This window comes from Microtus pennsylvanicus, chromosome 7, assembly GCF_037038515.1.
Source record: "Microtus pennsylvanicus isolate mMicPen1 chromosome 7, mMicPen1.hap1, whole genome shotgun sequence".
Lineage (NCBI taxonomy): Eukaryota > Metazoa > Chordata > Mammalia > Rodentia > Cricetidae > Microtus > Microtus pennsylvanicus.
Window position 1 is genome coordinate 110,117,046 of NC_134585.1, and position 144,179 is coordinate 110,261,224.

Below are 144,179 nucleotides of genomic sequence, written 5' to 3' on the forward strand. Positions count from 1 at the left end.
GCTTGTATATGTGCTTTTCCTGGCTGTCACTTCTGGATACATATTTAATTATTATCTCCCCACCCTTTCTTCTTTATTTCAGATATTGGAGAATTTAAGCCTGAAGTTTAAACACTTTCTTTGAAACACTTCTAGACATTTACACTGAGCATATGAAAACACACATATATTAATAAATCCAAGTTTTTCTTATTTCTTATTTATGTATTAAGCAAGGCATCTCAGTTTAAGAACTAGAGGACAAAAAAAAAAAGAACTAGAGGACAAACCAGGTGATGGTGGCACCATGCTTTTGATTCTAGAGGCAGGTGAATCTCTGAATTTAAAGCTGAATTTAAAGTGAATTTCAGGACACCCAGGGCTACACAGGGAAACCCTGTCTTGAAAAGTCATGAATGAATGAATGAATGAATGAATAAACAAACAAACAAATAAATAAATAAGATCTAACAGTCAGAGAGAAGATTACCCCTTTCCTCTTATAAGAGCTAGGAATAAGTTTCCTGAGGTAACTCATTTTGCCAAGGAACGAAATTATAACAATATTTATTTTATTTATATGCCTTTTTAAACCAGTGTATGTCTGCATGTAGGCATGTGCAGGTGCCAGTGGAAGCCAGGCAAAGGTGTTGGGGATTGAACTCAGGTCCTCTGGAAAATAGTAAGTGTTCTTAACCATCTTTCTAGCCCTCTTATTTGTATTTTTTGACACAGGATCTCCCTAGTTATCCCGGGCTGTTCTGAAATTTGCTACATAGACCAAACTGAGCTAGAACACAGATATCTGCCTGCCTCTGCTTCCTGAGGGCTGGGATTAAAGGCACGTACCACCAGGCCTGGCATAATTGCAGTTTTAGCTATCTTAACAGTCTCCTTTGGTTCAAAAACTATGTAATACTTCATTCTACAAAACAAAATAAGTGTCCCAGTGGGCTGAGAAGAGATGAACCAGTTTCTAATGAGAAAGGCTGAAAAAAAGCAAAAACCAAAACAACAACAAAAAGACTCACAAATCACATTTGTCACTTGGAAGTCACCTGTCTTGAAGGTGGGATAGGACAATAGGAAATAAGGGCCTGCTTGAGGTTGGTTTCTTTCACATTGCTTCTCTGTGTAAGAGCCGAGGAAGAATAAACAGATTACCAGGCATACTGAAACTGTCCTCTTCAGGACTTTGCCTGTTTGTCTGCTCTGGGTTCTTGGAAGGTCAGAGAAGCTAGCTTCTTTTGCATTGGTGATATGGAAGTACATGCAACTCCATTTTGAGTTTTAACCTAGTCAGGGGGCCAGTACAGGACTTCAGTGGTGAACAATGGCCTTCTGTAACTTCTACTTAAAATCCCCTAGTAGCAGACAAAGAAGGGTCTCAATGGGATTTCACTGCCTTGGAATTCATGCCTTTTGGAGAAATTTGAGCTTTTTTTTTTTTAGGATAATTATGCTGGTTTTGGCATATGTGACAATCGGGGACAAGAAGCATCCTTTGTGTTAGAGTAGGAAGTAGTAACCGAAGACCTAAGACTGGTCATTTTGTTGTTACTGTTCTGTTTTGTTGTGGTCAGGTTGATGGCAGCATGGTGCTTTTGTGGGAATCAGAGGACAACTTGGGGTCCATTCTTGCCTTCCATTATAAGGGACCTCGGGATTAAATTCATATCATTAGGCTTGGTAGGAAGCAGCTTTACCCGCTGAACCACCTCACTGGCTGAAACATGCTCTTGGTTTGTTAGAGATTAGGATCTCAGCTGTACCCCAGGGTAGCCTGGAACTCAAGATCTTTCTCCTTCTACCTCTAAGTTTTGGAGCTATCTTCACGTCCAGCTTTAAATCGGGTATCCCAAAAGGCTATAGAAATTGCTGCTTGTGGTTGTGGAGACTAGAAAGTTGAGGATCAAGGTGCCAGCAGATTTGGTATCCAGTGAGAGAGAGCCAGTTCCTTAGAAAAGGTGGTTATTATTATTTTTTACAGGCATGATTTCAGATAGCCCAAACTGTCCTCAAACTCCTATTGAGACAATGCTAACCCTGAATTCTTTTACCTTACTTTTTAAAAAAAATGGAATGTTTCAGAATATGTGTTTAGCTATGTAAAGCTAGTTTTACACACTGTAACTATGTAAAGATGGTTGCATTTGTTTAACTATGTAAAGATGTGCTTGCTGTTTTCCCTTGCCTGCTTCAGGTACCTGATTGGTCCAATAAAAAGCTGAACAGCCCATAGTGAGGGAAGAGGTATAGAGGGGGAACTTCCAGGCAGGGAGAGTAAGTAGGAGGAGGAATTTAGACTAAAATAAGAAAAAAAAAGAAGACAACAGAGAGGTGCTAGGGGCCAGACAGACAGACAGACAGACATAGAGGAAGCAGGAAAGTAGAACATGCAGAAGGAAAGAAAGGTAACAAGCCCTGGAGCAAAATGCAGATGAATAGAAACAGGTTATTATAAGTTAAAAGAGGTAGTGGTACAAGCCTAAGTTAAGGCCCAGCATTCATAATTAATAATAACTCTCCATGTCTTTACTTGGGAGATGATTGGCGGCCCAAAGAAAATTGAGTTTTACTATTTGAGTGTGTGTGTGTGTGTGTGTGTGTGTGAGCACACACGCAAGGGCACACTTGCACACAAGTAAGTGTATGCCTTGGCACATGTGTGGAGGTCAGAGGCCAATGTGAAGGAGTAGACTCTTTACTTTGGTGGGTTCCTGTGTTGAACTTTAGTCTTCTGGCCTGGGTGGTAAGTGCTCACTTACTTGCAGGCCCTGACCTCTGAACTCTTAATCCTCCTGCCTCCACCTCCAAATGCTGGGTTAACAAGTGTTTGCCTCCTTACCCAGTTTAGACAATGATATTTATGTGTTCTTACAGGGTACAGGAAAGGACAAACACCCTCCCTCGAACCTCATTTATTAGGGTCCTTCCCTCATGACCCGCTCACCTCCCAACAGCCCCCACCTTGGCAAGCCATCTAGTTGGACTCAGGAGGTCCTGGATTTGATCCTCAGCACCATAAAAAAGCAGCCAACCCAAACAACAGAAGGCACTGCCTCTATTTTCTTTTTTGTTTTCTTTTTCTTTTTGAGACAGGGTCTTATCATGAACTCCTGGCTGGCCTAGGATTCTGGTGCTGATCTGGAGGTGTTGGGGTGCTAATGTGGTCTACCATTCTTGGAGGCACTACCTGTAACAATTCACAGGGGGGAAGTATGTAGCCGGTGCTACCTTTTCTGTCTTTTATCTTCCGGTAATGAGCAGAAGGAATTCTCTTCATGAGTGAATGGGCTTCTAGGTGTCCTGAGGACACGGGCTCACTGCACACAGCTCTGCCCCCTGGAGGTCCTGGATCTAGAGAATGCTGGACAAGGGACAGCGGACAACTGGGCTCAGAAATGATTATTCATTTTAGTATAGAGGAGAAGCCGTTCCTGCCCAGGGGTGAAGGAGAGGCTGCCTCTGATTCTCCAGCCAGCGATGAAAGAAACAGTCAATGGAGAAGCGGCCTATTATCTGGACTCAACCCCCTCCAAACAATGCTTTTGTTGACACATTCTCTGCTCCTTTTCCAAGGGGGAGGGGACAGCAGTTGGCTGATCTCTGTAGTCTTGCAGCTTGGGAGTTCGGAGGATCTGGGGGAGGTTATTTTATCAGAAAGTTATCCCAGCAAGCCCCTGACCCAAATTGCAACAGTCTATTCCTAGTCTCTAAATTTGAATCCCACAGAGTCCCTCGGAAGAGTTAATGCCAATTCCTGAGCCCCTCCGGACTGCTGAAACAGAATTCCAGGGTGAGGTGCAGGAAGCCGTGTTTTAACAAGTTCTGCAGGGGATAGTTAGATATGCTAAGGTTTGGAGGGGAGAGAGGGAGGGACCGAGGGAAAGAAACTCCTGCAGCTGTTAACGCCACTGGGTCGTTTTCCTATGGTTTCCCTCAGCAGGCCCTGGGGTTTGTTTTTTCTCCACTGTGAATTCCGTTCATTTCCAGCTGCTCGGTGTTGAGAAAGAGATGGAGGGCAGCGAGGAAAGTGGGAGGGAGGGGGAAAGGGTCAGCCAAGGCAGTAGCGCTTTCTGGAATGGAAAGGCAATAGCTTCGTGACAATGTCCCTTTGTCGCGTTCTGTTGATGGAACTGCAAGTCATTAGCAGCTCGGGAGTTTGACCCGGTCGTTCTTCAGGGTCAGATCGCCCTCTGCTGCCCACCAGTAAATGACACTCGGGGACGCCAAGGAAAAAAAGAGTTGGGGCAGTGGTGGGTGAGAAGAGGATGTGACGAAGACCAAAAGGTCATCAGGTCACCACGCGAGCTATAGCAAAACCATGTTAAAATCTTGTTTGTTGGAAGAAGACTTCGCCAATGCCGTGGGTGTTTCCAGGACACATGGAGCAAACACGGGTTTCTGCCAAGAGCCCTCCTGTTCCCATGATTCCAAACTCCACACTTGATTTGATTCTGCGGCTGCTTTCCCCTTTAGCTCACCCTTACCTCACCTTGAGCAGACAGGGTGTTTAATAAAATAGGAAGAGGGAAGGAGACAGAAGGAGAAAAGTGATGGAACGTTTCGGTGTGCAATCATTTATAGGCAATTAGTAAAGAGTCCGTGGTTTTTGTTTTTTTCCCCCTTTCCAATTTTTTTTTCCCCTCAGCCTTTGTTTCTTTCCTCCCGGGAAAGTACCGGTCTTTCTGTCCGTCTTCTCCTGCCAGTGAACTCTTGCCCCACAGCTGTGGAGCCAGCCCTTCTTCCCAGCTTTATTGCCCCATTTTATTGCTGTTGGAATTGAGGGTTCACATAGGTCACTGGTGGAAAGGAGCAAAGATTTCTTCCCAGAATAAAAACTCAAGCTAGCAGTTGCTCCTGCCAGCCCCGGGCAGTGACCCATTTCCTCCTGCCTCCTGCCTTTGCCCCCTCTAGCTCTGACGGCAGTGGAGCCCCAGAGTATCTCAACTCCAGCCCCAGGTTTCTGCAGGGTTTCTGCAGCGGATCTGGCTCTGGGGCAGAGGTCCGTCTGGGAAGTGATTTAAACTCTTGCAAAAGGTTTGGGGTGAATCTGGTCAGGGGTGTGGGAGGTGGATTGGGTGGAGGTGAGGGCTCAGGTAGGGAGGAGGTAAGTAAGGCAGCCAAATTCTGCAGAATGTTCTGACATCATGAAACCTTCGGGCTCTGCCCCAACAGCCTCTAGACTGGGTGAATCTGTGTAGTTCGGAGAGAAAAAAAAAAAAAGCAGACTGAGCAAAGTCAAAGGGAGTAAGGCAGTAAACAGTGCCCCTCCATGGCCTCTGCATCAGCCTCCTGGTTCCAACCCTGCTTGAGTTCCTGTCCTGGCTTCCTTCAGCGATGGACTGCAATGTGGAGGTGTAAGCCAAATAAACCCTTTCCTCCCCAGCTTGCTATGGTCATGGTGTTTCATTGCAGCAAGAATAACCCTAACTAGGACAATAGGACAATCTCATGTAATCCAGACTGGCCTCCAACTCCCAGTCCTTGAACTTCTGCTTCTCCTGCCTCTCTGCCTGAGTGCTGAAACTACCGGTGTAGTATGATGCGGGGCTTCGTGTAGGCTAGGTACAGGTTCTACCAGAAGAACTACAACTCTAGCCCTTGAATAGTCTGTGGCTTCCTTCCATTTTGCCCTCAGCCAGTCCTGTATGAAGGTAGTGACCTTCAGGCATCTCACCCCGCTGAATTCAGAAATTGACGATGGCTGATTGCCCGATTTCATCTGTTTCCTTCCTTCCTTCCTTCCTTCCTTCCTTCCTTCCTTCCATCCTTCCTCCCTTTCTTCCTTTTTCCCCTTTTTTCTCCTCTCCTCTCCTCTTCTCTTCTCCCCCCCCCCCAAAGAAAAGGTCTTACTATATATCCCTGGTTGGCATGGAACTTGCTATGTAGACCAGGCTGGCCCAGGACCAACAGAGATCATGCACCACCCTACCCACTGGACCTTAAACTCTCACTTTTCACAGACATCAGTCCTTAGGGTGTTCAGTCTAGGCTGCACACCAATGAAATATAACAGTAAGTAAGGGACCATATACTTTAAATGTTTGTTTTAAATTGTGTGTTTCAAATGTTTATTCATAAGTCACAATAATTGAAATTTCCAATCTAACTAATTATGATTATATTTAAATTTAACTAAATATTAAATTTAACTAATCATGGTTAAATTAGTGAATAGTTGCTGCTTCTTTCTTCTGAGGGAGGCGGCAGCATGCAGATTGATGGGGAAGTCACCTTGGTTCCTGCTGCATTCAAAGGTTATTGGGGATGGGGGTGGGTTTGGAGAGATGGCTCAGTGGGTTAAGAGCACTGGCCGCTCTTCCGGAGGACTTGGGCTTAATTCCCAGCACCCACATGGCAGCTCACACCTGTCTGTAACTCCAATTCTAGGGGTTCTGACGTTATCACATAAACATACATGTAGGCAAAACACCAATGCACATAAAATAAAAATAAATAAGGGCCGGGCGGTGGTGGCGCATGCCTTTAATCCCAGCACTTGGGAGGCAGAGGCAGGCGGATCTCTGTGAGTTTGAGACCAGCCTGGTCTACAAGAGCTAGTTCTAGGACAGGCTCCAAAACCACAGAGAAACCCTGTCTCGAAAAACCAAAAAAATAAAAATAAATAAATAAATAAATCATTAAAAAAAAAGAAAAGGTTATTGGGGGGGAAGAAAGGGGAAAAGAAAGAGCCAGACTGGAGGCTCCCAGGGGTTGGGTGGAGGGAAGCCTGAGGCTGATTGGAGTCAGGGAACAGAGGTCAGCCGTTTTGCACACAGAGGCAGAGAGATGGGGTTTCTGGAGAGGACAAAGGAATAAGTACTGGAGAACTTGATAAACCAGCAGACTGTAGGAAAGAAAAAAGGACAAGTCCCCTCTGAGTGGTGACCTTGTTTCTATAAGGTCCTTCTGTCCTCTTGGGTCTGTGTGTACGCGGATGCCTTCTGTTAAAAATGGAGAAGACAAGCATTATGTACTCGCTGAGCAGTGCACAGTATTTCTGAGTACTTTACGTATACATACACATTTTATTCATTGTGTGTTTTTGTGAGATAGGATCTCCTGGAGCTCAGACTGGCTGCTAACTTATTATGTAGCCAAGGCTGGCCTTGAGCTCCTGATCCTTCTGTGCCACTATGACAGGCTCTCTTATTCGTGTGTGTGTGTATATATGTGTGTGTGTATATATATGTGTGTGTGTGTGTGTGTGCGCATATTTGTATTGGCGTACTTATGTGCTAATAGACACAGAAGTCAGAGTGGACCTCAGGTGTTATTTCTTCGACGCTGTCCACCTTCGTTGTTTTTGCTTTTGTATTTATTTTATTTTATGTGTACGAGTGGTAATTTGCCTGTATGTATGTATGCATGCATGTGCACACCACGTACATGCCTGGTGCCGGCAAACGTCAGAAGAGGGCATCAGATCCCCTGGGTCTGGAGTTAAAGACGGTTGTGAGCCACCATGCGCATGCTGGGAACTGAACTTGGGACCTCTGTGACAGCAGCAAGTGCTCTTAGCCACTGACCCGTCTCCCTAACCCCAGTCCTTGGTTTTTTTGTTTGTGTGTTTTGTTTTATCTTGTTTTGAGACAGATTCTTGCACCGGCCTGAGATGGCTACTAGGGCTAGGCTGGCTGGGAATCCCAGGGACCTGTCTCTCTCCGTCTCCCAAGCACTGGGATGACAGCTGTGTGCCGTCGAGGTTTCCTTTTTCACGGAGTCTAAGGATTGCACTCACATCATCAGACTTACACACACGCCATTTGCTGACTGAGACATCTCTTCTCATTGTCTGTGGAGGTGGAGATCTCACTCAGGGTTCTGCTTGTGAAGCGAGAGCTGTGCCGCGCAGCTGAACTGCAGCTCTAATATATAGGGATCCACATAAGCATGCAAATATACACTTTATTTTAAACTTAAACTATTTTATTTTAGCTGGGTGTGGTGGCTTATACCTTGAATTCCATCTCTCAGGAAGCAGAGGTGTAGTAATATGGAGCGGCGGCGGGGCTGGTCCCAACACCCCAGCCGCCTGCTCCATATTACTACAAATGACGCCCAGACGTGTGGCTAACTGAGTCCACAGAAAGCCTGAGAAAGCTTGGAAAAGAATAGAGTAAAGCATGTTTCTTATGGCAATTTCTTGGGTCTGCTCTGCTTGCTAGAGGCAAGCAAGCTGCCTCATCTAAGAGAGGCTTCCTGACTCAGCTTCAGCTGCAAACCCTGCAGCTCATTAAGAGGTCCTGCCACGAAACACTTAAACGGTGTTGATGAAAAGCTGAACTCATGCTTTTCGGTTTTCAACCTTAGCAGGAAAAAAGCCATTTGTAGTAATATGGAGCGGCGGCGGGGCTGTGTCCCCAAAACCCCAGCCGCCTGCCCGGCTAGCTTATGCCCCGAAATAATTACACGGACACTGTATTCTTTTAAACTCTGCTTGACCCATCTCTATCTAGCCTCTTCTAGGCTAACTCTCGCATATTAATTTAGCCCATTTCTAATCATCTGTGTAGCGCCCCTAGGTGCGCTTACCGGGAAGATTCTAGCCTAAGTCCATCCTGGGTCGGAGCTTCATAGAGTGCATCTTCCCTGGAGCGGGCAGCATGGTGTCTCTCTGAAGGCGTCTGCTCCAGAGAAGGGAGCTGTGGAGTCTGACCTCACTTCCTCTTCCTCCCAGCGTTCTGTTCTGTTTACTCCTCCCACCAATCTCCTAACCAATGAGATGGGCCAAAGCAGTTTCTTTTAATTTAACCAATGGCCTTCCTACATCACAGAGGCAGGCAGATAGATCTCTATGGTCTACATAGTGAGTTCCAGGCTAGTCAAATCCACCTAGGGAGATTCTGTCTCAAACATCCTGACAAAAACATTTTATTTTATGTGTATAGTTGTTTTGCCTGCATGTATGTGTGTGTATTATATGTGTGCCTAGTACCTGCAGAGAGGTTAGAAGAGGGGGTTGGATCACCTGGACCTGGAATTACAGATGGCTGCAAGCTGTCGTATGGGTGCTGAGAACCAAACCTAGGTCCTCTGCAAGAGCAGGAAGTGCATTTAACTACCAAGCCATATCTCCAATCCAGCTTCACTAAATAATATTAGTGTGGTGTTATTCTATCTATCTATCTATCTATCTATCTATCTATCTATCTATCTATCTGTCTATCATTTCTTTAAGACAGGGTTTCTCTACATAGCCCTGACTGCCCTGGATCTCACTGTGCAGATCAGTCTGTTGGTAAATGGTTGGTAAGTACTCTACTATTGACCTCTGGCTTGACCCTAATTAACTCATAAAAAAGGCTCATTTGAAAAAGCAAAAATCAGGAGCTACAGAAATGACTCAGCAGGTAAGAACACTCACTCACTGCTTTTCCTGAGGAGCTAAGATTTCTGTTCCCAGCACCCATATAGTGGCTCACAACCTGCTACAACTCCAACTCCAGTCCTGGGGGATCCAAAGCCCTCTTCTGGCATGCAAGGGCACCACAAGCACATGGTGCACGCACACACACACACACACACACACACACACAGAGAGAGAGAGAGAGAGAGAGAGAGAGAGAGAGAGAGAGAGAGAGAGAGAGATAAAACACTTATACACATAAAATAAGTAAAAACAACACTAGGAACAGCGAGAGGGCTTATTGGGTTGCAAAGTTCCTGTTTCATAGCTCATGACCCAAGTTCAATCCTCTAGCCCCACAAGGTTGAAGGACAGAACCAGCTCCTGCAATTGTCCTCTGACTTAAATACATGGTCAGGGCCATAGCATGTGCTTTCACTACACTTGCATACACATACACAAAATTTAAAAACAAAAATCTAAACACGGGCTGGAGAGACACCCCGTGATTGAAAGCACTGGCTGCTCTTCCAGGCTAAGCACTTGGTGAAGCCTATCTCAAAATAACAGTAAAGAGGGGTGTAACTCAATGGTAGAGTGCTCACCTAGTGTAGGTGAAGTCCTGCATTAAATCATTAGAACCAACCAAGCAACCAACAAACAAAACCGACAAAGAACCCTTCCTTGTGTGGGCCACATCTGGATCTTCATACACGTGGAGGCCAACCGTGAAAGCTGTCTGGGCAGGTCATCCAAAGGAAGTTCTTTACTTCCAACCATTATCACCTGGTGTAATGACTGTTCCCTCTGTTTAAGAGACAAGCCACGCCCACTCCCTCCCCCATTGGCTGAGGCAAGCTGATCTTCAGCTTCCGGCCTGAGCTTGCTCTCTTTTCCACCTTCCTCTAGGAGAGGCAGCTTCTGCCTTTCTCTCCACTTCTCCCCTTCCCCCGCTTCTGTCTCTCTCTTCTTTCTCCCCCCCTTCTCTCTCTCTCCCCCCTTCTCTCTTTCCCCTCCATAACCCCAGTCTGCATGTCGTGTCTATCCATGTCTCTGTCTCTTGCTCGCCTGCCATATGTCTCCCTGCTGGGGACCAGCCAGGTCCCTCAGGGACCAGCAGCCGTCTCTGCTTAGGACTGGTTGCTCTCAGGGCCAGCTGCCTGCCGCCACGTGACCCACTACCACCACTTGGGGACCTACAGCATTTCTGCTGCCTACTGCTGCAGGGGATCCTGCAACATTTTAAATTTTTCCATAACACATGGGATTCTGGTCATCAATAAATTTAAATGGAGTCTGGAATCTCGATAGTTTACCCTGAGACAATGCCTGGCAGGCCGAGATTACCTGACCCCCACCCAAGAGCAGACCATTCTAAAGAAAATTCCTGGCATTCCAAGCACTATAGATAGAAACACCTGCCTGCACTTCACCAGGACACCCCTAAACAAATGTCAGCCAATCAGGGGTCCTGAACTTCAGAGACCCCTCACCCCCACCTTTACTACTATAAAAACCCAATTCTAATTGAGCTTGGGGCTCTCTGGATATTCCAATATGTTGGACATGTGGAGAGACCGAGTTTGCAAATTTGATTAAAATAAAGGTTCTTTGCTTTTACATATGAGACTTGGTCTCCTTTGTTGGCTTTTGTGGGAACCCACTGATTTGGGCTTAACAAAACACACTGCATATGCTGTATGTATGGGGAACCCTTTAAAATCTGGGGAACACTCAAGGATGGTAACACTGGGCAGGGGTTTTGTCATACATTTTCTGGTTTTGCTCTTGGGATATTTTTTTTTTAATGGTGCCATTCTTGTTAAACAAATTAAGAAAATAGGCATAGAGGTTGGGCAGTGGGGCGCACGCCTTTAATCCCAGCACTCAGGAGACGGATCTCTGTGAGTTCGAGACCAGCCTGGTCTATACAGTGAGTTCCAGGACAGGCCCCAACGCTACAGAGAAACCCTGCCTCAAAAAACCAAAAAAGAGAAAAAGAAAAAGAAAAGAGAAAATAGGTATAGTAAGATTAAGTCTTTACTCCATATCATGAATGAAACTATATCAGAATTTAAACACAAATTGGCATGGCTTTTCCCATATGCTGAGTCACTGTGTACATGGGCTTTCAGAAGAAATAAGTCACGGCAATGAAGTTATAAATTAAACTGTACCTTAATACCAATTGTTAAAGGCCTTGGGTCTGTTTAACTTAGAGAAAGAGAAGTGCTGGTTATTTTCAAATATTATTAATGTTTCTTGTGGAGACTGTAGGTTTCGAGGGCACGATTTTAAGGCGAAATTGTCTTTATCTGATCTACGTAAAGAGAGGCTTTCGATCATCAGAAATGTGTGAAATAAAATGGGGGCTGAGGAGATGGCTCAGTCAGAAAATTATTCCCTGGTGCCCATCTACAAAGCTGGGGTTAGCGGGGTATGTTTTTAACCCTGGTGGTGGCAGCTGGGGTCAGATAATCCCAGGAACTCCCTAATCGACCAATTTAATTGTCAACCCCCAGCCCTCAGTGTGAGAGAACTGCCTTCAGAAACAAGGAGGGTAACGGGCCGAAGGGATGGCTCAGCAGTTAAGAGCGTTTGCTGCTCTTCCAGGGGACTAGGGTTCAGTTCTCAGAACTGAATAGAAGGGTCACAAACATCCCCAAACTCAAGTTTCAAGGTAACCTAATGCCCTCTTCTGGCCATTATGAGTACCACACACATATGAAACTCATTTGAGGACCTACACATACACATGAAATGAATAAATCTTAAAAAGCAAAATGAATCGATCATTTAAAAACAACAAAAGCCAACAGGACATGGTGGTGCAAATCTTTAATTCGGCCCTTGGAGGCAAAAGCAGGTGGATCTTTGTGTGTTTGAGGTCAGCATGGTCTACATAGCAAGATCCAGGACCACCAGGGCTACTTAGTATCACCTTTTCTCAAAACAAATGAAAGAACAACAACAAAAAATAAACAAAGCAAAACTCAGCAAGCTCATAAAGAATGACACCTGAAGCTCTCCTCTTACCCCTCTACAAGAATACACACTCATGCTGGGCGGTGGTGGCGAACGCAGGCCTTCAATCCCAGCACTCGGGAGGCAGAGACAGGTGGATCTCTGTGAGTTCGAGGCCAGCCTGGTCTACAAAAGCTAGTTCCAGGACAGGCTCCATAGTTACAGAGAAAACCCTGTCTCAAAAAACAAAACAAAACAAAAAAACAGAAGAAGAAGAAGAAGAAGAAGAAGAAGAGGAGGAGGAGGAGGAGGAGGAGGAGGAGGAGGAGGAGGAGGAGGAGGAGGAGGAGGAGGAAGAGGAGGAGGAGGAGGAGGAGGAGGAAGAGGAGGAGGAGGAAGAGGAAGAGGAAGAGGAAGAAGAAGAAGAAGAAGAAGAAGAAGAAGAAGAAGAAGAAGAAGAAGAAGAAGAAGAAGAAGAAGAAGAAGTCGTCAGGGGAAAAGTCCATATGATTTCTCATCTCTACAAAACTCTAAGACTACATACATGAATCTCTATTAACAGAAAGCAGATGGGTGCTTGATCACAGATAGCACAGGAAGATAAGGGGTGACGGGTGGATTGCAGAGGAGCATGGGAAATTTAGGAATGAGGGAGGGTTGATGTATTTTTCACGTGGTGAGAGTTATGGTGTCAGAGGTATACACATCTATATATCAAAACCCAGAAAAAAGTACTCTTTAAATATTAAATAACTAGTATGTCAATTAAACTTTAATGAAGTTGAAATTAAAGGAAAAGAAATGTAAGTATTTACTTCTGAAGTTGGGTCTGTAGAAGAGATGGCAGAACCCCCCTCTTTGTGCTGTTGAAACTATATATACTAAATGTTCTCAGATGTTTTATTTGAAAATGCTTGTTTTATTATTTATTTATGCATATGTGTCTTATCTCTCTCTCTCTCTCTGTGTGTGTGCACCTGCATGCAAATGTCCAAAGAGGCCAGAAGAGGGCTCTGGATACTCTCTAGCTGTAGGTAGTTGTAGCCACCAGATATTGGTGCTGGGACCTACATTTAGCTTCTCTACAGAAGTAGCAGGTATGCTGGGCAGTGGTGGCGCTTGCCTTTAATCCCAGCACTTGGGAGGCAGAGGCAGGTGGATCTCTGTGAGTTCAATACAAGCCTGGTCTACAGAGCGACTTCCAGGCCAGCCAGGGCCAGCCAGGTCTACACAAGGAAACCCTGTCTCAAAACCAAACCAAACCAAACCAAACCAAACAACAACAACAACAAAAAAAAGCAAATACTCTTAACTGCTACACCATCTCTCGGTCCTTATTTATTTATTTATTTATTTATTTATTTATTTATTTATAGACAAGGTCTTGCTATGTGGCCTCGGCTGACCTGAACTTTTGATCTTCCTGGCTTGGCCTTCAAGTGGTATTAACTGAACATAGAATTAACATTTTATGACAAAATTAAAATATTGAAAGAAACCATAAACCTATTCACCAAGACAAAACAAAAAAAGGTTACCATTGTGCTTTGGGTTTAGGTGTCCATGGATTCAGGAAAACGTGGAGAGCAGAAAAGGCTGTCGTAGAGTGGGATGTTCAGAGGTGCCCTAATTACTGAGAACTGCAAAGACCGAGCTGCAGCCTTCAAAGGTTCCCTTATTTTCCTATTTCCCTGGGTCAAAGTCTTTGGGACCCAGTAATACTCCTAGAATAGCCTTCTGCCTTTCTGGCATTAAAGAGACATCATTACATTAAGACATGTTCTCACAGGGCTTGATCAAGGGCTCTGAGGTACAGGCTGCTTTTGTAGAGGACCTTGGATTTGATTCCCAGCACCCACGTGGCAGCTCACATCTGTAATTCCAGTTCCAGGGAATCTGATGCCCTCTTCCGGTCTCTGTAGGTACCAGGCACATCCATGGTGCACAGATATGCATGCAGACAAACCACCCATATACATAAAATTAAATAAGTAAATCATGTTTTTAAAAAATATGGTGGTTTTGAAAAATATGGCTCTTTACATAGATGCTTGAAATTCAAACTCAGGCCTCTTGCTTGCAGAGTTCAGTGTTCTTACCCATGGAGCCATCTCACCTGAATTTTATTATTTATTTATTTATTTATTTACAGTGTGTGTGGGAGGGGGATGGGACAACTTTTGGGAGTCTGCTCTCTTTTATAGGATAAGTCCCAGGCATGGAACTCAAGTCCTAGGTTTGGTAGCAAGCACCCTACCCACTGAATCCTACTGAATTTTAATCTGTATTTTACAGATAAAGAAATTTGTCAAGACTGAAAGAGAGCCGGAAGGCGGTGGCACACGCCTTTCATTCCAGCACTTGACAGGCAGAGGCAGGTGGATCTCTATGAGTTTGAGGATAGCCTGGTCTACAGAGTGAGTTCCAGGACATCCAGGGCTACACAGAGAAACCCTGTCTCAAAAAACAAAACAAACAAGCAAACAAAAGGGTCAAAGAGAACTTAACTACTTTATCTTAGGTTACTGAGTCAGTAAGTGGTAAAGCTAGGATCTCTTATCTTGTTTTTTCCGGTGTTGGTGACCAAACCCAGGCCTTTGCACACACGCTAGGCAAACACTCCATCGCTAAGCTACACCTCTTATTCTAGAGCCAGGATGTTAATGTAGGTTCTCTGAAGCGGTTCACTTTAGTCACCATGAAACAGCTCTCTGGTGTTCGGGAATGAAGAGAGAGGCCCTGTTCTCCAGATCTCATCACGTGGGAGGCACACTGGCAGAGAGACACATTGGCCTACCGTGTGATAAGCTATAGTCGAGGTGTGCACTTCGGACTATGACAGGGCCAAGGAAGGCTCTGGTCCTCTGGGATTGGGGAAAATGTCATCAAGCTGTACCTTGAAGCCTAGATGGGATCTGCCTCATGGGAGGGAAGTGGCAGCAAGGGATTATATGCCCTGAAAGCCTGTCAGATCTGAAGGAGAGCAGAGAGCACGCAGGAAGAGGAGCTCAGAGGCACATGAGGACCGAATCAGTTTAGGAGACTCGGGTTGCCCTTCTGGAATTAGTTTCCCCAGGACTGTGCCGCTTTCCAAAGGAAGAGTGGGATAACTGGGAAAGGCCGGAACGTCACGTTCCTCTCTCCTTGGTTAGCCAGGAGATGCACCTGCAAGGTTAGGCGGTGCGGTCCCGTGGCAGAACACTTGCTGTGAGAGGCCCTGTTTTGATTTTTATGAAAAATGTTACTAGATATTGTCGCATGCTTTCATATTGCCTGAGCGTTCCGTTGCTGAGTCCTGGAGCACACAGATACTTAGTTACATTAGAGAGAGAGAAACAGAAGTGTGCATGTCCTCCTCCAAAGCTTCCTGAATATAACCCTGCTGAACATCTTTCCAGAATCATGATTATAAGAGATTTCATTTACAGTTTAACTTTGCCCCGCCGTATTTAGTCGCTGACACGCCTCTGCGTTTGGCAGGGCCTGCCAAGTCACATTTAGGTGGGGTTTTATTTTTAAACCACCTCCTGGTGCTTTATGTCCTATCTTCACATTTTATATACATGGTATTGCGATCCTCGGATTATACTTAGAATATTATCTCCTTGTATAAAACGGGGAGTGGTCGAAATATGTGTTAACAAATTATACGCGGTGCACTTAGAGTTTATACTAGTACATATATACTTCTGTTTTATACACCCATAAAAGTTTTACATGTGATGGAAGGGAGAGGACACTCTTCTTTCTTTCTTTTTTTTTTTTTTTTTTTTTTTTTAGGTACTGAGGATTGAATCTAGAGCCCTGTGCAGGCTAGGCAAGTGTTCCACCGCCAGCTGCTTCTCTAGCCTTGTGAGCCTCCATGGCTTCCGTTCAGTCTTTCAGGCATCTGCAAATGAGGAGACAATGGATGCTTTCTACCTGCAGGATGATCTGAGGATCAGATGGGCTCCCACACCCAGCAAGTCTTGCCTGCGTGTCTTTCTCTTCCAGCTAATGAGCTGTCCGTATGAACTGCCATAAAGCCGCGTGACGCAATGCCCAGTCGCTGGCTACCCCTGTTGATAGACGCCTCTCCCCTGCTCACACACTTCTGAACTCTGTGGAAAGAGCATGGTTCAGAGATGGAGTTGAACAAGAACCAGGAGAAAGGGCAAAGGGTGGGAGGAAATGGAGAGTATTTTCTTGTAAACTACAAAATATACTGTTGGCTAAAATAGAAGAAAAAAGTAGGCAGGGTGTGTGTGTGTGTGTGTGTGTGTGTGTGCATGCGCGTGTGTGTTTGTTGAGAGTGAGACCCAGAGCTTCACACATGCTAGCAAAGTATACACCATTGAACTGTATCTGTAGCCCCATAAACGACAATTTATGTACTCTGTGAGTGTGACTTGACAAAACAACAACAACAAAAAAAATTATATGCAGAAGACCTAGTTCAGACCCAGACAGACCTGCTTGTTGCTTTAGTCTCTGTGAGCCCATGTGAGCCCCGGTTGGCTGATTCTGTGGCTTGTGTTCTTGTGGTGTCCTTGACTGCTGTGGCTCCCTCAACCCTTCCTCCCCCTAGTCTGAGGGCTTTCCTGAACTCCATTTAAGATTTGGTTGTGGGTCTCCGTACCTGCTCTCATCGGTTGCTGGATGAAGCCTCTCTGATGATGATTATGATCCTCTTGTCCCCACCTTACCTCCCAAGAGCTAGATTTTTGTTTTGTTTTCTGAGACAGGGTTTCTCTGGATAGCTCTGGATGTTCTGGAACTTCTTCTGCAGACCAGACCAGCCTTGAACTCACAAAGATCTGCCCGCCTCTGTCTCCTGCCACCACCTGGCTTAGGCTTGTTCAGTGCGTGCTGCCGCACCTACCCTGTTTATGTAGTTCTGGGGCTTGAACCAAGGGCTTTCTTTGCACTAGGTGCCCTACCAACATCTCTACCCCTGAAGGCTTCCTTTTTAACTTGACATTTGCCCGTGTGGTTTCAAAGTGCCGACAATCATTTGTTATTATTACTTTAAGAAGTGAAATATGAAGGGCTGGAGAGTTGGCTCTGTGGTTAAGAGCACTTACTGCTCTTGCAGAGAAACCAGGCTTAGTTCCCAGCTCCCACATGACCGCTCACAACCACCTGTAACTCCAGTTCCAGGGGATCCAGAACCTCTTTTTGACCTGGGCAGGCACCGCAAACGTGTGTTATATCTCCATACACTCAGGTCCACACACAGAGAAAGTAATAATCATAAACTCTCTCTTTCTATTTTAAGTGAATTATGCCCAGGTCAGGGAATAGCTAGGTAGGCATGCGTGAACTCTGCTCTCGTGCCTGTGCCCTCGACCCTTGGCTCCTCCCCGCAAGGCCACTCTCAGTCCCAGGAGAATGTTGACCATCTGCCCTATTTCCCACGTGCTGTTCTGCTGTCCATATCAGCTGCCTAAGCAGTAGGTTCCCAGTGGCTGGTCAGCTGGAACTGCTTCTTCAGACAAACAGGAAGGACTCACCATACCCCACTGGCCTCACTGACAGAAAAGAGCAAGAATTCAATCTCAGAACTGTTGAGGAAAATGTTGCGCACTCAGCACCCGCGGGCCTCTGCTTGGATCTGGCAGGAAGCTGGACTTGGATGCTCTGAAGGATCCTTGCCTGTGGGTGTAACAGGCTGCTCCCTGGCAGCTTGCCTCATGCTTGGTTCGGGTTCTAACTATGTCAGCTAAGTTCTGATGACCTTCGTCCTCCGTGTCACACTGGAGCTTTCTGTGGACAAATAGGAAGCCTCAACTGATCGCCTTATGGAAGAAGCCTGCCAGTTCTACCATGTAGGAACTCAGGACAAAGGTGGATTCCTGAAGAAAGGCAATGGGATGAGGCCAGAACTGCAAAGGATGGTATACAGCTAGCGCAGACACCCCTTAATGCCAGTGACTTTAGGTAAACGATTTCACTGGCAAGTTTCTTCATCTGTAAAAGCAGAGGAGGGTAAACATCTCTGCTTCATAGTCTTAGAGATGCTAAGATGAAGGCTTAGTGTTATCAGGTGACTGCGGCTCACACCTTTAGTCCCAGCACTCAGGAAGCAGAAGCAGGAGAGTCTCCGAGTTCAGGCCAGCCTGGTCTACAGAGCAGAGACATGCTCAGTAAATGCTCTTATTTGTGTGTTGATCCTCACTTCCTGCCATGTCTCACATTGGCTGTGAGTTTGGACTCCTAAAGGATAGGGCAAGCAGTTATACCCCAGCAATTCCAGCACTTGGAAGGATGCGAATTTTAGTAAGGAATGGTAGCCTACGATCTCAGGCCTGGGCAGTGGAGGCAGAAGGTTGACGAAACTGAGGTCATTTCTGGCTACATATGAATTTCAAAGCCAGCCTGGGCTACCGATGACTTTGTCTTTTTATAAATGTCATGGAGATAGATAATGCATGGGCCAGGCATTTGCTGCTCAGTCTAGGCAACCTGGGTTCAATTCCCAGAACCAGCCTAAAGGCAGAGGAAAAGCTGACTTCATGCAATTGTCCTCTGACCTCTACAGAGATGCCATGCCCTCTCCATCCTGCGTACACATAATCATAAATACAATTTAAAAGTAAAAAAAAGGCCGGGCGATGGTGGCGCACGCCTTTAATCCCAGCACTCAGGAGGCAGAGGTAGGCGGATCTCCGTGAGTTCGAGACCAGCCTGGTCTACAGAGCTAGTTCCAGGACAGCCTCCAAAGCCACAGAGAAACCCTATCTCGAAAAACCAAAAAAATAAAATAAAATAAAATAAAAGTAAAAAAAGGAATATGAGTGTGTTAAACTGTCTTCTAAGTCCCCCCCACACACACACCCTCCCCGAAATACTGAGAGTGTGGGTCATTGGTTCCATCCTGAAATCTCCTTCATTCTTCTGTGTGCTAAGTTCTTCCCGGCTTCTCAGCCTCCTTCCCAGTCTGCCAGCTTCTCTTTCTCTTCCTGCCTAGGCCTCTCATTAGTCCAATTAATAAATCATTGCTGTCATAACAGCCCCCGGGATCGGGGTCCCTTGGGGATAGGCATTCTGCTGGGGAAGTGAAACGGTTGGGGGAGTCGCAGGGGCATTCTCATTTCCATAGGAAGTGGACCCAAGGAAGCAGGGTTGGCAGGAGATGAACCTCCCGGGGCCCAGGTCTCTGGGGACACCATCAGGACAATCATCGAGGACTTTATTATACAGCGAAGGGCTGTCAATTTGGCAGAACACTGGGGCCCACTCAGGGACAGGAAGGCTTGGAGCTAATGACCAGCCTCAGGCTTCTGGCTTTTTTCCATGATCTGGCCTTCAGCTTCCTCTGGGCATTCGCACACACATTCACGCAGGCACGCACACAAGTTCCCTCGGTGTTCTGTGAGCTAAAGAGTTTGTGGGTATGTTTCCAGCCTGGAAGGCTGGTGAACGGCTGAAGCTCGGAGGGCCCAAGAACGCATGAGTGCACCTGCTGATTGCTGAGAAGAACCGGACTCTGAGGTTCCCAAGAGTCATTAACCATCATCACATCCAGGAAGCTTGATTCTCTCCCAGCCTTGAAAAGAGGAAAGGAGCAGGCCTGGGGAGTGGCCCAGCAAACTGAAAACCCCCAAGTGTGGCTTGCTTCAGATGTGCTCAGAGGCTCAAGCAGCCCAGGGTCTGGCTGACATGGTGGCTGGCGGAAGTCAGCATGCTCAAACCTCTCCTCCCTAGACCCTCAAAGCATGAAACCAGAGTTTAGGCCAAGGATGAGGGGTGGACGGGAAATCAGGGGGCATGGCTAGGTGGGAAGTCAGGCGCTTTATCTTCTGTCCAGCTGAATCAGGTTCCTTGGGTATGCAGGTGGGGAAAAGGAGTGAGAATGGTACCCATTGTGCGGACACCTGGTGTCTACCTGCTGAGCTGTCAACACTCTAATTCACCACCTAGAATTACGAGCTTCTCTGCTGGCCCCAGCCCGACAGGAGTGGAGGAAGTATGCCGCTGTTTTCTTCCATGCTTGGCATCTTCCTTCTCCTCAGCCACAAAACACACACAGTGTTTGTTTAGGAGGCTTTTGCAGATCTCAAAGGGCAGTCTTAACCTCTCTTTCTTCTTTTTTTCCTTTCTTTTTCAATTTAGTTGTTTGAGACAGGGTTTCTCCGTATATAACCTTAAGTGTCCTGAAACTCCCATCTCTTCCATCCCCTGCTCTGTGTCTGCGTTGCTGAGACAGGGTATCATGCTGGTCTCAGACTGGATATGTGGCCAGCGATGACCTTTGATGTCAGACCCTCCTGCCTTTGCCTCCCAGATGCAGAGGTTATAGGCAGGCACCACCATGCCTGGGTTACGAGGGGCTGGAGATGTAACCCGGGGCTTCCCAAACCCTAGGCAAGCACTTGCTGCCTCCTGCTCCCTGAAACATCCTCACCTGGTGCTTGTCATTTTTGTGTCTGCCTTTCCTGCTGTTACTACCTCCGTTTTGCATACTTTGAACTTGGTTGTTTTGGCTAAGCTGTGCTTACTGTTACCATTTTCCCAGTCTCTGCTGAGTGTGCAGATCTCTTCTCATGCTCCTGTACCCTGTCTTTTCTAGTTGGTGGACATGGGGTGGCTGCTAAGGTTCAACTATTGAAAGTCATACTTTTCATAGTTAACGCTCGTGTGCGTGTCCCTTTCTACCAATGTGTAGGACTTTCTCCAGGATTTACGCGTAGGAATGGAACAGTTGGGTTCTTGGTAGAGTGGTCCCATCAGCTTTTCTAGATCTTTTCGAGGGACTCTCCAATGTGATTATGTGGCTGGGAAGCATAGTGACACTCTGTCTAAAGAAACAAGTAACACCCTCAACACCTAGACAGGCTCGTGTATCCATGACTGTCCTGGAACTCAATTTGTAAACCAGGCTGGTCTCGAACTCTCAGAGATCTGCCTGCTTCTTAATCCCAAGTGCTGGGATTAAAGGTGTGCACCACTACAGCCTGGCCACAAACAAACTCTTAATGTCCCCAAATCAATGGAGAGAAGCTAAACAAACAATAGGAAATCTAAGAAGAACCCTGAATGGTGTGGAGGCCACAAGCTCCCTCAGTGACGGGGCTGGAAGAGCATGCTATCGAAATAGTCTCTATTGGGAGGGAGTGGAAGCCATCTGGAGGTGGGGCCAGATGGGAGGTCGTCAGTTCCTTGGGGTCACGGCGCGGAAAGGAACAGGGAACCCCAAGCACCTCTTACTCATTTTTTTCTTTTGCTTCCTGGCCACGAGATAAGAACGCTTGCCCTACCATGCCCTACCGCTGTAGCATGCCAATATCATGGGGCCAACATAAACTTATGAAATCTCAAGAGTTAGAAGCCAACATAAACGCTTTTTTATAACTTGGCTATCTCAGATATTCGTTACCTAGACGAAAAGCTGACTAACACTCTTGAGGAGGGGCGTTTGGCTTGAGAACATCTGACTGCATCAAAGTAAAAAACAGCTGGGTGTGGCAGCTCACACCTGTGATCCCAGCATGCCGGAGTTCGAGGCAAATGGAGTGCCATGAATTCATAGCCAGCTTAGCCCCCTGAGCGAGTTCAAGGCTATGAGCTATAGAGTGAGACCTTGTCTCAGGTACGTAGATACTCTGGGCTAGTGTTATTCATAGACAGACAATAGATATAGATAGTTGGGCTATAGTGTGAGATTATAGGTAGGTAGGTGGGTAGATAGATAGACAGGCAGGAAGATTAAAAATATTGCTATCACCAGGGATGAGAACATATAACTATAATTCCAGCACTTGAGAGGTGGAGAAAGGTGATCAGGACTTCGAAGTCAGCCTCAGCTATATGGTGGATTTAATGTCATTCTGGGCCACATGAGTCCTTGTCTTTAAAATAAGTTAATTAAAGAAACTATGTTATAAAAGATGAAAACACCTGCAAACAGGGACTGCTTATTCATTTCCTGGCCTCCCAGACCCGAATAATCACACAGAAACTATATTAATCATAACACCATTTAGCCAATAGCTTAGGCATATTTTTAGCTGGTTCTTATATCTTAAATTAACTCATTTCTATTAATCTGCGTATCGTCACAAGGCTGTGCCTTACTGGCAAGGTTCCGGGTCTCTCTCTGACTCCACCTACTCTCCTTCTATATCTCTGTTCGGATTTTCTGCCTGACTCTACTCTGCTAAGCTGTTGGTCAAAACAGCTTTATTCATTAGCCAATAAAAGCAACACATATACAGAAGGACATCCCACATCAACTGCCCAGGGCCTTGTCCACGCTGTTATCACTCTTACACTGAGTTTCACCCCCCCCCCCCCCGCAGCTTTGACTAACATTTCGAATAATGGGATAAACATTTGGCAAATGTCTGGCTTTGAAGGCAATTAGAGAAATGCAAATTACAATTCAATAAAATCAGGACTGGTGAAGAGCACCTGTTGAATTCAATGCCCTTGCTGCCCTTGCAGTTAACCCAGGTTCGGTTCACAAGCAGTAACACCAGATCCAGGACATATGGCGCCCTCTTCTGTCCAGTGGGGCACCTGCATACACATGGCATGCATACAGACACACACACAATCACATTTTTAAAAAATCTTGCCGGGTGGTGGTGGCACACACCTTTAATCCCAGTAATGGGAAGTCAGAGGCAGGTGGATTTCTGTAAGTTTGAGGCCAGTCTGGTCTACAGAACAAGTTCCAGGTAGCCAGGACTACACAAACAAACCCTGTCTCAACCTCCCCTCCCCCTAAAAAAATCTTTAAAAAAATTACAATAAAGGACTCTTCACTGGCCAAACCTGACAAATTATCAGTTTACCAAAGCTGAATACGGACAATGAGCAACAGGAACTCTCTTGCTTGTTGTGGGTTTGTTTGTTCATTTGTTTGAGATAGGGTCTCCCGCAGCTCAGGACAGCTCCCGTGTGTCTGAGAATGACCTTGAACTTTTGGTCTTCACGCCACCTCCTCCTCTGCGCTGCACTGGAATTACAGTGACAGCCACTCCAGGTTTTGCATACCAGGCAAGTATTCTACCATTCCTAGCCCAAGACACAGGAATGCTGTACTCCCTTATTCTAACAGTTTTTTCTCTTCAAAACTTTCCTTTTTTAAAACTTTATCTATGTATCTACATATTTATCTATGTATCTATATATTTATCTATCATCTATCAATCTATGTATGTCTGTACGTGTGTATGTATATATGTACATATCTATGTATCTACCTATTTTTGAAACAGAGTTTCTCTATGTAGCCCTGGCTGTCCCGGAACTCACCATGTAGTCTAGGCTGGCCTCAACCTCACAGAGGTCTGCTTGTGGTAGAGGAGATCTGTCTCCTTAGTGCTGGGACTAGAGATGTGTGCCACTTAAATGGTTCTTAATTTTTAAGGTGTTAAAATATAAATTAGACAGCCAGGCATGGTGGCACACACCTTTTATTCTAGCACTGGGGAGGCAGAGGCAGGTGGAACACTGAGTTCAAGGCTAGCCTGGTCTACATAGTGAGCTCCAGGACAGTCAAGGCTACATAGAAAGACTCTGCTTCTCTAAAAACCAAAAACCAAAACCAGAACCAAAAGAAAGGAAAGAAAGAAAGAAAGAAAGAAAGAAAGAAAGAAAGAAAGAAAGGAAGGAAGGAAGGAAGGAAGAAAGAGAGAGAGAAAGAAAGAAAGAAGTGAAAGCCAGAACCAAGAACAAAGCAGAGGTTGGGGGAATGTGCCCAGCTACAGTGTGCTTATCTGGAAGAATAGAATGTCTTTAGAGACAAGAGGTAGTCTCTGTCACACCTTCTCTACCTACATTCAAGGAAAGTCTCTAAATTTTTCTTCTAAAAAAGGTTTTTGTTGGGGGCTGGAGAGATGAGGGGCCTGGAGAGATGGCTCAGCGATCAAGAGCATTGCCTGCTTTTCCAAAGGTCCTGAGTTCAATTCCCAGCAACCATATGGTGACTCACAACCATCTGTAATGAGGTCTGGTGCCCTCTTCTGGCCTGCAGGCATACACACAGACAGAATATTGTATATGTAATAAATAAATAAATAAAATATTTGAAGATAATCTCTGATATATGAGTGATAATGTAGTTCATATAAATAATTAAAAGGTTTTATTAAAAAATTGTAAGTTCTGACAGGATTATTGTTTTTAGTGTGAGCAGTCTTTTTTTTTTTGACTAACAAATAGCTCTAGTGTGTGCATGCACCTGCACACATACACACCAGGGCCTCAAGTATGCTAAGCTCATGTTCTACCATGAGCTCCACATCCAGCCCCTAGCGTGTTTGATGGCTGATCCATCGCATTGTACTCCGACCTTTGACCATATGTTTCCTGCATATGGGACTTGAATTCTATACCCCTCCTTCTGTCGGGTTTGACTATTTGCTTATGCACATTCTTCTTCCTCATTTTCCTGCTAAGCTATTTCGTCGTGTTTGACTCTTTGCTGTGACCTTTGGCCTTACATTTCCTGAGTGCGGGACTTTAGTCCTATACCCCCTTCTGCTGTGTTTGACTGTTTGCTGTGCACACACTTCTTCCTCGTTTCCCTACTAAGACTTGTTCGGAGTTGTTTTCTGGAACAGCAGGTCCTTTGGCTTTTCCCTTTTGCACTGGTGATTGAACCTCGGGCCTTGTACATGACAGGCAAGCATCCTAGCACTGAGTTACATTCCCAGCACTTTTTGATTTTTTATTTTGAGACAGGATCTTACGGAGTTGCACAGATTGGACTTAAGCTCACTTTGTAGTCCATGTTGGCCTTGAACTTGTGATTCCTGACTGTTGGGATTACACCAGCTGGCTTAGCCACCAGGCCCGAGTTTTGTTTTATTTTGAAGTTTTGTTTTGGTTTTTGTTTATTAAGTTATTCATATGTATTACTAGCTCAGGCTAGTCTAGAACTTACTATCTGGCCAAGGCTAGCCTCCAACCTACAACAATCCTACTGTTGATGCCTTCTGAGTACAGAGACATAAGTATATACCATTGAGTCTCACTTTTTTGTTTGGGTTTTTTGTTTTGTTTTTTGAGACGGGTCTCCCTGTGTGGTCCTGGCTGTCCTTGAACTCGCCTTGTAGACCAGGCTGGCATTGAACTCACAGAGATCAGCCTCTCAAGTACTGAGATTAAAGGCACACAGCACCACCCGGCTTTTTGTTGTTGTTGTTGTTGTTGTTGTTGTTGTTAGCCAGCCTCTCATGAAGTTCAGGTTGACCTCAAAGTGGCTATGTAGTCAAGGCTGGCTTTGAATTTCTAATACTCCTGCTCCTTCCTCCCAAATACTGGGGTTATAGGTGTGTATTGCTATGCTCACTTGTTTTGTTTGCTTGTTTATTTATTTACTTTAGACAGGGTCTAATTATCCAGCCCCAGTTGGCTGGAATTCAGCATGAAGACACCAGAACCTACAAGGTGGAAGAAGAGAATCAGTTGCTGATTCCTGGAAGTTGTCCTCTGAGCTCTACAGGCATGCTTTGGTTTTACACAAATGGTGGGGTTTGTTTGTTTGTTTGCTTGCTTGGTTTGGTCTTTTGAGACAGGATTTCTCTGTGTAGTCCTGGCTGGAACTCACTCTGTAGACCAGGCTGGCCTCTAACTCAGAGAACCAACCTGCTTCTTCGTCTTGAGTACTGGGGTCAAAGGCATGTATCACCAGCACTCAGCTAATAAATGTAATAAAATGTAAAGACCAACTGGACGGGGAAGCTGTATTATGTTCTTAGACTGAAAGTTGCTTTCTGTAAAGATCTCACGTTCTCCCAAGTTTAGATATAGATTTAGTGCAATCCAAAAATAAAAAAAAAACCCAATAAGAATTGCATTGCAAAGTAAAAATAACAGCAAAGATACAGTTGTGAAAAATGTAGACCAACTTGCTGAGCCAGTTACCAAGATATATTTGAAGGCTACTGTAATAAAAAATATAGTACTGCCCCAGGGAAAGTTAAATTGACTTTTGATAGCTATCAGTTGTTAATTAGATATTTGATTTATGACATAGAACCTCAGAGCAGTGATTGAAAGGATATTTCACTAAGTGAAGCTCAGTTCTCTGGATTGTCACACGAGAGAAAAAATGGATATTTTCCTTTTTTATAGTTATTTTATGTGTGTTTGGGAGAGGATTTGAGACAAGGTTTCTCTGTCTATCTCTGTCTGTTCTGGAACTCACTATGTAGATCAGGCTGGTCACAAACTCACAGGGAGCAGGTTGTCCCTGCCTCCTGAGTGCTGGGATCAAAAATATGTGATACCTGGATCTTTTCTTTTAAGATTTATTTATTTATTATGTATAGTGGTCTGCCTGCATGTTTGTCTGCAGGCCAGAAGAGGGCGCCAGACCTCATTACAGATGGTTGAGAGCCACCATGTGGTTGCTGGGAATTGAACTCAGGACCTCTGGAATAACAGCCAGTGCTCTTAACCTCTGAGCCACCGGATCTTTTTTTAATCACTAGCAAAAACCAATATAAGGCCAGGGAGATTGTTCAGGAGATAAAAGTGCTGGTTGCTCAAAGCTAATAACCAGAGTTCAAGCTCTAGGACTCACATGAAGGTGAAGGGAGAGAACCTCCTTCCCAAGGATGACCTCTGACCTCTATGCTAAATCATGGCATACACGCCCCCCCCCCACATATTGTGTACCCACACATATAATAATTAGTGATTGGAGAAATGGCTTATGGGTTAAGAAAATTGGGTGTTCTTCCAGAGGCTCCAGGTTCAATTCCCAGCACCCATAAGGTGGCTTACAATGAATGGTGTGTTACTCCAGTCCTGGGGATTTGATGCCCTCTTCTGGTCTCTGTGGGTACTGCATGCACATGGTGCACAGACAGATGTGCAGGCAAAACATCCATATACATAAAAAGAAATACTTTTTTGTTTTTTGGTTTTTAGAGATAGGGTTTCTTTGTGTAGCCTTGGTTGTCCTCAAACTAGCTCTGTAGACCAGGCTGGCCTTGAGCTCCAAGAGATTCGCCTGCTTCTGCCTCCCAAGTAAAATTTAAATAAATTCCAGACCAAAAAGTCATAGACATAACTATAACTATTTTGGAAGAAAATTATCAGAGAATATTTTTTTCACTTTGGAGTAGATGTAAGTAATTATAGATATTAAAAGTTATTAATCATAAAAGAATAAGAAATTTGACTATATTAAAATAAACTTGTGAGGTGTGATGGTGTATGCCTGTCACCCAAGCACTCTGGAGACTGAAGCTGAATGGCCTTGAGTTCAAGGCCACTTTGGACCTCATAGTGAGACCCCTATGTTAACAAATAAAATCGTGGTTGATGGGGAGGAGAGATGGCTCCGTAGTTAGGGACACTGACTGCTCTTGCAGAAGACCTGGATTGGCTCTCAGGCACCCTCACTGCAGCTCACAACCTCTGTGACTCTAGGGGATCCCACGGCCTCTTCCCTCCTTGTCAGGTTCTTCGTGCACGTGTACACAGACATGCCTGCTGACAAAACACCATACACACTGAAGAAACAGTCAGGGTGGGAGAGATGGCTTAGCTGGTGTTCCTGTTCTAGAAGACCCTGAGAGGCCAGGAGAGGGCACTGGAGTCCCTGGAACTGGGTTTCAAACCGTCTAGTGTCTGTGCTAGGAACTATGTGATTTAACCACGGAGCCACCTCTCCTGCCCCCACAGTTTTACATCTTCTTGATAAAGTCTGATATCTGGATCAGTTTTCTGGCCTCACATTTTGCTTCAATAATAAAAGAGAAACCTCCAGAGACAGAAGCTGAAGGTAAACGTGAAGTGCCCACTGAGGGGAAGTGGGCAGGGAACCAGTGATGTTCATGGCCCAAACTGTGCCCAATTTATGAAAAGTCATAATTATCTGTGACTGGAATATGGACATGATGGTGAGGGGATACAGGAAATCAAGAGATAGTTAGGCTGGGGGCTGACGGCAAATACATGTTAGACAAAGAATGTAGACCTTGACAGTAGAGGTGAAATGGAGCCGTTAACGCAAACATTCTTCCTATTTTCCAAAATAGTCCATGTTTATTAGCAAATATTAAGAGAAACACAAATAATAAAAGCCATTTGACAATCCCAAATCCTCTTATGTGGAGAGACATCCAGTGATGGCCTCCAGGAGGAGAGGAGAAGGGCTCAACAAAAGCAGCAGAGGAGCAGAGTGTGCTGGTGGACACCTATAATCCCAGCATTCAGAAGGCCGAGGCAGGAGGACGGAGGCAGTTTAGACTACATAGCAAATTCATGGCTAGCCTGGTCTACATGGTAAGACTCTTATCTCAAAAATCCAAAAACAAGCCAGGCATAGTAGTGCATGCCTTTAATCCCAGAACCTGGGAAGCAGAAGCACGGGGATCTCTGTGAGTTCCAAGGACATCCTGGTCTACACAGTGAGATCCAGGACAGCTAGAGCTACATAGTGAGACACTGTCTCAAAACAAAATACAAAGGCCAACAACAAAAAGGGGAAGGTGAAGGGATGGAGATGTTTTAAATATAATTTAAAACAAATCTGCTGGGTATGATGGTCTATCCATCTAATTCCAGCACTGGGGGAGGCTGGGCAGATCTCTGTGAGTTCAAGACCAGTTTGGTCTACATAGTGAGTTTTAGGACAGTTAGGGCTGTTTAAAGAAAGAAAAGAAAAAAATAAAGATGTATTTTTAAATAATTAATTTTAGGCTGGGCGGTGGTGGCGCATGCCTTTAATCCCAGCACTCGGGAGGCAGAGGCAGGCAGATCTCTGTGAGTTCGAGGCCAGCCTGGTCTACAAGAGCTAGTTCCAGGACAGGCTCCAAAGCTACAGAGAAACCCTGTCTCCAAAGACCAAAAAAAAAAAAAAGGTAAGATTTTAGGCCTGGGATGTAGCTCAGTGGTAGAGCACTTGACCAATGGGCACGAGGCTCTGGGTTTGGGCCGTAATGCCTCTAAATACATAGAATTCCGATTTTCTGAGCAGGAGCACTGGATCAGCGTTGCCACAGTATTTTTAACTAGACATGGATCTTTTGCTTGTGTGTGCGTGCGTGCGTGCGTGCGTGTGCGTGCGTGCGTGCGTGTGTGTGGTGTGTGTGTATGTTGCTCAAGTGCCACAGCATGCATGTGGAGGTCAGACCACAGTGACTTGCAAAAGTAGTTGTCCCCTTCTGCCATGTGGGGTCTGGGGATCCAACTGAAGTCGACATGTTTGGTGGCAAGGCTGTTACCGCTGGGCCATCTCACCCGCCCTGTTTTTCTCCTCCTCCTCTTTTAAACGAAGTGTAACTGTAGATGAGGCTGAGCAGGGACTTGGGCTCCCCCTGCTTCAACCTCAAGTGCTGGGGCTGCAGATGCGCTGGTCCACGCCTGGCTTGCAAGCAGTTTTTGAGAAGTATAAACACACTACATGCCAGTAAGCCATTACTATTTTCAGTCTCATTACTATTTTTCAGTCTTATTCACTTTGTAGGCAACTCGCGGCTGAGAGGCACAGGTAGCTAGAATCCGCTGCAGGATGATTTCCTCTCAGCCTTCACTTTGCTGATTGCTCAAAAACCACGAACAGAAACCAGAAAACCCCCTCCCCGCAAACAACCCTTTATCTATTTGCCCCGCTTGCTTTTCTGAAGATGGACAAGGGTCTCCCAAACCGAGGAAAGATTTTTTTTCCTTAGAGACATTTACGGAGCTCCTGGCTACAGCAGAAGCTGGAGGTGTACAGATGACTGCACATCGCCTCTGCCACCAGGACCATGAAGTCGCTCCACAGAGAGAGTCTGCAGTGCGCCGGGAGTACCAGCTGCTGCCCTCTTTCGGGGTAGCACATGCCGCAGAGGCCGCCGTGTTTGGGCTCCGGAGGCCGACGTGGTCAAAGTTAGGAGGGCAGCCCTTTGCCATTCCCTTCTGCAGTCTACAGAAAAGGTCCTTTTCCACTGCTACAACACATCAACCGCAGTGAAGACGCGGCGGACAGAACGTCGTTCTATTTTAAGGACCCAGTGCGTCCCCAAGCGGAGGTACAGCGGCTGAACTGCAGGGGAAGCGCGGAAAAGCGCTTTAAGTCACGCCTTCTAAGGGGCGGGGCTATCTCAGGCCTCGCCCCCTCTGGACTCCATTTCCGACGCAACCTAGTCGTGCGGCTCCGATTGGCTGGTTTCTGAGCGTGAGGACGTCGCGTCGTGGGGCGGGGCGGACGAGCGGTGTCTGTCAGGGCCTGAGCTCTACGCCCCCGACCGCCGCCCCCCTCCCCCGCGGTCGCGTGGTTGCCACCTCTCGCTTCCCTTGCCGGGGGACAGGTGACGGCCGGGGCTCCGGGTGGCGGCGCAGCCTCCGGGCATCTGTCCGACAGCCGCCTCTCCGAGCCAGCCGCCGTCCTCGAGCGGGTCCCGGCCGCGGGAAGATGGCGGCCGCGCCCCGCGGCGTCTGGGAGCAGCGGCTCCTGGGCTGTGGGTCGGGACCCCTGGCGCGGCTGCTCGTCCTTGCGCAGGCGCTGCTGCTGCTGCTGCTGCTGCCCGCCGCCCGGGCAGGCCTGTGCCCGGCACCCTGCGCCTGCCGCCTTCCCCTGCTGGACTGCAGCCGCAGGAGGCTGCCCGCGCCCGGCTGGAGGGCACTGTCAGGCCCGCTGCCCCCCGACACTTCCAGCCTGTGAGTAGAGGGCCCGAGGGGCGCGGTCCCGGTCGCCAACCCGGGTTCTGAAGGCAATTGCCCTGCGGAGATTGTGAACTTGGAGTGTTAGCTTTGCCGGGACTCGTGGGAAGTTTGGGACTAAGATCGGGGGCCCCGGGGAGTTGGTGATGTTCTGGGCTGCAGATGGTTAACGTTGGACTCGGGCATCCTGGGCACAGCGGGTGCTCTGGGTGGCCTTGGGCCGGCTCCAAGCGCGAAACCCTCTTTGGGCTGCATCATTTTTGTGTTCCAGCTTGACTGGTCCTTGGGCGGGCACGTGATGCAAACACGATCTCTCCCAAAAGACACACGAGCTCTCTTTTGTCCCCAGGTCTCCCATTGGCTCATTATATGCTCCAGGTTGAATACTTGACGGGGTTGAAAAACCTCATCAGGCATAAGGAAGGTCATTGCCGACCCCGAATATTTTTGTAAGCCGTCAGTTTAAAGAAGGGAAAGATTTTTTTCTTCCCAAATCACGATACTTAGTTTTCACTATATTGCTTTGAGGCAGAGAACCTTCACATCAGATCTCTTTGTTTATATATGAGAGTCCAATACAGTGAGTGGTTGAGTAGATTCAGGAGTCCGACTCCATATCCTGACAAACTTGTATTAGCTAGTGGCACCTGGAGCGCTCATTGGTCTGAGTCAGTAGGTATTAAATACAACGTAGGTATTAAATACTGTAATTACGGGACTTCTTAGCCACCATCATACAGTTATGTATTTTTGCCACTAGCTGAGCGACGTGCTTATTAATTGTCTTCTAGTTACCGCTGAAAAAGAGTTATCACTGAAAATGCTTTGGGGTGTAATTAAAATATGAAGAATGGTTGGGTTGTCATTGAAAATAGAATGCAGGTGGAACGTCTGCATTGCAGAGGTTAAGTATAGATTTGCAGTATGACTTATAGGGTAGAATAGAGTGGGAAGAAGCTAACTCGTGTATTCATTGAGAAAGTTAGCAACTGCTACCGTAAGCGTAGAATTGGAATATAGTAACACAGCTTCTGCCGTTCTTATGGTGGTGACAGCTGTAGCGAATTCTAGTTTTGTTGACCCAGAATTTAAGATTCTTATCATGTAGTGTAGTCTGAATTAGCATAGCATCTTCCTTATACAGCAGGTGTCTTTTTTTCGAAGAAATTGTTGAGACAACTACCTGATTATGCTAGACTGTTTAAACGTAAGTGTGAACACAGTGTGACTTAATGTAACTGTCATTGAAATAAATATGGCCTACTTTTGGAGATCCTTCGTACAGGCTTGCCGAGCATGCTTGTTTGACATGCGTGAAGGCCGGGGTTTGATCACTAGCACTGAAAAAGAAAATCATTAGTAGGTAAACATTAGAAGTAATGTTACCAGAGGCTGACATTTAGTTGTTTGTTTTGAGAGGATGCATTCAGGTAGCCCAGGCTGGCCTTCAGCTGTCTGTCCTCCTGCCTGAGTTTACGCAGTGCTGCACCATCATTCCCAGTTTGCAGTCAGAAGATTTAAATGTCCGTAATGAAACTGACATTTTCAGTTGGAGTGGAATGTCTCTGAGAATGATTCTCTTAACAGAAATGGAGTCTTCTTCCATTAGCACAAAAACTCATAAGACCGCTCAGGATAGAATTGTATTAAGTCCAGGCTGAAGCATTCTTCAGCAATTGCTATTAGCTACATAACCGTCAGGTATACTTAGGGCTCCTTATGTTATCTTATATTTTTTTTCAGTGCCGGGTATGGAATCTAGGTTTTAGGCATGTTAGACAGCTGTTGTCTTACAGAGCCACACCTCAAGCACAGCTCTGATTTCTTTTTAAATTTATTAGGTATGGTCTTTATGATTATCTGTCTTAGCAATTCTCTAAAATATTTGATTTTTCAAAGTTGGGCACAGAACTTGATGTCGTGTTTTATTTAATTAAGCATATACCCATATTCATAAAGTGAAGGACCAGGTAATATTGTAACTTCTTTTCTTTTTTAAAAATATTTTATTGTATTTTTTTATTGTTTTGTATGTATGACCATGTGTGGAGGCCAGAGGATAACTTGTGGAAGCTGGTTCTCCCCTTCTAACGTAGGATCCCAGTGGATCAGACTTTTGCTCTCAAGCTTAATGGCAGATACTCTCATTCACAGTCAGGTTCTCAGCCTCCCTGACGCTGTGACACTTTAATACAGCTCCTCATGTTGTGATGACCTCAACCATAAAATGATCTTCTTTGCTACTTCATAATTGAAATTTTGCTACTGTTATGAATCATAATATAAATTGTGTTTTTTGATAGTCTTAGGCGAACCTCTGAGAAGGGTCTTTTGATTCCCCCCAAAAGAGTTGTGACCCACAGTTTGAGAACTGTTGCTTTTAGCCATCTTACCAACACAAAGGTATAGCCCAGGCTAACCTGGAACTTGTGGTCCTTCTACCTCTGCTTCTGCCTTTTCAGCCTGTCCTACTTGTGTGGATCATCACAACTGGCTGAGCTTTGTATTGTCTCTATAGCTCTCCTTTTTCAGAGCACCATGTAGTTGGTGCTATGGTTAGAATATGAAGTATCTCCCATAGGCTCACATGGTGAGAACTGGCATTGTTTCCAATCCCTTTCTGTGTCTGCCTGCTTTCTGCTGGTTGGGGTTTTGTTTTGTGTGTGTGTGTGTTGTTGTTGTTTGTTTGTTTGAGACAGGATCGTATTGTATAGTTCTGGCTGGCCTGAAACTCCCTCCAAGGACTAGAACTCACCCAAGTTTACCTGTCTCTGCCTCCCAAGTGTGAGTCACCACCCCTGGGGGGGATTGTAAGGTTTGTTTGTTTAATTACATTTGTTTGTTTATTGAGTGTATTGGATGGGCATGTACATGCTCTGATGCATACGTGGAGGTCGGACAACCTATAGAAGTCAGTTCTCTTCTGCCATGTGGGTCCCAGGTATTGAATTCCGGGTGTCAGCCTTGGCAGCCAGCACTTTTACCTGCTGAGTCATCTTACTGGTCCCTCATTCTGCTTTCATTACAATAACTAAGACTTGTTTCCATTTGTTCCTTTAGAATAGTTGTAAACAGGTTAATTCTTTACTACATAGAGAACATTAGTTTCTGTTGAATAACTCTAGCTAAGTCATTCATCAAGTTTCCATAAACTTACAGTTTGAACATTGTTCAAAAGTCCAAAGTCATCTGGGCCGTAGTTGCACATGCATTTAATCTCAGCACTCAGAGGGCAGAAGCAGGTAGTTTCTTGAGTTTGGGGCCAGCCTTTAGCACAATTAATAAAAACCCAGAGACAGAAATTGTTTAAGACAGCATCACCCTGAAGGTTAGAAATGCAAAGCAGCCTGCAGCTGGGTCTCACCTCCACCTCAGTCTGCAATGGCGGTCTTGCCTCCTGGAATCTCAGGATGAGACTGTGTGAGAGCTATCTCCTCCCATCTTATATTCCTCTCTAGTGCTGGGATTAAAGGCGTGCACCACTACCACCTGTTCTGTGGCAAACTACTGTGGCTACTGGGATTAAAGGTGCGTGTCACCACTGCCTGGTCTGTAAGGCTGAGCAGTGCAACTGTTTTACTCTCTGAACTTCAGGCAAACTTTATTTATTAAAATACAAATGAAATATCACTGCACAGCCTGGTCTATAGATTGAGTTCCAGGACAGCCAGAGATACACAGAATCCCTGTCCTGAAAAACAAAAACAAAACAAACAAAAAGTCCAAAGTTTCATCTAAGGCCAAGGAAGTTTTAATTGGGAGCCTCTTGCAAAATCAAAAAACAAGATTCTTACTTCTAATGTATAATGGAATAAGTATTATTCCTAAAGGGGAAATGATACATAACAAAAGAAATCAGACCAAAGGAAGACTGAATCACTTGTCAGGCAGACACCTGACCTTGTAGCTCCATGTTGTTTCTGGGACTGTGATAGCATCTTCAGTTCTCCAGTGGGCTTGGGTAGCACCATATTTCCTTAGATACATTGCATAGGAGACATATGGTCTTTCCATTGGGCCTGCTTCATTTGGTGCCTCCACTTTTCCTTGTTGAACTTAACACATTTCTGGCATCACCAGTATCTTAGGTTCTCCATTGCACCTTTGGTTCCCTCTTCACAGATAGATGCATAGCAACCTACTTATGGTATCCCTGCAGGGGATTTGATCCTGCTATAGTTTTCCTGGCCTGGCTTTCTGGAACCTTGACTCAAGCCTCCAAGACTTCCCACTCTTGCGTTCTGTGTGCTTGTAAAACTAGTACCTACCTACCTAACCCTGTTAGACCACAGCTGTAGGGGCTGTTGAGTGTTTGCTTAGCTGAAAATATTTATTTTCTGTGTGACTGTATTCTCAGTTCAGGTATTCTCTTTTCAAATGAATTTCATTTTTACAAGTTGGTGCCTTTGATGAATGGTGTCTTCCACTCAAGGCATCTTTCCTGTTGTCCCTGTGTAAAGTGTGTAATTTTTCCTTAATGGTGCCTTCTCAACAAATATAGCAGATTTGTTCATACTCTTTTCATGGCTTTAAGCAGGTTCGTGTTCTTTTCCTGATTCAACTGCTTATTTTCCATATCCTGTCCACTTTCTGATTTGAATTCTCACTATAAACTTTCCTAAGCATACTAAGAAGTAACTCTGACCCAGTCTGAATGTATGCTGTTTTAAAATTTCTTCCATCAAACTTAGTCAATTATTTTGAATTCAGCCTCACCAAAAATTTCAAAACACAGGCAGAATGCAGCCATGTTCCTTGTCAGAATTTGTAATGTGACTGCTGTCTAGTCTAATTTCCAATAGAGTCCTTGTTCTCTGAAGCTTTATGAGCATAGCCTCTACTGTTTATACTTTTATCAGCATTTTGGTGGTATCAGTGTGTGGCTCACTAACCTGTGTGTCTTAATGTTCTAGAGCTTCTCTAAACCATAGTTTAGAGAAATTATTTCTCTTTTCTCCTGCAGACCAGTTTTAAGGCCCACAAAACAAGATCAGCATATTGTAACAACAGCTCTATCCACCCCCACCCCCAAGACAGGGTGTCTTTGTGTAGCCCTGGCTGTCCTGGAACTATTTCTGTAGATCAGGCTGCCCTTGAACTCACAGAGATCCTCCTGCCTCTGCCTCCAGAGTGCTAGAATTAAAGGTGTCCACCTCGGCCTGGCTAGCCCCACTTCTTAGTATGAATTTTTTATACTTTTCTTGTTGCTAAGCCCAATTACCTGGCGTGTATCAACTTAAGGGAGGAAGGATTTGTTTTGCCTCATGTTCTGAGAGATGCAGTCTATTATGGAAAGGAAGACTCCGTGGCAGAAGGAGCACGCAGTGGCTTGCTCATAGCTAGGTGGACCAGAAAGCAGAGCTTTTTGTTGTTTGAGACAAGGCCTTGCTAAGGAGTTCCATGCTGTCCTCAAACTCGTGAGTCTTCAACTTTTGCCTCCTGAGTGCTAAGATCATGCTGTGAACCATCACATTGGACGCTAGTATGTCTAATTTTGACTTGTGGCATTCTGTGTCATTATGTTGCTGCTCAAAAGTTTAGAATTTGAAGCATTTTGGATTTTTTGGTTAAGAATGTTCAACCTGTGTTTTTAAATCCTTCCACTTATATGTATATCCAGTGTTAGTGGAGAACCATTTAGTCAAAATGGTTTTAGAGTGCTAGGACTTTGTGCCTGCTAGGCAAGTCCTCTGAGCTCTGTCTGTAGCCCAAATTGTCATTGCCTCTTAAATGCGAATTTAGGAGATCCGTTTTTACTTAGGTCTTCAAAAATTCCTTTATGCTTTGGAGAACCCACTTAAGTACTAATCAGTGTCCCAAGCATGTTCTGTTTTTATTAAAAATACTTTGTAGGGGGCTGGAGAGAAGGCTCAGCAGTTGAAGTCGCTGGCTGCTCTTGCAGAGTAGCATTCAGTTCCCAGCACTCAAGTGGCAGGTGACAACTGTCTGTGACTCTAGTCCTAGGGGATCTGATGCCTCTTCCGTTTGTTCACAGGTCCCAAGCTTGCTCCTGATACGTAGATATGCATGCAAACAAACACCATGTGCACAAAATAAATTTAAAAATAATAAATCACTTTGTAGTTCTAGTATACAGCATGCATAAACAAGGGAGTAATCAAGCTCTTAATTTTTATTACTATAATTGCATAGTTTCCTAATGCTTGAAAATACATTTCTCTCAACTTAGTAAATAGGATATGTTTTTATTTTTAATTTGTGTGTGTGTGTGTGTGTGTGTATGTATGTGTGTTTGTTTCTGTACAAGTGCCTGGAGGTTGAAGGCATCAGATCTCCAAGAAGCTGGAGTTACAGGGTATCATGAGCTGCCTGATGTTAGTGCTAGGAATTGAACTCAGGTCCTCCTGAAGAGCACTGTGCACCCTTTAAGACAAGGGCTGACCATCTATTCAGCCTAATCTTAGAGTTCTAAAATTTTATATATTTTACATGTTTTGTTCTTGATTTATTTTTATGAGAGAGGGAGAGAGAGAGTGCAAGATTGTTCTACATTATTTCTTGAGGGAGGGACTCTTAGTAAACCAAGATCTGGTTGTGCTAGCTAGCTTGCTGGGGGAACTCCTGTCTCTGCCTTTGGGGACTGGACTTACAGATGGACCAGCAGACCCAGACAACATTTATGTGGGTTCTGGGGCTCAGAACTCCAGTCTTTAACCTTGCCAAGTACTTTAACTGCTGAGCCATCTTCCCAACTCTGCTTTATTCTTTAAAGTCCTCGCCTAATGAAAAACTGACATTTAACCAATGGAGAAAGATCATATTAAAAGCTTAGCAAAAATGTTTTAAAGAAGGGCTGTGAATGTGTTCTTATGTTTTCTTTAGTGTGCCAAAGTAAATGACTCAACTTATTTTCTATTACTCTAGTCATGAAAAACGTTAGGTTGTTCAGTTGATACAAATAAAAAAAAAAAATCAAAGCAACTTAATTTTTCTCAAACCAAATTACTAGCTTTATATTTAGGACAATTCCTAGAAGAATGGAATAGTTTATAAACTTTTTAAAAAGAATGTGTATTCTTTACCCCTGCTTCCAAAAATATTATTAATGTCATATTATTTATATAAAAATATGATTATGTTACTTGTAATATTATTTTATATTACAGTATATAACTTACTATTATATTATTTGTAAAATAGTGCCAGGATAACTAGTGATGAACAATTTTACAATTAAGTGATGAGCAGTTTAATAGCAGAAAGTACACTGTAGAAATAATTGAAAACTAAATACTGTTTCTTTTGGGTTTCTCTTATTTTGTTTGTAATATATTTGTTTCAAAATACTATTTCATCTTACTCATATAACTTAAATCATGGCTAGTTTCATTGGAAAATGTATAGATAATTCTGAACATGCAAGTCTTTCTTTGGGACACTGTTAAACCTGGTGCTGGGTTAACTGTGTTGCCATTGAAAGACTAGGAGATGAACTTAGTGGGTAAGAGTGCTTGCTGTGAAAGCAAGGTGACCTGAGTTAAAATCTCCAGAACTCATTTAAAAGCTGGGCATGACTGTACATGGCTGTGACATCAGTGTATTGGGTGGAGACAGGTGGATCCCAGGAGCCGGACAGCCAGCCAGTCTAGTTGAAATGGCGAGCTTCAGGTTCAGGTTCAGGTTTCTTAAAAGGTAAGATGGAGAAATATGGTGAAATGGCTCAGCAATTGAGATAATTTAAATTCCTCCCACAACATAATAAAAAAATAAACAAAACCTATGTTTGTTATTGAGGAATCACGAGTTATTTTAGTGATGAGAAACCCAGTTGATATGTGACTTTGTAATTAGATCTTCACCACATGTTATTTATTTGAATTAAAATAAAAGAGTTTTGGCCTGAATATGTGTGTAGACCTGATGTCCTGATGTGCGTCTGTGTGGTACATAAGTGTGGAGGTCAGAGAACAGCTTTGTGGAATCTGTTCTTTCCTCTACCTTGGGTTCCAGGGATCAACTTAGAACTTAGGTTGTCGGGCTTGTGCAGCAAGTGCCTTTACCCACTGAGCCATCTCACCAGCCCTTAAACGAAGACTTTAAGTGGTAAGATAGCTTTTGTTTTGCTTTTTGAGACAGGGTTTCTCTGTCTCTGTCTGTCCTGGAACTTACTTTGTAGACCAGGCTGGCCTCCAACTCAAAGATCCACCTGTCTCTGCCTCCTGAGTGCTGAGATTAAAGGCGTGCACCTCCACTGCCTGGAAATAGCTTGTTTTTAATGTCTATTTCACATTTAAAAGTTTTGACTTCATAATAATAGTCTCCGAAAAAGACATGAACTCAATTGATTCTCAGAAATGCTCATAAATAATGGAAAATGTATAGTATAGGATATTATATATATATTATATGTGTAGAATAGGATATAATCAACAGCATTGTCCCATTATTTTTAGACTGTTTTGTTGTCTCTCCTTTTGATTTTTGTTTTGTTTTGAGATACAATCTTACTATATGTTGTCCAATTTACAGTCTTCCTGCCTTGGTCTCAGAGTGCTGGGACTGCAGGTGTGTATCACTACACCTAGCCTGTTATTTTTTAAAAGATGTATTTTATTGTTTTAAATTATGTGTGTTTGTGAGTGACTCTCCCTCCTTCAGTTGTAGGTTGTCAGTAGCTCCTCTGCTGAGGTTGGGCATGATGTTAGGGGTGCTCCTCCGCATTCGTGCTGGAATTTTGGCTGGTAAGATTTTGTGCAGATAGCACAGCAGTTGCAAGTTAGTGAGTGCTATAGCCATATCATGTCTGGAAGTTAGCATTTCATAGTTCTCCTCTCCATCCACTAGCTCTCCTTGGAGATGCTCTCTGAGCCTTGGATAGCTGTGTGGGAGTGGGGAGGTTGATGGATGGCTCATCCGCAGCTGAGCACTTAGTTACTTAGGCCTTTGACCACTAGGATGCGTTTGTTTTTAAGCAGGTTTTTTTCATGGTCAAATTTTAAAATAGAATGGAGACATTTGAAGTGGGAAAGTAAAAGTTCTTTAGTCACAGTTAAGAAAAAACACTGTTATTTGTTGGGTAGGCGTTTTACAGATGGATCTTTTTCCTTTTGAAACATAAATGAAGCCACTGTGTAGTTTTTATAAATATGTGTTGTATATTTTAACTGGCTCCAGAGAACTCTGTAGGATGGAATTTTCGTAAGTTATTTAACTTCTCTCATCTTGATAGCATGTAGGTTTCATTTATGATTTTTTTAATACAATAACTTCTTGGTAGATAGTTTTCCAAGATTGTATGATTGTATATGTATAATAGATTCTTAGAAATGGTGTTAATGGGAATATGATATTGGTGTGTACCCTAATATATTGACAAAGTCTTTGGTGGGCTATCTTTTTACTGCTATCTTTTTTATAGAGTCAGAGTTCAGAATCAATATATAGATATGGCTTTAATATTTTATTTATTTATTCGTTTTTTTGAGACAAATTTCTCTGTGTAGCCCTGGCTGTTTGGAACTCACTCTGTAGACCAGGCTTGTCTCTAACTCATAGAGATCTGCTTGCCTCTGCTCCTGGCTGAGTCCAATGATTCTTGAAAACAAACAGATCATTGACACAGAAGTGGACATACCTGACTGAGCAGAAGAAAACTCCTGTATCTTTGTGGCTACAGAAATTCTTGTAGTGCCTTGCAGAGCTTGTGACTTCTCTGGGCATTCTGTAAATAATTTACAGCCCGAGAGCACTGCACAACCACAGTAATGGCACCTCAGGCTTTGGATGATACCGAGCACTTTAATAATTCATTGGTTATCGCAGCTGCTTCCCCGTAGCATGAGTGGGAGGGGAATCTACAACTCGGAGCCATAAAGCCTTCACTGAGATGTTTACACTACAATTACAGGAAAGGTTACTATTGTTAAGTACATTTTGGGGATAGTTGAAGGGAACAGATGGAGCTTTCATAATCATAGCAGTGTCGGGGATGCCTTACCAAACCCTTACTCCTCCTGGTAGTTATTTTCTTATTATGTGTATGTTTGCATATGTGTGAACATATGTATCTGTGCAAGTGTTGGTGCACATGATTGAGGAGGCCCAAGGTTGGTATTGGGAGTGTTTCTTTGAGCAGGTGTCCCTCAACTGAACTCAGAACTCAGCTAGCCAGGTTGTTCTTGGGATCCTGTCTTTGCCTTTTGAGTGCTGGAATTATAGGTGGGCTTCTGGGCCTACATGGCATTTGTGTGGGTATTGGGGATCCAAATCCTGTTCTTTATGCTTGCATGGCAAGCATCTTTTCTAATGAGTCATCTTCCCAGGTTGTTTGTAGTCTAACTCTTGATTGCTCTCCTTCCTACTGGAGAGATGGCTCAGAGGTTAAGAGCACTGGCTGCTCTTCCAGAGGTTCTGAGTTCAATTCCCAGCAACCACATGATGGCTCACAACTTTCTGACTCCAGTTTTAGGGGATCAGGCACTATCACACAGATATACATGCAGGCAAAACACCAATGCACACAAAATGAAAATAAATTGTTAAAATTAGAAATATAGTTTGATGTCAGTACCATCAATTGAAAAATAATAACGATGCTTAGAGTGTAAATAAGTTACACTCTTAAATGAAAGTGGCCAAGATATGCAGGCTTGAATCTAGCTCAAAAACTGCTCTGCTGTGATAGAGACATCATTCAAACCCGCAGGCACTTGCCAACTGCCTGTTGCGGCACAGTGAGATAAATTGATCTGTAGTGTTTCTCCAGTGTGTCCCTATTGCTAGACATATAGTAAGTCTCTTGGGCAAACAGCTTGTGTGGACTACATTCTATCCACTGTAACATTGTAAAGACAGGAATCATCCACGTGAATTTTAAAAGGACTGTTCAAAAGTTTAAGCTCAGGATGAACTTTAGTGAAATTTCTACTCTAACTACTTGTCTGAGATGGAAAGAAATTTTGAATAAATAGCTTCTCTACTTTTAGTTGTGTAACTTTGGGTTGACAAGCTATTAGTTTGCATGCTTGGCAAATGTGAGGATTGTAAATATATTTGTCTTGTAGTTTTGTGCTAATTTAGCTAGTTGTACACAGAAGATTGTCCACCACTTAATAAATATTAAGCTAAAACTGTCACCATCATCAACATAATTTGAATGAGATTTATTACCTTTTCCAGAAGCTGAATAGCTCCTTTTAAGAAGACCCAATTCCCTGAACGATGCAATTAGTTTCGTTTGCTTGCTTTTTGAGATTGGGTCTTGCTATGAGCACAGGTCAGCCTTACATGCTAGTGTTAGCCTTTGTGTATCACCATTGCATATGCAACTCAGTTCAAGTTTTAGTATAGAAACACTCATTTTGACTTGTGACTTCTACCTTCAGATTTGTTTACAGCTAATCTGGCATTATATAATCACTACAAGAGATAAAGAAACTCATTGTTAAGTGAAGAAAGCAAGGGACCAAATGTCCAATGTGGTCCAGTGAACCAAACGTGCATTATCATCTGTGTATGCATAAAACATTTGGAGGGCTGCAATCACACAGTAGTTTCATTTGTTGCTATTGGAAAAAGACAAACTGTTAGGAAGCTGGTGACAAGGATTGAAGACTTTCTATTCTTTTATACTTAACTTTTTTGGGGGGGTGGGGACAGGGTCCCAGTTTCTCACTATGTAGCCTTATAGTCTGGAACTCACAGAGATACAGAAATCTGTCTACTTTTGCCTTCCAAGTGCACCACCACACCCAGCTTGTTTGTTTTTGAGTCAAAATTTTTGTTATACAGCCCAGGTTGGATTGAGGTTTATGTTCCTCCTACCTCAGCTTTCCAAGTGCTGAGATTATGGGTATGGATCACCATAGTTGGCTTTTGCTTTTATTATGGAACCATATTAATATATTCTAAATTACTACAAACACATTGAAAATTGAAAAATATTAAATCTGTTTTGAAATTTGGATGGACTTATTCATAAGCATTTATTTTGGTAATGATGAAATTCAGTTGCACTTTTTTTTTCTTTTTGAGACTACTATGTAATTTTGACTGTCCTAGAGTTTACTGTGATACCAGGCAAACCTCACGTTGGCTGAGCCTCCTACTTCTACCTTCTTAGTGCTGAGAATTACAGACAATTCAGTACCATGCCCTGTATTCACACTTAGGGACTGGTGAGGTAGCTCAGAGGTTAAGGACACATACTACTCTTGAAGAGAGGAATCTTGCAAAGGACCATAGTAAGTGCCTATAACCCTATCTTCGGTCTGGCCTAAAACTTCTGCCTCTGTCTGAGTAGTCTGCCTCCTGAGTGCTGGGATTAAAGGCGTGTACACCTGGCTAAAATGAATCTTTAAAAATTTACTTTTAGTAGGACTTCCAGTATTTCCATTTTAGTTTTGTACTTCCTCCCTTCCTTGGACACATTAGGGAGTGCCTGGATCTTGGTCTCTCTAACACTGATATATCTATATAGCTCACGTTTTGTTTTATTTTTTTTTTATTTATTTTTTTGGTTTTTTGAGACAGGGTTTCTCTGTGGTTTTGGAGCCTGTCCTGGAACTAGCTCTTGTAGACCAGGCTGGTCTCGAACTCACACAGATCCGCCTGCCTCTGCCTCCCGAGTGCTGGGATTAAAGGCATGCGCCACCACCGCCCGGCTTTGTTTTATTTTTATGTGAGGTTCAGCTTCCACCACTAAGCTATGTATATTTGTCTTTTTCAGGGATTTGAGTCATAACCGGTTGTCTAACTGGAACATCAGCTTGGAATCACAAACATTACAAGAAGTGTAAGTTATTTTTATTTATTTACTATTATGATCTTTGAAATAACCCAATTATGAATTTGAGTATTTTTTGGTGTATGTTTGTGTTTTGCCTGTGCTCTTGGACGTGCTTGTGGAGTCCAGAGATGAACATTAGGTGTCTTCCTGAATTGCTTGCCTACCTTTTTATTTAAAATAATGTTTTTATTTATCCTTTGAGAATTTTATATATTTTGACTATAATGGATTAAATAAAAATGCTGCAGGATCCCTGGCAGTTGCATAAGCAAAAATGCTGCAGGTCTCCAAGCAGTGGCAGCAGGCCACATGGCGGCAGGCAGTGGTTCTGAGAGCAGCCAGTCCCAGGCAGGGACGGTGCAGTTCCCTGAGTGGCTGCAGCAGGCCACAAGGAGAGACAAGATAGATGGGCACACCATAAGACCAGGCCGCAGGTCTCCGAAGGTGGCTGGTCCCAGGCAGGGAGCCCACGTGGTGGTAGGCGAGAGACAAAGACATGGATGGGCACACCATGCAGAGTGAAGTTGGATATTTATTTAGTGGGTTATGGAGGGGAAAGGGAGAAGGGGAGAAGAACAGAGAGGCAGAGAGAGAGAGAGAGAGAGAGAGAGAGAGAGAGAGAGAGAGGAGAGGAGAGGAGAGGAGAGGAGAGGAGAGGAGAGGAGAGGAGAGGAGAGGAGAGGAGAGGAGAGGAGAGGAGAGGAGAGGAGAGGAGAGGAGAGGAGAGGAGAGGAGAGGAGAGGAGAGGAGAGGAGAGGAGAGGAGAGGAGAGGAGAGGAGAATGAATTACATTGGCCATATTCTTTCCCTTCCTCCAAATCCTCCTAGATCCTCACACATCTCCCCACCCAACTTCATGTTTTTTTCTCTCTCTTTCTTGTTTTTGACTTTGTTCTTCTTTTGAAACAGGGCTTTTCTGTGTAGCCCTGACTGTCCTGGAATTTACACTGTAGCTCAGGCTGGCCTTGAACTCAGAGATCCGCCCCACCCCTTGCTTTTACCTCCTGAGTGCTGGAACTCAGCTTGTAGACCAGTCTGGCTTTGAATTCACAGAATCCACTTGCTTCTGCACCTAATCAGTGCTCTTTCTCTCTCTTAAAAAACAAAGACTAAGCAAACAAATAAGCAAGCAAATAAAATCTCTAAACAAACATGGTAATTTGTGTTGGCTAGCTATTTCTGAACATGGAGCCTTCCTTGATGTGGTTGATGTACTCAATATCACTCCACTGAAAACAAACTGATTTTCTCTCCCAGCAGTTACCAATTGTAAACAGCTTTTTATCTTGGAGTGGGACTTTGTGTTCACGTTCCCAGGGGGTTTTGTTTGGTTTGAGCTTGTGCAGGTCTTGTGCATGCTGTTGTCTATGTGAGTTCGTGTGTACATTTGCCCTGTTTTGTGTTAGAAGACAGCTGTTTTCCTGAGGTCACCTGCCACCTCTGACTCTTAGGGTCTTTCTGCCCCTTCTTTTTCATGCATCCCTGAACCTTGATGGGAGGGGTATGATATAGATATCCCATTTAGGGCTGAGCATTCCAAAGTTTCTTACTCTCTGCACATTGATTACTATCTGCTTCAAGGAGAAGAAGCTTCTCTGATTAGGGTTGAGAGATACATTGATCTTTGGGTATAGCAGTATGTCATTAAGAGTCGTTTTATTGATGTGTTCATTTAACAGAATAGTAGTAGATTTCCCTCTAGGGCCTATGACCTGTCAAGCCTCAGGTTCTCGGCCTCATTCTACCTTAGTTTTTGAAACAGCAGCTCTCAACCTGGACCTCGCTGACTCAGCTAGATTGGCTGGTCATTCATACCAGGGATTTCTACTTCTTCCACCTCCATACTGGGGGTACAGATGTGTACTACTCTATTCAGCTTTACATTGGTGCTAGGGATCTAAATTTGATCCTTATGTTTGTATAGCAAGCACTTTGCTGCCTGAACCATTTCTCCAGTCTGAATTTGGGAATATTTAATCTAGAGATGCATGAAAAAAATTGAAAAAAGGGCTGGAGTGATGGCTCAGTGGTTAAGACTACTTGCTGTTCTTCCAGAGGACCGAGTTCCATTCCCAGCAGCCATGTGAGGCAGCTCGCAGCCGTGCTACTCTCCTATCACTGAGCTATATCTCCACCCTCCTCCTTTTTAAACATGTTTTTAAAGATTCATTTGTTTATTTACTAAGTATACAGTATTCTTTCTGCATGTGTGCCTGCTTGCCAGAAGAGGGCACCAGATCTCATTCTAGATGGTTGTGAGCCATCATGTGGTTGTTAGAAATTGAATCAGGACTTCTAGAAGAGCAGCCAGCAGCCAGTACTCTTAACCTCTGAGCCATTTCTCCAGCCCCCCTTTTTAAACATTTTTAAAATTAAAATATAATTACAGCACTTCTTAACTCCCTTAAAAATAAAACAATGTTTTTATTATTTTATGTGAATGGGTATTTGTGTACCTCATGCATGCAGGGTCCACAGAGGCCAGAACAGGAAGTCAGATACCCTGGAGCTGGAGTTCAGGGCAGTTGTGAGCTGTCATATGGGTGCTGGAATCAAACCTGGGATTTCTGGTAGAACATCCAGTGTTCTTAACAATGAAACCATGACTCTTTGGCCTTTCAACCCCTCTTCTTAAAAAGATGAAATCTTACTACATAGCTTCGACTGGTCTAGAATGTACTGTGTGGGCTGGCCTTGGACGTATGCATCCTCTACATCCATCTTCTAAGGTCTAGGATTGCTGGCGTGTGTCATCGTCATATCTGGAACAAGCCTTTGTAGTACTGATTTTTGTAGTTGTTGTTGCTATTGCTTTTTGAGACAGGGTCTTTTTGTTATGATCCAGGCCGACTTTGAACTTACATTCTCTTTTCTGTTTTTCCCAAGTAATGGCATTACAGGTGTGCTAAAAACACATCTAGCATTTAATACTGATTTTAATGGTAAGCCATTTACTATGGAGTAACACATTAAAATTTCTAAGTTCTCAGAGCTGGGGAGATGGCTCAGGTTAGTAGAGGACCTGACTTTGATTCCCATCATTCATATTGGGTGACTTACTACCACCTGTAACTTAAGCTTCAGGGGATGCACTGCACTTAATGTGTACAACCCTCTTCTTCTCATGTCATTAGAAATAATAAAAATCTTACATAAAAGAAGAAAAGTTCTAATTTCTCCAAAACCACATTTTATATTAGTCTAACTTATTCTGCGTCATAGACTTTTCCGAATTTGGATACACTAACATATTAGCAAAAAAAAAAAAAAAACAGAATTCAGGAGGTAATTTCTACCATTAAAATTTCAAAACTGTTTTCTCTTTTGCTTAGGAAAATGAATTACAATGAACTAACAGAGATCCCATACTTTGGAGAACCAACACCTAATATTACTCTGCTTTCACTGTAAGTTAAGACTTCATATTTTTTAAATTATGAACTGTATGTGTGTGTGTGTCTGTGTTTTGGAGAACCAACACCTCCTATCAATCTGCTGTCATTGGAATATAACAGTACCTGTTATTTGCTTTTAAAAAGTCCATACGTTTTCTTCTAATTGTTTAGTTTCCTTGTGGCCTGAAATGGGTCATTGGCAATAACTTCAGTGTAATCCTTGTTTTATAGAGTCCATAATTTAATACCAGAAATAAATGCAGAAGCACTTCAGCTTTACTCTGCTCTCGAGAGTTTAGACCTCAGTTCCAATATAATAACAGAAATCAAGACGTCTTCATTTCCTCAAATGTCGCTGAAATACCTGTAAGTAAAATAGAGACCTAGAGTTACTGAATTGATTAGAAGGATAATTTATTGAGTAAACTGCAAGGGAACAGTGGGCTGGCCACTGCCTGCTTTCTGGATTCTCTTTAAAGTGCATTTCTGTAATTCTTTGGTTAACCACATTCCCTCAAATGTCTGCTGTTTATTTAATTTTGATATTCATGTGTAAAATAAGCTTAGTTTTGGGCTTTTGGAGTTATTTATTCTTCTACTTCACCCGAAAAGAAAGAGTACTCTGTTGTCAGAAAAAAAATTACTAGGCATTGAGAGCAAAGTTTGAGATTTGTAACATTGATTTGTTTGTTATTGTACATGGGGTGATGTAATATCTTACAGTGAGAGTGTGACAGTCAGAGGACAACTCTGTGCAACTGTGTTCTGTCTTCCACCTCTGTCTCTCTCCTCCCTCCCTCCTGCCTTCCTTCTTCCTTCCTTTGCTTGCTTTTTTTTCTTTCTTTTGGTTTTTTGAGACAGGGTTTCTCTGTGTATCCCTGCTGTCCTGGAACTGGCTCTGTAGACCAGTCTGCCCTTGAACTGAAGAGATCCCCCTGCCTCTGCCTCCCTAGTGCTGGGATTAAAGGCATGCGCTAATAGTGCTCGATTTTTTCTTCCATCTTTATTTGTTTCCCGGAGATGGAACTCAGGTTGTTAGGCTTGTTTGGCAAGGGTTTTTCTATGCTAGGCCATCTTTTCAGCACAAGATTTAGTTTGAGAGTTTTTCATTTTGGTACTGGGAACCAAATCAGTATCTTGTCACACTCGGCAGTTGCTGTCCCATGAGTCACACCTCCAGTCCTAATCAGCAGTTTTGTAAAAAGTAAACTAGGAATGCTTTGTTATTGTTTGTTAAATAGTAGCTTATCCTGTGTAATGATGATGTTAGTTAGCTTGCATGCCAGTTTCTAAAGCATACTCATTCACACTACCTTGTAACATCCTAAATGAAGTAGACCTTTACTTTTTCTCCATTTGTTTTGAGACAGGGTTTCACTATGTTTTCCTGGCTGGCCTGTGACTTATCAGGTAGACCAGGCTGGCCTTAAACTCATAGAGACCCATCTGCCTCTGTCTTATAAGTGCTGGGATTAAGGGTATATACCACCATGTCTCACCTTCCCCATGTTTATCAATATCAGGGTTCAAATCCCCAGGACCTTGCCATATGCACTCCATCTCTGAGCTGTACCTTCAGCCCTAACAGAATTAATTTTGTAGATGTAGGGAGAAAACAAGTAATTTGTGACTAAAATAATAGTTAGGGGCTGAGGAAATTGCTCAGTGGGTACAGATGCTTGGTTCTGCAAACACAAGGTCCTGAGTTCAAATCCCAAACACCCATATGAAAATAGGGACATGGCTGTGTGTGTCTATAACTCCAGCATAGTTATGGGGGTAGTGAGAGTTCGATGGCCGGCCAGCCTGTCTAGCCAAAATGATGGACTCCTGGTTCCATGAGTGACTGAGCTTCTGGTTTCAGGAAAGACCCTGTCTTGAGGTATTAAAGTCAGAGAATGGTAGAGGTAGTCCTCTCTTCCCCTATACTGCTCTTGCCTCTAAACCCCTCCCCCCCACATTATGCACATTCACCTGGACAACATATACACATGAATACACACACAAAAAGCACGATGCTTGGTGTTCATACCTTTGCATGGTGTGTGTGTCCCATGACTTCGTTACAACCTTGGCACATGGCTTTTCTGACATTAAAAAAAAAAGCATGATTTGGGGGGCTGTGGGGATAGCAGTTAAATGATTTGACAAAATGTGTCTAGTTAAGTGATGGAATTGGAGCCAGAGTTACAGACTTTGGTTAGTTATCACTGTTTCTTTTCTTTTGCTGCTACCTTGTCATTTTAGGAATTTGAGTAATAATAGGATAACCACCTTGGAGGCCGGTTGCTTTGACAACTTATCGGGTTCTTTATTAGTGGTAAAATTAAATCGTAACCGAATTAGCATGATTCCACCTAAAGTCTTCAAGCTGCCTCATCTCCAATTCTTGTGAGTATCAAAATTATGGATTGTAAGAGACAAGTTTTCCTCTACAGCTGTTTTTCTATTTAAATTACTGTTAGAGTAACTCAGCCAGTTTTCTAACTGAAATATTCTGTTCAAGGGAGCTGAAAAGAAACAGGATTAAAACTGTAGAAGGCCTCACCTTCCAAGGTCTTGATTCTTTACGCTCATTGAAAATGCAGCGAAATGGAATTAGCATACTCAAAGATGGAGCATTTTTTGGCTTGAATAATATGGAAGAGTTGTAAGTACTGGGATGGGGAGAGTTGGGAGGACTCTTGCTGGGCTTTTAATAGCTAGTGTAAATAGCTAGTGTAGTTGCTTAGTTAACAGAGATACATGGTTTTTCTGATGTGAGGTAACATGCTAAAACCTTCACTTTCTTCCCCTTCCTCCTCCCCTCCAAGACTGAAGCATGGCCTCACCCATGCTTTCATAGAGACTTTTAAGTTTTTTTTTTTTTATTTAACTGGTAATTTTGTTAAGTTTTTCAATATAAATTACCTTGTTTTGACTCACCAGAATTTATCTGAATCAGAAATCCAATACCACTTGGTGTGTTTGTTTTATAGATACTTAGTCCCTTTAGGGCTAGATCTTAAGTTTCTTGGGTCACTAGAGTTCAGCAAAGGTGTCTGTTTGTCAAAGCATTTAAGGGAGATTTAAAATCTTGGTATTGAACGTCTTGTTTTGAGTTACTCACTTCTCTCTATAATTGAACAGAGAACTGGAACATAATAACCTTACAGGAGTGAGCAAGGGGTGGCTCTATGGCTTGCGAATGTTACAGCAACTGTATATGAGCCAGAATGCTATTGAAAGAATCAGCCCCGACGCATGGGAGTTCTGCCAGAGACTATCTGAACTGTAAGTGTTGAGTGGTGTTTCATGGGAGGGTGTGAGACTAGAGCAGATTGGAGTAAATTACTTAGCTCATGGTAGTCATGAGAGCTAGCATCTGTATTTACTCGGTCTTTGTTAGAAACCCTAAACTTAGCATGTCAATGGAGTAAAATTTGTAGGTTGGGCTAAATACAATAATTTTTGACATTCAATGTTTTTTGTTTTTTAGGGATTTGTCCAATAACCAACTGACCCGCCTTGATGAATCTGCCTTTGTGGGTCTGAGTTTACTGGAGAGATTGAATTTAGGCGACAATAGAGTCACTCATATTGCTGATGGTGTATTTAGGTTTCTTTCCAATCTTCAAACACTGTAAGTTTTTGTTTTGTTTTTTAAAATCTGTTTTAGATTGAAACTAAGCAAATGAATGAAAATAATCAGTATGAAAATGGATATATGCTAGTATTTTGAGCTTCTTTTGTTCTCTGTCCCATAAATAAATTTTACTGCAGCTTACACTTTAATTCTGAGTTAATCTCATAACATCAAAGCCTTTCCATGCCAGTTGGCAGTGTTAGAATGCAGTCATTGCTTGTTCTCTTGGTGGGTAGTGTACCAGAACTCCAGCCTTGTCTGGAAGGGTGTAGGTGGATAGTGGTAGCAGTCTGCTCGCTGTGGTAGTTTGCTGCGTGTCTTTTTGCATGTGTGTGATTTTTGGGTCTTTGGAGGCAGTGCTATGGTGTAAAACTTGAGCATGCTAGGCCAGCACTTTACTGCTGAGCTACATCTTCATGCTTTGCCTAAAAGAAACTAACGTCATCTCAGTGTGTAGCTTAGCTCTGCCTTCCAGGTACAGGGATTATAGGCATGTCCTATCATGCTTGGCTAAATGGTGTGTGTGTGTGTGTGTGTGTGTGTCTGTGTGTCTGTGTGTCTGTGTGTGTGTGAAGTGCGCGTCCATGTGCTGCTGTTGCTCTCGATTGATTATTGACCTTGTTCAGTGGAGCAGGACCATTGATGAATTTCATTGCTTACAGAAATCTGGCTCAGGTAGCAGTGTCTGTGAGACCTCATCTTTTTTTCTTTATGAAATTTATTTTCTTAGATAAATTATGTATGTGGGCAGCCAGCCTTCACTTTATTGCACTAGTAGTACATGTGTAATACCAGAGTATAGGACAAGTCTTACAAGAGGTTTGTGTTCTTGAGAAACACTTATCTACCAGGCACTGTAGAAGAGGATGGGGAAAAGCAGGACCTGCTCAGGAGACCAAGGGTTGGGTGTGTGGGGGTGAGTTTTGGGACAGTGATAACCCTCTGACAGCTGGTTTTCTCCAGGATGAGCCTCATTTTATGTGGGTGAGCACCACTTCTGAGAGTAAGATTGTTCTGCTTTGTCATTCCCGGAAGACAGTGTTCCACAGCATTCCACCCCCTTCTACCTGTCCTTGCATCTGCACTCCCTCTTCCATGAGACTCCCTCAGCCTTGGTGTGTTTAGTTAAAACCATATCCATAGGTTTAATTGACTCTTTCCTACCCTTTCCTTTCCCTCTTCTCCTCATCCTCCCCTGCTCCCCTGCTTCCTTTCCCATGTAAACATTTCTACTTTGTTTTTCCTCTTCCTACTTTTATATCTCCTGGGTTCTATCCCTTCCCCCTAAGAATGTCTTTTGTCCCTTCTTAGGGGCCCCTTTCTCATAATTTAAATTCTTAATGGCTCTTGATTAGAATACTTGGTGATTATTACATTCAAAATTAATAAATGGTTTCAGGAAAGAGATAGGCTCCAAATTTTGGGTCCTAACCACCAATGAGAAGGAGACATAAAAAATATGAGAAAATACTCTCATATTTATGATGCACACTGTCTAGTTACTATTATACTTAGTTACTTAGTTCTATTGCTGTGAAGAGACACTATGGCCAAGGCAACTCTTAGGAAAGCATTTAATTGGGGCTTTTCTTGCATAGCAGGGAGTGTGGCAGGAAGTGTGGCAATAGGCAGGCATGGCACCGGAGCAGTGGCTGAGAGCTCATATCTTGATCCCCAGATAGAAGACAGAAAGACTGGGTCTGTGTGGGCTTTTGAAACCTCAAAACCAAAAACCCTGGTGACATACCTCCTTTAACAAAGCCACACACCCCTTCCAGTAAGGACACACTTCCTCCAGCAGGGACGTATATAACCCAGTCCTTCTCAAACAGTTCTAACTGGAGATCAAACATTCAAACATATGAACCTATGGGGGCTGTTCTCATTCAAACCACTACTTTCCACTCCCTGGCCCTATACAGTTGTTAGCAATATCATGATGAAAAATGCGTTTAGTTAAACTTCAGAAGCCCTCATAGTCTTTCATTGTCTCAACACTATTTAAAAAGTCGAGAGTCTCATCTGAGACTCAAGGCAGTCTTCTAATTATAATTCCCTGTACAATCAAAAATCAAATATTTCCAACATACAATGGTACAGAATGTACATTACCGTTCCAAAAGAGAGAAAAGAGGGCATAGGAAACACTAGACCAAAACAGGACCGAAACCCAGAAGGGCAAATTCCAAATTCTGTATCTCTATGCCCAGTGTAGATGGTTTTTTATATCCCACTTTTCCAGCTTTGTTGACTGCAGCACGTTTCTCTGGCGGGTTCTACACCTGTCTATAGCTCTTGACAGGTGTCTATAGTTCTGGCATCGCCATCATCTTGGGATCTCCAATGTAATTACCCAGGTTTCACCTTAATAGCTTCATGAAATTGCCTCTTTGGGCCACCATGAAGGGACTCCCCTGCCACACACCTGCCTAAGCGACTTTCCCTAATTGCTGAGGGATATTCTACAATTCCTTTCCTGTATCCTTGATCAAACCAGAGCAGTGTGGCCAGAGTGTGAAGTTCCACTGTGTGGGCTAAAACATGGTCTCTTCCATGAGTTACATTTGCATAACCTTTGACTTGGTGATTTCCTTTGCTACATAAACTTTCCTTTTTATAAGTTGTAGGATTAGCTGAGTTGGTTTTTGCCCTGAGGTACCATTCCTTTTATTCCATTTAGCATCAGACCTTTCTTTAAACTTCTCATCTTTGTGGGCTTGCTTGGCTCCAGTGTTACATACACTCCAGTGTACTCCCCACCCCAACTGTATATTTTATTTTCTATTTCTTTTTGCATTATTGGCTCCTTTTCATTGTAGATCTGTGTGATAGTGATCACTGATAACCACATAACACAGTTAGTGCTAGGCTGCTTTGATGTCTCTACCAGTGACATTAGTCCAAACCTCTTCAATTTAGTCTTTGACAGATTTTTTTTGGACAAAGGGCAGAAAGCAGCCACATTCTTTGCCAACACATCACAAGAATGGTCTCTAATATTCTTCTCTTCTGAAACCTTCTGAACCGGGTCTTCATAGGACACATTGCCCCCAGCACTTCAGTCTTCCATGCTCCTACTAGGGTGGCCCAGTTAAGCCCTACTATAGCATTCAACTGCTTTGTTCATCCAAAGTCCCAAGTCTACCATGTCTCTTTAAATAACAGTATGGTCAGGCCTGTCACACCAGTACCCCAGTTCTTGATACCGACTCCTGTCTTAGTTCTACTGCTGTGTTGAAACACTATGACCGCGCTGGAATGCTGGCTCAGAGGTTAAGAGCACTGTGTACTCTCCCAGAGGTCATGAGTTCAATTCCCAGCAACTACATGGTGGCTCACAACCATCTATAATGGGATCTGGTGTCCTCTTCTGGCATGCAGGCAGAACACTATATACTTAATAATAAATAAAAATCTTAAAAAAAAAAGGAAAGAAACACTATGACCAAGGCAACTTATAAAAGGAAACATTTAATTGGGGGACTTTCTTACAGTTTCAGAGGGTAAGTCCATAACTATCATGGTGGGGAACATGTAACGGCAGGCAGGGCACTGGAGCAGTAATGGAGAGCTTACATCTGATCTACAAAATGGAGATAAAGTGAATGAGACTGGACCTGACCTGGTTTTGAAATTTTAAAGTCCATTCCCAGTGATACCTCCTCAAACAAAGCCACACCCCCTAATCCTTCCCAAATCGTTCCACTAACTGAGGATCAAGCATTCAACTGTAGGAGCCTAAGGGGGCCATTTCTCATTCAAACCTACACACACATACACATATACAAAAACTCATACCTGTATATGTAGACCAAATTGGCCTTAAACTCAGAGAGTTCTGCCTCTGGAGTGCTGAAATTAAAGGTATGTGCCACCATACCTTACTAATTATGAGCTATGTTAGCATTTTGCTTGAAGAGGGCTAAGTAAGAAGAAATCTCTCAGCTGAGCGGTGATGGCGCACACCTTTAATCTCAGCATTCGGGAGGTGGATCTCTGTGAGTTCGAGGCCAACCTCATCTACAAGAGCTAGTTCCAGGACAGCTAGGGCTGTGACACAGAGAAACCCTGTCTCCTGTCTGGAAAAAAAAAAAAGAAGAAGCCTCTTTATGTAATCTTATAAATCAGAAAGCGTGTGTCTTAGTTTAGTGTAAGATGGCTTTAGGAAGCAAACTGATTAAATTTTTTGTGATTGAATATTTTTAATATAACTGATATTTTATCAGCACATGATATATACAATTGTACTTCCTCTGAGAATGGAATGGTGAATTTTAAAAGACCATAGTTTTCAAGAAAACACAGTGACTACTCTAGCACATGGGCATACCATTTTTTGATTCCCAAGGGGAATGATAGATTGCTCTTGAGCTGTGAAGCTTTGTGTTGGTATTACTTTTTGAGCTATTTTAAGGTTAAGGGCCCAGAGAAAGGCTTGAAACACCCAGAAATCCCATTAATCTAAAATTACATTTGTAAGCTGTTATCTATCTTCTTTATCTTGAAACCCTTCTTTAAGTAGGATCCTGTCTACAATTTTTAATAGGCTAGTACAATTAGATGTGGTTAACTAGAAAGATTAGTAACCTTAGCAGGTTGCTTGGCTTGCTTGCTTATTTGTTTGTTTGTTTTTATTTTTGAGACAGTGTTTCTCTATGAAGTTCTGGCTATCCTGGAACTCACTATGTAGGTCAGGCTGCCTTGAACTCACAGAGATCCTCCTGCCTGCTTCCTGAGTGCTGGACTAAAGGCATGTGCTAACACGCCTGCTTAATTTATTAATTCTTTTGTGTTTATCAAAAATAATCCTTTAAAAAGTAGGACTGAGTTTTCACTGTAATAATTGTTAAAACAAGGGTCAAAATTAGCATGTATCCTTTTATGCTGCCATACCATGATCTTGCCTAGTTTATGGTAGTCATATTGATTAACAACTTTTTTCTCCTTGACACTTTCAGAGATTTGAGAAACAATGAAATTTCATGGGCCATAGAAGATGCTAGTGAAGCCTTTGCTGGACTCAAAAGTCTCACTAAATTGTATGTATCTGTGGTGTTTGTGTATATAAGGTCTTTTCAAGGAGCAATTCTAAATGTTATTGGATAATGTGTTTTTTATATGGCTAGAAAGTCTGAGGCTTTCTATCATCTCCTAAAGGAAGGAGCTTTGTTTGTTTGTCAAATAGTTTGTTATTGTTTAGGTGCTTTTTATTTATAAAGTATTCCTATGGAAATGTATTTTTTTATTTCTTAGTTTCAGGTTAGCATTGTAAGAGATAGGTTTTATCATAGAATGTTATCCATCCATGTTTTATTATTCCTTGTTCTCATTCATTCCCCTCCCCTACTGTCCTCTTCCCACTTCCTCTCTGCTTGGGTGATTCGTTTTTACATCCAGGTAGTTCCTTCTGCTTTCTTAGGACTTATGTACCATGCTGTATTTCCCACCCTCCTTAAGATCTCTTCCAACCCTCTCGTGATACCTTTTTCAGTTTTATGACCTACAAACACATTTATTACACACATGTATATAATTCTAAGTCTAGCCTCTGCATATGAGAGAAAACATTTGGTTGTATCCATTTTTCTACAAATTTCGAAACTTCCATTTTTCTTTATGGCTGCATAAAATTGTGTTGTATATATGTGCTACCTTTCCTTTATCCATCCATTTTTCAGTGGACACCTAGGCTGTGGCATATTGACTCAGAGTCCTTCAGGTATATATTTACCAGTAGCTTAGCTAGGTCAAGGTAGTTCTATTTTCAGTTTTTGGAGGAACTGCCATACTGATTTTTTTTTAAAAGATTTATTTATTTATTATGTATACAACATTCTGCCTCCATGTATGCCCACACGCCAGAAGAGGGAGCCAGATCTCATTATAGATGATTGTGAGCCACCATGTGGTTGCTGGGAATTGAACTCAGGACCTCTGGAAGAGCAGCCAGTGTTCTTAACCACTGAGCCATCTCTCCAGCCTCCCGCCATACTTGATTTCTATAGTGACAAGTTTGCATTCTAAATCATGTGGGATTTGAATAAGTTACAGAATAGAGTTTTCCATTCAAGTAAGAGAAATAAATTGTTGTGTTAGGAGCAGCGGGCTGCGTCCCCGGCACCCGGCTGCCCCCACGGCTAGCTTTACCCGAAATAATTACACAGAAACTGTATTCTTTTAAACACCGCTTGGCCCATTTCTATCTAGCCTCTTCTAGGCTAGCTCTCGCACCTGGACTAGCCCATTTCTAATAATCTGCTGTAGCCCACGAGCTGGCTTACCAGGAATGATCTTAACCTGCGTCTGTCTGGAGTGGGAGAATCATGGCGACTCCTGACTCAGCTTCTTTCTCCCAGCCTTCTGTTCTGTTTACTCCTCCCACCTATGTTTTAACCTATGAGGACCAAGCAGTTTCTTTATTGCTTAACCAATGAAATCAACAGATTGATATATGACAATAAATGCTTTCAGAAAGTGTAGTTGAGCAGTAGTATGTTTAATCATGAGATATGTGGGGAATATGTCTAATAATAGGAGAAAATATTCTCCTATGAAGCATTTTACATCTTTTTGAGAAGGTTTTCTCCAAATATTTATACTTGTCTGAATGTCTTTAATATGACATTTTATTAAGGAGAGAAGTGGGGAATTTAACCTCATGTAGCAGTGGCAAAGTATCAGCAGTTTAGTGGATAGGATGACTGTTCAGAGGAGCTCAGAGGAGCTCTGAAATGTCGAGAGTTTTTATGTTGCGCTTTGCATTAATTAGTAAGTTCATAACTTTCTTTAAAATAAATGCTTGCTTTCATTAAGCCCCAATTCAGTGTGTATAGTTTTTTCTCTCAGTTATGTCTCAATAAAGCCATTAAAGGGGCTAAAGAGATGGCTCAGAGGTTAGGAATGTTTTCTATTCTTTCAGAGGACCTGAGTTTGGTTCTCAGCTCGTAACCACCTGTAACTTCCACTTGAAGGGGTCTGATGTCCTCTTCTGGCCTCCATAGACTCAGCACTCACATGAACATACCTCTACCCCACCATCTACACACAGACACATAATTAAAAGTAATTTAAAAATGTGTTACTAAGCCACACTATAAACTTTTAACTTAGTATACTTTGTATAGATAAATATTTAATTAATTTTATTTTATTTTATTTCAGAATCTTACAAGGAAACCAGATTAAGTCAATTACACAGAAAGCATTCATTGGTCTTGAATCCCTTGAGTATTTGTAAGTATTTCATATATATTTACTCACTGCAGAATCTTTGTGCTGGGTGTGGTGCCTGCCTTTAATCTCAGTCCTCAGGAGACAGAGGCAGGCAAATTTTCCTGAGTTTGAGGTCAGCCTGGTCTACATAGCAAGTTTAAAGCCAGACAGGGTTGCATACTGAGATTGCCTCAAAACAAAACAACTTTTGCTGTCCCTGGGAGGTGTACATGAACAATAAAGCATTTATGTAGCTTTACTATAGAGATGGCTACTGATTTTGCATTTCTCTTGATTTCAGAGATTTGAACAACAATGCTATAATGTCTATCCAAGAAAATGCTTTTTCTCAGACTCACTTAAAGGAACTGTAAGTATTTTTTTTTTCTCTTTTAATTATTAGTGCTTTTTGTATGTAAAGTACACCGTTTGTGTGCTTGGTGGAGACAGAGGCCAGAAGAGGTCATAAGATCCTCTGGAACTGGAGTTACAGATGATTGTGAACCACTATGTGGGTGCTAGGAATTGAACCTGGGTCTTCAGGCAGAGCAGACAATGTTCTTAATCACTGAGCATCTCTGTAGCTCTTCATTGTCTGTAAAGAAAGACGGTGACTCAGGTGTTTTCAGAAGCATGTAATTTAAGCAGGAGATCTAGAAGTGTTGATATTGAGTTGTTTCAGTGCTGGTGTCATTTAAAGATACCCGGCACTGAGCATGCCCGAGTGTGTGCTGCCTGTGCTCACAAGTAGGCATCCTTAGCACCACTCCTGGGCTCGAATGTGTACTTACTTTCTGGACTATCAGAAACATGTGTCTCCAGTTCTTACCTTGTGATTGGTTAAGGTGGGTAGCAGTGGATTTTGTTCTTTTACTTTGTGAAGTTGCTCTACGATTTTGAGTTACTAATTTTAATGTATTTAAACTACTAAAATGCTCAGCAATTTAAATATTACAGTAGAAAAAGATAGTATTTTATACTTTTTTCACACATATTTTTAAAGTAAAAATTTAAATGTGTAGTGTTTTGCCTACATGTATATCTGTGTACCATGTATGCTTCTGGTGCCTGTGGAGTCCAGAAGAAGGTGTCTTTTATGTATTTTTTAAAAATCATTTTATGTGTAAGTGCACCACGTACATGCATGTATGAGTTCAAGGAGGTCAGTCCTGCTGTCCTGGAACTCACTCTGTAGACCAGGCTGGCTCCGAACTCACAGAGATCCACCCTGCCAAGTGCTGGGATTAAAGATGTGCGCTACCACCACCTGGCACGATAAGAGTTCTTAACTGCTAAGTCATATCTCCAGCCCCTAAAATTGTTTTTTATTAGTTTAGAGATTTTTCTTTGTTAAGGGAGTTAGCTGGGAATTGTTATTAATTTAAACTGTGGTGTTGGAAAATCAATATTTTAAGCGCTTTGGCTAGTGGCTACTCAAAGGGCATGCAATAGAATCAGTTCATGACAAGTCAGTGATAAAAATAAAGAGAACACTTGTAGGAATTTGTACAACAATTTAATATAATTATGACATCTTTGTAGTTTGTAGTAATTTATAAAGGACTTAGTTTTGGGACAGTGACATGGTTCAGTGGATAATGGTGCCTGCCTTTAAGCCTTCAATCTTGAGTTTGATCCCAGGACCCACATGATGGAAGACCTGACTCCTGCAAGTTGCCCTCTGACTTCCACATAAGTGCATGACAAGTTGCTAGACACGATAGCACACACCTTTAATCCCAGCACTGGGGAGCTAGAAGCAGGCAGGATCCCTGAGTTTCACATCAGTCCGTTCTACATAGTGTGTTCCAGGGCAGTCAGGATCATGTAGAGAGACCCTGCCGTTGTCCACCATGCCCCTGAAAAGAATGTGGCATATGTGTATGCTACCCCCCACACAACATCTGTGCACACATATATGGTAGATAAACATTTAAACACATTTATTAAAGTACGGATTTGTAATAGGTTGGAAAATGTAAAAACTGGTTCTTACCACAGATTGAGATTTACTCCTGTCCTTATAACTTGTCACAGTAGACAAATTGCTTAGCTGGAGACTGACTGTTTGTTGTCAGGATGGGAGGAGTGGTTCCCTAGATCATGTGGAGATACAGTGAAATAACGGTTTAAAGAGACATTCGTTCTTCATCCATTGTATACTCGATTGGATCATGGTCTCTCTCTCTCTCTTTATAGACAGTTGGTTTGTTTTTATTTTATGTACATTGGTGTTTTGCCTACATATGTGTCTCTGTGAGGGTATCTGATCCCCTAGGCTAAATAGATAGGGATTGTTTTAGTTTAATGTGATCTTGTGTAGTCTAATGTTCAAACCTTGCCTTATTTTTGACAAATGTCTCAAGATAAATTTTATATAAAAGTCTACTTTCTGATTTCAGCTTCACTTTGGGATCACTTGGCTAACACTTTGAAAATTTTTTTTCTTTTGTAGTGCTAGATTCAAACCCAGAGCCAAGCAAATGCTCTAGCACTGATCTATCCCTAGCCTTTATGACTTTATAAAAAAATTTTGTATGTTGTATACTTGATGTGTAGGGTGGGGAGAGGCTTGTATGCTGTAGCATATGTGTAGAGGTCTGAGACAACTTTGTAGATTCTTGTCTTCTTCTACCTTTATCTATGGGTTCTGGTATCAAACTCAGGTCACCAGGCTTTCATGGCAACTATCTTTATCTACTTAATCATCGTGACAACTACCTGAGCCTCCCCCACCCCTTTTGGCTTAAAGAAGTTTATTTCAGTTATGGAGGCTGGGAAGTCTAAAACCAAGACACCAGAAGATTATGCCACTGTATCAGTTCTCTTCCTGGCTTGCAGATGCTTCTTTCCCCTCATTCTCAGATGGCAGAGAGTGTGGGCATGCACTCAGAACAGCAAGAGTGAGCAAGAGTAAGCCTCTTATGCTCTGAGCCCTATTTGTTTGTTTGCTTGTTTGTTTATATTTTGAAACAGGGTTTCACTCTTTAGCTGTCCTGCAACTTGCTTTGTAGACCAGTCTGGCCTTGAGCTCACAGAGATCTCCTTGCCTCTGCCTCCCAAGTGCTGGGATTAAAGACATGTGCCAACAATGCCCTGCTTGAGCCCTTTTTATATGGGCCCTCTGTCTTATGGTTTCTATTACTGTAAAGAGACACTGCGACATGGCAGCTCTTATAAAGGAAAACATTTAATTGGGGCTGGCTTACAGTTTCAAAGATTCAGTGTATTATCATCATGGCAGGACTTTGTACCATGCAGGCAGACATGGTGCTGGAGAAGGAGCTGAGAGTTCTACATCATGATCCACAGGCCGCACAAGGAGACTGTCACACTAGTTTGAGCATATAAGACTTCAAAGCCTGCCTCTACAGTGACACTTCTTTCAGCAAGGCCACATCTACTCCAACAAGGCCATACTTCCTAATAGTGCCACTCCCTATTAACTGAGCATTTAAGCACATGAGTTTATGGGGGGTCATAGCTATTCGAACCACCATAGTCTCATTATGTCGACCTGGCTGGCTTTGAATTCCTGGATTTAAGTGACCCTCTTGTATCAGCCTCCCAAGTAGCATGTTATAACACCCAACTCTTCCTGAAAATTCTTTATCTCTTTGCCTTATGAAAAGGGAAGCAATAAACTAATTTATGTGGTATGTTACCTGGAAAACGTCAATTAAGTGATACTAAACATTCTGTTGGTTAAAATACTTTGGAAGTTTTTTTCAAGTTCTTAGAAATTTGTTTATAGTTCTTGCTATCTGCTCTAGTGTTAGCAATCATAATTTTGAATTTTTTTTTTGCCACAGGAATAACTGCATAATAAAACAAGCTCTTAACCACATTTCCCATGAACCTCTTTGAAGCTGAAGCACTTTTGTATTGTATTGTTTGCAGAAACTTTCAGGAACACATCAGAGTAAAATATAATCATCTGTGATGACAAAGGTTCATGGAAAAGATTAGACAAGAACAGGTTTCTGATTACTTATAATAACCACATTGGTACTTATACCATTGCTCTCAGAGCTTGTAGAATTCTGATGAAGGAATTAGTGGAGTTATGAAATTATTATCCAAAGTTAAAGCAAGAATTAATTATGGGGGCTGGAGAGATGGCTCAGTGGTTAAGAGCCCTATCTGCTCTTCCAGAGGACCCTGCTTCACTTTCTAGCGCCCATATGGTAGTTGACAGCTGTCTGTAACTTTAGTCCTAGGGGATCCCATGCCCTTTTCTGACCTCTGAGGGTACCATGCATGCATTTGGTACATAGACATATATGTAGACAAAATACCCAAACACACACACACAAATAAAACACTTCAAAAATTAATTATGGGGCTTGAGCTTAATGGCGCCTGTCTTCAATCCCAACACTAAAGAAGGGGAGACAGTTGGATCTCTGAGTTCCAGGACAGCCTGGACTACCTAGTGAATTTTTTTTTAAGATTTATTTATTATGTATACAACATCCCTTCTGTGTATGCTTGCATGCCAGAAGAGTGCACCAGATCTCATTACAGATGGTTGTGAGCCACCATGTAGTTGCTGGGAATTGAACTCAGGACCTCTGGAAAAGCAGTCAGTGCTCTCAACCTCTAAGCCATCTCTCCAGCCCTACATAGTGAATTCTAGGTCAGTCAGGGCTACTTAGGAAGACCATTCATCAATAATAATAGTAATAGTAATAATAATAATATGATGATGATGACGATGATGACTGAACCAGTCAAGTTGCTGGTTCTTTACTGTTCTCTTTCCAGATTTAAGGAACTCATTTCTGTTTTTTCTTAGGCTTTCTATGACTTGGAACAACTTGGCAAACTATATCTTTAGGGGGGATATGATTGCTTTCCTCTATCTATAGAGCTCTCCAGAATTCAGAAACTTAGTGGGTATCATTATTTTCATGACAATATAGTTGTTATGTAAAGTGACTTGGATTGTATTCCCATTTAAGAGTACGTAATTGGAGAGTTTGACTAAAATATCATATTTGAGTGACATAAAGTCAGGTATGACTAGAGAGTTTTAAGGAACTCAGGTTGACCTTAAGACACCAATGTTTATAAGGCTCCTGGAAAAACTTAAAAGTTTTTCCTTATAAGTAAGCATGTTCTGGCTGTCCCACAAACTTCTGAGTATTTGGGGAGCCTTTAGGACAGAAGAACTATCTGAAGGTAAATCCTGGAGCTTATGTCTGGTGGCCAGTTCCTGACTTGGCTTCCTAACCTGCTGAGAAGCTTTGAAAACTTCCAGCAAAGCCAATTTAAAAAAGCCACGGTGGTCAAGCACTATTCTCACTGCACTATAAATAATGAGCCAAAGCTAATGAGAACTGGCTTTATTTTTAAACAAGAGTAAAGGGGAAGGAGTGGTTGTAGAGAGAGAATTGTTGTGTCCTTTGTGGTTTCTTTTTTTTTTTAAAGTTTTTTTTTTTTTATTGATAAAAGGAGAATAAAGAAAAGAAAAAAAAATTTCCACCTCCTCCCACCAGCCTCCCATTTCCCTCCCCCTCCTCCCACTCTTCTCCCCCTCCTCCCACCCCTCTCCCCTTCCCCCCACTCCTCTCCCCCTCCCATTCCAGTCCAAAGAGCTGTCAGGGTTCCCTGCCCTGTGGTAAGTCCTAGGTCCTCCCCCCTCCATCCATATCTAGGAAGGTGAACATCCAGACTGGCTAGGCTCCCACCAAGCCAGCACATTGTGTAGGATCAAAACCGCGTGCCATTGTCCTTGGCGTCTCATCAGCCCTCATTGTTCGCCATGTTCCGAGAGTCCAGTTTTATCCCATGCTTTTTTTTGGTAACAGTCCAGCTGTCCTTGGTGAGCTCCCAGTAGATCATCTCCACTGTCTCAGTGGGTGGGTGCACTCCTCGTGGTCCCGACATCTTTGCTCATGTTCTCACTCCTTCTGCTCCTCATTGGGACCTTGGGAGCTCAGTCCAGTGCTCCAGTGTGGGTCTCTGTCTCTATCTCTATCCATCGCCAGATGCAAGTTCTAGGATGATATGCAATATATTCGTCAGTATTGCTCTAGGGTAGGGTCATTTCAGGTTCCCTATCCTCAGCTGCCCAGGGAACTAACTGGGGACCTCAGCTTGGGCACCTGGGAGCCCCTCTAGGGTCAAGTCTCCTGCCCACCCTAAAGTGTGTCCCTTAACTAAGAATTGTGGTTCCGTGCTCCCCTATCCAACCTTCCTTTATCCCGATCCTCCTGTTTCCCCAAGTCCCCCCTCCTTCCCTTCTACCTTTTCTCTCCCCATCTCCCCTAACCCCCATCCCACCTCACCCCCAAGATCCCACTTTTCTCCCCGGCAATTTTGTCTACTTCCCTTATCCAAGAGGATAACTATATGTTTTTCCTTGGGTTCACCTTCTTACTTAGCTTCTTTAGATTCGCCTATTGTAGACTCCCCTTTGTGGTTTCTGTAGTGCAGATTTGTCAGTCTGTACTGAGTTCTCGGTCCTCTAGTTTGCTCTCGTACCTCTCGCCAGCTTTCTGAGATAATGTTTCCATTTATTCTCCAGCGTCCTGACTTGGTACATAAGGAAACAGCCTTCCCCCAAAGTTGTTAGTTGCATCAGGAGAGATGCTGTAATCGTAATCAGTCTTGTATAGCCTGCCTTCTTGCTTGTTGCTGGGTGGAAACTGGGGAAATGTGGAACTGATAGTTGCCAAGATTCATCCTAACTCTGAAGATGCTTTGAGACCAACATCTAAGAATCTTTGTAGTTAATCTTTTGTTGTTGTTTTTGTTTGTTGAGACAGGGTTTCTCTGTGTATCCCTGAGTGTCCTGGAACTCGCTCTGTAGACTAGGCTGGCCTTGAACCCAAAGATCTGCCTGTTTCTGCCTCCCACATGAAGGTGTGTGCCACCATGCTACTCTTTTCTGGATTTAGAAACTTGAGTTTACAGTTTGTTTTAGCCACTGAACCTTGTTTTTATTTTCATAGAAATGTGCCCCCATTATTAAGGGCTTATACCATCTAGTGATACATATATATATTTGCTAGTCTTGCACTTTATTGCCTTGACCACGTCAGGTCTTGACTGCATACTTGTGCAGTGGGTGCAGTTCCTTCTACTGCTACTTCTTGGTTTTCAGCTTCTCTTTGTGCTTGATAGATGGCACATAACTCTCATCTTGGGTCACAGGTCCAGGGGCTTTTATTTCTTGCCCTTATAGAATCTCCTGAGGTTTTCTTTTTAAGTCTGATTAATGGCAGTGAGGACACGGGCAGTGTATTTTTGGGCTACTAATATCTAGGAGAGCTGAGAGGGGGTTGGGGGCTGTTACCTTTTTAGTTATACAAAGCTGGGGCAGCTCCAGATTCTAGTCTACTATCTACACTAGGCACCACACTATAAATCTGCTAGGTCTTGATTTCTGTGTCTAAAAAATAGGGCAGACAATGCTTGTGTGGTTATATTACCTGTTTCCCTTTAAAAGAAGAAAAGAAAACCTTTATCAGGCAAGGGTAGTGACTCAGGCCTATAATCCTACCAGTTAGGAAGCTGAGACATGAGGACAACCTCAATTCAAGTACAGTTTTCTTCTCTCTCTCTCTCTCTCTCTCTCTCTCTCTCTTGCTTTCTACCCCTCTCACACCTACTTTGCCTACAAGAGCCTAACAGTGTATACGCACACACACAGTTTTCCCTGAAGTGTGTGAATATTATATAATAAAATATTAGCAAAAAGTATCTTTTATATGTAACTCTCAAGAGTATCACAAAGCGTGAGGAGGAACACCAAAAAGCATAGAAATTTTAATAAGTGCAGACTTAAAAATATTTTAAGGGTTGGGTAGATGGTTTAAAGAGGTAAAAACAGTTTCTAGGCTCCCAGGCTGATGACCTGAGTTGGATTCCCGGATCAGTGGAAGGAGTGACCCTCCATACATGTACTGTGGCATGATCCCCCTTCCCACCTAGTTAATAGAGATTTAAATCATGCACAAAGAATGAGTTGTAGTGTTCCCCAAATTGTTTGCTTTCTCTGCTAAGGGATCACGGAGAGAAAAACACTGATTCCTCAAAGGGATCTGTTTTATAGACAACATTTTTTAAAAGTGGCTCTTACTCTGAGTTGAAGTATATTGCCAGAGGGCTAAAGTGCTTTAAGTCTTGATGAAATAATTTGAAAATAGCAGTATACTTCCCACATAGAGCTCTTTCAGTGCTTCAAAATCTGTGACTAGCCTTGCCCACGATGTTTCAAGAATTTAAACGTCAGGAACATAAGCCCGGTACATGACTATCCACACCCCTTTCACCAGAATATACTAGTTACTCACCTTCTGACAGACTTACCCAATGCCCCTTGTTCTTTTCTCACCTTCACCTTTGCATCTCTGCACATATATAGTTTTTATGTAGACATTGTACATATAAGTCTTGTTTTCAGACCATCTAAAAGTTGTAAAGACATCGAGGGACTGGAGAGTTGGCTTGGCTGTGAAGAACACTTGGTGGTTTTGCAGGGAATTCAGGTTTGGTTCTCCGCACGCACATTTCATGCTCACAACCGTCTGTTTCTCCAGTTCCAGGGGATCTGATACTCTCTTCACCTCCTCAGACACCAGGCATATACACATAGTACATATACATGCAGGAAAAACATTCAACACATATTAAAATAAAAAATTATAGATGTTATGATACTTTATTTCTGAATAGCTTTGCATGTATTTTCTAAAACCAGGGACATTTTTTACATAGCTACAATGTCATTTTCATACTCAATGAAATTAACATTTACAAAATTATATCTAGAAGATTGCTTATCTTCAAATTTTTCCAATATCGGAAATATCACCCTGACTGGATATGCAGCTTAGGTGGTAAAGTGCTTTCCTAGCATGCCTAAGAAACTCTAGGTTTAGTTCCCAGTTAAGCCAGATGTGGTGTTGCACAACCGTAAATCCTAGCATTTGGGATGTGGAGGCAAAAGGACTGGAAGTTAAATGTCATCCCTGTGTAGTGAACTCAAAGCCATCCTGGAATATATGAGTCCCCATCTCCAGCAAACAAACCAAACACACAGAAGTATATACACATGCATATAATATATACACATGTATATCCCTCCCTGTTTAGAACCCCTACCCCCAAACAAGAATCGTGTCGGTAGGTGTCATTGTGTATTTCTGAGATTCTAAGTTCGAGGCCAGCCTGCGTAACTCTTGTCTCATAACAAACATGCATGCATGAAATGACTCTTTACTTGTCTTTAATCTAAAATGATTCTCTTGTCCTTCAGTCTTTTTTGATGTATTTCATAACACTGACATGTAATTAAGGCTGTTTGTTTTCTTACAATTAGGTGAACTTTTTTTGCTATACATAAATGTGTAGCAAAGTTATACTGGAGAAACTAGAGTAAAGCTAAAATGAAAGGTTCTTTTCCTTGTTTTCTTTCTGCAGTGTTCTGAACACAAACACTTTGCTCTGCGATTGTCATTTGAAGTGGCTGCTTCAGTGGCTGGTGGATAACAACTTTCACCATTCTGTGAATGTCAGCTGTGCGCATCCTGAGTGGTTAGCAGGGCAAAGCATCCTGAATGTGGACCTGAGAGATTTTGTCTGTGGTTTGTATTTCTGTTTTCAAGTTTTTAAATTTCTCTTAACTATTGTAACAACAAAATAAAGGAGATGAACAAAAACAAAACAAACAAACAAAAACCCACCCCCAGATGGCTTTCGAGAGCCCATCTTATGCCCCTGTGGTGTTGCTCTCTGTCCTTTGCAAATACAGGATACATTTTGTATTCTTTGACTTAGTGTTTTATAAATGGTTGTTTTCCTCACTGTTCTTGTTTGTCTTTATAATGCAGGGACCCTCTCAGTGCTCCCTTCTCACTGGCTTTATTTGAGAGGAATTGTTAACTTGAGGATAAGACTTCAGGATTTTTAATTATTAACTTTAGAAGTAAGACTTCTGAATCATTATGTATTTTTTTTCTACGAGAAGACTTTTAGTAGATTTTGAAAAGAACCAACAAGACAAATTTTGAAAATGCAATAGTTTATGTGGCCATCAGCAATGTTATAATTTTAAGTATATAACATTATGTGTTTCTAATCATCAATTTCATTTTTTGGATGCAGTTTTTGGTAAAAGGACAGACAACTTGGGATAGTCAGTCCTCTCCACTGGGAGTGTTGAGGGATCATGTCATTAGGCTTGATGGAAACTCTTTTACCCACTGAGACATTTCCCTGACCCAAATGCAATTTCTTTTCTTTTTTTAATTCATCTATATTTTATGTATGTAGGTGTTTTGCCTGCATGCATGTCTGTGTACTATGTGTGTGCAGTGCCCAGGAGGCCATAAGAGGACATCACATCCTCCAGAACTGGAGTTGCAGAAGGTTGTTAGCTCTAATGTGCTGGGAGCTGAACCTGGGTCCTTTGCTAGAATACCTGGTGTTCTTAACTGCTCTTGTTAACTGCTCTCGAGCCCCTTTATGCAATTTCTTAGGGCTCAAAGTGACAGCATATCTTTGAGACAGTAGAGACAGTCATAGACAGTATGTTCAGATAGTATGTCCTGAATATAACATTTATGACTTCAAGAATAAATTTTTATTTTTTTTCTCAACTTGGAAAGTTTTTTTTTTAATAATTAAATCTTCTTTACAGTGGATTGAATTCTGCTTACACTGTCATACTTTGAATTTTACTTAGTTTTAAATGTAAGGCATACTATATGTTTTTGAGACAGGGTTTCACTGTGTAACTCTATCTGGTCTCGAATTCACTATGCAGACCAGACTAGCTTGGCCTGGAACTCAGACATTTGCCTGCCTCTGCTTCACAAGGGTTGAGATTAGTGGTGTGTGCCACCGGTCTGCCTCATACCATATGTTTTATACTATCCCACTTACACCTTTGAAGGCACGATGGAATGTTACATGGTAAAGATACTGGTTCAGGATTTCTCTAGCAGCTTCTCTGAATCCATAGTGCACTCACCAGTCCTAAACCAGTTTTCACTTGTGAATTTATCCTGTTTGAATTCTTCACTATTTAATGTCAAAGCTATGTACAAAGTACTTTCAAGTCATGTATTTATTAGTAGTTTCCTTGAAAAAGTAAGTTACTGTTCCCATTTTCTGTATTTTACAGAACTGACAATGGTTATCATAAACATTTTGTATATATATCATTATATATGGAACATAAATACATTGTGTGTACATACATGGTATGGTAGAATTAGAATTTACCTTGAAATTCTTACATAAGGTTTTTCTCCACATCTATCCCCACTCATTGGTAATGCTTAGGAAATGGATAGTAAGCATCTAAGAGTCCTGAGGGATGGTAGAAAGAGTACTGGATGCTGACATCCAGAACTTGGGTTCCAGCCCACCTTCTGTCACTGCCTAATGCCTTTGAACAAACTGTTTAACTGGAGTTTACTTTTCTCACCTTAAACAAGGGATTAGATAGGATTGGAGAGATGGCTCAGCAGTTAAGAGCACTGACTACTCTTCCTGAGGACCCAGGTTCAATTCCCGGCACCTACCATGGCAGCTAACAACTGACTATAACTCCAAGATATGACACCTTCACACAGATATACAGGCAGGCAAAGTACCAATGCAAACAAAATAAAAATAAATAAATTATAGTTCCAGGACAGGCTCTAAAGCTACAGAGAAACCCTGTCTTGAAAAATCAAAATGAAATATATAAATAAATAAATTATTGAAAAAACAAAGCAAATAAAAAACCAACAACAAGGGATTTAAGCTCTTTATAGTCTCCTTCAATCTTAACCCCTGTGAATGAAGCTTTTAGTTTTACAGTATTTGTTTTAAAATTGAATCTGAAGTAAAAATAACTGACTTGGCCACTTGCATTTATTCCCTTTAGATGATTTTCTGAAGCCTCAGATGAGGACACATCCTGAAAGCACAGTTGCTTTGCGAGGTGCTAATGTGACTCTGACGTGCACTGCGGTGAGCAGCAGTGATTCACCCATGTCTACTGTGTGGCGCAAGGACAGTGAAATCCTCTATGACGTGGATATTGAGAATTTTGTTCGCTATCGGCAGCAGGCTGAAGAAGCTCTGGAATACACTAGTGTCCTGCACCTCTTCAATGTGAACTTCACAGACGAAGGGAAATACCAGTGTATTGTCACTAACCACTTTGGCTCTAATTATTCACAGAAAGCCAAACTGACTGTGAATGGTAAGGAATTGTGCTACTTGACTTTTGAAATACTTTCTTTTTTGCTTATTTGTATAATTTTGGAATATATGCTATGACTGTCTGGCCTATCTGGCCATGCTGATGGGCAAGTATACTTGGAAGTACTTTTCACACCTAAATTATAAGTCACTTGACCAAGAAAATTAGGTCACACCCCACATTTGGGGGAACTCTCAGTGTTATTTTCTCTTGGTTGTGGCATATGGCAGGGGTGGACTTTTGGGTTACCCCCCTACCTGCTGTCCTGTACTCTTTGCCCCAGGAGATGCTTTACTCCTACTTCTGTTTCTCCTGAAGACATTCTTTTGATGGTCTTCATTTTCTTTCCAAAACCACAATTATTTGAAAACCATGAATTCTTTTCTGATATGCTAGCTGTGTCCTCTATACTCAAGAGTGTTTAGGACATCTCCAGATCCAGTGGTCTCCATAGTTCCCCGATATGGCCTTAATGATTTTGAAAATAAAGCTCTCCTAGTAGTTATAAGAAAAGTTTTCCAAAGCAACTTAGTTTATTGTCTATGAGAACTGAGTAACTACAGCATTTTAGGCTGTGAGCAACCAAAAGATATATTTGTGTCCTGTTCCTGTTTCTGTTTTGAATTTCTAGCTTTTAAAAAAAGATTTTATTTTATTATTTTATGTGTGTGAGTGGTTTGCCTTCATGTATGTCTGTACCACATGCATGCCTGATGGCCATGAAGGCCTGAAGACAGCATTGGATCTCCTGAGACTAAAGTAACAGACAGTTGTGAACTGCCATCTGGGTGCTGGGAATTGAGCCCAAGTCCTACAAATGCTCTTAACTACTGAGGTAACTCTCCAGCTCTGAACCCTGCTCCAGTGTTTCTTAAATGAGATTTTTAAAAATATTTATTTATTATGTATAGTGTTCTGTCTGTATGTCTGTCTGCAGGCCAGAAGATGGCACCATATCTTATTATGGTTGTTTGTGAGTCACCATATGGTTCCTGGGAATTGAACACAGGACTTCTGGAAGAGCAGCCAGTGTTCTTAACTGCTGAGCCATCTCTCCAGCCCCCTTAAGTTAGATTTTTAAAAGCATAATTAAAACCAAACAAACAAACAAAAAAATCCCATGGTTCTCTTCACACTTGTTAATATTAGATTGGGAAGTCTCATTTAACTTTCTAAGTGAAAGAGTAGTATTAAATATCAAGTTCTAAACTGATATTCAGGAAAGACTTTGACTTTCTGACTTCCTTCTCATCAGCATGGTCACTAGGCGTGGTGTGTACTCTAGAAATACAGTGCTACTGTGCTCCACACATTCAGGTGCTGGTGAGAAAGATGCTTTTAGAAGCTGGGTTCATTGGCAGTCCAGAGAATATGTTTTCTCAAAGAAATGAAGCATTTTACATCAGAATTTCACCTGTTAGATTATTAGATTTGTGTGCTTGTGCGTGTTTTCCTTTTGCCTACTTTCTCTGCAATTTTTTTGAACAGAGATGCCATCTTTTCTAAAAACTCCTATGGATCTAACCATTCGCACTGGTGCCATGGCCAGATTAGAATGTGCTGCAGAAGGACACCCTGCACCTCAGATTTCCTGGCAGAAAGACGGTGGTACTGACTTTCCTGCAGCCCGAGAAAGACGAATGCATGTCATGCCCGAGGATGATGTCTTCTTCATTGCCAACGTGAAGATAGAAGACATGGGCATCTACAGCTGCATGGCACAGAATATCGCAGGCGGCCTCTCAGCAAATGCCTCACTCACTGTGTTAGGTATGCTTACTTTGTCAGGACCACTGCTTTACTGGAGCCTCTGAGAGCTGCTTGGACGTTTTGATGTGATTTTTTTTTTTTAACTTTTTGTTGTTGTTTTGTTGTTTTTTTTTTTTGTTTTTTTTGAGACAGGGCTTCTCTGTGTAGCCTTGATTGTCCTGGAACATACTCTGTAGACCAGGCTGATCAAAGAGATCTGCCTCCTCCTACCTCCTAAGTGCTGGGATTAATGGTATACACCACTTCTACCTGGCTAAAACATGTTTTTTAATGTATGCCTTGAATCCAAGGCAGTTCAGGTCTCTGTTTTCTTAGATACAAAGTTTTGTGGGGTCATTTCTTCCTCCTTCTCCCCCACTACCCCCATAGCCCAGGAAAACTCTATAACTCCTGAGAACTCACTATGTGTTACAGGTGAGCCACTCTGATCTGACTGTTAAAAAACCTTTAAAAGAAGTGTGTTAACTTGAGGGCTGAGGCAGAAGGATCAAGAGCTTGGTTATGTTGATAACATGTCTTAAAAACAGTAGAAATCCCAGCACTAATGGCTAGTAGCCCTGGCTTGTGTGTGCCAGGCCAGTGCTGTACTGAGCTAGCATCCCAACCCTGCTTTTCTTTCTCTTAGAGACAGGTCTTGCTAATTTGCTGAAATGGCTGTAAACTTGTAATCCTTTTGCTTTGGCCTCCTGAGTAGAGGGTTTACAGCCATGCATCATCATAACCAGTTCATAATTAGATTTTTTTCTTTTTTGAGGCTTTTGTGTTTCTGAAACATTAACTGTTAATCTTCATAAAACCACATATTTCATCATACTCTTAATAGTCTTAGGGTATCAATTTCCTAACATAGTATTTTTAACTTCCTATTAGAGACACCCTCGTTTGTTAGACCTCTGGAGGACAAGACCATCACTCGAGGTGAAACGGCAGTATTGCAGTGCATAGCTGGAGGGAGTCCTGCTCCTCGCCTCAATTGGACCAAAGATGATGGGCCGCTCTTAGTAACAGAACGACACTTCTTTGCTGCAGCCAATCAGCTTCTCATCATTGTAGATGCTGGGCTAGAAGATGCTGGAAAATATACCTGCATTATGTCTAATACCCTTGGGACAGAACGAGGACATATTTACTTAAATGTCATTTCATCCCCCAATTGTGACTCTTCTCAGAATAGCATTGGACATGAGGATGATGGTTGGACCACAGTTGGCATTGTCATCATTGTTGTGGTCTGCTGTGTCGTCGGCACTTCTCTGATCTGGGTCATTGTTATTTATCATATGAGAAGGAAAAATGAAGACTACAGTATCACAAATACAGGTAAGTGGCACCCAGATGACACATGGCGTATTCTTAGGATTGTAGGATTTAGTAAAAAATAAAAAAGCTGAGTACTGTGATTGATTACTTGCTAAGAGATGTAAGGAACTTTTTCTGATGAAAATAACCTATCTGGGGAAAAATTTGTAAGAATTTGTATATACTATATATACTTCCCCCTAAATTTAGCTCTTAAAATTGTATTACAGGCATGGTTTCCTTGTTCTTGTGGGGTTTTTGTTGTTTTGGTCTTTTGATTTTTTGAGACAGGTTTTCTTTGTGTATCCCTGACTATCATCACTTGATCTCTAGACCAGGCTGGCCTTAAACTCAGAGATCTACTTGCCTCTGCCCCCAGAGTGTTGGGATTAAAGGTGTGCACCACCGTGCCCAGTTTGTTCTTTTCTTTTGAGAGGATCTCAGTGTATGGTCCTGGCTGACCTGGAACTACAGACTGACATTGAGTTTGCAGTGATCCTCTGCTTCCTCCTCCTGTGTGCTGGCATGGTATTACAGGTGTGGTGAACCATGCCTAGCTGATACATATATCTTTCTATAGAGCCTAAGGTTCATTTCCACCATAGTTTGTTTTAGGGGAGAGTTGAACCCTTGTGTGTAACTAGGTCTTTTACCCAGGGTCTGCAAGAGAAGCAAGCCAGGTAGAGAGATTGTTAAAGTGTAGCTGTAGATAAGATTTTAGCGTTTAGTTTTTTGTTTTTCCTTTTGTTAACCGCTCACCCCCAACCCCCCGCTGGTACTTCTGGGAGTGAACCCATAGCCTGTATGTTAGGCAAACCAAGTCATACTTCTAAAATGAAACTCTGAGAAGAACATTAGTTTAAAAAATTATGTTAAGGGAATATGACGAGCTATTGGGGTCCCAAGTCCATACCGTTTTCCAGGACAGTGTCAAAGTAGAACATATTTATAAAATTGCCTTCTGAATGTTGACTTCAACTGCCTGAGTTTGAGAGTTACAGATGTCTCTTTACAGAGGAGCTTAATTTGCCTGCAGACATTCCCAGCTATTTGTCTTCCCAAGGAACACTGTCTGAACCACAGGAAGGCTACAGCAACTCTGAGGCAGGCAGTCATCAGCAACTTATGCCTCCTGCCAACGGATACATACACAAAGGCACTGACGGTAGGCACTTCACTGTTCGCAGTTACACTTTCAGCCTGTTCTAGGGTTTATTGTTCAGTGTAGTTTTCTTATTAGCCTGAGGCAGTATTTTAAGGTAAAATACTTAGAACATTTAACTTCATGCAACATGGAATGAAAATTGACTATAAAGTCTTAACCAGAGGAGGCCATCTTAAAAACAAAACATGTTACCCTTAAACAGGAATTGAAGGACACAGCCGAGGCTCTTGTATCTCTGTCATCACAAGAAGAGGATGTTTTAGAAACTCTTTTCAAGTGTTTCTTGCCCTTGTAGAGATGAGCATCCTTCAGATAGCATCCAAAGGACATTAGGTTCTCCTCCTGACAGGTAGATACTCAGTAAAATATGACTCTCAGCCTATAATGGAGAACTTCAAAGGGCTGTCCCCTAGTAAAGTGACTAGAGCCTCCTCTTGCCCTTCCCCCCTCACTTCTGTAGAAGGTGACAGACCCAGGAAGGTGGATTTGACTAGGGATAATGTGAGAAGTTACTGTTGATTGACTCATAAAAGTAACATGGGCTCTCATGCCATGCTTTCGTTTGCTCAAGCCAAGCTGTATCTCAGAGCACAGGTTCAGGCCTGTCTTAAAGCCCAGGGTTGGAGTTTAGTCTCTGTAGGCTAGACAGAGATTTAACATTAGAATTCAAGAGCTTGGGCTCTGAAGCCGGAATGCCTAGGTGCACGTTTCAGCTCTTCCTCCTGTAGTGGAGAGAGAACTGTATCTGCTCCATGGGGATGCTGTAAGGAAAAAGTGAGTTAATTCGCATAAGGACCTTGAAATCTCACCTGGTTTATAAAGTAAGTGTGTAGTAAACGTTACAACTGTAGAAGAAAGTTGATTATGACAAAACTCTACCTTAACAGAAAAGCATATGGGTTCTTTCCCATCTTATTAGGTGGCACTGGTACCCGGGTGATCTGTTCAGATTGTTATGACAATGCCAACATCTACTCGAGGACCCGAGAATACTGTCCATACACCTATATTGCTGAGGAGGATGTTCTGGATCAGACTCTGTCCAGCCTCATGGTTCAGATGCCCAAAGAGACATTTTTATCACATCCTCCCCAAGATGCTGCTACTCTGGAGAGTCTGATACCATCAACAGAGAGAGAGCTTTCTGCCTTTCCCACCAACCATGAGAGGATGACTGAGAAGCTTCCCTTCTCGCAGATGAGCAGTGGTAATGGATGCTTTTGTTCCTTTCTGAACTTTTGATTTCACTTTCACCTGATCTGCCTTTCTGTTCTATCGTAGTACACTCATTTCATAGGAAACAAATTAGTATACTAGAATAATTGTCATTGTTAGCTAGTGTCAACTGAGGTCTTTACTTATCTTCATTTAAATAATGGAGATATGAAGTGCTACACATACAGCATGAAAAACCTAACGTGTTTTGTTTGCCCTTCTGTCAGGCAAGCAATCACAGCACCATATACCTAGCTTTTGTCAGCAAAACAGAGCTCTTTCTAGACCAATCAGCTGTCACTTCCTCTCAGAGGAAGAACATGGGGAATGGGGCACAGGGCAGTAATTGCAAGGTTGTTGTGAGGAAGGCCACTTGTTGGTTTCTGGCTGCTCAGCCCCAAAATAATCACAAAGAAACTATTATTTAAATCACTGCTTGGCCCATTAGCTCTAGCTTCTTCTTGGCTAACTCTTACATACTAATTTAACTCATTTCTAGTAATCTGTATATCGCCACAAGACTGTGGCTTACCGGCGTCTGCCCAGTAGGGCTATATGGCTTCTCTCTAACTCCTCCTCCTTTCTCCCAGCATTCAGTTTAATTTTCTCCACCTAGCTAAGTTCTGCCCTGCTATAGGTTCAAAGCAGTTTCTTTATTCATTAATGATAATCACAACATACAGAGGGGAATCCCACATCACAGGGTCACACAGGAAGGTATAGTGTTTTTTCAGGTTTTATGTGGAGTTAGTTACCATGTCTGGGCGCCACTCTGTAGTAGGGAGCTGCGGTGGGCTGCATTCCCGCCCAGCTCCGCACAGCTAGCTTTACCCGAAATAATTACACAGAAACTGTATTCTTTTAAACACTGCTTGGTCCATTAGCTCTAGCCTCTTACTGGCTAGCTCTCAAATCTAGATTAACCCATTTCTAATAATCTGTGTAGCACCACAAAGTGGTGTCTTACCAGGAAAGATTCAGCATGTCTGACCTGGTGGCTGGATCCATGGTGTCTGCCTGACTCGGCTTTCTTTTTCCCAGAATTCTGTTCTGTCTACTCCACCTACCTAATTTTCTGTCCTATCAAAGGCCAAGCAGTTTCTTTGTTAATTAACCAATGAAAGCAACAGATAGACAAATGACCTTAACCAAAAGACAGATGACCCTTCTCCATCAGATAGCTAGCAGGTTTTCATCCTGGTCTGATAAATACAGCTATTTATTATAACCCGATAAGCCCCACCTTAGGGAGGTATTTTCTTAGTTGAGATTCCCTCTAATGACTTCAGCCTGTGTCAAGTTGACATGAAATTAGCCAACCCAGTTTTTTTGTTTTGTTTTGTTTTGTTTGTTTGTTTTCGAGACAGGGTTTCTCCATAGCTTTTGGTTCCTGTCCTGGAACTAGCTCTTGTAGACCAGGCTGGCCTCGAACTCAGAGATCCGCCTGCCTCTGCCTCCCTAGTGCTGGGATTAAAGGCGTGCGCCACCACCGCCCGGCTGCCAACACAGTTTTTAAAGCAGAAAAGCCACTAAATTAGCAGGTGAAGAAAAAAAGCATGGTATTAGAAACTAGCTTTTTAGTTCTGTTGAATATAAAGGTTTGGTAGTTTGTAGTTCCAGTTTTTATTTTGTTGTTTTTAATGTTGGCATTGTGATCTCAGTGTCCTTATCAAGGATTCTGGGCATCTTTACTTCTTTTGATGATTAGGTTAAAAGGGTATCAGGGGGCTGGGGATAAAGAACATTTGTTGCTCTTAAAGAGAACCTGGGTTCGATTCCCAGCTCTGACGTGGCAGCTCACAACTGTCTGTAACTTCAGTTCCAAGAGATCTAGTTCCCTTTTCTGGCCTCTTTGGGTACCAGACACACATGTGATATAGTCATACATGCAGGCAAAACACCCATACACATTTTTAAAAAACGATACCAAGAAATTAATTTTGAAATTCCTGCTGTCTCTGATGATATTTCTTGTCTCTTGTTCTCAGAAATATTTCAGCGGCCTCTGTGGAACATGAACAGAGAACCAGGCCTGCTTCCCTTTTGCCAACAGCCTGTCCTTGAGTCACCACAGCTTCCGCGACATGAGGGCCTGGCAGAGAGGGATCCAAACTGCTCCTCACCTGTGTCCTGCCACAAGTTACATGACCACACTTTTGATTTCAGCAGGACTCGGAACATTCAAGATGGTAGTGAGGGCACATGAAGCCCGTCCACGAGAAAGTCTGAGCAGAGACTCAGGTTGGTTCATTTACTACCTCAGAGTTGAGAAGAACCCCCAAAGTCAGCGTTTGCATTACTCTTTGCTTCGAATTATATCTGGCCACACCAAAGTAGCCTGATGTTTGGCCTTACACCTGGCGAAGAAAAGGTAGTGGCTGGCAGAAATGTACTACAGAACCCCGGCAGAAGACGATGGACAAGTGTCCCTCCAGACGGCCTCACAGTGACATGCCTAGGTGTGCACTGCTTGCCATGAAGGGTGTCATTGCTGCTTAGCTGCTGGCTTGCCCCAGTCCTCAGAATGGTCGTGAGAAGACATTACTGCTTTGACATTTTACTTTGCCTTCCAAGCAAGGAACAGAGATAACTTCTGAGCTCTCCTGAGTCTGATTGAGACTCGAGAATGGAGGCCGAGACTTTGATATTCAAGGTCCTCGGCTGGAATCCTTTCGCCAATTGGTACCAGAGCAAAGGCTTTTGTATTCTTCTGGAGTTGTTTTTTGTTTTTGTGTGTGTGTTGTATGTTTGTTTTGTCCCTATAACCAGGGATGTCATTGTAAATATATGTACATTTATAAATAATTTTTCTACTCATTGACCTTGTGTGTTGGCTACAGTGTAAATATTTTTGATATGCCCAAATTATATATAATGCCTATCTAGTTACTGTATGGGCAGCAACTTCTCAAGATCATAGACTTTGCATAACTTAGTTTAGTGAGGTCTACAAACTCTGTTTAAAGCTCTAAGACTTTGTCACGAAGCTCAAGTAGAGGGACAGGGTACTTTGTGATTGTGTGCTCACAAACTCGAGCTTGGTGTAATTAACTGCTTGCTTCACGCCTGAAGGTCCGCACATCCGATCACTCGCCGTCTGTTTACAAGTGCCAGGTGATAATCTTGTTCTTGTAGCATAAATGTCTTGTTCTTCCAGAGCCTGGCAGCCTTGCCACAGCCCTGTGAGCATAGAAGATGGCTTATCTGGGGATTGTCTTCTTTCAGCAAAGTGCTTTGATGACAAGGAAACCAAAGATTGTTCTTTTTTTTTATGTTTACTTTGTTTTTAATCTCCTCCACGAATGTAGCAGCGTATTAAGAAGGGAAATGTGCCCTCGGGAGCCAAAAAACTTTATGTAAACAACAAATGTCAACACTAATGCTAACGAAATGTCGCGTGCTTTCAACCTGTCCTCTGTGTAATACCAGCCTCCTACTTAAATGGTCATGTTTTCTTCATTTTCATTTTGAACCTTTAAAAAATTATTATAGTCTTTCATCCCTTTGAACCATACGCTTTCTTCCTTTTGGACTGTGTTCCAGTTTTATAGTGGTCTGACTAGAAATTAAGAGCCGGCCCCTTCCTAGTGCTGCCCTGGCTAGCCACATCTGACTCTTACTGTGGAAAGAGGCTGTTTACTAGCTGCTCTAAGCCGCTCTCCAGGAACCAGAGAGGATTGTGCTACTTCAGTAAAGAGCCGCCTTTGTCAGCTGTTAGCTAGATCAAGAGTCATGCTGCTTGCTCTGACTTTAGCTGTATTTATTTCCCCAAAACAGGACTAATGGTCTAAGAAATGCTCAGGGGAGGGAACAGTCTCTGCTTTTAAACAGTGTCAGTAAACAGACTCACGTCTGGATTGAAAAGCTGCATTTTGTCTCTGGAGCAGCAGTGCTCCAGCACGTGGGCTCAGAGTGGAGGTGTGCTGCCGCTCGCTTGTTCTGTGGTCAGAGTTCAGCGCGCTGTCAGCTGTGATCTGTCAGGGTAGAAAGCAGGCCCTGACCCAGTCCTCTAGAAATACTTCATCCAGGACGTCACCTCCAAGCTTCAGCAGTGACCTTTCTGCTGGGGTGTCAGGCTGGTCTCCTAAGGGTTGTGAAATGTTGGACTTCCCTCCCAGATATCCCTGGCTTGTTACATAACTTATTAGGAATCCATCTACAGATGGGAAGAGCCTGTTTCTGCTTTAAGAATAACAATAGCTTCTTACATTAGAGAAAGGAATTCCTGAAAAAACTTGCCCATGTTTGACCAAGCAGTGTCTACCCTCCAATAGTGATAAAATTGGCATCTCCTCAGCGCTTCTTCCAGCTGATGGGTTTCTGCCGGTTGTACCTTCATCTGCAGGCTGCTGTCCAGATAGGAAGTATGTGAAATCCAGCCCTGTGAACAGCTGTCTGTAAGACCCCACCTCAGAAGCTTTGCCCAGGCAGTTTTCACTCAGCAGGCTGTACGTGGCCCAGTGAAGGGTTGTAAAGGACCAAGAGTTACGGCTCTGTCAGCCATTCTGTGAAAAGAGGGACACGAGAGAAGTCTTTCTGTACGTCTGGTTGTAGAGAGGTATAAAGTACACTTCTCTGGTGATGGAAATAACCTGCCTTTGTGGGAGGCGTGTGCAGACGTCATTGCTAGCCATGCTGCAGAGTCCTCCGATGGAGTGGAACACGGGCAAGGTCCCTGTGACGTCTGCCATGTTGTCATTAGCTTGGGAGTTTGTCCTTTGATCTTTATGTTTGGTTTAGTACACTTCAGGATTTTTTTTTTAAACCCTCTGTTCCCAGCTAAAAGCATGAAATTGTAGCATTATTTTCTCTGAAGAAAAACCCTATACTCTGACACAAGTGCCATTCCTCCAACAAAAAATTTAAGCCTGTGTTGTATTATAACTCTTTACTCTGATTTTTAAAAAAAAAAATATTGCTTTTTTTTTTTTTTTTTGCCCCCTGGCTTTGAACTCTCAATCTCCTGCCTCACCCTCTCAAGTGTGGCAACTATAGGTATGTCTGTCTTGATTAATTTTTGGTTTTGCCCATGGAGCCCAACTAGAGTGGAGTTGGTATTGCAGTTTTAGGATGTTTTACCCAAGTGTGTGAGGATAGCCTTTTCTCATTGGCTATGCACTGACATGCTGCCGGTAAGTGTGGCTGTTTTCCCCTGGTGCTGGGCCTTGAGCTTACAACTCTGTGAGTGACCAGTTCATGTTCTCCCACATCTGTTCTCTTTTTATGTGAAACTTGGTCTATCTTTGGGCTTTTTCTTTTTTTTTCCTTTTGGCAGTCCTGGGGATTGATCTATAGCCTCCTGCCTACCAGGCAAGTGGTCTACCTCTGAGCTGCAGCCTCGGCTGAAATGTTTTGCTACAGATTAATGAGTGGTTATAAAAACGATGGGACCATAAATGGCTGAGCTAAGTTTTTTTCTGTTTGGTGGTGCTCTCTGCCAGTCCAGTATGGAGGTGTGCTGCACCTCCCTTTCCCCTTTAAACTTTTTGTTTGGAACATGATCTAAAGATACAGCATTTAGCCTAGATTTTCTTGTTCTTTTTTGAACATTAGTTTGTTGGCAGAAGTACCAAGCTTCTGAATTAGGGATGTATTAGAAACTGCACTTAGAACATCTGAAAACCCAAGACCCATAGACTTTGTGAGAAGGTGGGAGGGGAAGGAGAGGTTGGTGTGTGGTGTCCTGGGAACCAAACCCAGGTAAGCACTCTCGCAGCCCCGTGTGCTTTTAAGTTATGATTTGGGTCTCTTCCTTCTCGGTTGTGAATTGTTTCTTTGCAGCGCTGGTAATGACCAAGTGGTGGAGTGAAGGTGCAGAGCAGCTTGACTTGTCTGCGCCTGGTGTTGGACATGCAGTGAGTTTGTAGCAACTGTGACTGTTTCCAAAGAGAAACTGATCTTCATACTTCATGTACCCTTTAAGTATGTCCTGGCTGCTGGAGATGGCTTCTTCACCCACAAGTGACTTCTGCTTCCTGCTGTCTTCTGTTCTCTTTTCCCGTTAGAGGCTGCCAGCTAAGCAGCCCTCCTGTAAGGCACCTCTAAAGATATACAAGCCACGTTGTTCAGTGTGGCTGTTTCGCGGTATTGATTATATTTTCTCACATAAGAATGTATATTTTATAGAGCATGTGTTCGTCCTGTCTACTGTAATGTCAATAAAGCTAAACCGTGAATCATTTGTCTGGCCTAAAGTATAGGAATGAAGAGTGTGCTCTGTTTGGGCCCTTTTGAGGGGAGTTATTTGGTCAAAAGTGAGGTCCCTTGGTACCCCTATATCCAGGGGCTCTGGGATGTTTGGTCAAAAGAGATCTCAGCCCTCTGACACCCCTATATCCAAGGAGCCTGGGATGATTGGAAGCATCACCCCAGCCCCTGGCACCCATCCTAAGACCCCTCAGACTCCACCTCCGGGAAAGCCTGCCAAGCAATGACCCCTCCCCAGGGAGGGTCAGGACCACTCCCACAGGCTATTTAGGCTCCCACCCAGAAAAGGAACACGTGGCCTCCGGGATTTGTGTGGTCTCCCCTGCTCTCTCCCTCACCATGCTTTTCCCAGCCACCTGGGAGCGCTGCATTAAACGTGGGCATCTTTTATTCGGTCTAATTTGGTCTGATAGGAATTATTTGCATCAGCAGAGAGACTCCTCTTTAGAAATATACCTAACATTATGAATAGTTAAACAAGTTAAAATGAGATCGCTTTTCTCTTGCTATCACCAAGTCCTTTCTGTGCCCAGTGTTGGCCTAACCATGGCACTGAGCTGCGTGGGACAGGCATTGTGTGCTCTCTTCTTGTCCCTCCAGAGGTCCTCTGTGGTGCTATGTGCTGGGAGACAAATGGTTCAAGAGTCATGAAAGAGTTCTCTACAAGGAGAGAATTAGCAATATTTTCTAGTTTGGTAAAGTCTTTGGTTAATGTATTTGAGGAATATCAGTATTCTGTAACTTCGTTGCTCCACCAACTTGGGTCAGCTCTTTGAAGACTGAGATTGTCACATCGATCTCATCGTGTACATCTGCCATGCTTTTGGGGTGCACTCACCGACTCTCCCAGCAGTCTGGGGACACAGATGAGACGGACAGCTCTGCTTACTTTCATCTGCATGTGTAGTTGAGGAAACTGCTTCAGTGAAGCCATATACCCAGAGGCCAGAAGCTGTCAAGCAGCGAAGGTAGGGGTTGAATCAGGTTTTGATGGATTCAGGGGTTTTCAGCTAGGATGCCTTCTGGTAGTGAGTACCATGCGTTGGGTACAGTCTAAAGCACAGGAATGAAGCCGCTGCTCATTCCCAGGGTGAAAATGAGCTAGAAGATTCGTAATTTTTCTACTGAATTCTGATGGAGAAACAACTATCCTTTGGTTCGCTTGTAAAGTAGAATGCAAAAGCACACCCAACACCATAGTTTCATTACTTTTTCTTCTAAGTCTGGAGTGGAATACTCTAGGGCCTTCTAGCAATATCCTGCTGTTATAAAAATACCTATACCCATTCACACTGAAAATTTTGCAAGTTTTTAACCTAGTACTGAGACGTCCATATAGTTTGCTTGCTTGCTACAGAGCAATACATTTATGAAACATGAGTGAATATTAAGAGCCATAAAAAAATGAATAAAAAGACAAAGTATACAGGGTGGATGTACTGGTACATGTCTATAATTCCAGTCCTTGAGAGGTGGAGGCAGGAGACTGGGAGTGCAAGGCCATCCTTGGCTATATAGCTGGTGTGAGGCCAATCTGCTCTACATAAGAGCCTGTCTTAAAAAAAAAAAAAACAGCAAGAAAAAAAAAGTGGGGGTAGGGGTGCTAGGGAGAGAGCTCAGAAAGTCCTAAATTGAGTCTCAGAACCTGTTAAAAGCCCTGCATGGTGAGTGTTCTTATAATCCTAGCGCTCTGGAGGAGGAAGCAGGCAGGCAGATCCTAGCTAGGCTTGATCCTAGCCATGCTAGCCCATTTGGTGAGCTCCAGGTTAGTGAGAGACTATGTTTAAAAAAGCAAAAGGGCCACCCCTAAGGAATGACATCTGAGGTTCTCTTCTGGCTTCCCCACATACATGCACCCTCAGGTGAACATGCGCTCACAAAACCAGAAAGAGTGCAAGCAGAAGGATTGGACTGCATGTTCCAGAGGTGGATACTCTTATCTGTAAGCATTTCTGACCCCTTGCTCAGTTTGTACTTTTTCATGGACAAGTAGCAAGTACAGTCTGGAGCAGTCTGCAACCTTCTGGATGGCTACCTCTCTGTCAGTGCCATGTGGTCACTGGGGGCTTGGTTGTACTCATTCCTCACGGTTCCTTTTAACCCTCTGGTACAGAACAGTTGAAATTTGAAGACCACACCTCCGTCCAGAAGCCCTGACTAGAAGCAGCAATGCTGCGCAGCCTCCTCTCTGTGTACCAGCTCCTCCTCTGCTAAGTGCAGGTTACTCTGCAGGCCTGCTGCGTTTCTAGCCAATGCTCTCTGGAATGGGAAGCCTGTGGTTTGTTACCAGGGAAACTATCACAAGGTGGCTTAAGGGAAAAGAAAATGCATGGGTCAGTCTGCAAAGGAGATAGATTGCCAATATGGATGTCACATAGCTTGTGGAAGTGGCTGAAACGAGACTGTTGAATTTGTCACCTCGGCTGCATTGTTCAGCCAGTGTTTTTTGACATCTCAGATTTGGAGCTGGAGAGGTTATGACTAAATGATTAGGAGCACTTGGTTGATGTGGGATTCCCCTCTGTATGCGGTGAATACCATTGGTTAATAAAGAAACTGTCTATATGATATGGTGCTGGGAACTGAACTTGGGGCCTCTGCAATCGCACTACCTGCTCTGAGCCGTCATCTCTCCAGCCTCCTCTAACCTGATTCTTTATCCAATCCGTCGAACACCACAGCGGCCTCAGTAGGTACTCATCCAACAGCCCGGCCAGCTGGCTGGATACCTCTTTTGCAGGGAGAGAGTTCAGCCCAGATTGTGTGATTTGCCTAAAGTCACATGCCTCAAAGCTTTCTACTGAAAGAGACTGTACTCTGTTCCCGTCAGAGGGTTTTTGTTTTGTTTTGCTTTGTTTGGTTTTAATTTTGTTTGTTGTCTTTGTTTTGTGGTGGGGTCTCATGTAGTCCAGTTTAGTTTCAAACTCACTATAAGCACAGAGTAGGAGCTTGACTTTGTGATCCTCTTGCTCCACCTCCAGGGTAGGCACCTGTCTGTCACCATGTTCAGTTTTGTCTTGAGTTTTTGTTTTGTTTTGTTTTCAAACAGGGTCTCTCTGTTATGTAGCTGTGGCTGTCCTGGCATTTATTATCTAGACCGGGGTGATATCGAATTCACCGAAATCCACCTGCCTCTGCCTCCGGAGTGCTGAGATTAAAAACATGCATCACCATAGCCAGCTGCCAGTGTTTTGTTTATTTTTAATTTCCCCCCCTCCCGTGTGTGTGTAGGGAGAGGGAGGTGGAATGCACATGGGTGTAGTGTGGTGTGCATGTGGCAGTCAGAGGACACCCGTGGGTGTCAGTCTTCACCTTCCACCTTGTTTGAGGGGGGCTGTCCTGTTTTCTGTTGTACAGGCTGAGCTGGGAGTTCTGCCTCGGCTGCCCATCACCCTGTAGGAGCCCTGGATGACAGAAGCACCACGCCTGGTTTTAGTGAGTTCTGGGGGTCAAACCCAGGTCCTCACACTCGATCAGCAAGTGCTTTTGCCTGCTGAGCCATCTCCCAGCCCTCTCCAGGTCTTTGTACCTTGAAATGCATCCTAGAAACTTAGTGTTTTTAGATTTCTTGAGGAGGAATGGGAAATCAAACAGATTGGCTGGTGTGCTGTGGTCTGATCCACCCCAGGGATCGCAGACGGGTGGGCTCGCCAGAAAGGAGGAAATCGCCAGAAAGTGAGTGTGGCTAGGAGCAAAAGCCAAGGAAAGGTATTTGGAACATTCAAAATTATGTGCTTGCTCTATCTGTCTATCTATCTATCTATCTATCTATCTATCTATCTATCTATCTATCTATCATCTATCTATCTATCCATCCATCCATCATCTGTCTGTCTGTCTGTCTGTCTGTCTGTCTGTCTGTCATCTATCAACACACAGTCTCACCATGTAGCCCTGGTTGGCCTGAAACTTGCTATCGTAGATCAGGCTGGTCTAGAACTCAGATCTGCCCGACTCTGCCTTGTGAGTTCTGAGTGTGCGCCCCACCGTGCCCAGCTTAGTGAACACTTGTAAACTCCTATTTTATTCTTTTCCGAGGAGAAACCAGATTCGATAAAATCCCATACACAGAGTAACAGGCAGAAGCTCTTGAGGCATTTGAAAGGCTGGATTGTTTAAAGATGTAGTTTCATTACTTTTAGTTGTGTGTTTATGCGTGTGTCAGTACGTGAGATTAGAGTTCAAAGATGTCAAATCCCCCTGGAGCTGTAGTGACAGACGTCGTAAGCCACCTGATACAAGTGCTGGAAACTGAACTCAGGTCCTCTGCAAGAGCAGAACACGCTCCGACCCACTGACTACCACTCCAGTTCCAAGACCTGAGTAGTTTCAATTTGTCTCTTTTCTAAATGCTCTATCAAAGCCAGTGTGAGTCCCTCAGTCTTGAAAACAAGGGGCACACGGCTGCTGTTGGCAGTGATGGTTGCCTGTATAATTTATCCTTTGGAGCAAGCTCCAGAGACAAGCACAGGAGTGTGTGTCCCCTGCCAGAAACAGCAGGGCAGAGAAGAAACACATTTCTCTTCCAAGAGGAACTGCTGCCACCCAGGCGGCCTTGTTCTACACATGTCCCTTGGGAGGGAGGGGACTCGGGGACTGCACAAGCTGCTCTTACTAAAATGGGACTTTTAAGGTGAAAATTCAAGCATGTGATGTTGAGAACTTTTGACTTTTGGAGAAACACAAAATCATAATAAATTGCAGGTCTGGGGGGAAGCCATGAATCATGTTGGCAGGCATGCTGCCCCGTGGGCCTGTGCCACCAGCACCAGCCTTCTCTGACACCTCTCCTAGCCCTGAGCCACCAGTCTCCCAGTTTTACCCAGAGTGCAACAGACGTCAGTGCCCAGGGAGGTCAGGAGAGGTTTGCGAAGGACCCCACACCTTCAGCTGTGAATGTTTCCAGATTTCTGTCTTTGGGCAGCCTTAATTTAGGGAGGCCTCTCAGCTGCCTCTGTTCATTGCTTTCCTCGGTCCAGGAAAGAGTCAGGACTGATTCGTCACTTTCTTTAAAGTCCCCTCTTGTGTCCGAGTTTAGTTGTACATAGTGCGGGCCTCGCTAGCGAGATGACTAACGAGAGTGGCGGAAGATCAAGATCAGCAGAGTTTGGGGATTCCTAAAGGCAAGCTATGGTTTTGCTATAGCTCTGGTTAAGAACAGGCTTGTTAGGCGGCCGTGGCGCACACCTTTAATCCCAGCACTTGGGAGGCAGAGGTAGGCGGATCTCTGTGAGTTCGAGGCCAGCCTGGTCTACAGAGCAAGTTCCAGGACAGCCAGGGCTACACAAAGAATCCCTGTCTCAAAAAACAAAAAAACAAAACAAAACAAAACAAAAAAACCAACCAACCAACCAACCAAACAGAACACCCTCCTCCCCTCCCTTGAAAAAAGGCTTGTTTTCTTTCTCGACAAACTCCAATGTGTCCTTCCTTCTGCTTCCTCTGCCTTCCTCTGGTTCTCAGTAAGGGCATCTGGGCAAAGTACAAAATGTTAAGCTTCTAAAGGGCACAATTTGTCATCTATGGTGGGAGTCCCACGCCTAGGCAGACGCTGCCCACTTCCTGTGGAGACAGCCGGCTAGGATACGGAGGTCTCTTCTGGTCAGCTGGGCCCTGCATCTGCTACATGACTTTTAAAAGTCAGTGTCAGGCTCCAGTCCGACTACCACCTATTCCCCGTTGCAGAAGCTTAAGCCAGTCCCTTGGTTTTGCGGACCTCGCCCTTCTGATTTGCAGAATGCAAATACGCCAGCCTTGCTTCCAGGAGACTTGTCAGGTGATGTGGATAACAAATGAAGCACTGCGCCCAACAGCGGTCCGTACATCACCGGCTCTCAAAATGGAGTGTACCCTCCTTTCTCCTCCCCCGTCTGAGATGGCTCTGGGTAGAGAATGGGAGAAGGTTGGTTTTCTAGGGCCATCCCTGGATACTTGGGTTCCTGGGTAAATTTGGCTTGGAAACAAGAAACTTTGAAGAAGTGGAAAGTGCCCTTGAGCCAGGACTCAGTGGGACTGAGATTCTGACTGGCTCTGCGCACATTCACATCGTGTGATCTCGGTAAGCCATTGGTGGAGCCTGGACCGTACCCTTGATGCCGAGGACTCACGTCCGCGTCCTGCGATGCCCCTGGAAGCCCTTTCAACGCTGGAGTCCTGTAGATCTTCTCAAGCACCGAGAGCTGTTCCCAAGACCGCCTCCAGCATATTTTTGTGCCCCCAGTTGTTTTCCAGTTTCCTAACTCCCAGAAAAGACTCTATTAAGGAACAGTGATTACGAATGCATGCAAGGAATTTTAAAGAGGACAGAGCACTCAGCTGCTTTAAACGGGGTTGAGGGCAATACATGTTGAGGCTTCTACAAAGTGTCATGTGTGGCGAGACCGTTAGTGGGCCTTATTCCTGACTGGGGATCCTCTTTGGCCCAGACGTTCCCCTTGTAATTCAGTCCTCATCACTGCATAGGAATCCCACAGCGCTCCCTGGCAAACGGAATTGCTTCTCAGAATATTATCTTCAGTACTTAGCATTCTGGCTTCACGCTGGAATGGGAGCTGACATCTTGGAAGATCACAAATGTTCTGGAGCCAGAATGCTTGAGTTCCCATTATGGCCACTTGTATTACAGGCAAATTACTAAATTTCTTTTAACTTCTGTTTTCTTCTCTGCGGGACAGTAATGACAATCCTCACTCCACAAGGTCACTGTGTGAGCATCATGTGAAATAATTTTAACCAGAAGGAGGCAAACATTAGCATTTTATTTATTTTTGAGACAGGCTCTCACTAGACAGTCAGGCTGGCCTCAGCCTCATTATGTAGCCCAGGCTAGCCTTGGACCTTTCCAGCCTCAGCTGGGCTGACAATCATAAATCACCATACCCAGCTCAGCTTTTGTAAGTCTAACGGCTTTCCATAGCATCCCCCTGACCTCCAGCTCTTACGTTATCTCCGGCTCTCCCATGATGCTCCCTGAGTCTCATTCAGAGCTGAGCATTTCCATAGCATCCGCCCCTCGCCGCCGCCCCCCAGCTCTTCCGTTCTCTCCGCCTCCTCTCCCATGATGCTCTCTGAGTCTCAATCAGGGCTGAGCACTCAGCTGTCGGTTTTCTCAGCATTTCCGCTGGTTACGCATCTCTGCAGTAACCACAGCAATATGAAGCTTCTCTGACCAAGGCTGACAGTAACATTATATCAGTATAAGTCTAAATATTGGGCTAATGGGATGGCTTAGCAGGTAAAGGGGCTTGCTGCCAAGCTTGATGGCTTGAGTTCAGTCCCCAGGGCCCCTATGGTAGGAAAGAACTTATTCCCACATGTTGTTCTCTGACTTTAATGACCATGCTGGAGCATGTGCGCCCCCTACACACAAATAATTCAATGTAATAATGAGAAACCATACATTTTTAGAAATAAATCCAAGGACTTTTAAGTACATTTAAGCGACTTTCCTCCCAGTACGCTGTGGCCTCCTTAGCTTCTCACTAGATTAAATTCCCTCCTGCGGAACAGGTTCAGATTCAGTCTAGAAGTGGTCAGTTACCCATGGGTCATGCCACGGTTATACCAGTGGGCACATCTTTCTTTTTTATGACCACATTTCTTTCTTTATTAGGATATTGATGGACGTCTAGTTTCGTTCTATTTCCTGGACATTGTGGATAGCCCCAGCAGTGAACGCGGACAGGCAAGTTATCTCCGGAATGTGTTGTTGACCTAGAGTCTGTCTGGCGTATCCTCAAGAGTGGTATAATTGGTTCAAGCGTAGTTCTAGTTTCAGGGTTTTTTAATTAAACATTTTCTGTGTATGGGTGTTACCTGCCTGTGTGCATGCACCACATGCATGCCTGGTGACTATGGAGGTCAGAGGAGGGTGCTGGATCCCCTGGAATTGGAGTTATGGATATGTGTGAGCCACCATGTAGGTGCTGGGAACTGCCCACGTCTTCTGCAAGAGCAGCGAGTGCTCTTAACTGCTGAGCCGCCTCTCCTGCCCTCGGTTCAGTGATTCAGCTTTCGTAGGACCCTCCACACTAACGCCCACAGCGCAGGTTTACTAGTGGTGATGAGGATTCCTCTTTTTCTACAGTCTTGCGGGGACTGTCATTTGTTTTTATGGTAACAGCCATTCTGGCTTGCACCGCCATGGTAAGGGTGCCGACACTTATTTGAGTACGTATTGGCTATCTGCATGCCTTCTTTGAGAACTCTCTCTCTGTTCAGCTCATTAGCTTGTTTTTGGCTGGATTTTTTTTCCTGGTGTTTAATTTGTGCTGTTCTGTACATACAAGGGACCGCCAGATGTGTCGCTGGCAAAGGCCTTATTACCATCCTCTAGGCTCTGGTGCTTCTTCCTTTGCTGAACAGAAGCTTCTTAGTGTCCTGTAATTTCACTTGCCGATTGTTGGCACTATTTGCTGTACAGAGGGTGCTCTTCTCGGGAAGTTCTTGCCTGGGCCTGTGTATCTTGAAGTGTTTTTTTTTCCCTGGCACTTTCAAAGCTTCAGGACGGACGTTCAAGTCTTTGACCCACTTGGGTTGATCTTTGTGCAGGGATAGAGACAGGTTTACTCATTCCGCTAGGTGTGGAAACCATGTTCTCAGCATCCATTGTCACACGGGCTGTCTTTCCTCTAGTGTGTGTGTTTGACACCTTTGTCAAATGTTAGCTAACTACGGCTTTGTGGGCTTATTTCTGGGTCCTTAATCCGATCCCTTTGATCAACAGGCCTGCTTTTGAGTCAATACCTTGCTGTTTTTGTTCCCATGACTTTGTAATATGGTTTGAGACGGGTATTTCTGATACCGGCAGCATCTTCCTCTTTCTGACAAGGATCTGCTTGAAATACTCAGGGTTTTCTGTCTTTGGGAAGCTAAACTGCTGACCTGCCAAAGGAATAAACATAAAAATCTGAAAAATGGAAGGTCGTGTGTGTCCGTCGGTTCGTGCCTCCTCCTCCCCTGAAGCCCTTCTGTTCTTTGCTTGTTTGCTTGCCTTAAGAACAAAATCCTCTTTCTCAGTTTGGGCTCCTGAGCCGTTTTTCTTTATATTGGACACTCCCTGTTCCTTGGGTCCGTTTACTTATAATTTCTTCAGGCTAAAACAACTTGGAGCCCATTTTAAACAATCGCCTTAATCTTCGGTGCCTTTTAAGCCCAGCCGGTGCGTGGTCATGCTCAGCGTCCGCAAGCTGACTGAGGAAGCTACGACGCACCCCAGGCCCTCTTCCCAAGTTGGTCAGTTCTGGATTTTGCAGTAGGTGGACGAAGAGGCTGGAGATGCTGCAGTTCTCCGCACGTGGGCTCTTCAGATCCAGATTTTAGAATTCCTGAGAAGAGGTGACAAGACCGCTGTAGTCCCAAGCCAAGGAGAAATCCTGTCCCGTTGAGAAGCCGCGTCCTTCAGCCCTTGAAAATCCCATCATCATACAGCAGGAGGCAGCGAACAAACACCTTTCAAAAGGTGCCATATTTTGCCTTTTTGTTCCAAGGCATCTCTTACTTCCCTGAGTCGAGGCTGCTTTTAGAAAGTTCTACTACACAACGGTTTGAGTGAGAACTGGCCTCCAGGTGGCGCTTCCGCACAGAGAATGGCAGCTGACGGCGCTACCCAGGCCACCATTGTTCAGGATGCCCTTACGTAAGGGGATTCAGGGAAATCCGGCTTCTCGGCTTGCACAATGGAAGAAAGGCCTGGTCTTTGTCATGCCTCAGACTGTGACTCTAAATCTGTCCGGGGTGGTACTAGGCTCCGAAAGTTCTAGGCCGCTGCCAGGACGAAGCCCAGGGCAGCTCGGCCTGTTGGGAGGGTGAGGCTATAGCTCGGGTTTCGTTCTCCGATGCTGCAGGCCATGCTCTGGGCTCCCAGCCCATGGCTGAGCGCTCAGCTCGGCCGGGCTAGCGGAGGTCTTCAGGCAAAGCGGACTGCTCCGAGGCTGCAGTCCTTTCCCTTGGCCTTCCGCCTCGACTCCTCTCTCTCCTCCCCTCCCCCTCCCTCCACAGCCCATTCTCACCTTATGCTATTTACAAATCGATTTCCCGGTGTGATCTCATTTGCAGCTCCCACTCCCGGGGTAGAGGGACAGATTGGGGCCATCTCTCAGTCCCTACTCTCTGAAAGACGTCTGAGAAGGTCTCCTTCAGTGCCTTTCACCGCTAGCAAATACTGAGCAACGCGGGCAAATATTGAATTCAACGTGGTGGTTTTCAGAGCTTGGCACCGAGGAGGGCTCGGATCTACAGCATGAAGAAGCATTTACAGATGAAGAGTTGGATGGGGGAGCTGATCGGCGGACTGTTTGCTAGAAGTCAGGGTTTCAGACACCTAGGGCCGGTAGCAAGGCTCCACTGGGCACCAATTACAGCACACGGCTTTTCAGGCAGAAGCACAGTATGTAGGAACATAAAGGACCCGTGCAGATTCGTCTCTGGGTCTGACAACCCATCATGACTCCGGGTTGGGCACTGGGGCGCCTGTCTCTAAGGGGACAGGGAATGAGTGGTATTTTTGAGGCCTTGTTTAAAGCATGAATAGGTACTCTGGCCCTACTTATCAAAAGCCTTATGACGTCACTGAGGATGCCCTGGACGGGGAAGTGTACCTGTAGGTTTTATCCTATCCCTTTGGATCAGGGTCCAGCTCTTTGGTTTTTGTTTGGACGTGCATGTTTCAGGCAGTGTGGGACTTGAAGGAGGCCGGGTTCCAGTCCCAGCCCAACCTCCTACTCGCTGTCTGGTCGGCCTTGGGTGGCACAAATGTTTCAGGGGCTAATACCCAGAAAAATGAGTGTGTGTATGCTTAAGAGTGGAGGTGCTATGGGCGGTGGTGGCGCACGCCTATAATCCCAGCACTCGGGAGGCAGAGGCAGGTGGATCTCTGTGAGTTCGAGACCAGCCTGGTCTACAAGAGCTAGTTCCAGGACAGGCTTTAGAGCTACAGAGAAACCTTGTCATGAAAAACCAAGGAAAGAAAAGAAAAGAAAAGAAAAGAAAAGTGGAAGTGTTTACCACTGAGAGGTCCCTGCCCCATGTCTCACCTGTCCCTCTGTAGTTAGTCTGTATTTGAGAGCTGGTTGGGTGTGTATGGGGGGGGTGTCTCATCAATATTGTGTTGGATTTCCTCGGACCAGCTGCCAGGCTCTCCCCTTCTCTATTCAGTTACAGCTTTTTGACAGGGTTTCTCTGTGTAGCCCTGTCTGTTCTGGAATTTGTTCGAGACCATGCTGGCCTCGAACACATGGAGATCCGCCTGCCCCTGCCTTTCAAGTGCGGGGATTAAAGGCATGCGCCTCTACCTCCTGACCCAGTTATAACTTCCTTGTGCTCTAAGTTATAACACCTTGAAATGCACTGGCTTTGTGTTGTTCTTCTGCCGGAGGAACTGACATCTTCATCTTCAGACTCTCCAGGGGCTCCATTCAGAGTTCAGAGGCTCTCGTCTCTACCCAGAGCTCACGGTATAGCGCGTACAAGCTGTCCAGTACATAGTCATGACCGGCAGGAAGGAAGGGACCTTGCACAGATGACAACACTAATTAGCCCACAAAAGTTTATCTGGACAAGCTCCTAGGGGATGCAAAGCTATCCCTTAAGTCTTCTGACTAAGCGTGGAAACGCGATCAGCTTGGAAGAGAAAGGGGGTGGGTAGGAGAGAAGAAACCATAGCTCCCCACTATCTGCCAGAGGCATCGTTTTTTCCATTGCACAGGGCTCCATCTCTCAGGCCAGGTCGAAAACCTTGCCACTACCCTGGGGCACTGAAGGTGGCTCCAGTTGCTGTTTGCCCAGGAGTCATGTTCTGTGGGGGAATTTGTTTTGTAGCCTCTTCGATTGATACCTCTCTTTATGGCTCAAGACCAGCCAGCTCGTTGGGCGTATGTGTAGGCCAGAGGAGGAGAAAAGCAGAGTTGGAGTGACCAGTCTTCAAATGTTACCCCGCTTCCCCAGGGTCTTAGCTCAGGCTGATGGGGACCTTGCAGTGTACTGAAGATGACCTTGAACTGTCCTTCCACTGTTACTCCCAGGGCTGGGAGTCCAGGTGTGAACCACCACACTTGGTTAATGTGGTGCTGAGGATCGAACCCAGGATTTTGTGCATGCTACCCAAGCACTCTACCGTCTGAGCCACTATTTTAGCACTCCAGGGTAGTCCTTCTTTTTTTTTAATAACTTACTTTTATTTTATGTATTGGTGTTTTGTCTGTACGTATGCCTGTGTGAGGGTGTCAGATCCCCTGGAAGGGGAATTACAGACAAGTGCGAGCTGCCATGTGGGTGCTGGGAATTGAACCCTGGTCCTCTGGAAGAACAGTCAGTTCTCTTCACCCCTGACCTATCTCCCCAGCACCATCCAGGCTGGTTCTTAATAGAAGCTTTTCTCACTGTAACCGCCTTATTCCAATTCTCAGGCCACATAAGACTTCTGAAAGAGCCCACCCGCCGTCCAGATTGCCCAGCCGGAAAGGCTCAGAGCAGACAGAATGTAACTGGATGCTCCTCTAGTTTAGGAGACCACGGGGAGGTGAAATTAAAGCTCTTGGAGCTTGCCTAGCAAACACATTCTCCATTAAGCAGCTGGGCCGCTGATGGTAAGCAGGAAGGCATGTCTCAGGCACCTGTGCTCTCTGACTGACGGACATAACCTTCCTGGGAAATCGCGTTGAGGAGGAGTCCGAGTGTATGTCCCCTGACACCCAGGGGCAAGTGCTCTGACAACCACGTCTGTCCCGGGTGCAGCATGGGGATCCGCCCCAGGAGTGGTGGATCTGTCCCTGCTCTGGCTGCTGATGAGAACAGGGGGTTGTTTATTTGGAAGCTGGGAAAATAAAGATGGTTGACTGGTCAAGGATGCTCATTTTATTAGCTCACAAAGGGCACTGAGCAGCAGCACAGGAAGGTAGGCTCTGGCTAGGTAGAGGAACATTCATGCTCCCGGTCCCTGCATACTTGTCCATATTAAAAACACGCAGGTGGCGAAGACAAGTGAAATGCTTGCTCTGGGCTGGGGGTTAAGACCGGGGTAGACCCTAGAAGAGAGAGAGAAGCCATCAGTAAGAAGATGCAAGGGCAGGGAGTGTTTCCCACCTGAGCTCTGCACATCACCCAGCACCCCTGACAGGTTGTAGCATCCCTGACGACATTCCTGTAAATGTTTTGCCATGAAAATCAGGCAGTGATGGGGGTTCCAGCAACCGAGAGAATCCTGTGAAAAGAATTCAACACAGCTTACTGAGCCCAAAGTGGATTATTTATTATTCATTGGAAGCTATTAACGGTACAGTAAAAATCACAGTTAAATTTTCATACTATACAATAGCCCTTATTCACATCACCTCAAAGCGATGATTGACCTGAAGGAGGTATAGAAGAGTCATGTCCTGGAGGCTCAAGTTCTGAAAGGCCTTGAATGACAGGGGAGGAGTCTGGTCTTGGTTGAATGACAGGGGAGGAGTCTGGTCTTGGTTGGGAGGTAGAGAACTTGTGGGCAGAGGTGATGAAATGAAGGCTGGCTTAGGAAAATCACCATGGGGACTGTGAAGGAGAGGCTGAGAGCAGGAGAAACTGGAGGTCAGAGGTGGAGTTCTTAGCGCTCTATTGCTGTGAAGAGACGCCATGACCATGGCAACTCTTATAAAAGAAAAACATTTAGTTGGGGTGGCTTCCATTTTCAGAGATTTAGTCCAATCTCATCTTGGTGGGACATGGTGGCTTGCAGACAGACAGGATGCTGGAGAAGCGGCTGAGTGTCCTACATCTTGGCTTGCAGGCAACAGGAACTGGTCTGAAACACTGGATGCAGCTTGAGCATATACGAGATCTCAAAGTCTGCTTCCATGGTGAAACACTTCCTTCAACAAGACTACACCTGCTCCAAGAAGGCCACACCCCCTAATAGTGCCACTTCTTTTGGGGGTCGTTTTCAAACCACCACAAAGAGTAAGGAACTGTTGTGTGGTCCAAGTAAGAGCTATTAACAGGACAGGGGATGTAGCACATGGGTAGAATGCTTCCTAGCATGTGTGAAGTCCTGGGTTCATCCCCTAGTGATGCTTAAATCCATGCATGGGGTGGCACAAGTACTAGGTAATCCCAGCACTAGGGAGGTAGAGGCAGGAGGATCAGAAGATTTGGGCCATCTTTAGCTATGTAGGGAGCTCAAGGTCCATCTAAGTTATTCAAAACACTTAAAATATATCAAAGAAAATAAATGAACATAAGAGATATTAACAGCGGCATTGAGGGCAGTTACAATAGAAACAGAAAAAAAGGGCTCACAGTCAAGAGGTACTTGCCAGTGTCTTCAAGAGCTTTCAGGCCATTGAAACGGGGACTCTGGGGATAGGTACCAGCTTTCTCCACAGCATTTAGAACAAAAGCTGCCGAGAGGGAGGCGAATTGCTGAACAGAGGTGTCTGAGGAGGTAGTGAGAGCAGCTTCTTCCCATGCTGGGAATGATTAAGCGTAGAAGAGCCACCCAGGACATCAGCGGGCCCTTCACAGGCAAGTGGCCATCCATCCTCCCTGGACCACAAGGCAGACTCTCAGAGCTGCTCTCTACTGGATGAGAACGTCATCGCTTTTCTTAGAAATCTGAATATTGAAGGCGGCCATGGAGCATTTTCCCGTCAGTGGCTTTCAAACCGGACCTAACAGGATTTAGTGGATGAATGGCAGCTACGCATCCATGAGGTGTGGGGTTCAGTCCGCATCCATGAGGTGTGGGGTTCAGTCCCCAGCACCCAACACACACCGCATCCCTCCCGCACATACAGCACCTGAACACCACACCACAAACCTCTGGGGAGCTTGACGAGATGCTGATGTTCCAGAGAACGGGATTTGAGCAGGGAACCCACTTTTTGTGGTATCTGGAGGTGTTCAGAAGGCAGGACTAAGTCTAGGTATCCTTTTAACTCCTGACTTCATTTCCCAAGTGAACAAACTGAGGGCCAGAGAGGAATGCGGTCTGACTTCAGGTCACACTGACAAAGGTCTCAGGAGTGGAGCTTGGGTCAGAACCTCATGCTTACGGCTCCTCAGACACACGGCAAGCCAAAGCCTGGTTCCATGCTTGGGTTTAGGTTGAGGGGCACATGGTAGCAAAAAGGCTTGGAACTGTCCATAATCCCAGGGGCTATAGCATTACAAACAACATTTTACAGGTGAGCTGGTTAGTTTTGTCAAACTAGTCACAAACTTGAGTTACCTGGGAAGAGGGGCCCTCAGCTCAGGAATTGCCTCCATCAGATTAGCATATAGGGAAGTCTGTAGGGCATTTTCTTTGATTAATGATTGATGTGGGCAAGCCCAGGCCATTGTGGGTGGTACCACCCCTGGGCACACGGTCCAGAGTTATATTAGAAGGCCATAGCCTGCAAGCCAGTAAGCAGCACCTCTCTATGGTCCCAGCTTCACTTCCTGCCTCCAGCTTCGGCCTTGGCTTCCCTCAAAGGTGGACTGTGGAAACCAAGGCCTAGGAATGATATAGGTGAATTTTATGGTAATTCTATTTTTAATATTTTTATGGAGGCTCTGACTGATTTCCACAATGGCTGTTTTAATTTGCACTCCCACCGGCAGCAAATAAAGTTCCTCTTTCCCCCCACATTCTCACCAACACTGGCTGTCAGATTTCTTTTTATTTTTCAGATTTATTCTTATCTTGTGTGTATGGGTATTTTGCCTAAGTGTATGTATGTGTACCTCTTGTGTGGCTGGCTTCCCTAGAGGTCAAAAGAGGGCAGCAGATCCCCTGGAACTGTAGTTACAGGTGGCTGTGAGCCACCACGTGGGTGTTGGGACGGAAACCCAGGTCCCCTTCAAGAGCTGTCAGTACTCTCAACCAGTGAACCGTCTCTCCAGGGCCTGTGGTCAACTTTACATGACAGAGACATGTTTTCAGATTGGCTTTAGGGAAAATGAGTTCTAGTTTCCACGGCTTCCCCAGGAGGAAATGAAGGGGAAGAGGCAAGAGGGCCGGAGAAAGTCAGGGCGAAACGCCACCGGAAGGGGTCTGAGTCCCGGTGGCTACCCAAGCAGTGATCCTGGGAGAAACGCCAACTGCTCACTGCCACAGCTGGCCTGGAACAATCCAGCATCTGGGAGGAAGGTCACTTGGGCGAACCTCAGGTTTCTATCCTCCCCCGCCCCCACAGGGCCAGGGCCAGGAAGAGAAACAAAGGAGCACTTCCGGTCACCACAGAAGGGAAGCTTCACACACTGGGAGGTTTCCTCAGAAGGGAAATGACCTGAGGTGGAGGCTGGAGCAATGCTGGACAGCCTGAAAGACATCTGCTCCCGCAGGGCCTCCTGAGGAAGAGGACCCACAGTTGGGGTGAGGGGCAGGCAGAGCCACTGCGGAGGCTGCTGCTCCTGAAATCAGGACCCTGCGTCTCTAGCTGCAAGAGTTCTCTGTCCCTTGCAGCCACGGGCCTCCTTCAGGGATTGCATAAGAATAAAGGCCACAGTGAAGGAGGCAGGGACCAGGAGGAGGACTGTTTGACAGGGCCTTTTAGCTAAAGCATGCTGTTTTCAACCCCCTTTCCCGGAGTTGCTTTGAAGTGGAATGAAGGTTGGAAGAGCCCGGCGCAGCCGCCTCTAAAGCGCAAAGGATTATTATTTTCCCCAACAGGCTCTTGCAATCAAAGACAGGAGCAAAAACACGATAATAAACGAACAAACAAACAGCTGTTTTCTCAAAGGCTTTACCATCCCAGGTTCCCATTTGGCCTAAGTTTCGGCGGTGTTCTCTCTACGCGCGGCAGCCCAGCCAGTTGGGCGGGTGGGCGTCTGTGGGAGGTAGGAGGGAGGACAGTGCTTTGAAGTAGAATTAGGTCAAAGCTGGTGCTTAAACAGTGTGGAGATGGTGGAGATCTGCGGTTCCTTTCCCTGTCTCCTGGAAGAAGCGCTGGAGAAACTGTAGGAGGGAGGGAGACGGGCCAGACATGCCAGATGTTTCCCCTGCTCTCTGGTTTCTGCACACAGCAGGCCCTCGGAGGTAAGGGAGATTGCCCTGTGCTGTTTTTAGCTGAGGGGGAAGTCGGTGCTCCTTCTACTGTTGCATCTTCTCCCAACAGACTCCAGGGACCAGGCTTGTTCATGACGTCTTGTCAGCGTTCAGGAAAAACATGGAAACATTCCCGGTTGGCTGTTGGCGTTTGAGCACCTGAAGTTCAAATGGAGCTTAGAGAGGGTGGAGGGAAGGGCTGGTTTCTGCAGGTTAACTCCAGACACTTCTGGAGGAGGGAGCTATGGCATAAAAAGTCACAAGTTTGTCCTATTGGACACACTTGAGATTATATATATATATATATATATATATATATATATATATATATATATATATATATATATTTACAGAACAGAGAAGGAGCAACCAGAGGTTCTCATACTTGACACAATGTAGATAGAGATTGGAGGACAGCCCATGGAAATCTGTCCTTCCACCACGTGGCTTCCAGGGGATTTGAACTCAGGTCCTCAGGCTTGGCAGCAAGCACCTGTCCCTGGTCCCACATTTGGTGTTTATGAAGACCAAGGATGGATACATATATATACACACACACACACACACACACACACACACACACACACACACATATATACGCACACATATATATGTATATATACATATATATAAATGCTTGCAGCTTTTTAAAAAAAAGATTTATTTATTTATTGTGTATACAGTGTCTGCATGTATGCCACCAGACCAAAGAGGGCACCAGATCCCATTACAGATGGTTGTGAGTCACCATGTGGTTGCTGGGAATTGAACTCAGGACCTCTGGAGGAGCAGGCAGTGCTCCTAACCTCTGAGCCATCTCTCCACCCTAACCAAGGATAATTTTGACAAACTCTCGAGAAGTTGGTGATGCCAGGTGAGTCACAGATGGCAAGGCGCTGAGTCAGTTGGTGGTAGGGAAGAAAGACTTTTTTCATTGGCCTTTCTACTTTCCAAGTAACAAAGATGATTTTATAAACCATCATGAATAGTGTGTATATGACGTGTGTGAGGATGAGCACACGCCAGGCACGCATACACGTAGAGGTCAGAGGAAACTTCCGTTATTCCTTCTTCTACCGCTACGAGGGTTCCAGAGACCAAACTTAGGTTGCCAGGTTTGCCGGGCAAATGCTTTCACCTACTGAGCCATCGCTCTAGTCCCCCAAAACACAATTTTTTAGAACAGTTTTGGGTCACAGCAAAATTGAGTAGAAAGGGGCTGAGGTGTGACTTAGTGGTAGAGTAGTTACCCCACCCCAGTCCCCATGCGTGGACGACTTCACCTGCTGAAGTTACCCCAGGTTAGAACTCTTCATTCTTAAGATTGATGGTCTACATCACTCCATCCCTGTTACCAGAGCCCAGAGCTCACACGAGAGCTTATTTGTGGTGCTGTACACTCTGGGAATTCAACAACACATCCCCCATGGTTGTGTCACGGTCTTCCATAGTTCAGTCTTCTTCATACGGAGCTGAGCTTCTTAAACCGAGTCCCAAAGGGGGGCTCATAACTGAGTGGAGGAGTACTGGAAAATTTGGCCAAAGTAAGTGATTTCTGAATATCTAACAAGCAAAAATTAATTCTGAAATCCAACTCATGGTGAATCAGGTGTCTCTGGGAGGACAACCCCGTGTTGTATCACACGACTTCTCTGTGGCCTTGGATCTGGACCACAGCACATGCCCTGTGCGTCCTGTCTGGCCAGGAGACGCCTGTGCTGTCCCAGACAGCTCTGCTCAAACTCCAGGCTACTGTGTTGTGAACTGCAGTGTGAACTGCTCTTAGAGAAAATAATGGTTTAATTACAGACAACGGAGTCTCAGAATGTCCCTACCACCATTGCTCAGCATGTTAAGATCTTTGGATCCGATTGTCTTAGCATGTTTCATTGGAAAAATTGCTGTTTGAGCTGCTTCTTGAGCTTAGGATGAGGAAAGAATTTCCAGCCATTTCAGAAATTTTTGTTTTATGGCATTTAGCAGTGTGCATACTATTTATGCAAAGTGACATTTCCAGCATTGACTATAAAATCAAAATATCCATGAACTCCGAAGAACCTTCATGTTCTCTCTTAGGCAGTATCAAATGTTTGGATCAAGATTTAATCCTTTATGTGAAAGTAAATATGCACATCCTCTCATTGGTATGCAAATTTGATTTTGTCTTTACTACAAATTATAAAAGTATGTGACTATCAAATAATTGTTTAAAATAAATGAGTGATTTACTATCAGTAATTGATTAGCTTACCTATTTTATATACAAATACACTTAGAGTCACATACAAATTTCTTGGGTGAAAAGGGGTCATGACTGGAGAAGGTTCGAGATGCCTTAATAGAGAGGGTCTTCCTCACCCACAGCCAACATGTCTCTTAAGAAATGCTGCCAGGGGACTGGGAGATGGATTGGTAGTAAAGAGCTTCCTGCACAAGCATGAGGCCCCAAGTTCAGATCTCTAGAATCCATTTAAATGCCAGGTGGGCATGGCGACCCACCTGTCATTCATCCAGTCTCAGAGGAGAAAATCGGATCCTCAAAGGAAACTGGTTAGGAAAACTAGCTAGGCCAATGAGCTCTGGGTTTGACTGAGAGATCCTGCCTCAGCTGATAGGCTGGAAGAGTTACGGAAGGTGACGTCAACCTCATATCTCCATGTACACACACCCACATACGTGTGCACACACATGTGAAAGTGCAGAAAGAAGAGTCGCCCCACCATCCTCGAGGGATCTAAGAGACCCAGTGAATACCTGAAACCTATGTATGATGTTATTCCTGGTTCCACATATTTATAATAAAATTTAATTTTATTATATATTATACTTCTATTATAGTATAGTGTAATATACTATAAGATATACCCTTATTGTATATATTACACTCTGACCACTCCCCTTAATGTATCTTATTGAGGGCCAGCGGGCTGCTCAGAAGGCAAAGATTCTTGCCACTAAGCCTAATGACTTGGGTTCGACCCTCACCCCGAACTCACCCAGAAGGAGAGAGCCAGCTCCTGCATTTTGTCTTCTGACTTCCACACATAGGCCGCAGCATGCACATACACACACTTCCCGCCTGATTTGTTTTTATTTTCTGTGTTTGGGTGTTTCTCCTGCACGTATCTGGCACCATGTGCATGCAGCGTTCACAGAGGCCAAAAGAAGGCATTGGAAGCCCTGGATCTGGAGTTACAAAAGGTTGTGAACCACTGTGTGGGTGCTGGAAATTAAACCCAGGGCCTCTGCAAAAGCAACTAGAATTCTTATTGGCTGAACCATCTCTCTAGCCCGTTGCTGAGAAGTTTTGTGTCTATGTTCACAGGAACGATTGGGTAGACATTTTCTTTTCTTGTAGACACTGGTTTTGGTGATATAGCCATGTTGGTTTCATAGGTTGGTAAGGAAAAAGCCTGTTCAGATTTGTCCGTTTTTTTTTGTTTTGTTTTGTTTTGTTTTTCTGGCTTGTATTTAAGCAGATTCTCTCTCCAAGGAATTAACCTACTTCACTTAGGTGGTCAAATTTATGACATAGAGCTGTTTGTACTATTACTCCGTTATCCTTTTAATGCCCATTAGAAACTGTAGTGATAACCTCCCTTTCATCTCCAATACCAGTAATCTATATCTCTTCTTTCTCGTAGTCTGGTTAAAGGCTTATGGATTTTACTGATCTTTACAAAGAACCAGCTTCTAGGTTTACTGCCTTTCTCTATTGATTTCCTGTTCAGTTTCTTTAATTAATTTTTTTTTAAGATACAGGGTCTTGCTGTGATACCCCAGGCTGGCCTCAAACTCCTGAGTTCATGTGATCATCTAGCCTTAGCCTCCTAAGTATTTGGTCCCAAAGAACCCAGGACATTTGCTTAACTAGATGCCTACTAGTGTACCAAAGCAGACACTGACTGTCAGGCTGTCCCAGCATCTCAAGTCCCTGTTACAGAGTCCTGGCTTGTCTCAGCATCTGCCCCTACCCTAAACCTTTCCAGCCTGAGCCTCCTTTGCCTTTCCCCAGCTTCTTTTTCCTATAATATAACCCAGCTATTTTGGCCATATGCTTTCTTGGTTCCTTTTGTTCTCTTGATTCTTCTTTTGTCTCCCTCTCTTGCTCGTCCCACAACCTCCTCTCATGGCCCACTCTATCCTGCTGGTTGTGTTCATTTTGGACTCTTCCTGATGCCTATGACTGTTTTCTCCCTCGTATCTACAATAAAATCCTCCTTACAGGAGCAGTCATGCCTTCATTTTCGTTCACTATATACCCAGGACCACAGGCACGCACTGCTGAGCCTATGTTATTTCTTTTCTTCTGTTGATTTTATTGCTTGTTTATATATTTATTTTGAAATAGTGTCTTCCTATGTGGCCCTGACTGGCCTGAAACTCACCATGTAGATGAGGCCTCTGCTTCCCAGTGCTGGGATTAAAGCCATGTTCTCCTGCCCAGCCTCTCCTGCTGACCTTAAACTCGGTTTAGATGAGTGATTTTACTACTCCTTTGTTGCCAACACACACAGTCGGTGCCAGATATATTTGCTCCACAGTGACTTTGCTGCATCTTGCACATTTTGATAAGTTATATTTTTGTTTTATTTCAGATGCTTGGATATTCCTCATGCTACTTTGTCTCTGACCCATGTGTTATTGTAAATACTCTGTTCAGGGGGGGGGGGGGGCTGTGCTGGTGTTTCCTAGCTGCCTTTCATTGCTGATTTCTAGTTTCTGTTTCCTTGTAGCCCGAGAGCACAGGTCATATGATTTCTATTCTTTCAAATGTGTTAAGGTTTGTTTTATAGCTGCAAAGGTCATAGAGCTTACTGCTGCTTCTTAAGGGCTTGTGAGAAGAGTGTGGCTTCTGCAGCTCTTGGTTAATGTAGTGAAGTAGTCAGTTGAAGTTGTCCAAGGATCTAATTGACTGATGGTACTGTTGAGTCTGTTTCTGTCCCTTTCTGTCTGTCTGTCTCTCCCCTTAGCTTTTCCCCAACTCTAGAAGGATTAAGCAAATTAAGCTTAACTGTTTTCCTTCCTTCCTTTTTTTTCCTTCCTTCCTTCCTTCCTTCCTTCCTTCCTTCCTTCCTTCCTTCCTCCCTCCCTTTCTCCCTCCCTCCCTCCCTCCTTTCTTTCCTTCCTTCTTCCCGTCTTTTCTTCCTTCCTCCCTTCCTTCTTTTCGTGCTGGGATTAAAGCTAGTGCCCTCAAGCGCACTCAGTTCATTAGACCACCATTGACTTATACTCTCCTCCTAACATTCACCTTTTAGAGGAAAAACAAATTAATCAAAAATATGAGAACTCATATTTTGGCTTGTGCCAGTACCAGTTCATGCCAATGCCTGGTCCCCTCTGTCTATGATGACAACCCATGAGACTTGAATCAGGTTGCTGATCCCTGAGACAGCACGACACTCCCCATCATCAAGAGTGATTCTTTTGTATATTCACTGTTGTCTGCTTGGGCAGGAATATGGAGGGTGAGGCTTCCAGAATCCCTGGGAAGAGCAGCAATGTGGTGAGTTCATCTCCTCAGCTTCATCCCCACATCTTAAACTGAAGTTGGGATTTCCTTGTCCTTGACATCCCAGAAAGGGAAGAGCTCAGGGTGACTGGATATCTGCAGAGAGTCTAGGGAAGAGGAAGTGCCAGGGTGGTGCACTTCAAACACTATAGAATTGATGCCTTCAAACAGAGGATGCTCATTATCTTCTGGTTCTGGAGGCGTGAGTCTAAAGGGTCCAGGTGTCAGCAGCGGTCTGGGGGATCTGTCTGCTTGTCCTAGCTGCAGGTGGCTGTTGATATTCTTTGGAGATGCTTGACATGTAGATATGTCATTCCCGTCTCTGCTTCCCTCCTTATCGTGCATGCCTCTGTGTCTCTGTTATCTGTGCTTCTGAAGACTCTAGTCCTTGGACCGAGGCCCTCCTTTCTTCACTGATTATATTTGCAAAGATCCTCTTTCCAAATATAGTCATCGACACAGGTACCGAACAGAGGCAGATCCTTCTGAGTGATAAAATAAAACCCGTGGTAGAGTGTTTCCACTGTCTCCGCTCACCAGAATGATCTGGGACCTGGGACAGAGCTAATAGCAGATGAAGGGAAGAAAGTGAATGAGGGGCAGGGAAGCTTCCACAGTCCTGCTAAGGGGTCAGCTCTGCCCATATCTCCCGTCCCTCAGAGACAGTTTCAAAACTGGCATGTGATGTGTGCGGTACTTGTGAGTCTTTATCTAACCCAGCACTTCCAAATAAATGCTGCCAAATTGGTCCTTTCATCATTTATAGGGCGCACTTTCACACCTTGGTTAACATCCCGTTCTAAGGCAGGCGTGTGGTGTAATTCACCCCAATTTTTAGGAGAGAGCACTCAGAATTCTGCTCAGATTCATCATCCAACGGTTCTGACAACTGCGTCTGACGCTGACTAAGGCCTGGCAGGAAGAGTTGCCACAGGCACTGAGCTCTGGCATGGAGCTGGGACTTCTCAGCGGGAGAACTTCAGGGGTGGAAGCCCACAGGCCTGTTTGCCTTCTTAGATTAATATTTAATAGGATGACCGCCCCCTTCCAGCCTGCTACCCCAGATCAGGGCCATAAGCCAAGGCTTGGCCTTGCTGTGTGCAAGGGCTGCGAGGAAGATTTGGCAAAATTTTAATTAACTGAAGATAAACATACATGGGGAGTTTGAGGCCATTAGCTGGCCCTGCCACCCAGTGAGAAAAGGCCTGGCTAATCACACACCGCAGCAGGTGAGGTGGCCCGCAGACCTGTGGCGGCCATGCACTTTCAAATTAAAAAACATATTTTAAAAATAAATATGCGTGGGGGTCCTGGTGCATCATGTCGGTTCATCTGACGAGCAGGAATAGCTGGAGTGTTAATGAGTGACTGTTTTCCATAGTTGGGCCCGGGAAGGCCAGAAACACATGCTCAGCAAAATGAGGCCAGAATGGAACTCTCCTGGAGGAGGGTGGGCATTGGAAATCAAGCCAAGGGAACCAAAAGTGAAGACCTGGCCTGGAGCCAGGCCTGGGCTAGTTGAGGAGTTGATGGAAGAGCACACACCATGCAGAGGTAAGTAGTGTGTCTGGGGCTTGCGGTCACAGTATTCTCGAGGAAAGAATTGGTTAGAAAGGTACTACACTCCCTGGTGACTTAGGTAACAGCCTCTGCTCTGAGACAAGGGATGAAGCAATGTGGAGGCAGCTTATGTCACGGTGGCAAGGGCAGATAAGGAACCTTCGAGAAGGTATCATGTGGGAAATACCTGGTGACCTGAATGGTGGGTGCTGGGGAGGGCTTTCCAGGGAACAGCCAATGCACAGCCCCGAGGAAGGTAGGGCTTGATCTGTGAGAGGATTACAGACGAGACCAGAGAGGTCGGGGCTCAGCGAGAAAGGAGGCCACCAGCGGAAAAGTAAGTGGGTGCAAAGCCAAGGAGCCTGGGTTTTATTCCAAGAGCGATGGGTCATTTCTGTGAACTCTCCCAGCAGCTCAGGAGCTTCAGGAAGACAGAGTCTTCCTCACTTCACCTAAGGCCAGAAGGGGATGAAAGTTTGCCTCCCGGGGTATGCGAGGGCTGCCTTTTCTTTTCTTGGATTCTGATCCTCCCTATGGTCTGGGATGCCAAGCTCCGAGTAGGCCTCCTCCACTGACCCTGGGGCCTTTTGGACTCTTCTTACACTCAGATGGGCAGGGGACCTTTGTCACCCATCCACCTACCTATACTATAAGAGGCAAAGTGTGTGATGTCTGAGGCTAGGCTGTGAATGTCATGCCAAGTGGCAACACAGAGAGGCCTCCATGGAGTGGAACCGGGTCTCTGGACAGAAGTCAGTCAGTCAGTCAAGTGAATGAGCCAACTTAGAAGTGGAGGTCTCTTAACCTTCTGATGATGATAGACCCAGATGACATGTGATCAAGACTGAATGAGAGACCCTAAGCCAGAACTGCCCAGCTGAGAGCTCCTTGAATTCCCAAGGGAAATTATAACTTGTAGCTTTTAGGCGATTTCTTGGAACACATATCATGAGGTCCTTACTAAAAGCCCCCCGCCCCAAGACCAGAAGGAGAGTAAAGTTTGTCCTTGAAGAGCCCTAACAGATCTGAATAATGGGACTATTGGCAAATAAACAGCACCTATTGTCCCCTGGGAAAGAGGCAAAAGTTGAGAGATTCAAGACAATGTTCTCAAAGATCTAAATCCTGTGTAATTTGGTTTTGTGGTCCTGGGCTGATTTGACAGGGTGAAAAGCTCTTAAATGTGTGTTTAGATGAGGAAGAAAGGGGGTGAAGGGTTAGGGGAGAGCCCCCAAAGCTACTTTGGGGCAGTTGCAGTGGGGAGGTAAGGAGCCTGTCCTTGTACAAGGAACCAAGCTGGGTAGAGAGTCCCATTAGTCCCAAAGTGGGCTGGGGGTTCAGAATTGAAAGGAGGGGTGGAGGGAGTCAGACTGGCCCAGTCCTTTCCCTGCTCTGGGCACAATGATTCTCCTTGTTCTTCTTGAGGATCTCAGCTCCACCTCAGGTAAAAGTACAATGTCATATAAGTTGGTCTTGGGAGGTGGAGCTTGGCATCATCCTTCAGTAACCTCCTCCTGATATGTTTGTCTGGGAGTTGGTTTTCTCCTTCTACCATGGAGCTTCTGGGAACCAAACTGAGGTTGTCAGGCTGGTGTCAAGGTCCTTCACTAGCTGAGACATCTCTCTTGCCCTGGCTACTTATTTCTGCCAATAATTGAGGCTGTTCAGTTGAGGTCTGTTGAGTTTTCCTTTTAGAATAAGTTTGATGTGGAACTCCTAAGTGTGCTTGCTGTTGCAGTTAGGATGGGGGTAGGCAGAGCCCGGCCTCCTCCTGTCCCAAGGTGCTCACAAGAGGAGCAGCAGGCTGAGTGCCAAGGATCTAGAGGGTCAGAGAGCCTGCTGCCCGGCTTGATGATAAGATGCCCGCTGGGCTGATTCGTGCCAGTGTTTTTCCTTTTCCCATGCTATAAATAGCCAGATTAATCTTTCTCAGATACCGCTTTCCCACACACCACTATGCTTCAGTACTGCGGGATGGATCCTCCTCAGAAGCAAAGGTCAAAACCTGTATCTCAGCCTGGTTCCTGCATGCCTTCCCCCCCTCCCCTCAGGCCCTGTCTCTTTGTATTTTGCTCTGCAGCTATTTCCTCAAAATGGAACATTCTCCTTTGAAAGGAAGAAAGAGGCTTCTATGAGTCAGGAAGTAAAACATACAGAGTCAGGAAGCAAATGAAATTTAAAAGGCTCAGGAAGTTCCTGAAGTTAACAAGGTCCCCAAGGACCCACTCCAAGGTTATCTGATCATCAAACAATCGCTGGGAGGAAGAGATGCTGTGATCTCTTGTACCCGGAGCTCCAGGGATGCAGGGTTTGTGAGTCATCACCAGAGCTGGATGGGCTTTTCAGTGATGCTGTTTTGAGTCACCCGTGCAACCCCTAAGTAATGCCGGTAAATCCACCGCCTCACCAAGCAGACCCGGGTGAAATCATTTCTCTGGTCCATTACCAACATTTGTTCACGTGTACCCAGGTTATACCACAGAGTCTTTGTGTCCCTCCTCCAGACCCTGAGGCTTCCCTTTCTCTGCTGAAGCGTCATTTGCTCCCCTCCGTGGAGCTCTTGCAGGCTCTTCTTCTGCTCCACTTCTGAGGAGACCTAAGGCCCCTTCCTTCATCAACATCCGTTAGCATGTGCTATCTACACCTGTGGGTCAAAGTCACAGAGGGTTGGGGAGACTGGTGGGGCAAGTTCTCACTACACAGATGAGAGCTTTGAACTAGCGTATTCAAGGTCACACAACCTGTGCCAAAGTCAAGTTCAGAGTCTAGGTTTTGTTCTGCCCCCCCCCCCCCTTATCTTTTAACGCAGCCCAGGCTGACCTGAACTCCCTGTGTAGCCAGGCTGTCCTATATCCTCCTGCCTCACCCCTCTGAATTCTGTGATGAGAGGCATGCACCATCATGCCTGGCCGGAGATTCTAGTTCTTCAGGCTAGGTGAGCCTTTCTAGTACTCTGTTGACTGTAAGTGCTGTCTTAAATTTCTTCAAAGTCCCTAAACACAGTGTTCAGTTCATATTCGTGGGGCTGCTGGTGGGGCTGCTGGTGGGTGGTGGCTAAGGATCAGAATACATACCTTATTCCTCTTGGGTCAATCGAAGGTCAGTGCTAAGAAGGAAGGTTGAGGGGGACTAGCCAGGAAGAAACTGTTACAAAGTCTTCCTCTGCAAAGCTTACCTCAGAGGAGCTCCTGCAGAAAAGGGTGAGAACAGGCATTCCTCCCTCTGAATGCAGAAAGCCTGTGGAGTTTAAGTGTCGGCATGCAGGAGAATCGAGCAGGTCAAACTCCAGTGCTTAGAATCCTGCGTCTCTGAGCAAGCCGCTTAGCCTCAGAATTCAACTTTCTGACCTGCAAAATCAGGATAATGGGATTAGGAAAAAACGTGTACAAAGCCCTCCCCGAATGTAGGTAGCCAGCAAATCATTGCTATTTAAAAATCACATCGCTTTTTAATTTTGTTGTGGAAAACTTGACAGACATAGTACAGATAAAATAACTGGTATAGTGAAGAGGTGTTTCTGAGGCACCCAGACCCTGACATTAACATTTTGTTAAACTGTTTCTCTGGCTTGTCCATCTCCTCATCCGTCTACTCAGGAATCTACCTTATTTTAGCGATGCATGCTAAAGCAAACGCAGATGTTAGCGCACCTGCCCTTTCAGCAAGTGAATCATTGTATCAGCATTCACTTCTTTGGCCTGCAGGTTTAGAATCGACAGCATGTGCTGTGGTGGTCTGAGTGAGATGGCCCCACATGGGCTCGTATATTTGCGGCCTTACTCCCCAGCTGGCGAACTGTTTGAGAAGGATTGGGAGGTGTGTCCTTGTTGGAAAGAAGGTGTGCCCTGACTGTCTCTCCCTCTCTGCCTGCTGCCTGACGACTGGATGTAAAGCTCTCCCCTACTTCTCCAAAACCATGCCTGCCGCTACGTTCTTCCCACCATGACAATAAAGGATTAAGCCTCTAAAACAGTAAGCTACCCCAATGAAATGTCTTCCTTTATAAATGTTGCTTGGTCACTGTGTCTCTTTACAGCATTAGAACGTGTGAATTTTTCTTTTTTCTTTCTTTCTTTCTTTCTTTTTTTTTTTTTAGAAAAGGATGTCTCTGCAGCTTTGTAGCCTGTCTTGGAACTCAGTCTGTAGACCAGGCTGGTCTCGAACTCATAGAGATCCACCTGTCTCTGCCTCCCAAGTGCTGGGATTAAGGCATGCATCACCACTACCCAGCTGTGTGAATCTTAACACACATTTGCTGAGTCTTAACATCTATAAACACCTGTGTAAATCAAAGTCCCATGAAGATCGATGGAGCATTTCCACCAGGAAGTTCACTCCCACTCTTTCTCAGGTCCTCCCCTGCTCCACCTCTAATGCTGTTTCCCAGCCGTCATTCATTCTTTCTTTTCCTACATAGATTACTGTGATAGTTAATCATTGTTAACTTGATTAGATATAGGAAACACATCTTTTAGGGCATTTCCGGGAGGTTTAACTGAAGGGAAGACCTACCCTGAAGAGGGGCAGCACCACCCCATTGACTGAGGTAGAGCAAGGAAGAAGGAAGCCACCTGTACTAGCATTCATCTCTAGGGGCAGCACCACCCCATTGACTGAGGTAGAGCAAGGAAGAAGGAAGCCATCTGCACTAGCATTCATCTCTCCCTGCTTCCTGGCTGTGGACGCAATGTGACCAGCTGTCTCACACTCCTGATGCCATACCATTTTTTGTGATGGGCTATATTCCCTCAAACCATTAGCCAAAAATATGTCCTTCCTGTCCTTAGTCACTTGTAAACAGAGAGTACTCTTTTGTTCCTGGCCACCCAGACCCAAATAATTACACAGAAACTATGCTAATTACAATACTGTTTGGCTTCTTATTAACTATTGTTTATATCTTAAATTGACCCACTTCTTTTAATATATGTATCACCATGAGGCTGTGAGGTTCCAGTGTCTTTCTCCTTCGGCAGCTACATGGCATCTCTCTGACTCTGCCTATTCTATATATCTCTGTTCAGATTTCCTGCTTGGCTTTATTTTTCTAAGCTATTGACTTAAACAGCTTTATTCATCAACCAATAAAAGCAGCACATATACAGAAGGACATCCCACATCAGTCACTGCTATTAGATATTTTTTCATAACAAGAAAAGTAACTATGTAGAAAATTGTTACCAGAAGTAAGATTGCTGCTATGATAAACGTGACTGTAATTCATAGGTTTTTGGAACTGGTTTATGGCAGGAAGGAGAAGAATTTGAGCAGCGGACTAGAGAAGCCCTAGAATGCTGTAAGTGGAGTTTAATGGATCATTCTGGTGGGAGCTGGTAGGGTCGGAATGGAGAAAAATATAAACATTAAGACTTTGCTCATAAGGATTCAGAGGGGAATAAGAACTCTATCAGGAACTTGCTTAGAGATCATTGATGTTCTATTCTGGTGAAGAATCAGCCTGTATTCTTCCCATGCTATGAGAAATCAGAGTGAGACTGAATTTAAAAGAATTGTTTTGAAACAGGACATTTCAAGATAGCACTGTATCCAGGCTGTGCCGTGATTACTGCTCGTGCCTCTTATCCAGGTTTGCAAAGAGAAAGAGCAGTAAGTGGAGGAGGAAGCTAGGAAGATGATCAGCTTGGTGAGGATAAGCACATGCGTGTGTGTTGAAAGTTGCAGATGAAGGTGTAGAGAAAGCAGCTGTACTTGTTAAAGAGATTAATACAATTAGGGAGACATCCTTCACCTCTCACCAGGAATAGAACATATGACTTGAGGGCAAGACCCTACACATCAAAAGCTCCAGCTTGTGAAAATGCAAATTCATTGGGAAAGAGAGAAACTGACCTGAGACTGTAGCTAAGGGAGTCCTCTATCAAAAACAACTGCCCGCAGAAGGTCCACCCGCCCCGCCCCCAGGTTTGGCAACAGAGGCACACAGAGGCTGTTACAGCTGTGGTAGAAGCGGACCGGACCACATTGAGTTGGCAGAATAATGAGTCAGCATTATCTGTGTTGTGCTGATTTTACAAGCTTGTAAAAATGCAAGCTGGGGGGTGGTGGTGGTGGTTAATGGAGGATTTCATCTGGTCCCGCAAGACATTGAGGAGAGACAATTCGTTGCAAGGTCGGATACCCTACAGACATGCTCCAGAGGCCAGTGAGTGATGCTATAAAGGGGAAACATCAGTTACAGTGATGATCCTAGGATGTTTGAGATGCCAAGGCCATGCCGTGTCTTCTGAGGAAAGCTGAGGGTACAAAATGGACCCAGCCCAAGAGAGAGGCCATGTGTGCTAAAAGCAGCAGCATCAGAGGAGCCAGGCTGCCTAAGTCTCTTGGAGCCCAGACGATTCCATCATGAGCGCCAGAGGTTGCATCTGGAGCTGACAGGTTTGGTGTTTGCTCTGCTGGGTTGCTGTCTTGTGTAGCACGAGTTCTAATAGGACTTAATAATAAAACAATAAAATAAATAATAGGTCTTAATAATAAAACCCCCGGGGTTAGATATAGGGGAAAATGCTGAGAGAGCAGAGAGACGAAGGAGCAAAACCACAGCCACCTTACCTACTCAGCTTCCCAGCCAAAAAGAGACTGAGCTCTTGTCTCCTCCTGCGATATCACTTCCTGTCTGTCTGTACAGCCCTCCAGATCCCTGTGATTAACTCGTGGCTAGCTCTGCCCTCCGACCTTTAGGCAAGCTTTATTTGTACAAACAAGACATCAGCCCAGGGATTGGCTCACAACGACTCCTAAGATTTTGTTGTCTCTGATTATCTATAGTAATAAGCCTACATTCTATAATTCATGTGGATAGATATGTTGTCCCCCCAGACTCACACGTATTCACACGCCAGTGCATAAAAATGCTGCCTTGTTCATGTCGTATGAACTACTTTCACCTTTTGTGATTTTTGTTTTGTTTCCGAGATGGTTTCATTTTATACCTCAGGTTAGTGTAGGGCTTTCAGGCTAGCCAAGCTAGCCTTAAATGCAAGATACGTCTGCCTTAGCCTCCCGAGCGCTGGGATTATGAACCTGACCCACCATACCCAGCTTTGCAGAATGTCTCTGAAACACTTCCATGTTCTGTGATTAGTAGCTCACAGTTTTTCATTGCTATGTAGTATTTCATTGCATGGAGACACCACTGCTTGTTTATCCATTATGCTAACATTTCTTCCTAACAAATGCCAATGATGACCCTTATTTTCTAATGATATATCATAAAGAACATCAGCCGCCATAAGATCTAACCAGAAGCGAATTGGCCTGAGACATAGGAAGATTATGGGCTTCCCAATGGATCACGAACTAGTTTTTATTTTCATGGTTTAAATCAACACATAGATGCTGCATCGTTAAAGACAGAAGATTAGACTTCCATTTCCTCCTGGGAGGTCCCTCACCTGACCTTGTCTCATTCTGTGTGCCCGGCCACACCCCAGCACCCTCCGCCATGAAATCACTTCTGCTTCCTCATCAGGGATATTTATGGCTATGGGAATATTTATGATGCATGCGGAGGTCGGGGAGTAGATGGAGCTTCTGCTGTCCTTGTGAATGGGATTTGCCCCTTGCTAGCATTTGCCAGGGTCATGAAAAGGGAAGAGTGCAGACCACATACTTCGGGGTTGCTTTTCCCCGTTTCCTTTCCTCTCACCTTTGTATTCAGGCTGTGGGTTAACTGGTGAAAAGCTTTTTAAAAAATAATTCTTATCACTGCCGTCTCTGCTTTTGAAGGGCGTTGTGCTTTTCTGGACCCTCGGCAGCGCTTCTCCCCTGAGCCCGTCCTCACATGTCCTGGCCAGGCTAGCGCTGTGACACACTAAGGAAAGAAGATATTTTGACACAATGGTGGGACTTTCTTCCTTCTGTAAGAGGCTTGGGAGCTACCAGAAACCACTGTAGTTCATCTCCACAGACAAGAGGGGCCAGGGTCATTTCGAATACTTGGAAAAATTGCCGGGGAAGCCATCCCCATAAATAGCCTTTTTTTTTTTTTGCCTTTCTTCCCTTTCATCATTCGCATCTCGCAGGAAGTACCTGTCTCCTTCCTGCGTCTGTGATCTCCATCTGGACTGAGACTCCCATCTTTTTCTACCCAGACCTGGCTTACCTCCATCTTGAAATGCTCCCTTGTGAAGGCTCCTTTCAGGCCTGGGGAGTAGCTCAATGCTACAGTATTTACCGAGCATGCACAAAGGTTCAGGGTTCAAGCCTCAGTACTGCAAGAAGAGAACACACATATACAAAGTACTGTACCCAAAGGCTCCTCCTACCCTGACCCATAAACCTGGCTTCTCTCTTATAACGCTGAGACAGTTTATTAAAATACCCACCCATTCACATTTATATGATATGCTGTGCTCAGAAATGCCTTCTGTGTGCCTGATTGCCTTTGGCTCCTGGATGCCTTGAAAGTGCCAGCTCTGCTTGGTTCCTTCGTCCCATCACTCTTTGTAGCTTTGTCCCTTGGAGACACTGGACCATGAGGAGCCCAAAGACCACCATCCACCTCCCAGCTGGAGACCCAACAGCCGCCTCTGTCCTGGTGACCAGTCCACCTGACGACTTTTGGGACTCAGCAACCTTCTAGCCATCAGGCTGTCTTTTCCTTTTGAAACCTTGTTTTTTTCCTCACACCCTAAGGCAGTCTTCCCTCAAAGCAGGGTCCTTGGACCGTGACATCTCTTCTCTCACAGCCTCCGCTCCTCTGTGGACATCTGCGTCCCAGCTCACCTCTGGCGCACCACGCATGCGCACCTGACACACATACCAATTTGCTCTCTAGAGGCCTCTGCCTCAGTCACTGAGTCATCGAAAATCAACTTCTAGCCAAGCCAACAGGAGCTCATAATTTAGTCAGAGAGACACACGCGCTCAGATTTTGAAATGTTCTGTAACAAACCCCGAGAGGTAGTTAATACTGAAGGTGATGAGACAGCGAGTCACGCCTTGTGAGGGTGTTCTCGAGTGGTGCTAATAAGAAGGCCTCACTCAGAGCAGGAAGAAGCCGCGGGCTACATTGGACTCGGTTGCCTGGGAGCTTGTAGTGATCAGCACATCACTGGAAAGGACAGCATAGGGCAAGGTCAGGCGTTTCAGAGAATATTCTTCTGACTGACCTTCACTCAGAAATTGGGCCCTGAAATTCCTTAGCCTGAGGTGGAATAGTGCCCCTAGAGAGATTTGGGAGGTTCACCTTTTCGCTAACTGTCCAAGTGGGAGGCTGGGGTGGGGGTGGGGTGAAGTGGCTGTTCATGGCATCTAGAGCCTGGAAAAATAAAAAAGAATAGTGAATTTTCAGCAACGAGGTTAGTCCCGAATCTGGTGAGTAGCGGTCTAGGTAGAAAACATCAATAGTGGGGTCGTGGGTCATCTCATGTCTCTAAGAGGCCCACCTTGGTCTGTGGAAAAATAACTAGCGGTGTTCATACATAATGCAAGGAACTGCGCTCCCAGGGAGGTAATTGGTGTCCAGCAGACAAACCAGTCACTTGCCCTAGAAACAGGAAGAGGGTCTAATTCTGCTTGGAGCTCAGTCTTTGGAGACATTGTCTCACTCTGCAGTCCAGTGTGACCTTCAGGTCACACTCTTGGAAGTCCTTTCTCTTCAGCCTTCGGGGTACTGGGGTTACAGGTGGGACCCGCCACATTTGCTTTAGAAAGTTGCTTTTTAAATATTTGGTACAAATTAAGTTTAATATTAGATCCAAAGGTAAATTCATGCCGCAGAGGAAATAGCTGGTCCAGAAATAGTTGTTAGAAACAATTGCAATGCTCAAGAGGTGCTTCTCAGGAGGGAGGCTGGAGATAATGGAGATGGTGGGAGAGTTATGGAACCTGAAGGCTCCTGGCTCCTGTGTCTTGTTTGGGAAGAAAGGAGATGGTCAACAGGTGATCTAAGGCTAGTCATCAGTCTGTTGTTGGTGAACAGATACTTATTCAGTAACTACCATGGGCTTGGCCCTGGGTGACATTTGTGATCAAGTTCCTGCCCTGGATGTTTGCATCCTGAGGTGGAGGAGTAGGGACTTACAGAAATGCCACAATAACTCATTCACATCTGATCCAGGAGACATGCCGATGGCTGCAGGTCAGCAGACAGCCTTGAGAATGGTGAGTTGGAGAACAACAATGTGGCAGGTGTTTCTAGTTCTTTCTGGGGAGGCAGGGATCTCAGTCATCGGTCTCACCAGGGTTTGAGGAAATGAACCTTGAGGTTTTCCAGCTCCATCCCTGTCCCAGGAGGGACATCCTGGATGGAATGAATGACAGGAACATCCCGAGGTTCAGAATTCAAGTTGAACTCAAGTCCATGGCAGGGAAGAGGTACAGGGTGGTGGTGTCTGGCCAGTGGTGCAGGATGAAGGCTGGATGGATTCTTTGCCACACTGGCTGTGACTTGTAGAGGAATGCCTGGTTTAAAGGAGGTGACATTATTTCATGACATCTCAGTTTGGTGTGACTCAGTGAGGGTCTCCACAGGGCCACACGTCTTGCTCATTAGAGTAACCCAACCAGAAGGGTGTCAGTGGATTCCAGAGCTGGCCAGGGATAACCACCTAGACCTTAGCTGAAGGAGAAGGGAAGCAGATGCTGAACTGGGAAGGGGAGAAGTCCTGTGGTGAAGATAAAGCAAGTGGCTAATCTTGAAGAATCAGAGGTGTGGCCAGCACAGGGCCTCCTCGCGGGGAGGCAATGAGGCTGTGATCCTACTCCCCTGCTGTCCTGTTTTTAGTGGGTTTCCCACTGACAGATTCCAGTAAGAAGTCAATGGATAGGAATCAAGGAGGGACCGAGCAAATGGAAACACATAGGCACACCATATTGGGAAACAACAATCTTTGTATAGGAATACCCTTCACTGCAAGCCATGGGTCTTCTGTGAGAGTGGCCGGATGTGGGAAGGAAGAGCCAGGCCCCAGCTGACACCTGCCCTTATGCAACCTCTTACATGCCTCTGCAGAAGGCTCACAGAGTCCCTCAGGGTTGTCCCTTCTTCTGGTGCCACACCCTCTCTGATGGGCATTTCTTATCAGGGACAGGAGCTGAGCTGAGCTGTTCTCAGCCTTCCTTCTCCCTCATCCCAGCTCTGCCAGTCACAGAAATCCAGTTTCTTAAGTCGCTTATCTGAGCATGTCCTTCCATTCCCTGAACGTACCTCCTCACAGTATCCAGCACAGAACCCCCATACTTAGTAAGCTTTTGAGGTGTGGCCATTTCCAGCCCTGTTCTTGCCAGATTTATCACCATTAACCACCTTTGAAAGTTTTAAAGTTGCAACTTCTCTTGGAAAGCTTCTCCTTTGCTGGCCACTGAGGTCCAACCACACTGAACCACTCTCTGATCTTTCCCTGACTCCAGGGTCTTTGCAAGTGCCGGTTCACCGCTAGAACACCAGGAATTCTCAAGTCCACCCTAACTCCTTTCCATTCCTCATTCCTCTGTTGCTAGCTGTCGTGGAAAGGGTTTGCTGTGCCCCGTCTGTCTCCCATAGCATCTCAGCCCTGACCATAGCCACGTATTTATTTCCTTATTTCAATTCAGTAGTTGTTTACCGAGTGTGTTGTATCAAGCTGTCCCAACTCCGAACCCTACCCTGTTGGCCTGCGCTTCTTCTAGCTTTTCATCCAGATAAGTTTTACACATTTTGGAATTCTCAGATGAGCTATTTCCTCTAGGAGGTTACTCTCCCGACATCCTCTCTGTCTCTACCTTCTCTTAGGAAAGGAGGCCCGTTCCATTCTTCACGTGTTCCCACTACCGATTTAGAGCCTGGCATGTGTTGGGTCTACCTCATGTATGTGGAGGGAGAAGAGGCAACAGGTTTTCCTGTTAGACACGACAAGCAATTAATAAAGGTAGAATGATCCAGGGATAAACTCAGGTTTTATGGGACTTATAGCTTATACCATGTAGAAGGCTCCCTTTTAAAAAAAATACAAAATTACCAACACAAGATTAGAATAGAAAACAAGCCTTTATTTAGTGTGGAAAATGTCATAAATATCCCAAAGTAAAGAGAACTAATAGATTTTTCTCTTAATTAACTGCCTGGAACACCACCGTGATGGACGCTTTCTCCGCGTTTTTTGGCTGAGCCCTCTTTCATCTCCTCTTCATATTCAATGATTATGTGATGTTTTCTGTAGAGAGAAAGGAATGATAATTAATCTTTCCTCCAGCATAATAAAAACGATATTTATACTGATGGATGGGTGCATAACACATGATTTCACAGCCGGGTACGCTTGCAGCAGAACTGCGGTAGTTTGTACCCTACCAACAAGAGTTCTCATAAATCCTATTGGGCATCATTCCTATCAAAAAAGAGGAAAACGAATAGCCTATAATCGTCTCGCTGTGTTACTTAGCTCAGTCCCGGTCCCGTGACTAGTGCTGGTGAGAACTTGGTCCTGTGTATATCACACCGTGGGTGACAGGACAAATTGCCCCACAGGCTATGTCTTTCAAGGCGTGCTTCTGCTGCACTGCATCTGGTGTTGAGTTCCACGGGACACTCTCCTTTCTGAGCAGAGCTTTGGTCCCGCGCCTCAGTATGGCAGTGCCAGGATAGGTTGGCACCATGGGCGGCATTATTCTTGAAGCCATTTCCACGCTGGGCCGGCCAATGGAGGCTGATTACACTCAGAACTGACTGTAGAGGACCTAACCATGGCCCACAGAACCCCAGAGCCCAATTTGTATCTGACTTAATTTCCTAATGAGACCCCACCAAAATGGCTGTGACCTGTTTAGTACCCGCCAGCGTGACGGAGGGTGGGATTGAGTGCAGAGAGACACCAGTTTTGACTGAGTAGTAAGACCAGCCCGCAGACTTTTGTCAAAAGCCACAAATCACGTGACCGTCTGAATGGCACACCCCAAAGTGTTCATTCTCAGTGCTGTGGATCAACTCAGGGCCTTGCTCACGTTGAGGAAGAGCTTTACTACGAGTTACGCTCCGAGCCTGAAGTCCCTAAGCGTAAGAGTCACTAGCTTCATGCTGAGTTTGCCTCTCCTTGTACCTTGTTTATTGTTCTGCCACACCTGGCTTACAGTTGCTCCTTAATGAGGGCCTTAGACACTGTCGGCAATGCCAGGACAATACCCAACAAAGGCAACTTAAGCAGAGGTTTATTTCACTTCACAGTCTAGGGGGGAGGATAGTCTTGCGGCAGGAAGGCACAGCAGCGGCCACATCACGTCCACAGTCAGATGGCCGAGAGTCATGAATGATACCACTCAGTCAGTTCCTCCCTCTCCCTGTTTCATCCAGCCCAGGCTCTCAGTCCGTGGGTTGGTGCTGCTCACACTCATGGTGGGTCTTCCCTTCTCAGTTCAGCCTCTGGAAACCCTCACACAAACACACTGAGAAGTGTGTCTCCTAGGTGATTCCAAGTCCCATCACTTTGACGATGACGCTTAAACCACAAGGAGGAGCATTTGCTGCTGAGTCCCCTTTGCACAGTGAATCACACTGCCTTGGTCAAAGCTGGCTCTCACAGAGTAGTGGAGTTATTGGAGGTGCTGGGTGGGGGAAGGAGACCATTTGGTGGGATAAGTTTTTCTGTCCCTTCATGATCAGGAGAGTGAGCCAATGCCAAGATGTCAGCTGCCCTCATTAGCAGCCAAGTTACCCTTGTTGCCTTCTCCAGGTAACTCTAATTGGCTGCAGTCAGGAAGAGCCATGTCTGGATTTTACAAACGGTGACAGCAGCTCCGTTGCTGGATGAGCAGGTAGAAAGGTCATGTAGGAAACGCCATTTCCAAGGGCAGAGTCATTTCAGGCAGAACTCACGGCTGCTACAGCAACACGAGAGTGTTTCTCTAGCCCACTGTGGAATCCCTCTTGCTTTCCCGCTTCCATCTATTCCTTGTCAGGAGGTTAGCCTTGGACATCCACATACATTTTTCTTCATAATATTGCCTCTACTTCAAAGAACTTTCTAGATTGCCGAGGGCATGGCTCCAGGGGTCTCCAGTGACGAGAGCTTAGGATATAAAATGCTAGACTGCATCTCTGGCCCAGATGGAGGTTTGGAGAGTAGTGGGATGTGCACTTGCTGTCCTGCACCTGGGGGCTGAAGTAGCAGAACTTTCTAGATTGCTGAGGGCATGGCTCCAGGGGTCTCCAGTGACGAGAGCTTAGGATATAAAATGCTAGACTGCATCTCTGGCTCAGATGGAGGTTTGGAGAGTAGTGGGATGTGCACTTGCTGTCCTGCACCTGGGGGCTGAAGTAGCAAGGTGCTGAGTCCTGAGAACCAGGCATGTCCCACTTGCTTCCTGCGACATGGCACTCCCAGCTGCCTGACATCTCTTTGATTTAAGTGTCCTGATTATTATCTGATAAGTCACCTCCCTCTGCATGCCCCCATGTCAGTGGACTCACGGCCCTGTCCCAAGACTCAGTGCATGGCCTTTTCTTTACGCACTTAGCCACCTGCCTTCCAAGAGGGACTGCTGGCTCTTCTAGAGCACCAATCAAATCGCATTCATATACTAGCTTTGGTTTGTGTCCATTGGCAATCTGACGTGATCTAGAGTCACCTGAAGACAGATCTCTGGGAGTATCCACGAGGGATTTTCTAGTTTACATTAATTGGTGTGGGAAGACCCATCCTAGCTCTTGGGTGAGTTGAGGTCCAGCGTTCATCTATTGCTTCTTGTGTCCAGCTGCCTCTGTTCCTGCAGCCATGCCTCCCCCACCATGACAGACTGTAGCCTCAAACTGTGAGTCAAAACAAACCCTTCCTTCTTCAAGTTACTTCTCATTGGGTATTTTGTCACAGTGACACACAGAGTAACTGATATGGTCCCCACTACAGAGCTTGCTCATGATGGCCATCAACTGACCAACCCAAAGAAGGGAGTGGAAGCTCTGGTCAGAACCAGGTGAACCACCAAGCCAGGCATAATTTTGTAGTAGAAATAACACTAATACAGAAGAAATCAGAGTCCCCCTTTAGGGTGCTGAGTCTCATTAATAAAATAATTTAAGAATGGACTCAAAGAGACGTTCAAGGACAGTTTTATTAGAGTTTAAAGTAAAAAAAACAACACAGGGTGGGCAAATCGTAAAGTTTAGGAGCTACCCAGAGAAGGAGAATGGAGGAGAGAAGGGAAAAAGCCATGCCATTTGAGCTGGTATGGAGGTCAGACATATGGCCATTATCAGCTGCATATTGGGGAGGTAGGCTTTAGAGCAGTGGTTCTCAATCTTCCTAATGCTGTGACCCTTTAATACAGTTTTTCATATGGTGCTGAGCCCCAACCATAATCTTATTATCAGTGATACTTCATAACTGTAATTTTGCTACTGTTACAAATCGTAATGTTTCTGGGTTTTCTACTGGTCTTAGGTGACCCCTGACCCACAGGTTGAGAACTGACGCTTTAGAGGCAGAGTGAGGAAACTCGGAATGTTGGGGGGAAAGCCTCAGTGTTGAGGGAAGTAGTTACAAGAGAGATAGAAAGTAGAGAATCTGCTTTTCTGAATGATTCAGCATCTTATTGAAGAACCATTTCTCCCATCTTTTATCATGTCTTAAGGAGAGTCTGCCTTCCTAGGGGTGAGCCCTTGGCCAAATGAACAACCCAGGCCCAACTGGGAAATGAGGTCTCCACTTAGGGCAAGGATTCTATTTTCTTGACTAGGAATTTTCTTTACTTCAACAAATTGCGGTGATCAGTTGACTTTGGCCACCACTATGCTAACAAGGATTGGGCTGGTGTGTGAAAAATGTCACACACCTTAACACAGTAATGACTTTAGCAAGGTAAATTTTCTTTTTAATGGAAATATCTAGAGGCTGTCATTGCATCTGTCCTTCATGGAGCCCCTGGAGATCTAGGTTCTTGCTGCCCTGTGGCTCTGCTATTCCCTGGGTCTCAGATGTATGGTCATTGCTGCTCTTCATGACCCTGGCTGCCCTGGACCCCAGCTCTACTGTCACAGCTGTGTCCCACATCTGGGAGGAGAAAAGAAGTCTGGCTGTGCCAGGAAGCCATCTTAGCTTGCATCCTTTGCCCAATGATCAGTCACGTGAGTACATCCGGATCCCCTAGAGTTTGGGAGTGCAGTCTTAATTCTGGAAGGTCACGTGTGCAGCTGAGAGTGGAGTCTATGATTCTGTAAGGAGGAGGAGTCAGACTGGGGAGGAAATGACTCCGTGGGTTCAGTAGCCACAGGTCTTACATAACCTCCTTAATTCTCAATTTCCTCGTTCAGGAGCGAGAGGAATGCAAGCAAACCTCTTAGTGCAGTGTCTGGCGTTCCCTCAGGGCTCAGGCATTGTTGTTATTTTATCATGGTCGTGGCAAGGCTGGCAGAAGGTGTGCCTCTGACAGGGAGCTGGTATGCACAAGTGAACCTGGCTGAATCTGTGTGTGTGTGTGTGTGTGTGTGTGTGTGTGTGTGTGTGTGTGTGTGTGTGTGCCCGTGCGCACGCATGTGCCATGGTATTCGTGTGGCGGTGAGAAAACTTTGGGGAGTTGATTCTTTCATTCTACAATGTGGATCCCCGGGATTGGACTCCTGTGTTCAGGCTTTAAGCAGCAGCTGAACCATCTTGTTAGTCTTTCTTCTTAGTTTTAAGCTAGCCTTTCACTAGGTTGCCCAGACTGCCCCTAAACTCACTCTGTAGCCCAGGCAGGTCTTGAACTTAGGATCCTTCTGCCTCAGTCTCTGGAGGATTATAGGCCTGTGCCACCAGACCCAACCTGAACCTGCATTTTAACTAGTGGAGCTGCTTGCCAGACTGACTTGGTGCAGTTACTCGGCTTTTCTGCCCTTGGCCTTTCTCATCTACTGAGCAGGGCCAGCCAAAGCCCTTTCTTTCACAGAGGTGCTGTGAGAATTATTTGGGATCTTGTGTAGAGCACGGGTACTGTTTAGCATAATATTAAACAATAAATACTGTTGGCTGCTTCTGCTACTAATGAGAGCAAGCCCGGAGCGACCTTGATATTGACCGTGGATGATGGCAGACTTTACAACGGGTTCTGCTCCACCTTCGGACCTCAAAATTCAACTCACTGTTAGGGGCAGGGCAGCTGTAAGCAGGAGGCAATAAATGAGCTTGGTGATGGTGACTGCATTAGTATGCTTGCATTTTGAATTCTCTCCAAATAGGGCTGACCTTAAAAGCGAGGGTGACATCCTCTGCCTTCCTGCTTGTTGTCAGCTCCCAAAGCCGTCAGCGGTTCTCAGATGAGCCAGGAGAGAGGCTCCCGGGCCAGGAGTCCCAGCTGGCACTACCAGCATGAGGGGTGATGCTAGGCTGGTACCACGGGGCCAGAACTGCCTGTCTGTCATCAGAAGATACAGCAGAGCAGCAAGAGCCAGCAACGAATCAGCCCGAGTTGTAACTAGTAAGATGCACAGCATTCCTGCCTGGCCCTGGGAGGAACACAAGGCTCCCGATATCATGCTTTTTGGAGTATCCAAGCTCAGGAAACTGGCAAGATTTAGAGGAGACAGCCCTCCCTTCCCCCCATACTTTATCTTTGTAGGAGCTAAATTTGAGCCCTCTGTCATTCACCTTAAGTTCCCCCTTACCTTGGTACCAGCTGAGTAGTGTACTGGCAGGGGTTCCCGAGGGACTGGGGACATGGATGATGATGGTTGGTCTCATCCTGTGGCTTCCAGGCTGACCCTCCCATTTATTTCCACGGCGGAGGGTGAGTCCTGGGCAAACCATCTGTACATGGAACTGCTGTTCAACGCCTGTAACTCCCAGCTATGTCGGGAATATGCTGCTTTTCTGCAGACTGAGGGGGAGGCCTTCACTGAAGGTGAGAAGGCAGCAGTTCCCTGGTGTTCCCGCAGCAAGGACCAAGGCAGGCAAGCTACCAGCAGGCTTGGGAGCTTTGTGCTCCTGGAGGAGACCGCAGAGGTGGGCTTGACAGCCGCTAAGCTGCTGGCTAGTTCTTCACTCACTGGATTCGGAAGCATGAACGGGAGAAACTAGAAATCCACCGTTCTCCATGATCCTGAGTCATTTGAATACTGCTGTGGCTTGGAGTTTAAATTTCCTCAAAGGGTCAGGGGTCGAAGACTTGGTTCCCAATCTGTGCTGCTGCTGCAGGGCGAGGCCTACGAGACAGAAGTTGGTTCACTGGGATATTTTCTTAAATGAGACATTGGGCCCTCAGTCCCTTCTTCCTGGTCACAATGATGTAAACACCTTCTTTACAACAGGCTCCTGCCACTGCCTTGCCTCAGAACCCTCCATTCCCTTCCCACCCCCTGTCACAGAGCCAGTTGGAAATAGTGACTCAAAATACCCCTCCCCCTCATGTGTCCGTGTGTCTGTGTATATGTATGTAGAGGGCAGAGGCCAGTGTCAGGGGCCTTCCTCAGTTGCTCTCCGTATGTATGTATGTATGTATGTATGTATGTATGTATGTATGTATGTATGTATATAATTCCACATGAATATATGAAGTTCCTGGCTGACTTAGAACTTCTCTTTCTGGAACATGCTGGCCTTGAATTCACAGATCTCTCTCTCTCAAGTACTGGTCACCTTATTGTTTTTTAAAGTAGCTCTCTCACTGATTCTAGAGTGGAATCACCAATTCAGCTGAACTAATCGACCAGCAAGCTCCAGGGATCTGCCTGGGTCTGCCTCCCTAGTGCTGGGGTTACAGATGCAGGCCTGGATTTCTAGGTGGGTGCTGGGGATCTGAACTTAGGTCCTGCTTGAAGGACAACTGTTTTATTGCCGGAGCTATCTCCCTTGCCCTAATCTTTCCCCCCTTTTAAGTCGGTGCCCTCAGGCATTTTGTTACAGTGATGAAGCTCAGGAATGCAGATGGCATCCCTGCTGCCAACCCCACTGGGTAAGCCTGATGCCAGCAGCCTCTCTCCAGGTTACAGGACTCACTTTTAACCCTCTTCTCCTTGACAGACAGGCGGGGACGCTTGAAAACGATGGTGCCGAGCACTTGTCTTGCAAGGAGGAATGAGAGGCCATCAGCCGGACTCAGGATCAGCAACTGAGGGTGCAAGGCTCTCCGGAGAAAAGCGAGTTCATAAAAATTAAGTGAGGTTAGGAGAAAAAGCTTCACAAATTTCAAACCCATTGTTTTCAATGTTAGTTTCCTAGGGTAACAAAGTTCCGTAGCTGGGTGGTTTCAACAGCTGGCATTTACTGCCTTGGAATTCTGGAGGTGGGATTCTGAGGTGAAGCCAGTGGGTTTTCTCCCAAACTTCTTCCTTGGCTTGAGGGTAACGCCTTCCCTCTGTCCATGGTCTTTCTTCTGTGAACACCTGTCTCCCTGTCGACTTTAGGAGGAAACTCGTCACAGGATGGCAGCCCACCCTAATGACCCCATTTTGCCTCGTTTTTAACATAACTGCCTCTTTAAAGACCCTGTTTGCAAACACACTCACATTCTGCAGTCCTGAAGTTTAGAACTTCAACATAGAAATTGGTTGGGGTGGTGGGGGTTTAGGATTTGCCACTACACAATATAAGTGACCACGGAGCGGTACAAATATTTTTCGGATTTGCCCAGGGCTGCAGTGATGGGCATTTAGGAGCCAGTGGGGCACATCCTTTTTGACTGCTTTTCTTGGCAGTGGCAAATGAGAAGCAGGAGGAGATGCCCGCTCAAAATCTGAGCTCCTCCCCGCCACAGTGAGGCTGAGCTCCTCCAAGTGCTGCCTCCAGCCTTGTTCAGCAGATAAATGAGCTGCCTGCGCATTGGCTTGGAACACCTTTTTGGTTTTTAGGAAGGCGGTTGTCAAGCGCTCAGCAGTTACTAGCAGGATGGAAACGGTTGTGCATGGGCAGGGGAATGACTCTTTGATTACGTCTGTGTTTGCTGGAATGGCAATCAAAGTTTTTTACGGCACTCTTCTGAATTAAAGGACAGACGAGTGACAGGGAGGCCAAGTTGCATTTGCTTCAAATTCTTCTTGGGTATTTACTTCCACCTGCTGGGGAAGGTCCCCCGCCCCCCGTGAGCATTAGTTAAGGCCCTCCTTGGGGTCTGGGGCCATGCTGGAACTGAAGGATTGTTTTGCTAACTGGATCTGTTAAGTAAACCCAGACATTGGACCTGCAAGCTGGAGAGGAGCTGAGGGGTCCAGGGCTGGGAGAGACCTCTTGCCAGCACTTGCGGTTCATAGCTGAGCAGAATCTTCTCAGCAGGGCCAGGGCTACTTGGCTATGCTCTTTTGGCTCTTGAGTGGTATAAGGAAAGGAAAGCTCAGCAATGTCCCCACTCTCTTCCCACTGCTCTCAAGGTGGTCTCGGATGGCTCTGCATGCTTCCTGGAAACTGCATTCCAATTTAAGATCAATAAATCTCTCCTCTTTCTAATTATCTAGAAGTTATGCTACCGACAAGCCTCAGTTTACCCTCTTTCAAAGTGGAGTTCTCTTACCCACAAAGGGAAAACGATTTACTGTTTTCTTCCCGAGTTGCTGTCCTATTTCTGGATATACTCCGCTTTTCCTAAGAGAACCCATTCCAGGTAGTTCAGGTAGGGCTGACCTCCCTCCAGCATAGGGGAGGTACCTGCCCTTCTTCTGCCCGACTGGAATGATTCATTAACCTCTACCACAGTGGTTGGCCGAGTTGGGCATGTGACCCAGAAACATAGCAAAGTGTGCTTCAGGTGCTGGGATAGCCGCCTGGAAAGAGAGGTGACAATTCATGAGATGGGACTTAATAGCATGTCTTCAAGTCATTGAGGGTGGGCTCCCAGTGTCTGAGCAGTCCCTTCCTTTCCCTCTTGTTCACTCCCTAGTATTGGACCAGTAACTCTGGACTCCAAAGCTATGAGCCAAAGCAAACCTTTGCTCTTTTGTTTTCTTTTTCCATTTTCGTGTGTGTGTGTGTGTGTGTGTGTGTGTGCGTGTGTGTGTATGTGTGTATGTGTGTGTGCATATGTGTGTATGTGTGTGTATGTGTGTGTGTATGTGTGTGTGCATGTGTGTGTATGTGTGTGTGCATATGTGTGTATGTGTGTGCATGTGTGTGCGCATGTGTGTGTATGTGTGTGTGCATGTGTGTGTATGTGTGTGTATGTGTGTATGTGCATGTGTGTGTATGTGTGTGTATGTGTGTGTGCATGTGTGTGTGCATGTGTGTGTGCATGTGTGTGTATGTGTGTGCATGTGCGTGTGTGTGCTCATGCACATGCATGTAAGCACATGTGAGTATACATGCAGGTATGTGCACACAGAGGCCTGGGATTAATATCCAGATCATTCTCAATAGCCCTTCCATCGAGGCTGGGTTTCTCTAGCAGACTCAGAATTCAGGATAGGATTAGTCCCAAGAGCCAGCTTGCTTGCTCTGGGGAGCCCTTGTCTATACCTCCCAAGGCTGGATTGCTGGCAGGTTGCCACACTGACATGACATTTATGTGGGTTCTGGGTGTCTGAACCCCAGTCCTCACACTTCTGTGGCAAATGCTTTAGCCGCTGAGCCATCTTCCCAACCCAGATCTATGGTTGTTTTGTTTTGTTTTTTTAAATAAGCTAATGACTCAGGGTGAAAGCATTTATTGTTCTCTTAGAGGACCCGGTTTCAGTTCCCAGCACCCACATGACAACTCACAACTGTTGGTAACTCCAGTTTCAGGGATCTAGCGCCTTCTGGGCTCCTAGGCACCAGGCGAGTTCATGGTACATAGATGTACATGAGGTTAACACTCATACACACAAAATAAAAAACCCTTATAAATAAAGTTGATTATCTCAAGTGTTTGTTTCCACGAAGTAAGGCAGACAGACATAAGGGTGGGTGGTGGGACAAGAAGAACGAGGCACTCGGGCTCCAGGGCTATGTTGCTGGTTTTGGTAACTGTTGATTCAAGTCATTATCAACCTAGTTTCATTTCTATATTGTGCTATGGTGCACGGCCCATTTCATTGGCACGCCATTCTAGTCTCAGAAATGTGCCGGCCCCTTTCCCCTAATATTGCATAGATCTGGGGGGACCGGTAGGAACACATCCTCTTCCCCACCAGGGACAACAGTTCACACTGGGCTTGGTTTGGGCCTGGAACTCGAGATCCGCTGAGCAGACAGGCTTCCCTTCTGAGGCTTGCTTTCGTTTAGGCTTGCAAAGTGAGAACCTGCTCTGACTCCAAAGTCTTAATGAAGCTTTTCTAACTTAATTTTCAGAGGTAATGACAGAGCCACCCCTGAATATTTGATCTGCAGCTTCCCTGGCTTCCACTTGCATGAGATATTTGGCGTGGTTCTCCTGTGCTCTGCGAGTCTGGCAGCTTGTGTTTCTCTCCTGCTGAGGCACAGTGTGGGGCTTTGGACAGGCGCCTGGCTATTATGCTTCCCTTAATGTTTTTGTTTGTGTTTCTGTCAAATATCGTCTTCTTAAAGGTTGATTCCTATGCTCTCACGAATGAAGTGGGGTGGGGGTGGGGGGGCGGGGAGAAGGTTTGTGCCTTGTGCCCTGTCTGTGTGAAATGCCCTTTATTATTGATGAAGATATCCTCTTCCAGTGTCTACCAGCTCAGGAGCTGGGAGCCTTCCCTGGCTGTGTTCAGCCTCTAGCGCTGCAGAGACGTGAATACCAAGTAGTCTTCACTGCAGGTGTGCAGCAAACAGGCTGTAACCTGAGGGCCGCGATTGTCACACAGTAAGGAGAAGCCCTCCTCTGCCCCAGTTCTGACACTCTGGCTCCCTGAAAAGGAGTGTCAGAGAGAGGACCTAACCTGTGACCTCTGTGCCTTCCCTTTTGCTTCCCCTGAGATTAACAAGGCTTCTCATTTGCTGGGCATCTTAACATGGCTGGTACTCAACATGCTTGACGCACGCTATCTCACGGAAGAGTTTTACAGGGTAGAAGACATTTACAGCCGGGAAGCCCAGAGAGGTGAAAGCCTGTGCTGAGCTCTCTGTCTCCTGTTCCTTCAGTCTGGGCCCCCAGCCCATGGCACATTGCCTCCCGTCTCATTAGCCTAATCTAGATAAGCCCTCCTGGACACACCTGGAGATTCATCTCCACGTTGTTTCCAAGTTTCCACCGCCCATCGAGCTGATGATGAAGATGAACTATCCTAACCCCTCTGAATTGGACTCCTAAGCATATCACTTTTAAGCCATAATCTTCCCAGAGGCTTCCTCCTTCTCCCCAGAGGCTAAGGGCCATCAGTTAGGGTAAAATGCAGTCCAACTTCAAAAGTCCCTATAGTCTTAACAAGTACAACACTGTTTAGAAGTCAAAACACCCAAGTCTCGTCTTGAACTTCAGTAGTCTCTTGACTGTGAGCTCATAAAATAAGATTATTATATTATATATTTATTCTGCACCAGTTTACAGTGGTGCAGAATAAATATTCCTGGTCCAAGAGGGAAGGCCAGGCAACTAGAAAGAGATGGCCAGGCTGCCGTCAGACGGAAACCCAGCAGTGCGAAGCAACCGTGTAGCTCGGTGTCTGTCATTTGGGAGCAGGGATAGAATTGTTTGGGCGCCAAAGGGCGTGTGTGGTCCACTCCTCCTGCTCTGCTACCTGCAGCGAGCATAGCTGCTCTTTTGTGCCAACTCCACCTCTTGCCCGCAGCTTTCTTCGGCAGATGCCCCATGGTCTTAGCATCTCCAACATCCTGGATCTCCATTGTAACTGAGCTTTACTTTTATAGCTTCATGTAGCAGCCTTTTGGGTGTTTTTGCCTGCCTTCCATAGTACAAGCCCAGCATCTCCAACATCCTGGATCTCCATTGTAACTGAGCTTTACTTTTATAGCTTCATGTAGCAGCCTTTTGGGTCTTCTTGCCTGGCTTCCATAGTACAAGCCTGTGACCTCTTCCGTCTTTCATCTTTCAAGCCTTTAATACCAATACCATATGGACAATGCTGCCAAGTTCTGCAACTAGCTTGGGGTGGAGCCTGGCTGGTTTTGACCCACAGCTGTATGCTAACCTTGTCTGTGTGCTAACCTTGGGGCAAGACCATCCTAGCCAGATTTATCACTCTGTAGACCAGGCTGGCCTTGAACTGAGATCCACCTGCCTCTGCCTCCCGAGTCTGCGCCACCAACACCCATTTTAGGCAGTTAATTTGAGCTGGGAACCCCTTCAGTGACATTCTCTCCTTGCAAATGAATTTGCATTTTTACAAGGTGGAACCTTTGATAGATGGGATCTTGCTCCTCAGGGCACTTTTATTGTCCCGCGGCAGGTTTCTCCTTAGTGACACTAATAACTTTACCAATTAGAGATCCTTTGTCATCCTCCAGCTCCCTGTCTGAAGCTGCAAGGCTGCTCACACACTTTTCCTCCTCTGCTTTTTGTTCTCTGCAGACCTGGGGAAGAGCTTTTGTACCACACAGCCTGCATGCTAGCCTGTTTTGAAAATCCCTCTACCAAATAAATGAACCCACTGCCTTTAAAGTCAACCTCATCCAGACTCTCGGGACCTGAATAGAAGGCAGCCAGGTTCCTTGCCAGAACATCACATGACTGGCCTCTAGCCCAGGTGTGACAGGGTTCTTGATCCCCCCCCTGAAACTCCAAGAGCCAGGTCTCCATTCTCTCTGCTTCTCTTAGTATTCTTTTCTTCCAGGCTCCTCCAAGATAAGCTCTGTTACAATAGTTAAGGAATTTTGTGGTCCAGGTTCCAAGTTCTTCTACGTTCCTGCCATAAGCCATTTTCAAAGGCCTAAGAAACTTAAGGTCAGGTTTATAACAACAGTGCTCTGACTCTTAGTACCAATCTTCTCAATTAGATTCTTTTCTTGGGATGTGATGAAATATCTGGGAAAAGTAATTTAAAAAGGAGGGGGTCTATTTTAGTTTGTTGTTTGAGGGAATAGTCCATCATGGCAGGACAAGGATGGTGGCAGGAGAGTGAGGCAGCTGGTCACACTGAGTCCACAATCAGAGAGAGAGAGAGAGAGAGAGAGAGAGAGAGAGAGAGAGAGAGAGAGAGAGCGCGCAACACTTGTGTTCACCGCCCACATTTAGGATAGGCCTGCCCAACTCATTGAATCTAATCTAGATAATCCTGTAGACGGTCCCTGAGCCTAGTTCCCATGGTGATTCTAAGTCCTTCCCCTCCCCGCCTCAAGATGACAATCAAGGTCAAGATTATCAGTCAGAGCTAGTCTGCTCGTGAGAGGAGCGGGCGGCCCTGGTACGAGTGAACTCACAGATCTCATTGGTAACAGGTGCTCCACAGGGGAAGGTGGCTTCAGGGACGACGCAGAGCTCTGAGCAGGGAAGGCCACGTGCACAGAGGAACTCAGGTTTGGGCAAGAGTTCAGAATGGATTTTCAGGAGTCTGGCTGCAATGATTTGGGAGCAGGAATAGTAACGTGATTTGTGCTGTTAGATTATAGCTGAAATGATACAAATGCTATAGACTGACTATAGACATTAACTGACGATAGATAGTGTTTTAGTGAGGGAGGAGGGAGAAGAGAGGAAAGAGGGGGGGGAAGAAGAAGAAGGGAGGAGAGAGATGAGAGGGGGCTATTGAGAGTGTATTCCAAGGACGGGAAGATCCAAGTTTTTTCTGTGCTCGCTTTATTACCTTCCTACCTCTGTTCAGTAAACATCTGTAGAGTTTCTGGATGCTGGGCTCTATGGCAGAGAAGAGAAGTGCCTAGACCGGTAGGTAACACGGATCTGGAAAGCTCCGCTCCCTGCTTCCAGTGCTGGGACAATAGTGTGAGAAGCGCCTAGATGGTAGGTAACAAGGATCTGGAAAGCTCCGCTCCCTGCTTCCGGTGCTGGGATGATAGTGTGAGAAGCGCCTAAATGGTAGGTAACACGGATCTGGAAAGCTCCGCTCCCTGCTTCCGGTGCTGGGACGATAGTGTGAGAAGCGCCTAGATGGTAGGTAACACGGATCTGGAAAGCTCCGCTCCCTGCTTCTGGTGCTGGGATGATAGTGTGGGCTGCGCAGTCAGCTTTGAGAGGTACCACACCTCATTTCTGCCTAAGTATGTTCCTTTGCTGGAACAGAACAAAGCTGCAACATTCTGAGATGGTGAACAGACAAGGAGCAGACTTGGGAGACTGGAGGAAAGAGTTCAGTGAGGATGCTCTGGGTCTCGGCCCAGAAGAGGCGATGGTTTGAATGGGAAAGTTCCCTCCGACCTTGGGTGTTTGAACACTTGGTTCCCAGTTGGTGGCCCTGTGTGGGGAAGTATAGGAAGTATAGTCTTGTCCGAGGAAGTGCATCACTAGGGGCAGGCTTTGAGATGATATAATCTTACTTTACTTCTAGTTCATTCTTCCTACTCCATGCTTGTGGTTGAGGATGCCACCTCTCAGCTTCCTGCGTCTTTCGCCATGCCTCCCTCTTGTTGCTATGGTCCTCCACCTCCCACTGTGATGTGCTCTTATTTCTTTGAAACTGTAAGCCAAATAAACTTTCTCTTTCATAAACTGCCTGTGGTTATGGCGTTTTATCACAGCAACAGCATTAATACATGAATTAATACAGGCGACGAGCCACAGATCTGCCCCTGAAAGGCTGCCTGCCCAGCTCTGTATTCAAGGAGCTGCAAGTGCACCTAACAGGCATGAGGTGGGTGCTCAAGGAATATCTGTGGACTGGGTCTGAAGTTCAGATGTGGAAGTGTCCTGGGGCTTGCGCACTTATCCATACCCATCTTTTGCGGTGCTGGGGATTGACCCTCAGGGTTGGTCTTACCTCCTATCTGTTAATTTTCTCTGGAAACATCCTCACGGACACACTTGGACGGAGGCATGCCTTCTAGGAGAGTCTAAATCCAGTTAAACTGACAATAAGATTAATTATCACAAATATATTCCTTGCCAACTTGCACTTAAACACTTGCCTTTTAAACAGAGCACATCCGTCCACTCACAAGGCCTACTTGCAAAGCTATTCACACGCGTGAGTTCTTTTCGCTATTTGTAGGCAGCCAAAATATGTGGACATATGGTGAGGTCACCCTGTGTCCCTATCAGACAAAGCTTCTTGGGGACAGAGACAGAGTTTCATCCCTGGAGGCTCTAGCCCAACTGTGCTAGTCAGTTCTGTAGAGGAACAGAAGTTATAGGATGAATCTCTCTCTCTCTCTCTCTCTCTCTCTCTCTCTCTCTCTCTCTCTCTCTCACACACCACACACACACACACACATACATATGCATGCACACACTATATGGGGTGATAATTAGAATGGTTTACGGGTTGTGGCCCAGCTAGTCCAACAATGGCTGCTTTAACTATGGAAGGTCCAAGAATCCAGAAGTCACTTAGTGCATGAGACTGGATGTCTCAGCTGGTCTTCAGTAGATGCCAGAATCCTAAAGAAGTAGGCTCTGATGCCAGTGAAGGAACAGACTTGTTAGCAAGAGCGAGAGCAAGCAAGCAAAGAAAAAGCAAGCTTCCTTCTTCCATGTCCCTTATATAGGTGGCCAGCAGAAGGTGTGACCCAGATTGAAGGTGGATCTTCTCTCCTCAAAAGCTTGGACCTGGATTAAAGCTTTAGATCCGGATTAGAATCGGGGTCTTCCTACTTCAGACGATTTAATTAAGAAAAAGTCCCTCCCAGGTGTGCCTAATCATTTGTGTTTAGCTAATTGCAGATGTAGTCAAGTTGGCAACCTAAAACAGCTACCACATTGACTCAGCTCAGCATCCCTAGGACCGAGTCATGGGGCCCAATCTGGCCCACAGTTACTTTCTTAGACCCTGGTGCCCTGACATATCCAGACAGCAGCCAAATGGGCAGCTAAGAAACAAGCATCATCACGCAGAAAACTCAGAGGCAAAGCGGGAAGCGAGACTCTTCATGGTCCTTCAGGGCGTTTAAGGAGATAAAAGAGCAGTTTGGGAGCAGGTGAGGGCTCCAGAGGTCACTGAGCCAAGTCCAGCTCCAGCATCTCCATTCCGATTCTGCCATTTATGTATGTATGTATGTATGTATGTATGTATGTATCTATCTATCTATCTATCTATCTATCTATCTATCTATCTATCTATCTATCTATCTATCTATCCATCCATCCCAGGTTCTATAAAAAGCAGACTGAGCAGGCCAGTGAGCAGCGCCCTTCATGGCCTCTAATTGGCTCCTGTCTCCAGGTTCCTGCCTTGCTTGAGCTCCTGCCCTCACTGCTTTTGATGATGGAGTCTTACCTGGAACTGTGAGTGTGATGATTTGAATGAAAGTGGCCCCCCCATAGGGAGGGAGTGGCACTATTAGAAGGCGTGGCCTTGTTGAAGTAGGTACCGCCTTGTTAGAGGAAGCGTGTCATGGGGGGGGGAGGGGAGAGGGGGGAGGGATTTGAGGTCCCTTTTGATCAAGATCCCCTCAGTGTGACTTTGAGGTCATTTCCTGTTGCCCACAAGATGTAGGACTCTCAGCAGCAACTGCTCCAGCACCGCATCTCTCTGCAGGCCGCCCGTCATGCTCCCCATCATGATGATAATGGACTGAACCTCTAGGATTTTAAGTGAGCCTAGCTCGCCACCCAATTAAATGTTTTCTTCATAAGAGTTGCTGTGATCATGTGTCTCTTCTCAGCAGTAGAAACCCCAAGACAGGAGTGAAGCAAACCCTTTCCTCCCCACGCTGCTTTTGTCACGGTGTTTCATCACAGCGACAGAAAAGTAACTCAAAACAATGGTTGCGAGCTGCCACGTGGGTGCTGGGGATTGAACCTGGGTCTTCTGCAAGAACAAGTGGCCTTAACTGCAGAACTAGACGCTGGTTTTCAAAAGGACAGAATTTGCTGTTGGCATTTCAGGACTTCACAGGAAGATGGTCCATCTCTCCGCGATTTCCCATCTTCTTTTAAATTGCCTGTTAGTCTCAGAGCTCTGTGAGCACAAATCCATTCCTTAGGTGTAAGACCCAAATCCAAGTGTTGCTGAGCAGGTGCTCTGGGCTCTCCAGAGACAGAGAGAATACCCACGGAGGCTTTGGGCTGGAGCAGCCTTCTGTAAGAAAAGGCGAAGAGAGACCCATGAACATCCCTGAAGATGTTCAGAGATGGTGATGGGGAGGAACTGCAGCGCCAAGGAACAAAGGCAGCCGGAACTGGGGAAGTTTAGACTCCCCATTGTCCTTTAACCCTACCCTGGAACACCACGACACTTCCTTGCCTGCAGGCATGTTCACTGTTAGGGAAGTGTTGGGACATTTTACACCTTTCCCAGGGACTCTGGTGAGGCTAAGAAGCACCAGGGATCAGGGACACATGGACAGATCCAGGTGAGAGGGCCAAGCATGCATTATTCCAGGTATAAAGGTCAAGACCCTTCCACGGGGAAGAGAAAGACCCAGAGCGCGTCACTCTGAGCTCACACCTGGCCCTGATGGGCTCTAGCTGGGGTGAGCTCCTCACCACCTCCGACTCTCAGCTTCGCCATCAGTGAAGGGTGCATCCTCCTGCTTTACCCGGAGGGCCGCAGCGACAGTAAGTGAGCTCACTTGTGGCAATGCTCTGGGACATAAGGGATGCTCAGGAGGGTGTGTTGCCCTCCCCCAGCTCCCTGCCTGGGCCTGTCTGTCACCCTGGGGTGGTTTTCCTTTAAGAGTGATCTCCAGAATCAGTCACTACTGAGACCCCCTCAAAGAGAGGTAAAATGTGTAATGAGGGATTTCCAGAGACATAAAAATTACATCATTTTATGTGTCGCCATCAATCAGTTTTAGAGAAAGCTGGCCGGCGCGGCCGAGCGACACCGCCAGCTCTGCGCTTCTGCAGACTGTGCTTCATTTTATTAAGAGCAGAACAATGAGTCCGATTTCCCTCCTTGGATGTTAAAAAAGACAAATTAGCCAAAAGCAAATTCTGCTGAGACTGTGCTTCAGCCTTGAGAGACTCTGCTCTAAGATGGAGCTTTCCCTTGACCTTGAGAAACCACAGACAAGCTGGCGGCTGGATCCCAGCCTGGTGTAGTGACAGCTGGGTCAGCAGCCCAGCAGCCCCAAAGCCAGTCCAGGACCTGGCCAACAAAGCAGCACGTATAACGTCAGAATGACCCTGGCCCTTCACACAGGACATTGCATCCTCCTGAGTAAGGCATGCACATGAGGATCCATTGCCGCACTAGCTGTGAGGACTGTCATCCGTTCTGACCCAGCTCACCTCAGTGAACTGTGGGGAAGGGTTAGAGTCAGGGGCATAGACATCGTCTCAGAATATTGTTTTCATAGCTACAAAGTGAAACAATACAGGGACAGCCCTTAAGTAGAAGTGTGTGGGAATGCTCTCTCTCCCCCTCCCTCTCCTTCACCCTCTCCCTCCCTCTCTCTCTCTCTCTCTCCTCTCTCTCTCTCTCTCTCTCTCTCTTGCTCTCTCTCTCTCTCTCTCTCTCTCTCTCTCTCTCTCTCTCTCTCACACACACACACACACACACAGAGAGAGAGAGAGAGAGAGAGAGAGAGAGAGAGAGAGAGAGAGAGAGATTGCTAACATAGTGATTTGGGCAGGTCATAAATGGTGATAAGGTATCTTGAAGCTGTACATTAAGGAATCCTATGCCCCCACCACCCAAACACAGACGGCAAAAGGCATTTCTTCATTATTCTTCTTTTAGATTTATTTCATTTTGTGTGTCTGGATGCTCTGCATCCATGCATATATGTGTATGATGTCAGGAGCCCTCAGAGTTCAGAAGAGGGCATCAGATCCACGAGAACTAGAGTTACAGACGGTTGAGAGCCACCATGTGGGAATCGAGCCCAGGCCCTCTGCAAGAGCAGCAGTTGCTCTTAACCACTGAATCATCTTTCCAGCCCCCTAAGCACTTCCTGAAGAGGGAGCAGTTGGCGCTGTTAAAGGAAGGGAATAAAGAATTGAGGGAGGGAGGTTTGGCAGGAAGGTTTAGTTTTGTGGCTGGAGTTCCTCATTCAGTCCCTCAGAGTCCTAGGCGGGGAGAGCTGTGGACAGAGTCGGCAATGGACTGACCATCCTGAGTCACACGGCCACAGGATGACAATAGGGATCCAATCGGCTATGGCTTTAAGGAAGGTCAAGAAAGTGGATAGGAAGAGAGGAGGCAAGAGAGAACCCAGGACCTCAGGAGAATGTGCTGGGATTTCAGTGCTGAGGGAAGAGCAGCCATCCAGCAGCTTGCTCCTCCCTGGGAAGATGCCCCTTCATGGCCAGCCTTCCGCCATTTTGTTGGAACAAGTCTCTGGCAGGATTGTCAGCAGGGAAAATTACTAATAAGAGGGATTCGTAGGGACCACCTGTACCCCAGGCATGGTCTTCCTTACCACCACTGTGCCTCAGAGTCCAGTTTCACCTCAGAAGTCCATAGACCAGTTGTCAGCAGGGAAGATTGTAATTTAACATTGATCCCATTAGCACAGCGGCTGGGCTTGTGTTTATCCCAGGGAAGACTTGGCTCTGTCCCCAGATCAAACTTGTGCCAGCCATCCTAAGGATCCAGGTAAGCCAGGAATAGCAATGGTAATGGTTCACATGGTGGGTATGTGGGAAAATGTGTCCCAAAGGCAAGAAAGAGTCCAGCACACCAGTTTGGTCGAGATGCAATGACTTGAAGATCCAGGAAGGGTGATCTGAGGTCTGCTAATGAATGGACCTCAGACACGAAGCTGGGGTTTCCGTTGCAAGAGCAATGGTGCACTTGTCATGCTGGACACTGTGCTGAGCACGCTGGTTTTGAACATGAAATCCATGACGCTGTTACACGTGGACTTCAACTTTCAGAGGTGGGTACTGAGAGGGCAAGTCACTTGTGCAGAACCTGAACCACTAGTGTTCCTGACACCAGCAGCATCTAGCGGAGGAGTGGGGAGGGGGGAGAGTGTGACAGGACTCCAACCTTGGCCAAGGCAAAAGATGACCACTCTGGACTCTATGCCTTGGGAACAGTCATGGTGTGGCCCTCACAGTTCATCTGTACGTGTGCAGGGGGCAATGCAGTTACTTCCCAGAGGTGGAGAGGACTCATCTGTGAAGAGCGCTTGAGAGGCTAGCAGAGCACTTTTTAGGACCTGTGGATGCTTGATACTGTGTAAGTTCCCCTTTAAGAGGAAATAGCTACATTTGGATCTTGGGGTTGAGGGAAGGTCAAGAGTGTGTGCTCTACTCAACTGGGCAGGACTCTCTCCGGATCACCCCATCTTCCAGGGGACTATTCTGTCCCCCTAGAAAGTGAGACTGCCGATGTGGCCTGCTGGCCACAAGGATTAAATGAGATGACTTAAAATCATCCACTCCGGTGCTTGACAACCATAGGTGCCCAATAAATATACATTTTCCTCCTTTCTCCTTCAGCAGAATTTTTAGAGGCTGTGCAGTTTCTTTTTGAGCCTTTATGTAAATTTATGTGAAATGGCATTCAATGAAATCACTCATCTGAATGATCCCTTTAATTCTACCCGCAGCTTCAGTAAAATTGAAATTTAAATCATACATTTTGTTTAATGGGACAACTTAGATGTCAGGAGAAAGGAGAGAGGTGGCAAAGCGACACCTGTATTAAGACAAAAAGACCTTGGTATTAAAAATGAATGTCTTGGGGAGAAAGAACTTTTGCTAAATGGACTGTTATCCTTGGAGGATTTTTTTTTCAAACAAATTTAATCCAAAGATATATATTGAAATCAGGTTTTGTAGAACAAATTCTACATTTCTAGGCTACCGTTCCATATTTGTGTCTCTGATTTTCCCCACTATTTCTCGAGCATCTTGTCTGTCTGGATTAGTATCAGCTTACAACACAGATTATTGAAGGCTCTTAATGATTTATAGGAGAGAGAAGAAGCATAAGATGATTCCTGGAAATGCATTTTGGGCTTTGGATCTAACTACTGAAAATGTCCATCTATGTATAACCGTTTTACTTAGCAACGGCTTTAACATTAGAGATACTTTCTGTGCACGCGCAAGGCCCCGGGCCCTGGTTTGCCCCCTCCCAAACAAACCTTACTGAAAGGAAATCCAATTATGAAGAGAGAGAAGTGAAGGATTCCATTCCTCGTGATAGCTGATATTTTTGGTTTGTAAAAGCTTTCTGTAGATGGGTCCTAATTTTATTGTATAGAAGTGTGTATGTGTTTAGGTAAATTAAGGATTTGTTCTCTGTCATTCAGAATGTTAAGTGGGATATTTCTTTTCATTTTTATAGAGCAAAAGCTACTATAACTCTCTGTTTGGATTTTTTTATGTTTTTACTTTTAAAGGTCTCTCTGTCCCAAAATTATTAAAACTTAACTTATCTTTTATTATTTTTATGATTACATTTTATACGTGACCTTTGGCGATATTGCTGGATTTTAGTTTGCTATAAAAGTAAGGTTTGGATCCAGGCTTAGTTTTTCAAATGGCCATCCAGTGTTGTCACCACCACCATTTCTTGAGTAATCTATCTCTCTATTGATCTGAAACGTTTCTTTTATAATGTGTTTATAATCCTCTATGTGCCATGCTCTGTCTGTGTAATCTTAGAGATCTGGTGACTGGAACGTTGAAAGATATTTTAATATCTGGTAAGTTAGTTTTGCACAGTAAATTTTTTTAGGGGGAAGTAGAATTAACATCTTTTATGAAGAGAGTTTCTTCTTTTTCCTTGGTTTTTCGAGTCAGGGTTTCTCTGTGGCTTTGGAGCCTGTCCTGGAACTAGTTCTTGTAGACCAGGCTGGTCTCGAACTCACAGAGATCCGCCTGCCTCTGCCTCCCGAGTGCTGGGATTAAAGGCGTGCGCCACCATCACCCGGCTATGAAGAGAGTTTTTTTTTTTTTAATAAAACCATATTTAAAGATTAGATGCTGGCGGCCAGAGAGATGACTCAGTGGTTAAGAGCACTTTTGCTCTTGCAGAAAGCTTGAGGTTGATTTCCAGCACCCAGATGGCAGCTCACCACCACCTGCAACTACAGCTCTGGGGGAATCCTGTATCCTCCCTTGTCTCCATGGGCAACAGGCATCTGTGTGGTACACATCCATCCACGGGGGCAAAACACTCATGCACATAAAATAAAAATACAAATCTTCAAAAGAAATCAAATGCTGGCTAGATGTGGTGGTGTAGACCTGAAATTCCATCAGCCAGGAGGCAGAGGCAGAGGCAGAGGCAGAGGCAGAGGCAGAGGCAGAGGCAGAGGCAGAGGCAGAGGCAGAGGCAGAGGCAGAGGCAGAGGCAGGGGGACTCTTTAACTGTGTGCACAACCATGCCACACACAAGAATCAGGTGTTGTACCTTAGAAGAAAGAAGGAGAAGGAGACAAAGAAGAATGAGAAAGAGAAAGCAAAGCAAGAAGAGAAAGAAGTCCAGCGGATGTGTGGATGGAAGACAGACGGAGGGAGAGGAGGAGGAAAGAAAAAAAAAACAGGGAGAGAAAGAATATTTCCCTTTCTATGATTAAAGCAACGAGCGTTCAAAAGACCAAATGACACTATTCTATATCAGAATTACCTTCTGAAACTAGCTTAAAAGAAAATCAAAACCGAAGGGAATAAGACGAATGTCCTTTAAGTGGAGATATATTGTTGAAAATTGGCACAATTTCGCTCTGAAGAAAATTGTCTCCTTTGAAATGAAGGAGCCAAGTCTATGTAAGACCGGATAATGAATACATAAAAAAAGATCACAGTATAACAGAGCCATCTGGGAGGCTGGACATCTCTGGCAGTTGTGCCCCTGAGAATTTCTGGATGGGTGGGAATTGCATGGATCCTTGCCCAGCCTTGGTTGTGTAGATGGGCCTGTTCTGTACAGAGCTAGCCACAAGAGTCTTGCTGCACCACAGCGAGGCTCTCCAGAGCCTCATCTCTGGGGGACATCATGGAGCCCCTGGTCTGCTGCAGCTCCTGGAGCTGAACAAACAGTAGGGCTCTGAGCCCAGGGCAGTGGGAGGCAGCCAAGAGCTGAGAGGCCCACACTCGGTCAGCATGGAGGCCAAGTAGAACCGCCCTTCATGACTGAATCGCTTACTCAACCAGAGACCTCACAAGTCAGTCCCTGAACCCCGTTCTGTGCTCTAAAATAATGACTGATAATCTTTCCTCTGTAGGCCATCTACTGAAGATGTCAAATGGAGCAGGACTTTACCCTCACAGTGGAATGGGGAGGCTCCTCCATGGGATAGTTTGGATCCCGGCAAGACCTCTGGTTGGGAACATGGTCATGAGTTCCCACAGTTTCTAAGAGGAAGATGTGCTTAGACGTCAGAGTTCCTCATTTGCCCTCAAAGGACTGGGATCTAATTTCTTGTAGACATGACAGTCTAGAAGGAAAGGCAGATACTACATAGTAAGTATGTACTGGAGGTGAGAGGGTAGGGTGTCCGTGCTATGGTCCCGTAGCGCCTGTACTACATATACAACGGTACTATGCCTGTAATGGAGGGCCTGCAGGAACAGAACACCAGTTCAGGAGCAGGGCAAGGGGCTGGAGATTCACACACACACAGACACAGACACACACACACACACACACACACACAGAGAGAGAGAGAGAGAGAGAGACAGAGACAGAGACATGGGTCATTTTTGAAATGAAGCAAGAATGCCAACTTTACTGTATGCCAGGGAAGCTTATATAGGGCTCTGGCCAAGCCCCAGCTCTCAGAGTCCTTCAGCTATAGAACCCCCCATCAGGATCTCGTGGTCAGGAAATTCAGGGTCTGGTGGTCTGCAGTCCCCAACAAGAGGGGAGGGTCTTGCTTTGGAAAGTACACAGCACAACCAAGTACGCAGATTTACGTAAGTCACAAGTGTGCAAAAGGCAGAAAGTCAGAGTAACTACCCCTGCAGCAAGGAAGCAAAGGGCTTCAACTTTCAAAGATATATATATATATATATAATTGGAATGTTTTATAACCAGTTTATATTACTTTTGTACTTGTGAAAATACAAACCTTAAAACTTAAATTGAGGGCTGGAGAGATGGCTTAGCTTTTAAGAGCGCCCATTGTTCAATTCCCAGAACCTACATGGCAGCTCACAACTGTCTATAACTCCAAGACTTGACACCCTCACACAGACATACACGCAGGCAAAACACCAATGCAAATAAAATAAAATAAATTATTTTTAAAAATTAAATTGATTTTTAAAAAGTATCGAGTATCTTTTTGTTTTTATTTACTTATTTATTTTGGTATTTTTCGAGACAGGGTTTCTCTGTGTACCAGCCCTGGATGTCCTGGAACTCACTTTGTAGACCAGTCTGGCCTCGAACTCATAGAGATCCACCTGCCTCTGCCTCTTGAGTGCTGGGATTAAAGGTGTGAGCCACCACTATCAGCATTAAGTATCTTTTTAATTAAAACTCTTTTATGTGTATGGGTGTTTTGCCCGCATGTATGTCTGGACACCACACACTTGGCTAGTGCCCGTGGAGACCAGAAAAAGACATTGGATTCCCTGGAACTGGAGTAACTGACAGGTTTTAGCTGCCACAAAGGTGTGGAGAATTGAACCTAGGTCCTCTGGAAGAGCAGCTGGTGCTCTTACCTGCGGAGTCCTCTCTCCAGCCCCAAGTATTGAGTATTCTTAAGACTGTGAAACCGCTTGACTTTGATTTTTGCCTTGGTGGCCTGAGGAAGGTAGAGATAGTTTTCTTCAGGACCCTGAGACTCTGTCGTTAGTGGAGGGCTCTCTCTGCTTCTCTCCAGTGAATGTGAGTGCTCCCTCTTGTCATCTACAACTGACTAAGAGTGCTCGTCTATAGGAGCAAATGTAAGTGCTCCATCTCTTCATCTTCAGTAGCAAGTGTGGCCGTTCCCACTGCTCCTTGACAACACGGAAGGTGATTGCTTCTCTGCCTTTTTACAGCAGCAAATGTGAGTGCTCCCGTGGTAGCAAGGGTACTCAACGATAGAATGAGGTGGCCTCTGGAAAACTCAATGGTCTGAGATAGTCCCGGCTTGAGACTGATAAGGTCTAACGTTGCAGGAATGACAAACAGTTAATTATGACCAGGAAAGGAAATGGTGTGGGTGAAATGGTCAGCCATTAACCAATACAGGTCTGTGGAAAACTGGGTTGGGACCGCCCTCTTCAGTCAGAGTCTTTTCTTCATTGACTGCAAGGTCTCTGTGCTCAACGAGAACACCCCGATTCTAGGCCCCCAGTCACATGCACTGGCAGGGTTCAGCTGCCTTTGGAGGAGCTGGAATCCACAGGCTACAGCTCTTTGCATGAAGATGAGAAGCCAGGGTTTTCTCCTCCCTCGTTTTCTTTTTCTGGCTCCAAACAGGTCTGTGCGTACACAGCAGATGGCTTTCTGACGAAGCCCAAATTCATCCAGTCTTTGGGGAAAAAACTACAGCGAAAAGGACTGTTATTCCAATCTGATAAAGCTTTCTATTTTCAGCTAGAAAAAGGAGTGTCTGTGAGTAGAAAAGAGAGGGAAAAAAATCACTCCAAACCCAGGAAAGGGAGAGAAATGAGAGTTGCTACTCGCCTTCGGTGGATCTGGGAGTTTTAATTGCACAGGCTCAGGCCCCACTCTGGCTCAGCAGTCACAGGAAGACAGCTTCATACGGCAAACCAGACAGGCACAGGTGGGAAGGGGACACCAGCTCAGGACAGGACAGGCGATACCTGCAAGGAACCCTGCAGAGAGCAGCAATGGGAGAGGCTGAAGGGGGCTCTTCACAGGGCTCTAATAAAACTCTATTTTGCTTAGAAGAAAAACGAGCAGCAGAAACCTAGGCACTCTAGTTAACAACCAGCAAGAACTGCTAAACAAGAATGCTGGGGTTAGGATGCTGGCCCTTTCAGCTACAAATGGTATAACTGTTACAAGTACCCAAATATCCCATGCCTCTATTTTCTCATCTTCAAAATGGGGGTGATGAGAGAAGACATGGTGGAGATTAAATGGGTTTGCATTGCTTACTCTATGTCTGCCCCTTGAGGACAGTGACAGTTGCCAGGCACAGCTCTGAGAAGAAGGGCTACTACACACACATGGAGAGAAAACAATTTGGAACTAAACAATGAGACGTATAACAAAAGCCAGAGAACCAGGGGTTAAGAAGGTTGATGCTCCTGTCAGGTGACTGCTGGTAAGTTCAGAGAGAAAGCCTGGCTGGGACTTTCCTCGTCTATGTTTGAAATCTGCCTTACTTCTAATGCTAATAACCCTTTTTTAAGTGACCAAGAAGAAAGGTGTATGGATGTGTTCGAATGAATATAAAACAGGGCTGGGGAGACAGCTTAACAGTTAAGAGCACTGGTTACTCTTTTAGAGGACCCAGGTTCAATCCCAGCACCCCCATGGTGCCTCACAACTGTGACTCCAGTTCCAGGGGAGCCGACACCCTCTTCTGGTCTCTGTGGGCACCAGACATGCACTTGGTGCATTGACTTACATCCACGGAAAACAACATAGACATGAAAACAGAAAAAAAGTGGGTAGGGAAAATATCAGAATCTTGATGGTCTTTGGGAAGAGTTGCCTG

The 144,179-nt window shown here is 45.0% G+C and overlaps 1 protein-coding gene across 2 annotated transcripts; it reads left to right on the plus strand.

The window, feature by feature from the left end:
- The first annotated feature begins 30,415 nt into the window (after positions 1-30,415).
- Positions 30,416-81,710, plus strand: Lrig2 (leucine rich repeats and immunoglobulin like domains 2). Of its 2 annotated transcripts, none has more exons than XM_075981722.1 (18): positions 30,416-30,886; positions 43,578-43,643; positions 46,970-47,044; positions 47,264-47,398; positions 49,280-49,423; positions 49,539-49,682; positions 50,162-50,305; positions 50,511-50,654; positions 55,616-55,696; positions 57,819-57,890; positions 58,171-58,239; positions 67,302-67,465; positions 69,760-70,080; positions 71,569-71,850; positions 72,721-73,170; positions 74,165-74,314; positions 75,234-75,521; positions 77,518-81,710. In XM_075981722.1, the coding sequence occupies exons 1-18, from the start codon at positions 30,642-30,644 to the stop codon at positions 77,733-77,735; spliced, it is 3,192 nt and encodes a 1,063-aa protein (XP_075837837.1). In that variant the 5' UTR covers positions 30,416-30,641; the 3' UTR covers positions 77,736-81,710. The 2 variants fall into 2 exon arrangements, with proteins under 2 accessions (XP_075837837.1, XP_075837838.1); XM_075981723.1 differs by having other exon boundaries at positions 74,186-74,314.
- Positions 81,711-144,179: the final 62,469 nt, after the last annotated feature.

Coding starts and splice junctions, on each gene's coding strand:
- Lrig2 (XM_075981722.1), top strand. CDS start 30,642: ATGGCGGCCGCGCCCCGCGGCGTCTGGGAGCAGCGGCTCCTGGGCTGT. Junction 50,306..50,510: donor TGCCAGAGACTATCTGAACT/GTAAGTGTTGAG, acceptor TTTGTTTTTTAG/GGATTTGTCCAATAACCAAC. Junction 55,697..57,818: donor CTCAAAAGTCTCACTAAATT/GTATGTATCTGT, acceptor ATTTTATTTCAG/AATCTTACAAGGAAACCAGA.